Source organism: Hyla sarda, chromosome 6, assembly GCF_029499605.1.
Source record: "Hyla sarda isolate aHylSar1 chromosome 6, aHylSar1.hap1, whole genome shotgun sequence".
In the NCBI taxonomy this organism is placed as follows: domain Eukaryota; kingdom Metazoa; phylum Chordata; class Amphibia; order Anura; family Hylidae; genus Hyla; species Hyla sarda.
This window is the reverse complement of record NC_079194.1, coordinates 24,617,881-24,762,059: the sequence shown is the minus strand read 5'-3', so window position 1 is coordinate 24,762,059 and position 144,179 is coordinate 24,617,881. Positions and strand designations below refer to the sequence as shown.

Genomic DNA, 144,179 nt, shown 5'->3' with positions numbered 1-144,179 from the left:
CAAAGGGTCAACAACAAAAGGGATAGGTCACATAAAGACAAAACAAAGACAAAAAAACACTAACGAGGAAGTGAGGGATAAGTACATTTTTAAATGCTAGATAACCTCCGGAACCATTTGGAGTCACCAGTTCATTATTATAACCTACTGTATGTGAGTCATAGAAACCTACAGAAACATAATGTGACAAATAAACGATAACCTTTCTTATCAATATTTCTTGTTTTCTTATATATATATATATAGAAGTAACATTTGCAATAAACCTCAGAAGTTAATGCAAGTTAGGATATCAGTGATAAGTGAACCCTACCTTATTTACCAATGAAACACTTTTGTGAATTATATCGGGGACTGTTTTATATATATATATATATATATATATATATATATATATATACATACACACAGTAACCCCCCGACATGCGATGGCCCCGACATATGATCAAATCGACATACGATGCTTTTATATGTCGGGGCCATCGCATTAACTGCTATCCGACAGCGCAAAATGCTTAAGCTACTGTCGGATAGCAGTTTAAGCATCCCGGGCAGGTTCACTTACCTATTCCCGCTGCTCCGGGTCCACTTTGCGATCCTCCGGCGTCTTCTGCATCTTCTCCAGGGCCCGGGCCTCGCTTTCCGGCGTTGTTATTACATCACTACGCACGCCGTGCCGGTGCAGCAGCGTAATAACGTCGCCAGAAAGCGAGGCCCGGACACCGGAGAAGATGGGGAAGAAGCCGGAGGTTCCCGAAGAAGACGCCGGAGCAGCGGGACAGCATCGGGAGCCCCTGGGACAGCATCGGGAGCGGTGAGGACCTGGTCCGGAGCGGCGGGGACAGGTGAGTACAGCTTCCTATACTTTACATTGCACGGATCCCTCAACATGTGATGGATTCGACAAACGATGGGTCGTTTGGAACGAATTACCATCGTATGTTGAGGGACCACTGTATATATATATATATATATATATATATATATGATAAAATTATTACCCCTTCCCGCTATTGGACGTATGCATACGTCCAGGCGAATTACACGTTCGCGCAAATGGACGTATGCATACGTCCAAGCGATCTCCTGCTCTGCCGCGGGCAGCGCAGGAGATCGCGGGTGGGACTCAGCTGTCAATCACAGCCGGAGTCCCACCGCACCTGCCAGGGCCGCGATCGCGCCGGTCCCGGCAGCATTAACCCCATAGATGCCGTGATCAGTTCTGATCACGGCATCTACGGTGTTTGCAGGGGGAGCGCTCTCCCCCTGCCCATCAATCGCGGCGCCGCAATAAAATAAGGGGGATCGGGGGTGTCCAAGACACCCTCGATCCCCCTTGAAGAGATAGGAGTGAGGTGGCAGGGTTGCCACCCCTCCTATCCCTGCTATTGATCGGCGGAGCGGCCGACCAATAGCAGACTGGGGGCGGGGGGGTTAAAGTTCGGTTCCCCCCGCTATGCCCACCCATCGGTGTCCGGGCACAGCGGGGGGAACCGTGTAATAGCGGCGGCGGCGGTCACTTACCCGGCGGCGGCGGCTGTGATTACGGCGGCGGTGGAGGTAAGTATGACGCCGCGTGTGCAGAGTCTGTTGCCTAGCAACATCTGCAGGGCGACAGTTTAGAGAGTGGTCTCTAAACTGTCGCCCTCCAGATGTTGCAAAACTACAACTCCCACCATGCCTTGACAGCTGTTTGCTGTGTTGGCATGCTGGGAGTTGTAGTTTTGCAAGATTTAGAGGGGTTCAGGCTGGAGATCACTGACAGTGGTCTCTAAACTGTAGCCCTCCAGATATTACAAAACTACAACTCTCAGCATGCCCAGACAGCAGTTTGCTGTCTTAGCATGCTGAGATTTGTAGTTTTGCAACATCTGGAGGGCCACAGTTTAGAGACCACTGTCAGTGATCTCCAGCCTGAACCCCTCTAAATCTTGCAAAACTACAACTCCCAGCATTCAGGAACAGCAAATGGCTGTCTCGGCATGCTGGGAGTTGTACTTGCGTGCCTCCAGCTGTTGCATAACTACATCTCCCAGCATTCCCTTTGGCAATCAGTACATGCTGAGAGTTGTAGTTCTGCAACAGCTGGAGGCACACTGGTTGGGAAATACCGAGTTAGGTAATAGGTTCTATTACCTAACTCAGTATTTTCCAACCAGTGTGCCTCCAGCTGTTGCAAAACTACAACTCCCAGCATGCACGTTCTGTCAGTGCATGCTGGGAGTTGTAGTCCCCCCCCCCCCCTCCCATGTGAATGTACAGGTTACATTCACACTGGCGACGGATTACAGTGTGTTCCCTGCTTCAAGTTTGAGCTGCAGCCGCCGTCAGTGTGAATGTAACCTAAAAACACTACACTAACATAAAATAAAGAGTAAAACACTACATATACACACGTACACTGCCCCCCCCACCACCACCCCTTCCCCCCCAATAAAAAAGAAAAACGTATCCTACAGCAGTGTTTCCAAAACGGAGCCTCCAGCTGTTGCAAAACAAAAACTCCCAGCATTTCCGGACAGCCATTGACTGTCCAAGCATGCTGGGAGTTTAGCAACAGCTGGAGGCACCCTGTTTGAGAATCACTGGTGTAGAATACACCCCTATGCAAATCCCTAATTTAGGCCTCAAATGCACATGGCGCTCTCTCACTTCGGAGCCCTGTCGTATTTCAAGGCAACAGTTTAGGGCCACATATGGGGTATTTCCGTACTCGGGAGAAATTGCCTAACAAATTTTGGGGGGCTTTTTCTCCTTTTACCCCTTATGAAAAGGTAAAGTTGGGGTCTACACCAGCATGTTAGTGTAAAAAAAAAACATTTTTGTACACTAACATACTGGTGTTGCCCCATACTTTAAAATTTCACAAGCGGTAAAAGAAAAAAAGCCTCCAAAATTTGTAACGCAATTTCTCCTGAGGACGGAGATACCCCATATGTGGGCGCAAAGTGTTCTGGGGGCGCACAACAAGGCTCAGAAGGGAGAGTGCACCATGTAAATTTGAGGTCTAAATTGGTCATTTGCACAGGGGTGGCTGATTTTACAGCGGTTCTGACATAAGTGCAAAACAATAAATACCCACATGTGACCCCATTTTGGAAACTACACCCCTCACGGAATGTAACAAGGGGTACAGTGAGCATTTACACCCCACAGGTGTCTGACAGATCTTTGAAACAGGGGTCTGTGAAAATGAAAAATACAATTTTTAATTTGCACAGCCCACTGTTCCAAAGATCCGTCAAATGCCAGTGGGGTTTAAATTCTCCCTGCACCCCTTATTACCTTCCGTGAGGGGTGTAGTTTTAAAAATGGGGTCACATGTGGGGGGGTCCACTGTTCTGGCACCACGGGGGGGCTTTGGAAATGCACATGGCCAAATTCTCTCTCCAAAAGCTCAATGATGCTCCTTCTCTTCTGAGCATTGTAGTTCGCCCCCAGTGCACTTCACGTCCACTTATTGGGTATTTCCATACTCAGAAGAGATGGGGTTACAAATTTTGGGGGGTATTTTCTGCTATTATCCCTCGTAAAAATGTAAAATTTGGGGGAAAACAAGCATTTTAGTGTAAAAATTATTTTTTTTTTTTACATATGCAAAAGTCGTGAAACACCTGTGGGGTATTAAGGTTCACTTTACCCCTTGTTACGTTCCCCAAGGGGTCTAGTTTCCAAAATGGTATGCCATGTGGTTTTTTTTTTTCTGTCCTGGCACCATAGGTGCTTCCTAAATGCGGCATGCCCCCAGAGCAAAATTTGCTTCCAAAAAGCCAAATGTGACTCCTTCTCTTCTGAGACCTGTAGTGCGCCAGCAGAGCACTTTTCATCCCCATATTGGGTGTTTTTTGAATCTGGAGAAATTGGGCTTCAAATTTTGGGGGGTATTTTCTGCTATTACCTTTTTTAAAAATGTAAATTTTTTGCTAAACCAAGCATTTTTGGTAAAAAAAAAATTATTTTTTTACATATGCAAAAGTCGTGAAACACCTGTGGGGTATTAAGGTTCACTTTATCCCTTGTTACGTTCCTCAAGGAGTCTAGTTTCCAAAATGGTATGCCATGTCGTTTTTTTTTGCTGTCCTGGCACCATAGGGGCTTCCTAAATGCGACATGCCCCTCGAGCAAAATTTGCTCTCAAAAAGCCAAATATGACTCCTTCTCTTCTGAGCATTGTAGTTCGCCCGTAATGCACTTCAGGTCAACTTATGGGGTACCTCCATACTCAGAAAAGATGGGGTTACAAATTTTGGGGGGTATTTTCTGCTATTAACCCTTGCAAAAATGTGAAATTTGGGGGGAAACACACCATAGGGGCTTCCTAAATGCAACATGCCCCCAAAAAACCATTTCAGAAAAACGTACTCTCCAAAATCCCCTTGTCGCTCCTTCGCTTCTGAGCCCTCTACTGCACCCGCCGAACAATTTACATAGACATATGAGGTATGTGCTTACTCGAGAGAAATTGGGCTACAAATTCAAGTATAAATTTTATCCTTTTACCCCTTGTAAAAATTAAAAAATTTGGTCTACAAGAACATGCAAGTGTAAAAAATGAAGATTTTGAATTTTCTCCTTCACTTTGCTGCTTTTCCTGTGAAACACCTAAAGGGTTAAAACGCTTACTAAATGTCATTTTGAATACTTTGGGGGGTGTAGTTTTTATAATGGGGTCTTTTATGGGGTATTTCTAATATGAAGACCCTTCAAATCCACTTCAAACCTGAACTGGTCCATGAAAAATAGCGAGTTTGAAAATTTTGTGAAAAATTTTAAAATTGCTGCTGAACTTTGAAGCCCTCTGGTGTCTTCCAAAAGTAAAAACTCATAAATTTTATGATGAAAATATAAAGTAGACATATTGTATATGTGAATCCAAAAGAAAAATATTTGGAATATCCATTTTCCTTACAAACAGAGAGCTTCAAAGTTAGAAAAATGCAAAATTTTCTATTTTTTCATCAAATTTTGGGATTTTTCACCAAGAAAGGATGCAAGTTACCACAAAAATTTATGTTAAAGTAGAATATGTCACGAAAAAACAATCTCGGAATCAGATTGATAAGTAAAAGCATTCCAGAGTTATTAATGTTTAAAGTGACAGTGGTCAGATGTGCAAAAAAGGGCTGCGTCCTAGAGGTGAAAATGGGCTGTGTCCTTAAGGGGATATATATATATATGATAAAATTATCAACAGAGGCATCCAGACATTACACAGTAAGACATTAACCAAGAATTCCCTGATCACAAGAGCTTACAATTAGAGATGAGCAAATCGAAGCAGACGAACCAGAATTCATTACGAATTTCAGGATTTATTCGATTTGCAACGAATGTGAATATTGCCGCGATTCTATTGCACAAATCGCTTCATTAAACGCCATTTAACAGCGTTCCAGGCTCCGAGACACCTAAAATGGCGGATCCACATGTCAGTACATGGGGCAGGAGATGCTGGGAAGGCAGGAAGGGAGGCAGGCGGGATGACCCTGAATCACATGCGAGATGCAGCCTATCAGCATTCATTGACCCCTGTGATGTCACAGTCCTATATAATCGGCAGCCATCTTGCTGCTGCTCATTTCATGCCGTACACTGCAGAGGGATAGGACGGACTGCGTGTCTCTGTGTGTTACACAGACACGCTGAATTGATTATAACGCTGCGTTCCACTGCCAAATGCTAGTTGTGGACGGAGAGCAGTGCAGTGCTTTGCTTGTTCTCACTGAGAAGGATTTTTAAGCCAGCCATTAAGCTGCCAGTCACGTTATTCAGCCTTTTATCATAGAGGGGCACATAGCTTTTCGTTGCCTCATATATATCAAGAAGCTGCCTGAACTTCATGTATCACAGGAGGCAGGAATGATTTTTCAGCGCAATTCTGTGTATTGTTCCCACAATAAATCATCTGCTGCTTATACTAGTCTGTAGACCAATGATTCCCAATCGCGGTGCCGAGGAAAACGTGTGTGCCGTTTGGCACTGCCCGTGGGGCCGTGGGATTTTACCGTGATTTAAAAAAAAAAAATGTCCTGTCCCGGCCTGCACGCTTATGACTGACGGAGCAGGAGGGAAGGGAAGCCTGCGTGCGCACACAGCGTCCCCCTGCGTCCCTCTGCATCCCCCTGTGTCCCCCTCTCCCTTGCGGCACAGTGAGACGAAAATGGTGCCCTGGGGCGGAACGAGCTGCATCTGCGCCGAACTCCCGTGCCTGCTGTGGAACTGCAAGCTGCGCGGGCCGGCTTGCTTAAGGTACCGTACCCTTCCCACCCCTCTGTTACCCCTTCTCAACCCTGTCCAAACCCACCACCGTCACCCAGGTCCACCCTCTACCCCCCGCCCATCACTCATGTCCACCCCCCCTGTCACCCATGTCCACCCCCCCTTCACCCGTGTCCACCCCCCATCACTCATGTCCACCCCCCTCTCACACATGTCTGCCCTCCTATCATCCCCGTCACCCATGTCCACCCCCCCTCATCCATGTCCACCCTCCTGTCATCCATGTCCGCCTTGTCCACTCCCCTGTCCATCCCTGTCACTCATGTCACTCTACCACCGTAGTCTACCCTGTCACCCATGTCCACCCTCCTATTCACCCATCTGTCCCTTTGTCACCCCAGTCCACCCTTCTTTGTCACTCCTGTCCCTCTTTTACCCCCTTGTCACCCTTGTCCACCCCTCTGACCCCCTGTCTCCCATGTCCACCCTCCTGTCATCCATGTCCACCCCCCCATGCAACCCTCTGTCACCCCTGTCCATCCCTGTCACCCATGTTGACCCTCCATTGTCCACCCCTCTGACCACATCCTTGTCACCCATGTCCACCCCCTATTCACCCCTCTGTCACCCCTGTCCACCCCTCTGTCACCCCCTATGCCCCCGTCACCCATGTACACTCCTCTACAACCCTCTGTCACCCATGTACACCCATCTGTCACCCATGTACACTCCTCTATACCCCTCTGTCACCCATGTACACCCATCTGTCACCCATGTACACTCCTCTGCACCCCTCTGTCACCCATGTACACTACTCTATACCCCTCTGTCACCCATGTACACTCCTCTACACCCCTCTGTCACCCATGTACACTCCTCTACACCCCTCTGTCACCCATGTACACTTCTCTACACCCCTCTGTCACCCATGTACACTACTGTACACCCCTCTGCCACCCATGTACACTCCTCTACACCCTTCTTTCACCCATGTACACTCCATGTACACCCATCTGTCACCCATGTACACTCCTCTACACCCCTCTGTCACCCATGTACACTTCTCTACACCCCTCTGTCACCCATGTACACTACTGTACACCCCTCTGCCACCCATGTACACTCCTCTACACCCCTCTTTCACCCATGTACACTCCATGTACACCCATCTGTCACCCATGTACACTCCTCTACACCCCTCTGTCACCCATGTACACTCCTCTACACCCCTCTGTCACCCATGTACACTCCTCTACTCCCCTCTGTCACCCATGTACACCCATCTATCACCCATGTACACTCCTCTACACCCATCTGTCACCCATGTACACCCATCTGTCACCCATGTACACTTCTCTACACCCCTCTGTCACCCATGTACACTTCTCTGCACCCCTCTGTCACCTATGTACACTCCTCTACACCCCTCTGTCACCCATGTACACTCCTCTACACCCGTCACCCATGTACACTCCTCTACTCCCCTCTGTCACCCATGTACACCCATCTATCACCCATGTACACTCCTCTACACCCATCTGTCACCCATGTACACCCATCTGTCACCCATGTACACTTCTCTACACCCCTCTGTCACCCATGTACACTTCTCTGCACCCCTCTGTCACCTATGTACACTCCTCTACACCCCTCTGTCACCCATGTACACTCCTCTACACCCGTCATCCATGTACACTCCTCTACATCCATCTGTCACCCATGTACACTCCTCTACACCCATCTGTTGCCCATGTAAACTCCTCTATATCCATCTGTCACCCATGTACACGCCTCTACACCCCTCTTTCACCCATGTACACTCCTCTACACCCCTCTGTCACCCATGTACACTCCTCTACATCCATCTGTCACCCATGTACACTCCTCTACATCCATCTGTCACCCATGTACACTCCTCTACACCCATCTGTCGCCCATGTAAACTCCTCTACATCAATCTGTCACCCATGTACACTCCTCTACACCCCTCGGTCACCCATGTACACTCCTCTACACCCCTCTGTCCCCCATGTACACTCCTCTACACCCATCTGTCGCCCATGTACACTCCTCTATACCCCTCTGTCACCCATGAAGAATTGTGTGTGGAAGAAATTGTGATGATGGCCCGGACCAGATGGAGACCCTCTGTCACCCATGTACACTCCATGACTGTTGAGACCCAATTAGCTCCTAGCAGGCTATAACTACCCCTCCCCCTTATTACAATAATTAATTAAATAATAACTGACACAACAACAATTCAACTTTTTATGGGTGGGGATCGGCCACAGCTTTATTTATAAAATTACTTATATAAATAAAAATTTAACTGTAACAAAGACACCGATTGGCTTCTTGCCAACCCGAGAGGTGCTGCCACACTGTCCTGTGTGGAGGTCTACCCCGGGTTGACCCCGCTTTCACCGTCTTCTTACCGCCAAGCTGTGACTTACAATAAACAGAGATACAAAAAGGGAGGGAGGGAGGGCAAAACTCCGGGTCCTGGGCAGATTGAGGGGGGAAGGGAGGCACCACAGCTATAAATACTCAGGGGAGGGCCCCTGAAAGCCCAGGAAACTATTAAACTCCTGATTGGTGCACTCCTTCCCCCCCACCCATGGGACATACCACTATAGTTACCAACAAGTTTTTACAGATGGGGGAGGGGGCTAAAAACCTTGCCTGTATATTTCTTAACCCCTTAACTGCTCACCAGTCAGGGGGCAAGCTAGTTATGCACAGCTTGCCCCTCCAGTACACCCATCTGTCACCCATGTACACTCCTCTACACCCCTCTGTCACCCATGTACACTTCTCTACACCCCTCTGTCACCCATGTACACTACTGTACACCCCTCTGCCACCCATGTACACTCCTCTACACCCCTCTTTCACCCATGTACACTCCATGTACACCCATCTGTCACCCATGTACACTCCTCTACACCCCTCTGTGACCCATGTACACTCCTCTACACCCCTCTGTCACCCATGTACACTCCTCTACTCCCCTCTGTCACCAATGTACACCCGACTATCACCAATGTACACTCCTCTACACCCATCTGTCACCTATGTACACCCATCTGTCACCCATGTACACTCCTCTACACTCCTCTGTCACCTATGTACACTCCTCTACACCCCTCTGTCACCCATGTACACTTCTCTACACCCCTCTGTCACCTATGTACACTCCTCTACACCCCTCTGTCACCCATGTACACTTCTCTACACCCCTCTGTCACCTATGTACACTCCTCTACACCCCTCTGTCACCCATGTACACTCCTCTACACCCCTGTCACCCATGTACACTCCTCTACACCCCTCTTTCACCCATGTACACTCCTCTACACCCCTCTGTCACCCATGTACACTCCTCTACATCCATCTGTCACCCATGTACACTCCTCTACATCCATCTGTCACCCATGTAAACTCCTCTACATCAATCTGTCACCCATGTACACTCCTCTACACCCCTCGGTCACCCATGTACACTCCTCTACACCCCTCTGTCCCCAATGTACACTCCTCTACACCCATCTGTCGCCCATGTACACTCCTCTACACCCCTCTGTCACCCATGTACACTCCTCTACACCCCTCTGTCACCCATGTACACTCCTCTACACCCATCTGTCGCCCATGTACACTCCTCTACACCCCTCTGTCCCCCATGTACACTCCTCTACACCCCTCTGTCCCCCATGTACACTCCTCTACACCCCTCTGTCACCCATGTACACTCCTCTACACCCATCTGTCGCCCATGTACACTCCTCTACACCCCTCTGTCACCCATGTACACTCCTCTACACGCCTCTGTCACCCATGTACACTTCTCTACACCCCTCTGTCACCCATGTACACTCCTCTACACCCCTCTGTCCCCCATGTACACTCCTCTACACCCATCTGTCGCCCATGTAAAAAAAGTAAGGAGCCTAATAGGTTTGTTTTGCAGGTTTAACGGTGAAGAATTGTGTGTGGAAGAAATTGTGATGATGGCCCGGACCAGATGGAGAAGAGAAGGCAACGATGCAAATTAGAGAAGATGTCACATGTGAGTTGCTGTATAAAGCAGCACTTTAAACTACATACCCACTGATAAATAGATGTAGTGCATTGCGTTTTTTACAGTTTTTTCCTTATTTTTTTCTTGCTCGTCAACCTCGGTAGGGGTGGCCCGCGGAAATATTTTTTTCCGAGGTGTGCCCCGACCAGAAAAAGTTGGGAAACACTGCTGTAGACGGGATAATAACCAGCAGTTCACACCATTCTTAATACTCTCTGACAGAGGGACATTTTGGGGTTAATACACATTTTTCTTTGTTTTGTGGTACTGCACTGTTGTGTCCTGCTGCTGCGCAAAAATATGTTTTTTCAGCAGACTGTAGTGCATTTTTCTGCCCTCATACGTGCATACCACATACCTACATCAAAACAGTCTACCATTTTGTACAGGGCCCACATACTGTGAAAGTCCAAGCAACAGTACTCACCGGCTGGTGTTTTACAAAAATACAGAGTTTTTTGGCGTATTGTAGCGTATTTTTCTGCCCCCATCAGTGCATACCGCATACGTACATCTAAGTAGTGTATCATTTAGTACCTGTTAATCTGTCAAGGGCCTACATACTGTGAAAGTCCATGTTAGGGACCGACCAGGGACAGGGAGAGTGAGGCCTAAACTGACCCTAAAACCGCTCTCCCTGCCTACTTGCCCACTCACCCTAACCAGTGAGTCGAAAACTGGGCGCCTGAACTAAAGTGCTGGGGCCTAATAAAAAACACACTAATAAATAGTCGGTCACCAACCAGAAAACTAACAGAAAAATACAACACTATGATATATAAGTTCAGAGGACACAGATCAGTGAGCAGCACAGAGGACACCATCAGCGGACATGAACAGAGGACACTAGATCATTGGACATGAACAGGGGGCGCAGTGGCTGTGAACAGAGGACTCTATAGATCTGTGGTCACAGGCTAGAAATGAAAACCTACTAGACAATACAAATACTAACAGGCAGAACTCACAAACAGAACAGATTATAGTGAATTAATAAGCAGAATCCAGGAGATGAAGGGGATAGTGGAAGAACTGAGAGCCAAAACACTAAACTCAACAGGTAAGTTACTAAGAACTATCACAAGCAGGTACAAGTACAAAGGATCGGATCAACCAAACAGGATATAAATATAAGACACTGTTCACACTGGGATACAGAACATGCAAACTAGAACCGGATGAGTTAGACACAGTGTGAACGCCGACAAAGCTGAACAGACATAATCTTAAAACCGACTAATATAATACAGACTAAAATCAACAATAAACAAGACTAGTTAACCATGGCTAAAACTCAGATGATATCATAGGATAAATATAAGGTGCATGCTCAAGAAAACTTGTAAAAGTTTATTGCACAAACCGACATACTCAATAACCAGCACAGACTGCAGAGAAGTCTGGCTTAAAATAGACACACCCTAGTTCCTATTCGCTCACAGCATTAACTATTCCCTATCCAGGTGGAATAGCCAACTGCTCTGAACAAACTAGTGTGTGATAGGAGGACAGTATAGGGGGTCAAGATAGGAGGACGGGATAGGAGGTCGGGAAAGGAGGACAGGAAAGGAGGTGGCGAAAGGAGGTCGGGATAGGAGGTCGGGATAGAAGGACGGGATAGGAGGTCGTGATAGGAGGTCGGGATATGACAACAATATATGAGGACTGGATATGAAGTCAAAAGCTTCCTCCTTTGTTTATTTTCCTCCCCAACAAGGATTAGGAAGGAGCTTCTGGAGATATTTCAATACCTGGTACATATATTACGGGTCGGGATATGAGGACAGGATGGGAGGACGGGATATGAGGATGGGATAGGAGGACGGGATAGGAGGACGGGATATGAGGATGGGATAGGAGGTCGGAATATGAGGTCGAGATAGAAGGACGGGATAGGAGGATGGGAAAGGAGGTTGGGATAGGAGGACGGGATGGGAGGTTTGGATGGGAGGTCGAGATAGGAGGATGGAATAGGAGGTCGAGATATGAGGACAGTATAGGAGGACGGGATAGGAGGACGGGAAAGGAGGTCGGGATAGGAGGACGGGATAGGGGGACGGGATAGGAGGTCGGGATAGGAGGTCGGGATAGGAGGACGGGATAGGAGGTCAAGATAGGAGGTCGGGATCGGAGGTTGGGATAGGAGATCGGGATAGGAGGTCGAGATAGGAGGACAGGATAGGAGGACGTTATAGGATGTCGGGACTGGAGGTCGGGACAGGAGGTCGGGATAGGAGGTCGAGATAGGAGGATGGGATAGGAGGTCAGGATATGGGGTTGGGATATGACAACAATATATGAGATCTGGACATGAAATCAAAAGCTTCCTCCTTTGTTTATTTTTCTCCCCAACAAGGATTAGGAAGGAAAAACCGGGCAACGCCGGGTACTCAGCTAGTATATCTATATATATAAAACTCAATGTGTGTGTGTGTGTGTATGTATGTATGTGTGTATGTTCCAGCATCACGTCCAAATGGCTAAAGATATTAACATGAAACTTGGTACACATGTTACTTATATGTCTACAACAAACATAGGATAGCTGATTTAACCTTTTCTCGCCCCCATTTGGCAGGGGCGGGGTTTATGTTTAAAGTCCCATACAAGTCAATGGGAAATACATGTTACATAGTTACATAGTTACATAGTTAGTACGGTCGAAAAAAGACATATGTCCATCAAGTTCAACCAGGGAATTAAGGGGTAGGGGTGTGGCGCGATATTGGGGAAGGGATGGAATTTTATATTTCTTCATAAGCATTAATGTTATTTTGTTCCATGAATGTATCTAATCCTGTTTTAAAGCTGTTAATTGTTCCTGCTGTGACCAGTTCCTGAGGTAGACCGTTCCATAAGTTCACAGTCCTCACGGTAAAGAAGGCGTGTCGCCCCTTGAGACTAAACTTTTTCTTCTCCAGACGGAGGGAGTGCCCCCTCGTCCTTTGGGGGGGTTTAACCTGGAACAGTTTTTCTCCATATTTTTTGTATGGGCCATTAATATACTTATATACGTTTATCATATCCCCCCTTAAACGTCTCTTCTCAAGACTAAACAATTGTAACTCCTTTAATCGCTCCTCATAGCTAAGATGTTCCATGACCCATATTAGTTTAGTCGCGTGTCTCTGCACCCTTTCCAACTCCGCAGTGTCCCTTTTATGGACAGGTGCCCAAAACTGAACAGCATATTCCAGGTAAGGTCGTACCAATGCTTTATAAAGGGGGAGTATTATGTCCCTGTCCCTTGAGTCCATGCCTCTTTTGATACATGACAATATCCTGCTGGCTTTGGAAGCAGCAGCCTGACATTGCATGCTATTCTGTAGTCTGTGATCTACAAGTACACCCAGATCCTTCTCTACCAGTGACTCTGACAGCTTAATCCCCCCTAAGACATACGATGCATGCAGGTTATTAGTACCCAGATGCATAACTTTACATTTATCCACATTGAACCTCATTTGCCAAGTGGATGCCCAGACACTTAGTCTATCCAAGTCATCTTGTAACTTATGCACATCCTCTATAGACTGTACCGTGCTACAAAGCTTGGTGTCATCTGCAAAGATAGAAACAGAGCTGTTAATGCCATCCTCTATATCATTGATAAATAAATTAAACAACAGCGGGCCCAGTACTGAACCTTGGGGTACACCACTAATAACCAGGGACCAATCAGAGTACGAATCATTGACCACCACTCTCTGGGTACGATCCATGAGCCAGTGTTCAATCCAGTTACAAACTAAAATTTCCAAACCCAAAGACCTTAACTTACCTGTCAGACGTCTGTGAGGGACAGTATCAAATGCTTTGGCAAAATCCAGAAACACTATATCCACAGCCATTCCTCTGTCAAGGCTTCTACTCACCTCTTCATAAAAGCAAATTAGATTGGTTTGACAACTTCTATCCTTAGTAAACCCATGCTGGCTATCACTTATAATACAATTATCCCCTATGTATTCCTGTATGTAAACCCTTATAAGTCCTTCAAACAATTTACCCACAATGCACGTTAAACTTACCGGTCTATAGTTTCCTGGGGAAGACCTAGAGCCCTTTTTGAAGATTGGCACCACATTCGCCTTGCGCCAGTCCCTTGGCACAATACCAGACACCAGAGAATCTCTAAATATCATGAACAAGGGTACAGATTTTACTGAACTTACCTCTCTAAGAACTCTTGGGTGTAATCCATCCGGTCCTGGAGATTTGCTTACATTTATATCACTTAACTTACCTTGTACCATCTCTACATTAAGCCAGTTCAGTACATTACATGATGTGTTACCAGCACTGACCTGTACATGATGTGTTACCAGCACTGACCCGGCCAATGTCAGCTCCTTTTTCCATAGTGTATACAGAACTAAAGAACCCATTCAGTAGCTCCGCCTTCTCTTGATCGGCCGTGACAACCTCCCCATTATCATTATTAAGGGGTCCTTAATAATGTTATGTTACTGCATAACTTCCAAATGGCTGGAGATATTTCGATAATACTTGGTCACATGTTACTTATATGTCCACTTAAAATATAGGATAGTTAATTTAACCCTTAACTACCCCCATTTGTAAGGGACTGGGTTTTTTGTTTAAAGTCCCATGCAAATCAATGGGAAATGTATGTTCCCACATAACTTCTGTATGGCTGGAGATATTTCAATACCTGGTACACATATTACGGGTCGGGATAGGAGGTCAAGATAGGAGGAAGGGATAGGAAGTCGCGATAGGAGGTCGAGATAGGAGGTCGTGATAGGAGGTCGAGATAGGAGGACAGGATATTAGGTCGAGATAGGAGGAAGGGATTGGAGGTCGTGATAGGAGGTCGGGATAGGAGGTCGAGATAGGAGGTCAAATTAGGAGGACGGGATAGGAGGACGGAATAGGAGGTCGGGATAGGAGGTCGGAATAGGAGGACAGGATAGGATGTTGAGATAGGAGGTTGGGATAGGAGGTCGAGATCGGAGGACAGGATAGGAGGACGGGATAGGAGGTCGAGATAGGAGGATGGGATAGGAGGACGGGACAGGAGGTCGGGATAGGAGGTCGGGATAGGAGGATGGGATAGGAGAATGGGATAGGAGGATGGGATAGGAGGTTGGGATAGGAGGTCGGGATAGGAGGTCGGGATAGGAGGTCGGGATAGGAGGTTGGGATAGGAGGTTGAGATAGGAGGTTGAGATAGGAGGATGGGATAGGAGGAAGGGATAGGAGGTCGGGATAGGAGGTCGGGATACGAGGTCGGGATAGGAGGATGGGATAGGAGGATGGGATAGGAGAATGGGATAGGAGGACGGGATAGGAGGTCGGGATAGGAGGACAGGATAGGAGGTTGGGATAGGTGGTCGGGATAGGAGGTCGGGATAGGAGGTCGGCATATAAGGACGGGATATGGGGTTGGGATATGACAACAATATATGAGGATGGGATATGAAGTCAAAAGCTTCCTCCTTTGTTTATTTTCCTCCCCAACAAGGATTGGGAAGGAAAAACCGGGCAACGCCGGGTACTCAGCTAGTTGTTAATAAAATTGGAGCTGTTACCACCACCTCAGCCCACTAAAAGAGAGTACTGTCTTTGTCGTTATTTAGAGATGGGGGAGGGTATGAGGTTGTAAGAGGGTAGGCGGTGTTCAATGCAGTCTCCTGATCACAAGAGATTACAATCTATGATGAGGAGACAAGAGGAGTAAGGACCCTGATCACAAGAGCTTACAATCTTTGAGGAGGAGACAAGAGGAGTGAGGACCCTGATCACAAGAGCTTACAATCTATGAGGAGGAGACAAGAGGAGTGAGGACCCTGACCACAAGAGCTTACAATCTATGGGGAGACAAGAGGAGTGAGGATCCTGATCACAAGAGCTTACAATCTATGAGGAGGACACAAGAGGAGCGAGGATCCTGATCACAAGAGCTTACAATCTATGAGGAGGGGACAAGAGGAGTGAGGACCCTGATCACAAGAGCTTACAATCTATGAGGAGACAAGAGGAGCGAGGATCCTGATCACAAGAGCTTACAATCTATGAGGAGACAAGAGGAGTGAGGATCCTGATCACAAGAGCTTACAATCTATGAGGAGACAAGAGGAGCGAGGATCCTTATCACAAGAGCTTACAATCTATGAGGAGACAAGAGGAGTGAGGATCCTGATCACAAGAGCTTACAATCTATGATGAGACAAGAGGAGTGAGGATCCTGATCACAAGAGCTTACAATCTATGAGGAGACAAGAGGAGTGAGGATCCTGATCACAAGAGCTTACAATCTATGATGAGACAAGAGGAGTGAGGATCCTGATCACAAGAGCTTACAATCTATGAGGAGACAAGAGGAGTGAGGACCCTGATCACAAGAGCTTACAATCTATGAGGAGACAAGAGGAGTGAGGATCCTGATCACAAGAGCTTACAATCTATGAGGAGGAGACAAGAGGAGTGAGGATCCTGATCACAAGAGCTTACAATCTATGAGGAGGAGGAGACAAGAGGAGTGAGGATCCTGATCACAAGAGCTTACAATCTATGAGGAGGAGACAAGAGGAGTGAGGATCCTGATCACAAGAGCTTACAATCTATGAGGAGGAGACAAGAGGAGTGAGGACCCTGATCACAAGAGCTTACAATCTATGAGGAGGAGACAAGAGGAGTGAGGACCCTGATCACAAGAGCTTACAATCTATGAGGAAATAGAGGAGCGAGGATCCTGATCACAAGAGCTTACAATCTATGAGGAGACAAGAGGAGTGAGGATCCTGATCACAAGAGCTTACAATCTATGAGGAGACAAGAGGAGTGAGGATCCTGATCACAAGAGCTTACAATCTATGAGGAGACAAGAGAAGTGAGGATCCTGATCACAAGAGCTTACAATCTATGAGGAAATAGAGGAGTCTGCTTAGTACATCTCTGGGTCTCCCATAGGACAGAAGGGGCTTGTTGACCAGCTTTTTGCCATGGTCGATACACTGCATTCATGGAGAGACTGTGGCGCCAGGAGGGAGATTGTTGTAGGTCCCAGCGGTCGAACCCCAGTGATCTGCGGATAGGGAATTAGTTTTTTTTAAACTTGAGTACCTCTTCAAATGGGGACATAATATCTATGCCTGCAATATAATACTTAAATTGCTTTCATGGCGTTTATTTGCCCCCCAGACCACCCTGATACATTATATAGCATCACTAGTCACAAACTTGATTATGTCATTATACTGTACGTGGTAGAACATATTGATCCAGCAGGGCAGGTAATTGCCTTCATGTATATACATCAGAGACTGCATAGGCTTAGACGTAATGAATGCATTGTTACTAGGGTAGTGAGGTATGAAGATTATTATTCTGTATTTCTCTGTGGGGATTAGTACTGATAATCACACTAGTTGCAAAGTTTTATCACTTTTTATCTGCAGAAAACCAATGGAAGAATAATGTAATGTTGCAGTAGGAATGCAGGTGACCCGATAGGAACCCTACCATCCCAATAAAGAAAACACTCACACTATTACTAAAGAACAACTCATCAGAATAGGTCTGCTGAGCAACCTAACTTTAAAGGGGTACTCCAGCCTTAAGACATCTTATCCCCTATCGAAAGGATAGGGGATAAAATGTCTGACCGAGGGGGTCCCGCCGCTGGGGACCCCCGCCATCTGGCATTCGGCACCCACCTCTTTGAGCTGCACGCCGCGCTGCCAGCTCACAAACTGCCGGGTGGCAACTACGGGGCCAGAGTATCATGACTTCACGACTCCGCCTACATGTGACGTCACCCCCCGCTATGCAAGTCTATGGGAGGGGGCGTCACGCCCCCTCCCATAGACTTGCATAGCGGGGGCGGGGTGTGACGTCACACGGGTGCGGAGTCATGACATTACGATACTCCGGCCCCGTGGTCGCCACCTGGCAGTTTGTGAGCTGGCAGCGCGGCGTGCAGCTCAAAGAGGTGGGTGCCGAATGCAGCGGCAGGGCCCCCTCGGTCAGACATCTTATCACCTATCCATCCAAATCTAGTAGCCTTGTTGAAATGTATGCTCACTCCAGCCCCTTATTAGCCTCATGTCCACAATGTATTTACTGTCTTTGCACTGTATTAAATAGTGTTTTTATATTTACATGCTGTTGTTTTGTTTAAACCAACTTTATGGCTATTAGTTAGGGGGTTGACCCATACACTTCTCATTAGCCTATTCATAGGTGTGTGTTTTAAGGCAGCCCCCTCTATTGAAGGGAGAGAATAGTTTATCAGTCTAGAGCAGTCTCTTCCAGTGAGAGGATGTGGTAACCTCCCATGATGCCTCCTCTTAGGGGAGAGTAGATGTAGCAAGGCCCAAACCCCAGATCTCATGGGGTTAAGACGAGCCAGGTCTACAAATGAATTGACTACCCAAGCTCAGGTCTTTATGAGGACGTCCACCCCACAGTGGGCATTGTAGCTCAAGTATTCTTGAGAATTCAATGTGAGACAACCAGCTGTGATGTATGTCCTACGTGAAGAGAATTAAAGGGGTATTCCTGAGGATCCAAAGGATAGGGGACAAGATGTCTGATTGCGGGGGGGGGGGGGCGCTGCTGAGACCCCCCGAGATTTCCCTGCAGCACCCGCATTCTATGCGGGTGCTGCAGCTCCAGTTTCAGAAACCTCCCGGCTTCCGGGACTGGGGACGTGACATCACGCCACCCCCCCCCTCCATTCATGTCTATGGGATTTTATCTAGGGGATAAAATGCTTTTGCCCGGAATACCCCTTTAAGGTCTCGTGACGTATTATAAGTATGATAGGCTGAGCACACTGTGCCCGGGTAGCAGGGAGAAGGCGGGGCCTGAGCTCCTTACATGACAGTGCGCTCAGCCTATCACTGGCCAAGGCGGGACATCGCCTTTAAAATTTCCCTACAGGAGTTGTTTTTCAATCCAATTTTCCTGATGTCTTCTTTCTAACCGGCCAAGACGTCACGTATGTTTCTGCTCCTTTGGAACGAGATCAACGGTCTGCTAAAATTCTCCTTACCTAGCACATCATCATTTTGTAGGATATGCCAATTTATATATATATATATATATATATATATATATATGGCAGACTTAATAACTCATTCCATAGGGCTGAAAGGAAAGATAAATGTAGGTGACAAAAAAAAATAAAAAATTCCTTTGTGCCTGACCATATAACCGAATTTTTTTTACATAACGCACATATAGGGTCAAATACCGTACATGTGGATTATCTACAGAAAAAATGTTATTCTCTTCAAGGACCCCCAAAAACTATTAGTGGAAGTTGGGGCCACAGGGATCCCCATCGCTGTACCTCCTGTCTGTCTATGCCAGAAATCACTAAAGGAGTATTCCACCATAAGGTGATTTAAGTACATACCTGGCAGACAGTAATGGACATGCTTAGGAAGGATCTGCTCTTGTCTTCCGGCTAAATGGCCATGTTGTGAGATTACCATAAGACTGTGGGTAGCTTTTTGTGAACTGGTATTTCCTGTTTGAGTTTTCTTTTTTGCCTACAAATCCCATAATTCCATTTTCCTCCCTTCCACACGTCAGCCACCCCACACATTGAAACATTAATGAGCTTCATCCATTCAAAAGACCTGCGGTTTTCAATCAGGGTGCCCACAGCTTGTGCATTAGTAGCAGATTGATCTCTCTCCCACCAAGCGATCGCTCCACCCATTGAAGCAGACAGGCTCCCTGTCATCAGCTGACTAGTGGATGTGGGTGTACAGGCTCTCGACATTGATACTGGCTAATAAGAACCCTTCCTGCCATCCAAAATCTTCCAGTATATTTAACAGATGTGATTGGTGTCACGTAAGTAGGATGGAATTGTGGACAGTAATGGTCTCAGAATCCAATCCAAATATTATGACAGGAGCTCTGTAACAGAGCCTCTGCCAACAACTACTAAACGGCCTGGAGGATATTGGCTATCCTTGTAAATTTTGCGGATCCAATACCAGTAAAGTTTTTTTTCGGATGTTCTATAAACAGTTTTTTGCAAAACTTTCAGAAAACACTCCCTTCTCTACACCTCTTCATAGTAACGATCTTACTTTATTTTGGTACTGAACTGTGGGATCTTTTTTCAGTAACTTGTAGGGGCTTACATCCTGTAATTGATGTGACGACACTCAAGTAATAGTCCAGGTATGAGCACAATATTACCTCATTTGGCTTCACTATTATTCCCTCCTGCTGGGATAACCATTTTAACGCTTTCGATTCTCCATCTGTGAGGTTATGGGTTGCTTTTGGATAAATTAATGACTTAACCTCAAATAACACACATTCCATAAATGTAGAAACACTGGAGCCAGCGGACAATGGATGGTTAAAAGAGGAAGGAACTCCCCCTAAAAAAGGACCCTCACCTAATACACTTCAAGATGGGTTTTCACCTGCCAATTCTATGAGAGTATCAATCACATTAACATCACTACCAGAAAAATTTGGATTAATAGAAAAACCTAAAGGTCCATTCTCCAAAGGTCTCTCGCCATCCAGTTCAATTCCTCCATCGTGGGACCAACTGGTAGCAAAAAATCTTTGGAAATTGACCTTTCTAATTGCCTTATGAAGATCAATAGAGAATTGTGGAAAATCAAAGTCAGATGTAATACAGAAGTTTAACCCTTTTCCCAAAACTGATATACAATCACTTGATAACTCATAATTGGTCAAATTGATCACATTAGGCTAATCTGTGGAATTTCCAAGAATAGAATCACTTACTATGACTTGCTTCCTCTTCGTACCTCCTCTCTCCCCTCCGTGTGCTCCTCCTAAAGAGGGCTGGGGTTGTTGTTCCCTTTCAGCCACCGGCTGATGAGACCTTTTAATGTTGTTGGATTGACTTCCATCATGCCACTTGAGTCTGACCCAGAATCCATAGACCAGTAGTCCTGAGACCGGGTATAATCATGTTGTGATGTCCCAGTAAAGGTACACGGTCTTGTACTATCTGTAGGCCCTGTCAGGTTGAGTCCCTCAGTGACCTGGGGGCTCCCCTGCAGGGTCACCCCCTGTTGTCTCCCTGTTGGCTATAAAGGTGTGTGTGTCACTTTAAATGCTTAAACAGGATTCCTATCTATAGTTAGTATAGAGGACCTGTGGGAGGTCTCAAGGACCTGTGTATAAGCTGTCACATGTTATGTTATAAAGTCACCTGATTTGTTGTCACATGTACTCCCAGAGAGCACCAGCTTAACCCCTGACCTGCAGCTTGACCAATGGGCTTTAGTCCAGCCCCCCACTATATAAAGGGGTGGCCATTTGCAATTCAGTCTCTTAGCACTTACCACCAGCTACCTCACAGAGCTCAGCTACCAGAGATCTCAGGACAAGTGATCAGCATCTGGAAGGCCACAAAAGCTACAGTCATTCCAGTAAGTCTCAAGTCTATGTCTACTGTCACTATAACTAGTCAAGTCCTGCTCATAGTCAAGTTAACTACAAGTATATTGGTCCAGAAAGCAGCGAGGTCCTCTCGGTCCTGACCACCTCTCTGGGAATTTTGGCCTTAGCTGTGAAGATAATTCCATCTGTCTTATACTCAGTAAAGCCTCCGTTTGACCATAACTGGTTGTTGACTCTCATATCACTTCTAGCAATTGGGATAGAGGAGAATCCAGGAGTGTGGTGTTCCGGAGCCCGAAAACCACACTGGCGTCACGAACACATAAGGGTTTATACCATCCAACCACGGGGGTTAATACCATCAGATCCTACCATTCACCCCGCCACACCCGTGGTCCTTCCAATACACCCGGTGGTTACCACAATGTTACCATCTGAATTGACATTTACTCCATTGATTCCAATCAAATATATGTCCCCTATCATAATCCTGTTTTATCAACCATGACAAACATGGATGTACAAGTCCTGGCCATCCCACAGGCTTCCCCATTCTTTTCCCCTTAGATGTCGCATATTCATAAAGAATCTTTAAATCCAACTCCGACAGATATTGCTGATGAAGATTAAAGTTCAGTAGGACAGCGATAAGTATGATAAGGAGGTAGCTGGTCATAATTCTTTTCAAAAGATGTCCGCCATTACCGGCAGGTCCCTGGCTGCTGATAGCATCGCTCCGGTGCTCACGCCATGTACAGGCTGTAAATGTATGACCTGGTGTGTTAAGTACCAGAACACAAGGACGTACATTTATGTTCTGTGTTGTTAATAGGTTAAAGGGGTACTCCAATGCTCAGCGTTTGAAATAAACCGGACGCTGGAGCTGGGAGCTCGTGACATCATAGCCCCGCCCCCTCAATGCAAGTCTTTGGGAGGGGGCGTGACGTCTGTCACGCCCCCTCCCATAGACTTGCATTGAGGGGGCGGGAGGTGATAACATGAGGGGGCGGGGCTATGACATCACGAGCTCCCGGCTCCAGCGTTCAGAACAGTTTGTTCCAAACACTGAGCACTGGAGTACCCCTTTAAGGCCAAAATGCACTGTGTCCTTAAAGTAGTTCTCCAGTGGAAAACATTTTTTTTTTTCGAATCAACTGGCTCCAGAAAGTTATACAGATTTGTAAATGACTTTGATAAAAAAAAATCTTAATCCTTCCACTACTTATCAGCTGCTGCATGCTCCAGAGGAAGTTGTGTAGTTCTTTCCAGTCTGACCACAGTGCTCTCTGCTGCCACCTTTGTCTGTGTCAGGAACTGTCGAGAGTACGAGCAAACCTCTCCCTCCCTGGAGAGTTCCGGACATGGACAGAGGTGGCAGCAGAGAGCACTGTGGTCAGACTGGAAAGATCTACACAACTTCCTCTGTAGTATACAGCAGCTGATAAGTACTGGAAGGGTTAATATTTTTTAATAGAAGTAATTTACAAATCTGGAAATTAGAAATTCACAGCACTGGTAAAACGTCCATTTATTTCTTCTTATTAAAATCCATAGAAAACCAAACAAGGTGCAAGTCCATGTGGTGAGGTCGTCACCTCCCCCTCTCTGACGCGTTTCCGCCCTACCGGGCCTTAGTCATAGGGCCTTAGTTCTATGACTAAGGCCCGGTAGGGCGGAAACGCGTCAGAGAGGGGGAGGTGATGACCTCACCACATGGACTTGCACCTTGTTTGGTTTTCTATGAATTTTAATAAGAAGAAATAAATGGACTTTTTACCAGTGCTGTGAATTTCTAATTTCTATGTTGTTAAGTGGTGACGGAGGAGGTGAGCGCTACCCACCAAATACCCCTTAAAGGGGTTAAAAGTTATTCTGGTTTCAGCAAATAAAGTTTATTCATTGCATGATAAAAAAAGTTATGCAGCTTTCATATTTGCGCTCTGCATCAATTCCTCCTCTTCTCGTAGTCTTTTACTATGATCCTTTACAGTCTTTTTGTCCTGTCATGTTTTGCTGACACATGGCTAGCCTGTTACAGTATACGGCTCTGATAACCGATGACATCACGTTATGTCTTATTTTCGTCTTATAAACAATATGTTTACAGTTTCAGCAAAATGAAAAGCAGCTTATAGGATTAATGCAATCCCACAATGTCCCTACAGAATAGGGGCTCAGCAGGCGTTCTCCTTAGGTAAGCCTGGTAACCAGGTAATGGTAAGATATTACACGACATCTTCTACATTTTCAAATTACCAGTAATTTACAGATCACATATGTATTGATTTAACCACTTAAGGACCAAGGACGTACCGGTACGTCCTTGTTCCTGCTCCCGTGATATAACGCAGGGTTACACGGTAAACTTGCATCATATCACGGCGGGCCCGGCATCATAGTGAAGCCGGGACCCGCCGCTAATAGCACGCGGTGCAGCGCGCTATTAACCCTTTAGCCGCGTGCTCAGAGCTGAGCCACGCGGCTAAAAGTGAAAGTAAAAACTGCCGGTTAGCTCAGTGGGCTGTTCGGGATAGCCGCGGCAAAATCGCGGCATCCCGAACAGCTTGCAGGACAGCTGGAGGGTCCCTACCTGCCTCCTCGCTGTCCGATCGCCGAATGACTGCTCAGTGCCTGAGATCCAGGCATGAGTAGTCAAGCGGCAGAATCATCGATCACTGGTTTCCTATGAGAAGCCAGTAATCAATGTAATAGATCAGTGTGTGTGTTAGGATTCGGCAGGCTGGATGTGGATCCTCTGTGTCAGCGAGGGATTGGCGTGGACCGTGTCGGTGGACCGGTTCTAGGTTGCTACTGGTCTTCACCAGAACCCGCCGCAAAGTGGGATGGTCTTGCTGCGGCGGTAGCAACCAGGTCGTATCCACCGGCAACGGCTCAACCTCGCTGACTGCTGAAAAGGCGTGGGACAGAAGGACTAGACAGAGGCAAGGTCAGACGTAGCGGAAGGTCGGGGCAGGCGGCAAGGTTCGTAGTCAATGGAGATAGCAAGAGGTCAGGAACACTGGTAAGGCAAACACTGTAAACGCTTTCACTAGGCACAAGGGCAACAAGATCCGGCAAGGAAGGGAAGTGAGGTTATATAGACAGGTGCACAGGTGGAAGCTAATCAGACTGATTGGGCCAGGCACCAATCATTGGTGCACTGGCCCTTTAAATCTTAGAGAGCTGGCGCGCGCACGCCCTAAGGAGCGGAGCCGCGCGCGCCAGGACGTGACAGCCGGGGACCGGGACAGGTGAGTGACTTGGGATGCGATTCGCGAGCCGGCAGTGTCAGTGCAGCACTCCCGGTCAGCGGGTCTGACCGGGGCGCTGCAGAGAGAGGAACGCCGCAAGCACTCCGGGGAGGAGCAGGGACCTGGAGCGCTCGGCGTAACAGTGTGTTGTGTTATAGGTCCCTATGGGATAACAATGATCAGTATAAGAGATCAGTGTGTGCAGTATTATAGGTCCCTATGGGAGCTATAACACTGCAAAAAAAAGTGAATAAAGATCGTTTAACCCCTCCCCTATTAAAAGTTTGAATCACCCCCCTACACACAGTGTAAATAAAAATAAAAATAAACATATATGGTATCACCGTGTGCGGAAATGTCCGAATTATAAAAATATATCATTAATTAAACCGCTCGGTCAATGGCGTGCGCGCAAAAAAATTCCAAAGTCCAAAATAGTGCATTTTTGGTCACTTTTTATATAATTTAAAAATGAATAAAAAGCGATCATTAAGTCCTATCAATGCAAAAATGGTACCGTTAAAAACTTCAGATCACGGCGCAAAAAAATGAGCCCTCATACCGCCCCATACACGGAAAAATAAAAAAGTTATAGGGGTCAGAAGATGACAATTTTAAGTATAAATTTTCCTGCATGTAGTTATGATATTTTCCAGAAGTACGACAAAATCAAACCTATATAAGTAGGGTATAATTTTAATCGTATGGACCTACAGAATAAAGAGAAGGGGTCATTTTTACCGAAAAATGTACTACGTAGAAACGGAAGCCCCCAAAAGTTACAAAACAGTGTTTTTTTTCAATTTTGTCGCACAATGATTTTTTTTTCCGTTTCACCGTAGATTTTTAGGTAAAGTGACTGATGTCATTACAAAGTAGAATTGGTGGCGCAAAAAATAAGCCATCATATGGATTTTTAGGTGCAAAATTGAAAGAGTTATGATTTTTTAAAGGCAAGGAGGAAAAAACGAAAATGCAAAAACGGAAAACCCCCCGGTCCTTAAGTACTTAATGTACCTTAGGCTGCCAATGACTTTTATTGCAAATATAATAGTATAATGTATATGCTTATCATATATATATAAACCATCTACACTTTTAAATACAATAAAAAGGGGTACTTCCAAATTAATTATATATTGATTCACATATACAATATATCTTCTTTATGTTTGCATCATAAAATTGACGAGTTTTTACTTTTGGAAGACACCAGAGGGCTTCAAAGTTCTGCAGAAATTTTCCAATTTTTCACAATATTTTCAAAATCTGAATTTTTCAGGGACCAGTTCAGTTTTGAAGTAGATTTGAAGGGCCTTCATATTAGAAATACCCCATAAATGACCCCATTATAAAAACTGCACCCCTCAAAGTATTCAAAATGACATTCAAAAAGTTTGTTAACCCTTTAGGTGTTTCACAGGAATAGCAGCAAAATGAAGGAGAAAATTCTAAATCTTAATTTTTTACACTAACATGTTCTTGTAGACCCAGTTTTTGAATTTTTACAAGGGGTAATAGGAGAAAAAGCATTTTTCTAACTTTGAAGCTCTCTGCTTGTAAGGAAAATGGATATTCAAAATAATTTTTTTTTTAATTCACATATACAATATGTCTACTTTATATTTGCATCATAAAATTGATGAGTTTTTACTTTTGGAAGACACCAGAGGGCTTCAAAGTTCCGCAGCAATTTTCAAATTTTTCACAAAATTTTGAAACTCGCTTTTTTCAGGGACCAGTTCAGGTTTGAAGTGGATTTGAAGGGTCTTCATATTAGAAATACCCCATAAATGACCCCATTATAAAAACTGCACCCTCGAAAGTATTCAAAATGACATTCAGTAAGCGTTTTAACCCTTTACGGGTTTCACAGGAATAGCAGCAAAGTGAAGGAGAAAATACACAATCTTCATTTTTTACACTCGCATGTTCTTGTAGACCCAATTTTTGAATTTTTGCAAGGGGTAAAAAGGAGAAAATTTTTACTTGTATTTGAAACCCAATTTCTCTCGAGTAAGGAAATACCTCATATGTCTATGTAAAGTGTTCGGCGGGCGCAGTAGAGGGCTCAGAAGGGAAGGAGCGTCAAATGGTTTTTGGGGGGCATGTCACCTTTAGGAAGCCCCTATGGTGCCAGAACTGCAAACAAAACCACATGGCATACCATTTTGGAAACTAGACCCCTCGGGGAACGTAACAAGGGGTAATGTGAACCTTAATACCCCACAGGTGATTCACGACTTTTGCATATGTAAAAAAAAAAAAAATTTACCTAAAATGCTTGGTTTCCCAAAAGTTTTACATTTTTAAAAAGGGTAATAGCAGAAAATACCCCCCCCAAAATTTGAAGCCCAATTTAACCCGATTCAGAAAACACCCCATATGGGGGTGAAAAGTGCTCTGCTGGCGCACTACAGGTCTCAGAAGAGAAGGAGTCACATTTGGCTTTTTGAAAGCAAATTTTGCTCTGGGGGCATGTCGCATTTAGGAAGCCCCTATGGTGCCAGAACAGCAAAAAAAAAAATACATGGCATACCATTTTGGAAACTAGACCCCTCGGGTAACGTAACAAGGGGTAAAGTGAACCTTAATACCCTACAGGTGTTTCACGACTTTTGCATATGTAAAAAAAAATAAAAAAATTTACCTAAAATGCTTGGTTTCCCCAAAAATTTACATTTATACAAAGGGTTAAAGCAGAAAATACCCCACAAAATTTGAAGCCCAATTTCTCCCGATTCAGAAAACACCCCATATGGGGGTGAAAAGTGCTCTGTTGGCGCACTACAGGTCTCAGAAGAGAAGGAGTCACATTTGGCTTTTTGAAAGCAAATTTTGCTCTGGGGGCATGCCGCATTTAGGAAGCCCCTATGGTGCCAGGACCGCAAAAAAAACCCACATGGCATACCATTTTGGAAACTAGAGCCCTCGGGGAATGTAACAAGGGGTTAACTGAACCTTAATACCCCACAGGCGTTTCACGACTATTGCATATGTAAAAAAAATAAAAAAAATTTTACCTAAAATGCTTCTTTTCCCAAAAACTTTACATTTTTAAAAAGGGTAAAAGCAGAAAATACCCCCCAAAATTTGAAGCCCAATTTCTCGCGAGTACGGCGATACCCCATATGTGACCCTTAACTGTTGCCTTGAAATACGACAGGGCTCCAAAGTGAGAGCGCCATGCGCATTTGAGGCCTAAATTAGGGATTGCATAGGGGTGGACATAGGGGTATTCTACGCCAGTGATTCCCAAACAGGGTGCCTCCAGCTGTTGCAAAACTCCCAGCATTCCTGGACAGTCAACGGCTGTCCGACAATACTGGGAGTTGTTGTTTTGCAACAGCTGGAGGCTCCGTTTTGGAAACCATGGCGTACCAGACGTTTTTCATTTTTATTGGGGAGGGGAGGGGGGCTGTGTAGGGGTATGTGTATATGTAGTGTTTTTTACTTTTTATTTTATTTTGTGTTAGTGTAGTGTAGTGTTTTTAGGGTACAGTCGCACGGGCGGGGGTTCACAGTAGTTTCTCGCTGGCAGTTTGAGCTGTTGCAGAAAATTTGCTGCAGCTCAAACTTGCAGCCCGATACTTACTGTAAGCCTCCGCCCATGTGAGTGTACCCTGTACATTCACATTGGGGGGGACATCCAGCTGTTGCAAAACTACAACTCCCAGCATGCGCTGACAGACTGTACATGCTGAGAGTTTTAGTTTTGCAACAGCTGTAGGCACACTGGTAATGTATCACGGAGTTTGTGACCTAACTCAGTGTTTCAAAACCAGTGTGCCTCTAGCTGTTGCAAAACTACAACTCCCAGCATGTACGGTGCATGGTGTAAGGTGACTGCTGGGAGTTGTAGTTTGCAACTGCTGGAGGCACACCGGTCGTGAAACACTGAGTTAGGTAAAAAAAAAAACTCTAAGTTTCACAACCAGTGTGCCTTCAGCTGTTGCAAAACTACAACTCTCAGCAGTCACCGACAGCCAACAGGCATGCTGGGAGTTGTAGTTATGCAACCAGCAGATGCACCACTACAACTCCCAGCATGCACTTTAGCTGTTTGTGCAAGCTGGGAGTTGTAGTTATACAACAGCTGAAGGTACACTTTTCCATAGAAAAAATGTGCCTCCAGCTGTTGCAAAACCATAAGTCCCAGCATGCCCATAAGGGAATGCTGGGAGTTGTGGTGGTCTGCCTCCTGCTGTTGCATAACTACAGCTCCCAGCATGCCCTTTTTGCATGCTGGGTGCTGTTGCTAAGCAACAGCAGGAGGCTGTAACTCACCTCCTGCTGCTGCTCCATCGCAGACTGTCCCTCGCCGCCGCCGTCGCTCCTGGGGCCCCGATCCCAACATGGACGCCGGGGATCGGGGTCCCCAGCACCCGGGGTCGTCTTCCCGCACCCGCCCACGCCCTCCGGAAGAGGGGCGGAGCGGGTGCGGGAGTGACGCCCGCAGCAGGCGCCCTGATTGGTCGGCCGGTAATCCGGCCGACGAATCAGGGCGATCGTGAGGTGGCACCAGTGCCACCTCACCCCTGCAGGCTCTGGCTGTTTGGGGCCTTCAGAGACGGCCCCGAACAGCCAGTAATTCCGGGTCACCGGGTCACTGGAGACCCGATTGACCCGGAATCGCCGCAGATCGCTGGACTGAATTGTCCAGCGATCTGCGGCGATCGCCGACATGGGGGGGCATAATGACCCCCCTGGACGATATGCCGGGATGCCTGCTGAACGATTTCAGCAGGCATCCGGCTCCGGTCCCCAACCGGCTAGCGGTGGGGGACGGAATTCCCACGGGCGTATGGATACGCCCTGCGTCCTTAAGGACTCGGGATGCAGGGCGTATCCATACGCCCTGCGTCCTTAAGAGGTTAATCCTTCCAGTACTTATTAGCTGCTGAATACTACAGAGGAAATTATTTACTTTTTGGAACACAGACCTCTCTGCTGACATCATGACCACTTTAAGAACTGTCTAGAGTAGGAGAAAATCCCAATAGAAAATATATGCTGGTCTGGACAGTTCCTAAAATGGACAGAGGTGTCAGCAGAGAGCACTGTGGTCATGATGTCAGCAGAAAGCACTGTGTCCCAAAAAGAAAAGAATTTCGTCTGTAGAATTCAGCAGCTAATAAGTACTTGAAGGAGTAAGATTTTTTAATAGAAGTAATTTACTTTGGTGACAAAAGAAGAAGACAGCTTAGTGGCTGTCAATAACATGCGGGGATAGTGGGGTGAATGCATGCAAGCAAGACAGAAGCAGAGACTGGTTTTGGTCAAGTACTGAAAGAGGTACTCCACTGGCCAGCGTTCGGAACATTTATTTCCGAACGCTTTGTGCGCGCTGCGGGGGTCGACCACTCCCCCTAGTGACATCAGGCCACTGACCCGCAATGCAAGTCTATGGGAGGGCTTGCATTGAGGGGGTGTGGCGTGACGTCACAAGGGGGCATGGCCGACCCCTGCATGCGCGCACAAAGTGTTCGGAACTAAACGTTTTCCTTAACCAATAACTGATTCCAATAACTGGAAAATATCCGTAAATATCCCACCACTACTGAACAACAAAAAATCGAAGAGATCAAGAGAGAAAAAAAAAAAAAGATTTGTCCTGCTAAAAAATACTTGTATATATTCGGGAAGTCCATTCCACCATTCTCCTTTGTTTGACATAAATATTCCAATTTGATTCTTGTTCTTTTTCTACCCCATATCTGTGAGTTAAAAATGTAAATATATATATTTTTTTTTATAACTGTTTTTTTATTAAAGAATTTTTCTTTAAAACAGAGATTTGAGAATAAGAAAATAAAAGTACATAGAATAATAAACAGAGTCATTACATATTAATAAGACCAGGTTACAATATGATAACATAGATCCGGCTGTAAAGATGTTGTAAAGTCCAGATTATTTCAGGTCGGCTCTATGAGTATCCGGGGAAGACCCCACATCAGAGACATGAAGCTTAGATAAAAGCCGTTATCTAACAGATAATAAAGAATGAAGCGAGGATAATATGAAGCGCTATTAGATGATACTAATAATATCTCTTGACTCCGGATCCTCAGCTTATGGTCAATAATCCAGGCAATATGCAATGAAGAAGATGTAAAATAATGTAAAAAAAAAAAAACAGGAGGTAAAAACTTTGTAAGAGGTAGAAAGTTAATAGAGAAAAAGACAGGTAAGTATGGAAGATAAAGATAAAGGGACGGATAAGTAGGGAAGATAAAGAGAATAAAGAAGTATCTGCTCGGCTCCAGCTCTTCAGGGTCCGTCCACCGCCTCAGACCACTCTCAGGGACTTCACATATTCATCCCACCGGCGCCACAAAGTATCAAAAGCATCCAGTCTATTTTCCACCATGGCGGACTTAATTTCCATTCTCCGTATATCTACGATTTTATCTAGTAGCATCTGGAATGGGGGGCTATCAGTTTTCCTCCACCACTGAGCCACAAGACACTTGGCCGCAGTGAGTACATGTAAGAAGAGTTTAGACTGAATGGTAGTGATTCCGCTGGGGGGGATGTCCAGAAGATATGTCTTCGCTGACAGTGGGATGTGGGACCCTATAACCCTCCTAACTAGTGACTGCACCTCCAGCCAAAAGTGTCTTAGAAGTGGGCAGTCCCAAAATATGTGTGGTATAGAACCAATATCTCTATTACACCTCCAACAAGAGGGTGAAAGCTGCGGGGAGAGGCGGTGTAGCAGCTCAGGCGTGTGATACCAATGTAGTAAGATTTTGTACTGGTTCTCTTTGTGTGTGATACAAGTCGAGGACTTAGCTGCCCGTGACCATATGACCTGCCATTGTGCAAAGGTGAGGGATTTCCCTAAATAAGATTCCCACTTGGTCATATATGGGTGTCGTAGTTGGGACGTGTCCTCTGGAGATATTAGGATATCATAAATTCTTGAGATCAAGCCTCTAGTGGAGGTGTCTCGTTTACAGATAGATTCAAAGGGTGTTGGAGGTGGGAAGGGGGGATGGGATGGGTGAATCCCTAAATGTTCCTGAATGGTGTGGGAGACAGGGATTCTCTTGTTATGTGAAATTTGTCACTAATAGATTGTGGGGTTAGAAGCTTTCGAGTAATGGGATCAACCAAGTCGGCTAAATAAAATATCTTGGCTGTGATCCAAGGAGAGACAGTCCTGATGTCATCACTATCTGGAATACTAGGGTTAAATAACATTGGTGTGAGTAGAGAGGTTAGTGATTTAAGAGGGTATGTGGAGGAGACCTCATTCCAGATTTTAATAGTTAGTCTCATTGGCCCCAAAAGGTTCCTTGTGACAGTGCAGGGGGTGGATGACCATATCATAGAGGATGGGTGTATAGGAGAAATCCACAACTTCTCAACTTCAGTCCACCTGTTATATGCCAAAAATTTGGTCCATGAGGGGATTCTCCGGAGGGGCACCGCCAAATAATATTTATATATATCAGGCATGGCCAGACCTCCAAACTGTTTTTTAGCACATAGGACCGCCGCCGAGAACCTATGTCTCCCACCCCTCCATATGAATTTAAGCAACATAGTTTGGAACTTTTTAATGGCAGTTTTGGGAATGGGGACAGGCAAAGTCTCCACAAGATACAGGAATTTTGGTAAAATAGACATTTTTACAGCTGCTATTCTTCCTAATAGGGAAAGTGATATTGGGGCCCATTTGTCTAACAATGTTTGTATATTTTGGAAGAGACGAGGGAAGTTCTGCTTATATAGGGAAGAGTATGTGGGTGTAAGACGGACTCCTAGGTAACCCAAGGACGTATCCTGCCATTTATAGGGAAATTACTGTTTCAGATTTAAGAGATCAGTTGAGGGATATTAATTGGGAGGGCTTCTGTTTTTGAAGTATTGATCTTGTAACCCGACAAATGCCCATAATCAGTTAATGCCGTATGGAGATTGGGTAAGGATATTAAGGGGTTACGAATGGTCAAAAGAACATCATCTGCAAATAGTGAGATTTTTAATTCCCTATTTTTAACCATTAAACCTTCTATATCAGGACAATTCTGAATGGAGGCTGCTAATGGCTCTATACTGAGCACAAATAGGAGCGGTGAGAGGGGGCACCCCTGATGTGTGCCATCATAAATTATTTTTTTAAACAACTTCATCTCACACCAAATTGGTGCGGACCCAAATAGCTACAAAATCTTTGGCATCAGAACTTAATTGGTGTTATCTTTTGACAAATTTAAGTCATTCCATATATTCACCTTCTTTCCTATTTCCTTAATCAATTTTAGGGTATTTATCGGATGGTATTTTCCTTGTACCGTATATCCCTGAATATTTAAATTCTTCTCCCTTATTTATTACCCTTAGCCCATATGTCTGCCCTATATTTTCTTCTCCCAATGGCATGATAACCAATTTCGACCAATTAATTGCCAGTCCAGAAAATCTACAATAATAATTTATTATTTCTATTACTCTTGACATAGATTTTTTGGGATCCTCTAGAATCAACATAATATCATCTGCGTACAATGTAATCTTGTCCCCTCTACCTCGCTCCAAATCCCATTATTGATACATCCTTTCTTATACTACTTGCCAATGGTTCTATAACCATCGCGAATAGCAGGGGGGAGAGGGGACAACCCCTAGATAACATAAATCTTTTCAAACTCATGTCTGTACCAGTGTTTGAAAGTGGTCTTGCAATACTTATGTGTTTTTTGCCCCAATGTTTATTTTTAAAAGCATACAAAATGAGTGTCGTCTCAGATTTTCCAGGGTTTCAGTGCTGCCCGAGACATTATATCACTAGTCAGGTGATGAAAGGGAGCCTGTCTGTGCTTCAATGGGTGGAGTGGCCGCTGGTTGGGAAAGAGATCATTCTGCAGGGAATTGGAGTTTTGCAATGGCTGAAGGCACCCTGTTTAGAAAACAATGGTCTATTGCATGGAATGCAGCACAGGTGTGTTTCAATAGCTGGGGTGCCTAATTTGTGGGAGGGAGAAAAGTGACCTCACACTTACAAACAAGGAATCATGGGACTTGTAGATGGAGAGAGGGAGGGAGCCAATTCACAAAAAGAAAGCAGCAGCATTACGGCGATCAGGCTGATGCCCGAAATTAACCCTTTAGACACCGCAATCAAAGTTGATTGCGGCGTCTAAAGTGAAAGTAAAACTATCCTGGCAGCTCAGCGGAGCTGATCGGGACGATTGCGACAGAATTGCGATGTCCCGATTAGCTTACTAGACGACAGGAGGGTACTCACCTGCCTCCTGGTCATCTGATCGGCAATCTACTGCTCCATGCCCTCTCAGCAGGCTGGAGCAACAGAGCGCCGATAACACAGAGGATGCTATGGCATAGCAGTGATCAGTGTATGCAATCACAAGATTGCATGGTATAGCCCCCTGTGAGGCCTAAAAAAAAGTAAAAAGTGTTAAAAAAAAAAAAAGAGAATACATGTGAATAAGCCTTAATAAAAATTTGAATCACCCCCTTTTCCTATTTTTTAAATAAAATAATGTAATAAAAAAAAAATCATATGTGGTACCGGCACATGCGTAAATGTTCGAATTATTAAAATATAAGGTTAGCTAAACTGCACGGTCGATGGCGTACACATAAAAAAATACCAAAGTCCAAAATTGTGAATTTGGTCACTTTATATACCATAAAAATATTAATAAAAAGCAATCTCAGGTAATACTCCCAGCCTGAGGAAGTGACAGGCCTGTGGGAGCCAGAGGAGACCACCAAGGTTAGTATATCATCCACGATAGTTACCATTAACGCACACTTGTTAAATAGTAGTAAGCAAAAGTCCTTGATAGACGGGCTCTACTGACCCCACAGCAATATAATCCAACACAATTATCAAGGCATATAGTCCACAGACAGGTAAAATATATGGAAATAATCGTCTGACACCAATACCTCGGAATGGTTTCAAATATTTTCAGATTTATTCTTTAAACTTCATGACTCACATTTTCATAGAATAAGATGTAGGCAATTCCATATAGCAAGATGGATAAAGTACATCAGCACGGTCAGATGGAGAGAGACACGAGTACAAACCTGCCGCGCTACGTTTCAGGGGTACGCACCCTTAGTCATACGCTGATGGGATAATCTTTTGCGCCATCGTCTGTAGTTTTTATCGGTACCATTTTTGTTTAAATGGGGCTTTTTATTAATATTTTTATGGTTTATGAAGTGACCAAAAAATGCGCAGTTTTGAACTTTGGTATTTTTTTACGTGTACGCCATCGACCATGCGGTTCAGCTAACCTTATATTTTAATAGTTCGGACATTTACGCATGCGGCGATACCACATATGATTATTTTTATTCTTTATTACAATATTTTATTTAAGAATTGGTAAAAGGGGGTGATTTAAACTTTAATATGGAAAGGGTTAATTAACTTTTTTTCTTTTTTTTACACTTTTTTTTTGTCCCCATAGGGAGCTACAATATGCAGTCTTCTGGAGCAGTAGATTGCCGATCGGACGACGGAGAGGCAAGTGAGGACCCTCTCGTCGTCCGGAAAGCTGATCGGGACATCGCGATTGGTGGTGCCCAGCATTAGCCATGGGTCCTAGCTGCCGGTAGCAACCGAGACCCACGGGCTTTAACCTGTTCAACACTGGTGAGAACAGTTTAAAGCCTGTTAACGGGATCAGGGCATAAAGGTACGCCCTGCTTTCTTAAGGACTCGGGATTCAGGGCGTACCTGTCCTTAACAGGTTAGTAGAAGTAATTTACAAATATGTTTAACTTTCTGGAGCCAGTTGATATGAAGTACCCCTTTAAGAAGCCCTGTGCAAGATAATAGTTAAAGGAGAGTTTTTATGGTAAAACAAACAAACAACTTATATAAGTTGTATATATTAGCTCCACAAGGCATCCCAGCTGATTTGTTTCAAAATCAGACACCCCATAGCCCCCATAAACAGGCTTTAAATATCCTGCTGATTGAGCAAAAAACTACACACACTGTGCTTGTTTCCTGTTTGAGCTGCAGTGAGGGGCTGCTGTGAGAGTGAGCAGTGAGGGGGGTGTGTTGCCCTCCCGCCAATCAGGGACACTCAAACACTACACACTGAAGCTGTCAGCTCTCTGAGCAGGGGGGAAGGGAGAGTGAAGTGTTGTCATCAGTGTGATAAGATCTCCTGGACTTCCTGCCTGGAGGAAAAGCTGAGAGAAACAGGGTAGGTGCTCATCAAAGATTACACTTCACATTGCAAAGTTATATAACTTTATTATGTGCAGCTATATAAAGGTAATTTCATTTGGCTGGAGTTCTCCTTTAAGGAAAAAAAAAATCATATGTTTAGCCATTATACATCCAAGTCCCATACTTGCTCACCTTCTTCCTTACCAGTGTGCACATTGCACTTGTTTCTGTTACTGACCTGTGAAGAGGAAGACCCTGTGCAGGTTCACACTGCTCATGGAATAGGGTTTTGATCAGTCGGGGTCTCGGTGCTGAGCCCAATCTTTGCTGGGTCCCTCTTTTCACTGGGCCCCATAGCAGCTGCCTTTTCTAACTTCAAGATAAATATGCCAGTCTCATCAAGGAACAAAGTATATAGGAAGAGATTGTCCAAACCAGATACCAACACTACCTTCACTTATTCTTTTCTTTTTTTTATTGCTAGTGAAAAAAAGTTTTACTATGTAAAATAAAAAATAAAAAAACTCATGAATTTGTTTTACCATTGTAAATGTTTGAAAAACGTAATGTCAGATGTTCCATGCGAACGTTTCTGTTGCTATGGATTTCAATATGGAAAACAAAAATCAGTCACAGACATAATCCAGAGGGTCCCAGCATGTTTTCTTATTTCTGTCATACATGTCCATGATTCGGCCACTGTAAACATCTCACGGCGTCCTGCGCACACAGAGTATTCCGTATATTGACAATAGCAAAAAAAAAAAAAGTGTTACATTTGATTATAACATCGTCTCCTTGGTAATTCTTTGGCATGTAAGAGTCGGTCATTATGAGCCATCCACAGATCAGGCTTAAGATTGTCCTATGCCGACCAACAGTGCGATCAGAAAGGCCAGATTACCACAAACGAAGATCAGAAGTGCGCCAGTCTCAATATGAGTCTACAACGGAAAAGGATTACAACATTTTTAGTATAAGTCCTTAAAGTTTTAGAACTCAATGGGGGAGATTTATCAAAACCTGCCCAGAGGAAAAGTTTCTGAGTTGCCTGTAGCAACCAATCAGTTCGCTTCTTTCACTTTTGAAAAGGCCTCTGAAAACTGAATGAAGCGATCTGATTGGTTGCTATGGGCAACTCAGCAACTTTTCCTCTGGACAGGTTTTGATAAATCTTCCCCAATGTTTTTAAAGGGGTACTCCGCTGCTCAGCATTTGGAAAAAAATGTTCTGAATGCTTAGGGCTGGCATCGGGAGCTTGTGATGTCATAGCCCCGCCCCTAATGATGTCACACCCGCCCCCTCAATGCAAGACTATGGGAGGGGGCGTGACAGGTGAAGGGCACGTCAGCGTGCTTCACTCCCTGACTAGGCACCCACTCTATGAAACCAGTCTCCTACAATGAGAAGCGAGAGCTGAGCAACATCTTGAGATCAGTTTGGGTTTTAGCATTGATTAAAACTTTTTTGTAAATGTTTTTCTAAATGACTGAAAGGCTTTAAAGGGGTGGAAAGCATTTTTTTTTTTTTAATCAACTGGTGCCAGAAAGTTAAACAGATTTGTAACTTACTTCAATAAAAAAAAAATGTGTCCTTCCAATACTTTTTAGCAGCTGTATGCTACAGAGGAAATTCTTTTCTTTTTGAAATTCTTTTTTGTCTTGTCCACAGTGCTCTCTGCTGATACCTCTATCCGTGTCAGGAACTGTCCAGAGCAGGAGAAAATCCCCATAGCAAACCTATGCTGCTCTGGACAGTTCCTGACACGGACAGAGGTGTCAGCAGAGAGCACTGTGGACAAGACAAAAAAGAAATTCAAAAGAAAAGAATATCCTCTGTAGCATACAGCTGCTAAAAAGTACTGGGAGGATTAAGATTTTTAAATAGAAATAATTTACAAATCTGTTTAACTTTCTGGCACCAGTTCATTTAAAAAAAGTTTTCCACCAGAGTACCCCTTTAATTAAAAGAAACTCCTTACTCTAGGAGGTGCTGTGCACTGCCTGTTGTTAGGCTTAGTCTGTCTTTAGTAACAATGAGACCAAGCTGCATCACAGGAAGTGGTGGTTGGGTTTAGCATGTGCTCTGTACAGGAGAGAGGAAGCAGGGGCTGTGTACCTGCAATCTGTGAATGTATATCACCTTCAGAGGATCAACACTGTGAATGAAAGGTAAATAAAGGCCCTCTTATCTCTGACCATCCACAAAATTCTGGGCAGCTGTAATCACAGTGCTCCCTCCTATATAATTCCCTTTACCTTTAGTTTGTCATCATCATCAGCAGCAGTTCAGTGCTAAGTGTAAATCCTTCCTTGCTGTGCTGCTGATGTTTATTTCCTTTCTGCTCTCATTTCAAGCCCAGTGTGTCAATAACCCATTCTCCTCCCACATGCCATCTATAGTAGTGCACTCTAAATCCTCCCCAGCACGGTGCTAGCCGGTCCAGTACTCACACTATGGCTCACTCATGCCTGTTTATCTGACGAAGAGACTCCGTAACCTCGAAATGCGTAATGTATTGGCATTTGTGATTTATCTGAACACTCTTTGCCTGATGGTCTGCTCTGACAGCTGCCAAAAGTTGGAGAGCCACAGGGGTAAAGCAGTGACTTGTGTAAGTTATTGTTCTGGATGGAGCTTCTAATGAAGTGCTGCAACGTCCCAGGGGATGACTAGAATGGTTATAATTTATAACAAAAGGTATTATATAGCTTACCTTATTTTCTTGATCAGTCTCTGTCAGGAAAAAATAAAAATAAAAGTTACTACTTATTCATACTACTCACTCATATTACTGTCAGAATATACAAACAGAGAGAGATCTGTGGTGTAACAAAATCTATAAAAATGTTTATGGAAGCTGCACAGTCAATGGCCAATTACAACTTGAATATACAATCAATCAATCCCATGTACAGTACAATACTTATATCATCATTGGAGAGGAACTAATTTTTGAATTTGACTAGGCCGATATGCCGAATTTTCCAAAAAATATGTTTCATATTGAATTTATTTGCGTTGAATCGCTATAAAAAATGTCTATTTCTGGGATACAGAGAGCCTCAATAGGGGTGTAGAACACTTTATTTTGCTGTAACACGCATAGGGTGTGTGCTTGGTTAGTGAAATAATACTGTTATTCAGTATGACATGCAAATCAGAGGTGTCGCTATTAGAATCACTGTCGCAGAGCGGCACAATGATAGAACCTGGAGGTGGTGGCAGCATGAGGAGAACATATAGTGGTAGAATGACACAGCGTGGAGTTGGCGGCAGCATGAGGAGACCATATAGTGGCTGAATGACACAGCCTGGAGTTGGCAGCAGCATATAGTGGCTGAATAACACAGCCTGGAGTTTGAGGCAGTAAGAGAGAGGAACATATAGTGGCTGAATGACACAGCCTGGAGGTGGCAGAAGCATGAGGAGACCATATAGTGGCTGAATGACACAGCGTTGAGGTGGCGGCAGCATGAGGAGACCATATAGTTGCTGAATGACACAGCGTGGAGGTGTCGGAAGCATGAGGAGAACATATAGTGGCTGATTGACAGCCTGGAGATGGCAGCAGCATGAGGAGAACATATGGTGGCAGTATGAGACAGCTTGGAGCTGGCATCCGCATGAGGAGAACATATGGTGGCAGAATGAGACAGCCTGGAGCTGGCATCAGCATGAGGAGAACATATGGTGGCAGAATAAAACAGCCTGGAGGTAGCTTCAGCCCAAAGAGAACATATGGTGGCAGAAATAAGACAGCCTGGAGGTGGCAGCAGCAGCAGCAGCATCAGGAGTCCTGAAATTGACCCGGTGACAGAGTGGTGTGGTGGGTGGCAATACCAGTACCCATTGACGAAGGTGGGGGAAAAAAGGAGAACTTGGCATCAGATGTGTGGCATCAGGCGGGTGGCAGGATCAGAATAGTAGCTGAGGCAAGTAGGCAGAAGAAAACGGTCTCTTTTGTAAAAGTGTTAGTGTGCACAAGTAAGTACTGAGGATATGCATTACGTAAAACTTAACTTTTAACCCCTTAACGACCACGGATGTAAATGTACGTCCTGTTTTGGCGGGACTTCCCGCACATGGACGTACATTTATGTCCTGTGTATGACCGCGAGCATCGGAACGGTGCTCGCGTCATACACAGCAGGTTCCGGCTACTAGCCGCCATTAACCCCTCAGATGCCGTGATCAATACAGATCACGGCATCTGCGGCAGTGCGGTACTTTGAATGGATGATCGGATCGCCTGCAGCGCTGCCGCGGCAATCTGATCATCCAGCATGGTGGCCGGAGGTCCCCTCACCTGGCTCCGGCCGTCTCCTGGGGTCTTCTGCTCTGGTCTGAGAGCGAGCAGACCAGAGCAGAAGATCACCGATAATACTGAGCAGTGCTGTGTCCTATACATAGCACTGAACGATATTAGCAATCAAAGGATTGCTAAAGATAGTCCCCTATGGGGACATAAAAAGTGTAAAATAAAAGTTGAAAAATGTAAAAATAAAAATAAAATAAAAAGTGAAAAATCCCCTCCCCCAATAAAAATTTAAAATTGTCTGTTTTTCCAATTTTACTCCCAAAAAGTGTAAATTTTTTTTATAAACATATTTGGTATCACCACGTGTGTATATGTCCGTACTATCAAAATATAATGTTAGTTATCCCATACGGTGAATGGCGTAAACGTAAAAAAATTAAAAAGTCCAAAAATGCTGCTTTTTTGTCACATTTTATTTTAAAAAAAAATTAATAAAAAATGATCTAAAAGTTTTATATATGCAAATGTGGTATCGATAAGAAGTACAGATGACGGCGCAAAAAATTAGCCCTCACCCTGCCCTATATACAGAAAAATGAAAATGTTATAGGTGGTCAAAATAGGGCGATTTTAGATTACTGATTTTGTACAAAAAGTTTTAGATTTTTTTTTAAGCAGTGCAAAAATATAAAAGTATCTAGCCATGGGTATCATTTTAATTGTATTGACCCACAGAATAAAGAACACATGTAATTTTTACAGTAAAGTGTATAGTGTGAAAACAAAACCCTCCAAAATGCGCAAAATTGTGGTTTTCATTTAAATTTCCTCCCTAAAATTTTTTTGGGGGGGGTTCGCCATACATTTAATGGTAAAATGAGAGGTTTCATTACAAAGTACAATTGGTCACGCAAAAAACAAGCCCTTATATGGGTCTGTAAATGGAAATATAAAGGAGTTAGGGATTTTAGAAGACGAGGAGGGAAAAACAAAGATAAAGCAAAAATAATATTGGCCTGGTCCTTAAGGTGAAAATGGGCTTGGTCCTTAAGGGGTTAATAATATGCTTAGGATAAAATATATGGACCCAATTATTATTTTTTTAAATCAAACAAAAGGAAAGGTGTGCAAAAAACATCATGTGCCACCTACACCACCAAGTATTGTTGTGATGCAAAGACCTCTAAAAGGTGGAAGGGAAAAACGTATGGTCCATTGTAATCGGTGTGGGGTAAAACATTACCCTGTAAGGCCCTACTCTTGCATTTTTTATTCACTTCTTGGCAAGTGTTACTCACCCTAAAAGGGGGTGGCCCCACACAGGAGCTTCTCCCTATTTCCACCTGCAAACACTGCCATTTCCCAGGGTTTTTAGGTGGAAATAGGGATTGGTTCCTGTGTGGGGCCACCCTTTTTAAGACGAGTAACACTTGCCTTGAAAAGGTGGAAGGGAACAACGTATTGTCCATTTTAGCAGGTGGGGGTAAAAACTTCCCCTGTAAGGCCCTACTCTCACCCCATTAATTCCCTTCTTGGCAAGAGTTACTCACCCTAAAAAGGGCGGCCCCACACAGGAAACTCTCTCTGTTTCCACCTAAAACCCCTGGGAAATGGCAGTGTTTGTAGGGGGAAATAAGGAGAGGTTCCTGCGTGGGGCCGCCCTTTTTAGGGCAAGTAACACTTGCCAAAAAGTGAATTTATAGTGCGATAGAAGGGCCTTACAGGGGAAGTTTTTACCCCCACCGGTTACAATGGACCATATGTTTTTCCCTTCCACCTTTTAGAGGTCTTTGCATCACTTCAATACTTGGTGGTGTAGGTGGCACATGGTGTTTTTTTGCACACCTTTCCTTTTGTTTGATTTAAAAAAAAATTTGGGTCCATATATTTTATCCTAAGAATATTAATACAAGTTAAGTTTTACGCAAGGCATATCCTCAATACTTACTTGTGGTCTGATGCGTAGGAATGTCTGTAACTGGAGAGCAGCGCCTAAAATCTGTTTTGCACTATCCATATTTGTAAAGTGTTGGTGTGACACCATGGTCAATCTACTCTGATGCATCAGGCATTGGTGGGTGGAAATCCTGGCTGATCCATGCCTCACAAAGGTCAGACGAGTTTTCCTTGGGGTGACTATGGCCCCGGCCTCACTAAACACCCGCTCCGATGGCACACTACTGGCCGGGCAGGACAGCTTTTAGAGGGCAAACGCTGCTAGTTGCGGCCACAAATCAAGTTTGGCTGCCAGAAGTCCAACGGATCTTAAAGGTGTGTTGGCATGGTCATGTCAAGGAATGCCACCACCTGCTGGTTCAGGTCCTGCTCTAGGTGTACCTGCTACGGATGAGTTGCTTCACTATGCGGGTGAAAAAAGCTACTCATCAGCAGCTGTAGACTGCGGCTGCTGCTGATGGAGCTGGTGCTGCTCCTGCCACTCCACCCCTCCCCAGCAGCCATGGCAATGGAAGGTGAGCGCAGAGGGCCCCCCCGAGTCAGACCTGTGAGAGGATGGACGATGGCGCAGATAGGCATTGGCCAACATGTAGGATGTCTTTGTAGGGGGTCAGTTTGTCCTCCCTCTCAGTGGGTGTAAAAAAGGCCCCTATTTTGTGCCAGTAGCGAGGGTCCAATAAGGTGGAGAGTCAGAAGTCATCCCGCTGCTGAATGGTGACAATTCGGCGGTCACAACGCAAGCAAGTGAGCATGCATCGTGTCATTTGTGCAAGTGACTCAGAGAGACTCCCTGCCCTCATCTCCATTACACACTGCCCTGGTGTGCCTGGGTCCTCTAGCTGCTTCTGCTCCTCCTCTCCTGTCAGATGACTAGAAAAACCGCCCATTTCACGAAACCTAAACTGTGCTCTACTGTTAGGGGGCCCCCTCTTCCTCAGCCCCCACAGGGCTCATGTGGCCGTGAGATGTAGGCGCCATGTCTCCAGTGCCCTGACCAGCCATTGTTTCCAACACGTGTTGTATTAGATGAAGCAGTGGAATGATGTCGTTAATCCCATAATCCTGGCGATTGAGTAATAATGTGGCTTCCTCAAAGGGCCTGAGCAAATGGCAGGTGCCACTTATGAGCTGCCACTGGTTGACATTGAAGTTACAAAGGGGAGTTCCCCTATCAACTTGGATCATCAAGAAATCGGTGATGGCTTTTCTCTGTTCGTATAGTCAGTCCAACATATGGAGGGTGGAATTCCAACTTGTGGAAACGTTCTGATGCTGCAGCTCAATGAGGGTGTGCTTTGCGGTGTACGAGTGGCTGAAGGGCATGCAAAGTTTTCTTCCCATTGTAAGAATGTCTTGCAGATGGGGGCAACACTTCAGGAACCACTTGACAACCAGATTGAACATGTGTGCCATGCAGGGCGCATGGCTCATCCTTCCTTCTCGCAGCGCAGACAAGATGTTCTTCCCGTTGTCGGCCACCATTGTTCCCATTTCCAGTTTTCTTGGAGTAAGCCATGATTCGATTTCTTGATGAATGACTATTAGCAGTTCCTCCCCTGTGTGACTCAGTTCGCCAAGGCAAACCATCTGGTACCATGGTATGCTGAAGGGGCACTGAGACTTGTTCATGCAGTGGAGACTGAGGACACGGTGGAGGATGAGGAGGCAGAGTCGAACACTGTCGCAGGACCAATGGCCTCACAGCGTGGAGGCAGAAGTAGCGAGACCTGTCCAAGTTGCTGCTGTGGCTGTGCAGGAACCACATTCACCCAATGGGCCATAAAGGACATGTATTGCCCCTGACCGTAGTTACAGCTCCACACGTCGGCATTTTGCCATGCACTTTGGTACACACCGACAGGCTCAAGTACTGGCCCACCTTCTGTTCCTCAAAATTGTGCAGGGCAGGTACTGCCTTCTTCGCAAAGAAATGACGGCTTGGGATTCTTCACCTCGGTTCGGCACAATCCATCAGTTCTCTGAAAGGTGCAGAGTCCACCACTTGAAAAGGGAGGGACTGCAGCACCAGCAACTTGGACAGGAGCACATTCAGCTTTTGAATGTGGGCGCATACTGTTGTCTCTTGGACATGGCTTTGCCGAAGGATTGCTGGTGGGATGACTGACTTGAAGTAGGAGAAGCAGGAGCATCTTGAAAGACAGAAGATGGGTATAACACACAGCTACCTACGGCTGAGTTGGTGGAACCATGGCTGTCTGAAACGGAACGGCGTGCCATTGGGTGATGCAGCAGGCTGGACCACCACATCGGAGCCACGGTTCTCCCAGGCCACTTTATGGTGATGCTGCATATGTTGATGCAGGGCCATGGTGCAAACATTGGGTCCCTGGCCACGCTTTGCCTTCTGCCGACACATCTTGTATGTGGCCAGGTTAACATCCTCCGAATGCTTGATGATAAATTTTGACACTGCCGAGTACCTGATTTTCCCACCAACAGTCTGCACTGATTGACTGCTACTGCCACCGACTCCAGGAACCCCTGTTCCACTACCTCCCAGGAAGGTAAGCTGCCGCGAAGCAGGTGGTCTACCCTGGGCACGTTTGGTTCCAGACTTTCCACTTCTGCCACCATGCTGACTGCCAACCATGCTACCACCTTGCTGGCTCAGTTGCTAACTCACTGGCAAACTGCAACCCTCTTCTCCTGATGATGATGAAGTCCCTTCTACACCCAGCTCCCAAGTGCGATCGGCTTCATCGTCATTGAGTTGTGTCTGCACATCACTGATGTCCTCCTCAAGTTCTTCAAAAGTGTCTGCTTCAGGAGCCTGAACGCTCGCAACACCACCTCCCACGCCACTCTCCTCATAACTTGCCCGCCTAGCGGAGGAAGCGGCGGATGTCTCCTTCCTTTCTTGGTTCGGCAGTAGCTGCTAACTGTCCTCTAGTAGATCGTCCTCACTGAATAGTGGAGCTGAACCCACAGCATAAGATACTTCTTTAGGGGAGGGAACAGCATAGGACAGAGGCAATGGGAGGTCAGTAAAGGGGTACTCTGCTGAAAACATCTTATCCCCCGCTGGGGACCCCGCAATCTCCGCTGCGGCACCCCTGTCATTTGGTGCACGGAGCGAACTCCGCTCCGTGCCCGATGACTGGTGAACATGGCCGGCACGCCCCCTGCCATAGACATGAATGGGGGGGGGGGGGGGGGGGGGTCGTGACGTGACGTCGTTAATTTCAATGGGATTCTGCAGCATTGTGCAAACGGTGGAATTTCAGTGAAAACCCTGCCTCTGCCGTCAGGGCTGGTGCAAAGATTTTTGCAACCCTAAGCGAAAGCTAATTTTGCCGACCCCTTGACCCTGTCCATTGGCACCGCTCTTTGACATGCCCCACCTTGACACACTGTAACAAACCTCCTACTCGTGAAATCTCCTTACTACTGGGGTGACACACTGTAACAAACCTCCTCCTAATGTAATCACCTTACTACTGGGATGACACACTGTAACAAACTGTTACAACTAGCGCTCTGGTCAGACACACTGGCCGCGAGTGTTCTCCTGCCCCGTCCTCCTATGCTGGCGATGCCGCGGTTTGCATCATGTGACGCGCCCGCATGCGAACCCCCTGGGCCGTTACACAACTGTCTCCTCCGCTGTCCCAAGTAGCCGACATGTGTGTACCCGCCCTCTGTGGTGTCCATGAGCCGGCTCTCTGCGATTTAAAGGGCCAGTACGTTCTTAATTGGTTACTGCTGCTCGCTGATACTATAAGTGCCAACACTTCCTGTTTCCCCTTGCCGGATCTTTGTGCTCACTAGCTTAAGAGAAAGCGTTCCCGTTGTGTATTGCCTTACTGTGTACCTGACCACTTACTCTGTGACCTGACCTTGCTCCTGTGCCTCTTGCCCACTGACCTCCTAGCTACGTTCCTGACTACGCTCCTGTGCCGCCTGCCCTGACCTCTTGCCTGTGCAGACTTTGAGTTTGCCTCATCCTTCCTGTGCTCTGCTTTACTTCAGCAGCCTGTGTGAACGAGTCGTATCAGGGGTAGCGACCTGGGTGCCGCCTTTTCGGCAGGCTCTGGTGAAAACCAGCAGCACCTTAGACTCTGCTCCCTGGTACGACCCATGCCATTATCCGCACAGGTTCAGCGCATCCACTTCACCACTGCTGTTACACAAACCTCCTCATGTAATTACTACTGGGTTGGCAAGGTACTGCTGCCTGGACGGTAGCTTCGGGTGAGCAAGGGCTTTGGATGTTAGCTGGCCACTAACTTTCTTGCAGCGTGCAAAGTGGCGCCCCCATCAAGAGGGCGGTCCAAGCGGCTGTCTGGTGTCCGCAGAAACATTGAAACTGTTTAATTTTTCAGCGGAATCTGCTTGGAAATTCATTGCCGTCTATGTATACACTGCATTTCCGAGCGGTCTTAGTGCTGCTGACATTCCACACATTTTAAGCTGTGTTAACATAGCCTTATTGTCTATAGAGCGCATCAGTGCTGGCTGGCAAGCACTACTGTCCCCTTAAGCCAGTTATATTTCACAATCACAGTCGGTATCAGGACTGAGACTTGATGTCATCTAAACTTTTGGCATATCTGGACGACATGTCAAAAGTTTATGTAAGTGATATTAACACTTTAAGCAGCAAATACTAGAGATTAACAGCATCACTGACCTCTCATTCCCAGGTGCATTTTGGTTTCCAGGATAATATAAAAGAGGACTTCCCATGCAAAAAATCCTCCCATCACCTTCGGCATCCATAGGTTTGATGATCTATCCACCAGGATAAGGCCAAGAAAGATGGCCGCCACTAGGAGTGATGTGAACATGGTAGGGTTAGTAAGGGTAGGCATATAGTCATGTGACACCACACATACTTTTGTATCATCTTGGTATATTATATTTTTGTCTTACCTGCGAGGATTTTTATCACAAGTGCATTTATACGATGTCCCCAGTTAAAAATGAAACGTCTGTAATTTGAAACAAATTATTTTATAAAAATCTTATAAATGTTTAAAGGGGAATTCCGGCTTTATACATCTTATCCTCTATCCAAAGGCTGGGACCCCCCGCTATCTCAGTGCAGCCCTCGCCATTAAGCCTCCGAGGCATTCTGTTTTGGGCGCTGCCTCCGAGATGTGACGTCATGACGACGACCCTTGTCACATCATGCCCCCTCCATTCATGTCTATGGGAGTGGGCGTGACGGCCGTCACGCCCACTCCCATAGACATGAATGCAGGGGGTGTGGTCGTGAAGTCACATCTCGGAGGCAGCGTCTGGCACAGAATGCCGGGGGCTGCACTAAGATTGCGTGGGGTCCCAGCGGATAGGGGATAAAATGTATAAAGCCGGAATAACCCTTTAAAACACCCCTGTTATCTTTGCTTTGTATAGAAATTAAATAATAAACTGCAAAATAAGATTTACCTTTCATTCTTAGGATCTGGTCTAAAAAAAGCAACAATAGGTTGGAAGAACGACAGTATCATAACTATGCAGCCAAGGACTGGATGGGCTCCCTGTAAAGAAGAGAAGTGTCAGAGGGGGGTATGAACGTCTATTATCCATATAGTACCTTCTCTAAGCATGGTCTTGATTTTTGACCTACATCTACCTATATTTCACTAAGCAAAGTGAGTGAGGGATTCAGCGCCCCATATTATAAAATATATATATAACACACCGACCCTATAAAATTATATTATGAAATGTATTACTGTGAACATCACGATAGCAATAGGCGCTTTATTGTTTCATAAAGACCAATTAATTCCATATTTATTCAACACTGATGTAAAGCATTTGCCTAACTGGCCCTAGTCTTGGTCTGCAATGCAAAATAAATCTTAAAAAGTGTCGGCTTTAGATTTCGTAAATCTGGGCCATTATGTGCTAACATTAGGGATACCCTTATCAAAGTACTACTTGTGCAGCAAAACAGGCTGGCACATAGGATGTTAATGCCTAGACGCCATATTACCGAGCTGGATGGGTCAAATGACCAGGGTGGGAATTATAGTCGTGGGGTGGCCCAGCTTCCTAGCTGTCTTCATATTACCTGACATTTGAGATACATGTATGTCAAATGCGTATACATTCGGTGTAGCACTATTTTAGCCATTATTTAACTTGTATATAGCTTTTCTCTTCATCCATAATTATCAGTTCTCCCTAAGCCAGTGGGTTGGAACTAGCTCCCATGATGTCTCCTATACATTGAACACACAGATAAGAGGGGATCCTGCTCTCTTATATCTCTATAGCACACTCTCTTCCTTTTGGCTAAGATCGAGTGTAGTATCTGTTCTTATCAGTGTTAGAATTGGGGCATTAATGTAGGATGGATGCAACATGGAGGGGGCAGGTGTACCAGGGCGTTCCAGGGTTGCTTCTGAGGAATCAGCTCGACGGGTGCCCCGATGTAACCTCTTTCCCTCTGGGTCTCGCCATGAGGCCGAGAGGGTCTAGAGCTGAGGTTCTTTAGTGCCTCGGGGAGTGGTGACCCCAAGGTGCCGAAACTCACTGGGAGTATTGGCTTACTGAGTGGAAGCACTGGCTCCATGATCTCTTCACCTTGTGGCACTCACCTCTTGATTCCCTGCCTTCTGGCTAGGATCAGAAAAAGGATCAGAAAATTTTTTATAGATCCGGCCGGATATCCGGGCAGTATATGTGCACACATTCACTTATTTATTTCTTTTTTGTCACTGTGTCACTTTTTGCGTGTTGTTTGTCCACAGGATTGTTAGGATGCGGTAGCCCTTCTGGGTTTCCTGCCTAGGGGAGGTGTGTGTGGCCATTAGGTTCCGCACCTCCCTGCAAAAACCCCAGGTACTCCTGCATGGGCAGGGTACCGACTGTTATTGGCTCTGCGTGCAGATACCTTGGCTAACGCCAAGGGGGATGCCGGGAGCACTTGTGGTCCCTTAGTAGCTTCGCGAAAAGGGACATTGAACCTGGAACCTCGCAGGTACCTTTTGGTCTGGAGGAAAAGGGTAAGGTTTGTTGGGGGCCTCTCTCCTACCGGAGAAGGGCTTGCGATAGACTGCATCCTTTGTGCACGTTTTTTTGTAGTGTAACACGTTTGCACTCTTTATTGCACTTTGGGTGATTCGAGAGCACGTTGCTCGACACCCTTAAAAGAGAAGATCCTGCTCTCCTATATCTCTGTAGCACACACTTAGTTAAGGGGATCCTGTTCCTTTCTATTGCTATATCATACCTTCAAAATCAGCAGCATGGACAATGTTATTGCAACACTAGGGTGAGATCTAATACAACAAACCCTACAGTCTCTATTTGTCTGTTTCCTTCCATTTCTTTTCAACAACTCTCCCCTCCCCTTCTTAAATGTCTACCGGCAGCATGTACCATGATCCCTCAGTGAGCTGATAGTCTGTTTTGCCTATCAGGATGCATATTTGAGCTGTTTTTCAGAGTAATTTACACATTGGTGTAAGGGGTAAAGAGTAGTGTTGCTCACGAATATTCGCAATTCGAATATTATTCGCGAATATCGCATATTCGCGAATTCACGAATTTCGCGAATATAGCGCTATATATTCGTAATTGCGAATATTCGTTTTTTTTTTTTTTTCTTTTCTTCACAATACACATCACAGTGATCACCCCTCTCTGCTTTCAGCTTGTGTGGTGTAAAGAAGGCTCTAATGCTACTATGTGAGACTGGCGTGCGTAAATTCGCATATGCGAAAATTAGCATATGCTAATATTCGCATATGCGAATTTGCGCGAACACTAATTTTGTATGTGCTAATATTCACATATGTTAATTTTCGCATACGCGAATGTTCGCATATGCGAAAATAAAACGAGAATATAACGAATATGCGAATATTTGCGAATATATGACGAATATTCGTCCATATATTCGCGAATATTCGCGAATTCAAATATGGCCTATGCCGCTCAACACTAGTAAAGAGCCTGACAAGTTGAAATACAGTGGTCCCTCAACATACAATGGTAATTTGTTTCAAACGACCCATCGTTTGTTGAATCCATCGTATTCGTGCAATGTAAAAAGTGCATTTAATACTCACCTGTCCCCGTCGCTCCGGACCGTGTCCTCACCGCTCCCGATGCTGTCCCGCTGCTCCGGTGTCTTCTTCGGGATCCTCGGGCTTCTTCCGCATCTTCTCTGGGGTCCGGGCCTCGCTTTCTGTTGACGTTATTACGCACGGTGTGTGCAGCGACGTAATAACAACGCCAGAAAGCGAGGCCCCGACCCCGGAGAAGATGCAGAAGATACCGGAGGATCGCGAAGTGGACCCGGAGCAGTGGGAATAGGTAAGTGAACCTGTCCGGGATGCTTAAACTGCTATCCGACAGCAGCTTAAGCATTTTGCGCTGTCGGATAGCAGTTAATGCGATGGCCCCGACATATAAAAGTATCGTATGTCGATGCTGACATCGACATGCGATGGCCTCTGAGAGGCCGTCGTATGCCGATTTGATCATATGTCGGGGCCATCGCATGTCGGGGGGTTACTGTATAAGCATTGTTCTCTAAAAATAAATGTTACAAAGTTTCTTATGTATGCTTTTTCTATTGATTCATGCAAAGTTTGTTAAAAAGATAAATAAATGAACAAACAGCGCCTATTTAACTTTTTGGTAGAAAATACTTACACCGCTCCAATCACCGGCATGGACAAACACCATGATGAACGCTATTATGGTAAGGACCACTGTTAATATCATGAGAAAGAAGTGAATCTGCAAACAGAACACAAGAGAATGATTTATAAAGCTTTATATGTAAGTAATATTTGACAAACTGGGACTCCCAGAATTTACTGTATATCGTGAAGCCCTTAAAATGTGTTTTGAATCTAAAAACAAATATTTGTACATTTTGAGAAGATGGACATATGTCTCCTGTGAGAAGTGGTAATGCATTGGTATGTAGTCAACCCCACTTTCTCCCTAGGAGAATAAGTAGTAGAATAGAATGGCTTCAATGAAGGAATCCGGCTCAAACGGCGCTGACCGACCAGGACAAGATGTGGAGGATACAAAAGGACTTTATTGACCAAGATGCAACGCGTTTCGCTGCGCATGCGCAGCGAAACAAGAGAAGAACAGACTACTCTCTACTACTACTCTCCGCACAATAACATACAGAAGTCCATATGTTACAACCCAATACAACAATCCAAAACAAGGCGTTTTGGCTCACAGCCGTGTGCTTCTTCCGGCCTCCAGGAGGCCGGAAGAAGCACATGGCTCTGTGCAAAAACAGCTCTTAGCCTCTGAATGCCCACATCGAAATATCTCCCTGCCGCACGGAATGTTACGAGGACGGTGAGTGCTAGCTACCTTTTCTATCTACATTATTGCACAAAATATAGTGCAGATACAGGAATAGAGGGAAAAATATTTATTTTCTTTTTCTAGCAGCAACAATATGACATCATCCTCCAATAACTTGGCAAATAAATAATATTTTCTAAACCATGATCAGTGGCGTCCAACATTTATTATTATTATTATTATTATTTTTTTTTTTACCTGGAACCATATAGCCTTCCCAAGGAATGGTTTTCCAGCTGCACTCTTCATATATCGCGCCATAATCATCCCGATACTCCCTGTGGTCATCCAGGCGATCAGCATGAGGGAACCTGAAAAAGAAAGGGTAATTGGCTCACGAGGTGGCCTAAGTTCACAACAACATCTGAGACTCTTAATTTTCCTTATTTTTTTCCAGCAAATATTCTCATACACATACCGTATATAGTACAGGCCGCAGGTCTTGTGGTCCCTGTGGGGTGACTTTTTATGTTTATCTTTCCTGGTTATTACAGTGCTTGGGGTTCAGATCTGGGTACTGTGACTGCCTGGGGTCTGCTGGGTGATTCCTGTGCCTTAGAGGGTGTGAGCAACCTGCCCCACATCCAACCCTAATATGTCTTGGCACACACCTAGAGCTTATACTGGGTTCATACTGCGTTTTAGAAGTCCGTCAGAGGTATCCGCCAGTATCCTGACTAAAACAGAGCACTGACTTTAACAGAGCAGCCCGAATGGAGTCACCAGATACCTTTGGGGGTTCTATATGTTTTTGGGAGCCCATCCTTGCTACCCGGTCTTTTTTTTTTAATTGTTGGAAAACCTCTTTAAAGGGGTACTCTGCTGCTCAACGTTTGTAAATTACTTCTATTTGCTGCGTCCTTAAGGTGAAAGTGGATTGAGTCTTTAAGGGATTAAATAACTTAATCCCTCCAATACTTATCAGCTGCTGCATACTACAGAGGAAGTTCTTTTCTTTTAGAATTTTCTTTCTATCTGAGCACAGTGCTCTCTGCTGACACTTCTGTCCATTTTAGGAACTGTCCAGAGCAGGAGCAGAAGGGTGGCATTGTAGCTTAGTGGTAAGCACTGCTGCCTTGCAGTGCTGGGGCCTTGGGTTCAAATCCCTCTAAGGACAACAATAAATAACTAAAAAAAAGACTTATTATAATTTCTCAAAAAAAGAAATCCAATAAAAATTATTTCAACCAGAGCAGGAGCAAATCCCCATAGCAAACCTCTGCTTCTCTGGACAGTTCCTGACATGGACAGAGGTGTCAGCAGAGAGCACATCCTCTGAACACAGCAGTTTCAGTGTGTGAAGTTGTCGGGTGTGTCTCCTTTGAGCTCCAGACTTCCACACAGAGAGAAGCAGCGTTTTCACCTGCCTTCCCAGGGGTGTGGCAGGCCCCTGGGGAGAGCTTTCCTGCATGGAGCCAAGGGAGTCTCGGGCTTCTACCTCTCGTTCCCGGCTGGCGAGAGGGGGGAAGATAGCATCTACAGCCGGTTCCAAGGTCGGGGTGAGGCGTTCCAGCAGGGCCCGCAGAAATGCGGAGCCCGCTCCCCCGTCCAAACCCGAAGGACGCAAGGCTACAGCCAAGAACAGCGGACCTTCTGCTACCCCTGAACCCCAGCAATGGGGGGTACGGGGTCCAAGGGAGTCTCTGGAGATGTATGGGTCACGGATCCAATCCAAGATGGCGGAGTATGAAGAGTTGGGAAGAAAACTTAGGAGCCTGAGGGAAGACCTGAAGTTTTCACGCTACCAGGCTGACAATGCCTCTGCAGGTAAGAGGCAGAAGTTTACTGCTCAGGTGCGGGCTCTTAAGGCAAAGGTGGCTGAGGTGGAGGAGGCCAGAAGGAACATTGCTGAGGATGCAGGGTTCTTTAAGGAAAAACTTACTAACAATGAAAGATTTAAAAACCCGCATGCATGTGCAGACAGCCATGAGGACAGCAGTGAGGAGGAAGATGGAGAGGAGGAAGGTGATGGAGAGTCAGGTGAAGCTGTGGAGAGTGAGGGGGATGCTGCCCCTGGTGCATGTGACCCCCAGCCCCCCCAAGATAGCTACCCAGAGCCCTATCAAGTGGCGTTACCTTCCAGTGATGGGGAGATGGAGGATAGCTGTGAAGAGGACGCAGCTAGTGGGGGTTTGCTGAGAGCTATTGTGCAGCAGGAGTCACCTACCCGCTTTGAGGATTTTGCCTTTGGTGAAGATCTTGGCAAGAATGATGTAGTGAAAAAAAGGAAGAAGCAGAAAGTTCAGGAAACAGTATCTTTTGTTTTTCATTCATTCAAGCAGTCTGGGCCAGCTGTGAAGTTGGTTCAGGCTGCTGGGCCCCCCAAACTGCCAGACCCCGTTCCTGTCATGGACCGGGGCCAGCAAGGGGGGTACAGCATGGCGTCTGAAAAGGCTGTAGGCGCAATAGATGTGAAGCCCACCCATCCTGCCGGTAGGGAGGGGCAGGATGGGCTCATGGTGGGAAGTGGCGAGGCAAGCTATGCCGCCGCGTGCTCGGGGGGCGGTTCCCCGAGTGCTGTGGGCATTACCGGCGCTGCGGGGCACTCCCCTGTGAGGGGGGGGAGTGTCCAGGCGCCGTTGGCAGAGAATGGTGGGTCCAGGTGCTCAGGGGGCGGTCCTCCGAGTACTATATGTTCTGTGGGCGCTGCGGGGCACTCCTCTGTGAGGGAGGGGAGTGTCCGGGCGTCAGAGTCTGCTGCAGAGCCCGTGCGGACGGGCACAGCTGGCACGGTGGGGATTCCCTGCGTGTCAGAGAGTGTGGGCGGAGCTGGGGTGCGCCCGGGGGGGCAGCTCCAGACTCCAGAAGGGACATCGCCCATGGAGGAGGAGCCCTTGGCGTCAACCCCAGCAACAGCTAAGAAAGCAAAGAACATTATTAAACCAGCTATACTACAAGTCCCAGCCAGCCCAGAATCTGTTAGGCAGGTAATGAGTGGAGGATGTGAGAATGCTGAGTGTAGTAGTGTTGTGGATGAGAGGAGTGCATGTGGGAGTGTAAGTGGAGTGAATGATGGTGGGACTAGTAGTGGTAAGAGTGGAAAGTCGGGTATGAATGGGAATAAAGATGGGAGTAGTGGTGTGAGTGGCTGTACTGACGGTTCTGGGTCTGGGTCTGGTCTGGCTGCCCCCCCGGTAGTGGCTGCTTCTAGGAGCTATGCCAATGTCACTGCCGGGGGTTCAGGGGGGTCCCCATCTCTGTCCGGCTCTGGAGGCCACTTGCAACAGCGCCTCCTGGAGGCTTTACGCAGGGGCGACAGGTCGATCCAGGTAGAGGGAAGGGGTGAGGTCGACCTGTCTTTCTGGATAGAGAGGCACGGTTTGGGGGCTTTCCGAGAGCGGAATGGGGAGGTGGTCTGGTCCCTCCCGACAACCGGGCAGGACAGTAACCGTAGGAATGTGGTCCGTCTGATTTGGAGGGGCGAGGATGCGTGCCCACCTCGCTCTAAAGTGGTTGAGCTCCTCCTTCAGATGGAATTCAGGGCAAGTGACATCTTTGCCCTCATTCACCCCTACGGTTCATCCGAGTTTGATGTCAGTTTCGTACGGCCAGAGGGTCTCGAACTCTTCTGGTCAAACTACGAAGTGGCAAAGAACGAGCCCGGCTGGCGGGATTTTGCCGTCAAGGCGATTTCCCGTCAGAACTCTGTCAAGAAAGTTACCGTTTTGACCCGTAACGAGTCACTTTCTTGTTATGACATTATGACCTGGCTTGGTCGGTATGGGGATGTGACGGATATGCCCAAGAAAAACTTGGATGAGCACGGGATCTGGTCCGGGGCCTGGACGTTTTCCGTCAAACTCAAGCGTTCAGGGAGTACAGTTGCCCACATTCCGTCAGCCGCCTTCCTTGGACGCGATAGGATCCAGGTCTTCTACCAGGGGCAACCCAAGGTCTGTCACAGGTGTGGCAGCCCCACCCACTTTAGCGCAGCCTGTACTGTGCAGGTCTGCGCTTTGTGTGGTGGGGTGGGTCATCTGGCCGCATCCTGTAGGCAGATCCGGTGCCACCTGTGTGGTGTCCTCGGGCACCCTTTTAGCCGTTGTCCTAGCGCCTTCGCCCGTGCGGCGGCCGCTCCGGCTGAGGAGAGCTGCGAAGTTGACTCGGCTGGGGAGGGTACGGGCAGGGATGGGGGCGCAACAGGGCTAGTGAGGAGGAAAAAGGGCCCCGCCAAACTAAGGCGGGAGGAAAATCGTAGAAGGAGTAGGGAGCTGGAGAGTGCCCAGGTGACGGGGGCAGCTTTAGCCCCTGCTCCTGAAGCTGGCCCTGTAACCGCTGAAGCCCTAGAAGAGAACGTGCTGGATGAGGAGATCAGGAGACTTCACAGAGAGAAAGGCAATATGGCCGACCCTTCCGATTCCTCCCACTATGAAAGTGTGGATGAGGAAAGTGGGGTGAGGCCCAAAAAGAAAGATAAGGGCAAAAGGAAAGGGAGAAAGAAGAGGTCAGAGCCCTCTGAAGTTCCTTGTACTACGGGCCAGGTCCAAAACGGAAGCCTGACTGCCCCCCCTCTGATTGACCTGTCAAACCGATACCTCGTCCTCGATACCATCTCCTCCCCCTCCTTGGAGGGGGAAGGTGAGGACGGGGTGCCTAGGGAGAAGGAGCCTCTGGGGGGAACTGGGCCCTGTCCTGTTGAGGCACCTTCCTCAGAGGGCAGGGCTAGACCGGAGCCGGACAGAGACGGGGACCATATGGATCAATCGGAGTGTAAAAAAAGATCCAAGAGTGGTCCTGCCCTCTCGTCTTCTTCGGGGGATGAGGGGGCAAAAAAGAAGGGAAAGAGAAAGTAAAGGGTGTGGCCGTCTAATTTAATCACCCTGTATGGCGGCACTCACCCCATTGACGCTGGCATCTATTAACTGTGCCAGTATAAAGTCAGATACGGCTAGATTCGCAGCCTTTGATTTTCTCGGCCGTGTTGAAGCCGACATTTTCCTTTTACAGGAGACCAGGTTGTCAGATCTAGCCTCTCTGGTAAAAGCCAGAAGAGAGTGGAGGCGCGGTCCCTCCCACTGGTCTCTTGCGGCTGAGCCGTATAGTGGGGTGGCGGTCCTTTTTACCGCTCCTGTTGAATGCCGACGGGTTATTGAATTAGAAATGGGGAGGTGCCTGATCTTAGATGTCTTCATGAAGGGACAAGAGCTCCGGCTCATTAACATCTACGCCCCGCAAACTAAGCGGGGCCGTAAAGATCTCTTTATGAGGATTAAGCCCTTTCTTTTTACGAGTCGGCAAGTGATCTTTGGAGGGGACTTCAATAATGTCACGAGGTCCCAAGATAGGAGAGGCTCCAATGGTCCGCTGACTTGCGATAGTGTGGCACTGATTAGCATAGCTAGAGAAGCTCGCCTAGAGGACGCCCACATCCGGAGCCCCTCAGGCCACACGGGTTTCACCTATCATCAAGGTAGTCGCAGGTCTAGGATAGATAGGTTTTATTTAAAGGAGGAAGCTGTCTCTTCCGTAGTGTCCGTGGTTGAGGTGGAGTTCTCCGATCACTGTATGATTTTGTTTTCCCTGAATGTTTCAGAGACCCCCCGGATGGGAAAAGGTTATTGGAAGCTGAATTCGTCCCTCCTGGAGGAAGCGGAAGTAAGACAGTCCTTTGAGGATTTTCTTCAGAGCCAGGTACCTTTACTGGGCCTATGTAGTAGTAAGTCAGAGTGGTGGGAGATATTCAAGAAGCGGGTTGCGGGGTTCTTCCGCCAGCTCTCGAGCCTCAGGTCCCTGAACAGGTACCGCCTGTATCAGGGTCTGAGGAGGAAACTCGAGCTTCTCGTCTCGACTGGAGGTAGCCGAGAGGATATCTCCAGAGTGAAGTCCTTGCTGATGAGGTGTCAGTACGATAGGCACACATCTTTGGTTTTTGAGAGGGATTTCGGGAAGTACCGCTCGCCCGACCCTTACAGAAACTGTAAGATGTCAGTGAGTAGTAAAGTCATTTCAGGACTGATTGATAGTACAGGATCTCTGAATCGGTCCAGATCAGGGATCTTGGAGGTTGTCAGATCCTTCTACTCGCACCTCTTGGGAAGGAAGGATCTAGATCGAGACAGGATGTCGGTTTTCCTGACTGAAACCATTCCTGAGCCAGGGGTAGACCCCTCTCTTGATGTTTTGGCAGAAGAAATCAGGGAAGAGGAAGTGAGAATGGCGATCGAGGGGCTTGCCCCTAAGAAGTCGCCAGGTCCGGATGGCTTAACATCCGAGTGGTACAGGACCTTTAAGGAGTCTTTAGCTCCCCTCTTGACTGAGGTATTCAATGAGTGTCTCTCCTCGGGCACTCTGCCAAAGTCAATGAGGAGGTCAGCCCTGATTCTTCTGTCAAAGGGTAAAGATCCTAGCCGGATTGAGAATTGGAGACCCATAGCTCTTCTCAATACGGACAGGAAGCTTCTGGCTAAGATATTGTTTAATCGGCTGGTGAAGTTTGCACCCCGGCTCCTTTCGGGGGCTCAGCACTGCTCTTTTCCAGGCCGAAGCACCTTAAGTGCTGTCCTTAGTGTCAGGGAGGCAGTGGAGCGGAGTAGTGCAGGTCTCTGGAAGGGGTACTTGCTGTCCTTGGATCAGGCCAAAGCATTTGATCGGGTGAACCACGAGTACCTATGGTCCGTCCTCCTGAGATATGGCTTACCAACTACTTTTGTTAATTGGCTTAAGATCTTGTATGCAGGGGCAGAGAGTTTCCCGCTGGTGAACGGGTGGTCTGGCCGCTCTTTTGTGGTGGGTTCCGGAGTCCGTCAGGGTTGTCCTCTTAGCCCGCTTTTATACGTGTTCGCAATCGATCCCTTCGTCCGGAGGGTAGATTGTGGGCCGTTGGCGGGAGTCGGGATGAGTCTGGCGGAGCTGGATGTCGCCCAGAGAGTGGTGGCGTACGCTGACGATGTCACTATTTTCGTCTCCTCAAGAGAGGAGGTCGATGTGGTGATGTCGGAGGTGGACAGCTACTCGGAGGCATCCGGGTCTAAGATCAACCGGGATAAGTGTGAGAGTCTCTGGCTGGGAGGGGGAGACCCCACGTTTGATCTCCCGGACACCCTTCCAGGGCCCCAAGAGTCAGCAAAAGTCTTAGGCATCACATTCGGCCAAGATGATTATCCCACCAAAAACTGGGATGGTAAGCTCCAGGATGCCGCTCAGAAGGTGGACCAGTGGAAGGGTTGGTCTATGACCCTCAGGGAAAGGGTACACCTGATGAAATCATACCTGCTCCCCTTGTTTATCTATCTGGGCAGTGTATGTATCTTGCCAGAGGCTTACTACACTAGGATCTACAGCCTGTTTTTCCAACTGTTATGGGGGAACAGGATGAACCTAGTCAAGAGGGAGGTTACGTACCGCACGAGGAGACTAGGGGGTTTATCTATGGTAAACCCTGTGGTGTTCTTTACGAACACCTTCTTGAAAGCTAACATCGCAAACCTCTGGTCAGAGAGGGCTTCTCCGTGGGTACTCTCCTGCAGGGAATGGTTTCGGCCTTTCTTCCAGGAATGGGAGAGAGGAGGGCGAGTGAAGGACCTCCGTACACCCCATGGATATCTTCCGGCTTACGCTACCCCGACTCTGAAGGCGATACGCCGGTGGGGTCTGGGAGTGTGGGAGATCAGGACCCAGTCAAGGCAGTTCCTTGACAAACGGGTTCTGTTGACCCACTTCCAGAAGCCTCTGGCGCTCAGGGACTGCCCAGGTCGGGATCTGAGGGTGGGGTTGTATCTTTTGAACATGAAAAGGATCCCCCAGAAGTTTTGGGACTTGGCCTGGCGCTGCTTTCAGGGGAAGCTATATGTAAGGGACAACCTGAAGTGTAGGAACTCTGATGACCGGGGATGTCCCCGAGAAGAGTGCGGGGACACGCTGGAAAGCATGGACCACTTCCTGCTTCATTGTCCCTTTAATATAGGGGTTTACAACCGGGTGGGCGCTTCCATCAACTGGAGTCAACTTGCCGGCCTTACCTATCCGGAGTGGGCTTATGGGGCATTCAGGTCCCTGGGTGGCCGAGACCGGGGCACTTTATTCTTAGTTAGTTTAGTGGTTAGGTACTACACATGGAATGCACGGTGCTTAGTATCGACCCAACAGAAAGTCCTCTCCGAGGTGGAGGTCTGTAGGAACATCACTGGTGACCTCGGGAAGATCAGGTCTTTGGAGTATGGCAGTCTTGGTACCAGTAGGGCTTCTCTCCTATGGAGAGGTTTTTCTTTTGATGTGCCCTAGGTACTAGGCCCTTAAGGTGAAGTACCTTATTTTGGCCAGGGATAGTGTATATATCTTAGGGTGAGTATAGGGTCAGTTTCATGAAGGGATAGTGATAGGGTTAGAGGTTGATAGGGAGAGGAATTTAAATTTAATTTTATCAGGATTGCCATCCTTCTTCCTGGTGGGGGGCTATGCATGTCACCTTAGCCTTTTGTTTTGTTTTCTATGGATGGATTGTAAAGGGCTTGCAGGCAACCAAACTTGGGCCTTGTGGTTTTGGTGTATTGTACTGTTAATATTGCTTTGTTGTAGACTATGTATATATTGTTTTGTATATATTGTTCTGTTTACATTAGGTGGGTAGGGGTGTATTTTAGGTTGGGTGGGGTTTCTTTTTTTGGGGGGGGTGGTGGTGGTGTGTACCCAGGACTGGACTGTTGCAGTGGGTACTATTTTGGGGGTCTGGTATGGGTCAGTTGTGGACAAAAACTGTGACCTATGGACTCTGACCCATGTCCAGAGGGGGTGGTGGGATAGTTTAGTATAGGTTGTTTTTCTGTGTTATAAATGTATTTTTTTATTTTTTTTTTTTGGTATGTATATTCTGTATGGTTTTATGTATAGTGGGAATTTTTTTGTATTTTTATTTACATTTTTTATTTTTTTTATTTTATTTTATTTTTATTATTATTTATATAATGTCATAATTATTTTGAGAGAAAGGCAGTCGGACCAGTTTTCAGTTACTATAGTATTATATTATTTTTGTTAAGGCAGCTAGCCATATTTTTGTTTTTAGGGGGGGGGGGGGGGGGGAGTGTGGTTATGTTTCCTAGTTTGGATATTTTTAGTTTTTGATCCAAGCGAGGAAAACTTTATTTATGTTCATTAGGTATGTGTGTGTGTGTGTGTGTGTTGGACTATAGTAGGTAATGATTTATTTATTCATTTATTTTTGGTTTATCTGGGCTGGCCGGTTAGGAAGGTTTAAGTTGTTATTTTGAGACGGATAGTTTGTTTTTATGTTCAGTTTTGTTAATTTTGTTACAGTGAAATGAACTTGTTTTGTGTTTTGTACTTTTATAATAAAAAAGAGTGTCAGCATAGAGCGCTGTGGTCAGGCAGAAAGGAAATTCAAAAAGAAAAGAATTTTCTCTGTAGTATACAGCAGCTGATAAGTACTGGAAGGATGAAGATTTTTAAATAGAAGTAATTTACAATAACTCAGTTGATTTAAAAGAATTTTTTTTCCAGTGGAGTACCCCTTTAACTGCCCCCAAGGCCACATCCTTGGCTCTACATATCTATGGTATGAAGCTGTGATGTGCTCGTGCAGATAGGCCTTTGGACTGCATAGATTTAATTATATCCTTATATAATGCATTTTAAAGGGGTACTCTGATGCTCAGCGTTTGGAACAAACTGTTCCGAAAGCTGGAGCCGGCACCGGGAGCTCGTCACGAGCTCCTGGTGCCGGCTCTAGTGTTCGGAACAGTTTGTTCCAAACGCTGAGCAGTGGAGTACCCCTTTAAGGACTAAATAACTGACCTTGTTATAAGGAGCCACAATTAATAGATGACGATTTATACTTTCCAGGCACTAAGAGAACTAGCAGATAATAGCACACCGATTCGTGGAGGGTGACATTGACCTCTCTCCTTATCTAGGTTCATCGAATACATGAAGACAGTAATAATGTTTAATAATTAAATCAGTAGTTTCGCACTCACCATGACCAAGCACAACTTTACTTATTCCACTCTGTGTTCCGGATGTTGTAAAACTTGACAGGTCAATTTTACTGCTGGATATCAGGACCTTTGTATGTTTCAGGATTGTTCCTGTGTACAATACATCACATATATAAACATTTATACCAGGGTGTGCATCCACTATATGTTTTACTAATTGAAATCAGATACTGAAACTTTTTATATTTGCATATCTATTTTTATTTCATGACTAGCTGAGTACCAAGCCTTGCCGAGTCTCCCTACCTAATGCGTGCCACCCAGCTTTCCCAGTTTCCTGACCCTCCAGCAGTGATAGGCTGCTGTCCTCCCCGCACTCCTCACTGCAGCAGTGATGCCATGCTCTCTCCCTACCCCTGTACTGATGTCTTCTTCCTCCTTACTCTTCTCTCAGCCTGCAATAAATCCTTTCTCCCCTGTGCCATCCCTGCTTCCTTCTCCCGCTTTATCTATTCTATTTTACCTGCTGGACAGTTAAATAATACTTTACCATGACTCGTAGGCAATCTCTGTAGCCTGCAAGTGACGTAAAGAGGAGATGTACCTATAGTCTCATAGATTTGCACGGGACATCCCTTACATCTCTTGATTGGGTTACTTTCATGCTGCGGAAGATTGACCGTGAGTTTTATACATTCTGCTGCTGGATAAACATCATGGTAAAGTATGAATCTACCATCCAGGATCCACTGTTTTATTCCCGAGCTGCAGAAATTTCAGTATCGGGACATCCTGAGACACTTATATTCTTATTTGACATATGAGAAACACGTCGGAGCGTGACATCACACAGAGGCGGAGGCGTGACGTCGCCTGTAATAACACGCTCCGGGGACTGATTACAAACGGGGTGCCGCGTGAAAGATCCCGGGGGTCCCCAGTGGCGGGACTCCCGCGATCAGGCATCTTATCCCCTATCCTTTGGATAGGGGAAAAGATGTGTAAGCACCAAAGAACCCCTTTAATACCACCAGACCCTGCATCACTATTGCAACACCTCAGGCACCACAAAATCCCTATTGTATTGTGTAAAAAACGATAAGTATGTGTGCATAGTGTGTGAATTAGGTGTTAACTATGTGATTTAATTTGTGTGTATAAGATTATAAAACTGTGGCAAATAGTGTATTAAATAGTGAAAATATAAGAATAAAAAAATAAATAACGGAAATTAGAAGGACAGTGTACTTCTTCTAATTTCTGTTATTTATTTTTTTATTCTTTTATTTTTTATTTCCCAGCATAATTCTGACGATCATGTATTGTCCCTATGTCTTGCACCTTGATTTATATGCACTTCATGAGATGTTTGATTTTAAATGTTTTGTTATTGATTGATTTTTGACACTGTAAATGAATGCTTGTAATTGGACACCATATATATACCACCTTGTTTAGTTACTTTGCATGCTTGAGAAAGGCTGCACAGGCAGCCGAAACGTTGCATCTGTATTTCTAATGGATTAAAGGGGTACTCCGGTGCTAAGACATCTTATCCCCTATCCAAAGGAAAGGGGATAAGATGCCTGATCGCGGGGGTCCCACCCCTGGGGACCCCGTGATCTTGCACGCAGCACCCCGTTACAATCAGTCCCCCGAGCATGTTCGCTCCGGGTTTGATGACTGGCGATCATGGGGCCGGAGCATTGTGACATCACACCCCCTCCCATAGGCTTGCATTGAGGGTGCGTAGCGTGATGTCAGATGGGGGCGGGGCCATGATGTCACAATGCTCCGGCCCCGTGATCGCCAGTCATCAGACCCGGAGCGAACATGCTCCGGGGACTGATTGTAATGGGGTGCTGCGTACAAGATCACGGGGGTCCACAGCAGCAGGACCCCCGTGATCAGGCATCTTATATCCTATCCTTTGGATAAGGGATAAGATGTCTTAGCGCCGGAGTACCCCTTTAAAGCTACCAACTTTTTTTCACCTGAATTGAGTGCTGCTACCTTTTTTGTATATTATATTTAGCACCGAGGTTCTAGGGCGTGCACCCGACCTTATTCTTCTCAGGAGGTGCCGCTTTCATTTGGATTACATATATATATATATATATATATATATATATATATATACTGTATAAATATATATAGATAAATAGATTGAAGATTATCAGTATGTGATTATGGGGGCGGTCATCTTGCTCAGTACACAGCAGTTTGGAAGCTCCTTTCTGTATCATCACACCGCTCAGATAGCATGGTATTGCCTTTGCTCTGTCCTGAAACGACACCTGATTTACTTCTGATTTAACCTCTTAGGCTAGGTTCAGACTACGGAATTTCCGACAGAAATTCAGACGTAAAATTTCCGTCAGAAATTCAGCTTGCTAAAATGTCTAGTGTAGTGAATGGTTTTCCGTTCACAAATTCACACTTTGGAATTTGTGAAGCGGAAAATCCGCTAGAAAATTTCCGCCTGAAGAAAGGGGTCGCTCTTTCTTCAGGCGGAAATCCGAGCGGAACACATAGCAGTCTATGGCCCGGAGATTCCATAGTCTGAACCTAGCCTTAGTGTCGCTTGATTTTGCAACTATAAATTGCTTAGCCTATCACTTGCTGAACACAGTGTTGGAGAGAGGTTTTACAGCACCTATTTATCCTGTAAGTATCTCTAAAAGATACGTTTCATGACTCTTTCGGACCAGTGTTTCCCAAGCACGGTCCTCGAGGACCAATAGGTGATGTTTTCAGGATTTCATTAGTCTTTCACAGTGACATAACTGCGGTGATGCCGGATTCACTGACCATAATTAAATAGGTGATAGACTAAAGAAACAGTAGAAAAGAACAGCTGATCAGTTGGACAGTCCCTAAAATGGACAGAGATTTCAGCAGAGAGCTCTGTGTTCCAAAAATAAAAGAATTTCCTCTGTAGTATTCAGCAGCTAATAAATACTGGAAGGATTAAGATTAAAATAATTTACAAATCAGTTTAACTTTCTGGCACCAGTTGATTTAAAAATTATTTTTTTCCCCACCGGAGTACCCCTTTAAAACACCAATTCTTTATTCCAGACAGTTAAAAGTTGCAGGACGAACACACATCACACCACCTAGCCGGTGATACACTCCAAATGGATGTGTTTCGAGCGAATGCGCTCGAAACGCATCCATTTGGAGTGTATCAACGGCTAGGTGGTGTGATGTATGCTCGTTCCTGCAACTTTTTACTGTGTGGAATAAAGAATTGGTGTTTTTTGAGGAATTGCTGGTTCTTTTCTACTGATACTTTCCAAGCCGGGCCAGGCTTATGATCCGTGCAAGACAAAAGGGAGGTGAGCGGAAGATTTCTTTTTATAGATTTAGGAAAACCTGAAAACATGACCTGTTGGTACTTAAAGGGGTACTCCCGTGGAAAACTTTTTTTTTTTTAAATCAACTGGTGCCAGAAAGTTAAACAGATTTGTAAATCGCTTCTATTAAAAAATCTTAATCCTTCCAGTACTTTTTAGGGGCTGTATACTAAAGAGAAATCCAAAAAGAAATGCATTTCCTGTGATGTCCTGACCACAGTGCTCTCTGCTGACCTCTGCTGTCCATTTTAGGAACTGACCAGAGAAGCATATGTTTGTTATGGGGATTTTCTTCTTCTCTGGACAGTTCCCAAAATGGACAGCAGAGGTCAGCAGAGAGCACTGTGGTCAGGACATCACAGGAAATGCATTTCTTTTTGGATTTCTCTTTAGTATACAGCCCCTAAAATGTACTGGAAGGATTAAGATTTTTTAATAGAAGTAATTTACAAATCTGTTTAACTTTCTGGTACCAGTTGATTTAAAAAAAAAAGTTTTCCACGGGAGTACCCCTTTAAGGACCGCGCTTGAGAAACTGTTTCAGACTGTTCAGTAGTATAAGCAGCGCCAAAGGTTTCTCACTCACCATCTGCATTTGAGGGTCCACTGACTAGAAAGACATAGTAGGTGGGATTACTGCTTATTTGTTGTGGTGTTGAGATGTTGCTTTCTGTAATGAAGGAACATTGTAATACACCATTGGTATAGGACGATACTATTGATCCGGCCGTGTTCTGCAACAAAAAGAAAATGTTATATTGATGATCTACGTCTGTAAATCTCACACATGAAAATATCACAGATGGGGTACACAACATTTAAAACGTAACATTTATTAAAATTCCATTAAAATAGGAAACACCACTAACACAAATAACGGACAAACAATTCCATGGTGGACAAAAAGTACCACCCTCAGAAATTTGACAACCGGACTGAGGATGAAGCAATTCCGGGCTTGATTCAGCAGCCATTGCACATCAGATATCAAAACCGATCCAGAAGTAAGGGACAAGAGCAAGGATATCGACCTGGGGGATAGCAGAGATGGCAGGGCTCAGTCTAAGGCAGAGGCGTAGCGTGGGGGGTGCAGGGGGGGGGCGGCCGCACCGGGCGCAACATCTGGGGGGGGGGGGGGCGCGCTCGCACTAGCAGCTCTCTGCCCCTGCCTGGCTCACTCACTCTCTCTGCAGTGCTGGCTGTGCAAATCCGATCAGAGCCGCCGGGTCACCGCCCACTGTGGAGGCAGTGGCGGATCCAGGGGGGGGGGGGCAACGGGGCAATTGCCCCCCCGAGATTGTTGCTCCTCTTCCTGAACTATCGCATGGTGGAGCGGGAGCTGTCGGCTGTCCCGCTCCACCACCCCTTTCTCACGCCCGTCACCTTGCTATCACACACCGCGGCTGCTCCATTCCTGCAGTCAGTGAGAGCCAATCACGGCAGGACGGCGCGATGACATCACATCATCGCATTTTATTTTAATTACATCAGTATTTTCATAACAAACAATACATGTGCTTAGGGGGGTAAAGATTTCTTTAACTAATCTAGTGGAAGAGACTCGAGTGCTAAAATCCACGGGTTAGGGGGCACAAATTACTTGCCTTGCCCCGGGTGCTGACAACCCACGCTACGCCACTGGTCTAAGGGTAATACTGACTAGTGTTGAGCGGCATAGGCCATATTCGAATTCGCGAATATTCGCGAATATATGGACGAATATTCGTCATATATTCGCGAATATTCGCATAGCCGTTATAATCTCGTTTTATTTTCGCATATGCGAAGAATTCACGTATGCGAAAATTAACATGTGGAAATTAGCAGGTACAAAATTAACACGCGCGAAAATTCGCATATGCGAAAAGTAGCATATGCTAATTTTCGCATATGCGAAATTTTGCATGCCAGTCTCACACAGTAGTATTACAGCCTTCTTTACACCACACAAGCTGTAAGCAGAGAGGGGTGATCACTGTGTTGTGTACTGTGAAAAAAAAAAAATGAATATTTGTAATTACGAATATATAGCGCTATATTCGCGAAATTCGCGAATTCGCGAATATGCGATATGCGCAAATAATATTCGAATTGCGAATATTCGCAAGCAACACTACTACTGACCCTAGTAATCCCTGTTCGGGGAAATGTAGTCAAGTTACCCCTACTCCCACAGGGACTGTCGGAGCACTCCCCTTAAAATGGGCGACCCCTGAGCTGCCACTTGGTCTTGCCCTAGAATTCCCTTCAAACAAAGACACCCTTATTGTCACAATTGTCAAGGGTTGTGACAATAAGGGTATCATTGTTTGAAGGGAATTCTACGGCAAGACTTGTTTTTAGGGCGAGTGCTCCCACAGTGAATCTCCACGCTGGCTCTGCACAGCCATCCCCGATCCTTCACCCGGTATCGCCGCTCCCTGCAATCCGGCGCGGCCTCCCCGCCCGTGAGTAATAGGTTGTTAAAGGGGTATTCCAGGATTTTTTTTTTATTTGACTATGCTACAGGGGCTGTAAAGTTAGTGTAGTCCATAATATAGTGTCTGTACCTGTGTGTGACGGTTTTCTCACAATTCTTCTACAATTTTCCCCCAATGTTTATTTTTAACAGCATATAAAATGACTGTTGTCTCAGATTTTTTCCAGGTTGCAATGCGGCCGAGACCTGACATCACTAGTCAGCTGATGACAGGGAGCCTGTCTGCTTCAATGGGTGGAGGGATCGCTTGTTGGAAGAGAGATCAATTTGCAACTAATGCAACAGCTGTAGGCACCCTGATTGAAAACCACAGGTCTTTTGAATGGATGCAGCTCATTTATGTTTCAATGGGTGGGGTGGCTGATGTGTGGGAGGGAGGAAAATGGAATTATGGGATTTGTAGGCAAAAGAAGAAAACTCAAACAGGAAATACCAGTTCACAAAAAGCTACCCACAGTGTTATGGTAATCTCATGACATAGCCATTTAGCCCCAAGACAAGTGCAGATCCTTCCTAAGCATGTCCATTACTGTCTGCAAAGTACGTACTAAAATCACCTTATGGTGGAGAACCCCTTAAAGTTACATATCCGACTCAATGCCCCGGGTTTGCCAGATGGAATACACCATAGCTTCAATCTCCAATAAACTCCCATGGTTTCCATACACATGGTCAGAACACAAACCCCTAAACAGTTAAAGACCATCTATGGACGAAAACAACTTATCCCCTGTGGCCGAAAACAACTTATCCCCTATCCGTGTTTGATCGCGGGGGGTCCTGTACAATCGGCGTGTCGGCCGCAGCATGACGCTGCGACCAACACGCCTCCTCCATGTATTTCTATGGGAGAGGCAGCATTCGTGCCTCCCCGCCACTCCCATAGAAATGTATGGGGCATAACCATTGACCTCTCTAGGTCGACGCTACGCACATTAGTGCACTGAGCGCTAATGCGGAAGGCCCCGTTCAGGAGATCGCGGGGGTCCCAGCAGTCAGACCCCCGCGATCAAACACTTATCCCCTATCCTGTGGGCAGGGGATAAGTGTAATCACGCTGTAGTTGCCATTTAAGTAATAACATCACAATTGCAGCACAGTAATAGTATAAAACCTCCATTACTAAACTAAAGAGCCTGTTATGTTGTTTGTTTCCTTGATTCTAGGGCAATCAAAAAGTTAAAGCAAAACTACAAATCCCAGCATTCTAGGGCATTAAAAAGTTAAAGCAAAACTGCAAATCCCAGCATGCCCAGAGAGCCTTTGGCTAAACGTGCATGTCCTCACCCTTGATTCAGCGTTTTCCAACTAGTTTGCCTCCAGCTGTTGCAAAACTTCAACTCCCAGCATTCCCGGACAGCCAAAGGCTGTCTGGGCATGCTGGGAGTTGTAGTTTTGCAACAGCTGGGGGCACACTGGTTGGGACACACTGCCTTAAAGGGGTTATCCAGGAAAAAAAAACTTTAAATATCAAATGGCTCCAGAAAGTTAAACAGATTTGTAAATTACTTTTATTAAAAAATCTTAATCCTTTCAGTACTTATGAGCTTCTGAAGTTGAGTTGTTCTTTTCTGTCTAAGTGCTCTCTGATGACACCTGTCTCGGGAACCGCTCAGTTTAGAAGCAAATCCCCAAAGCAAACCTCTTCTAAACTGGGCGTTTCCCGAGACAGGTGTCATCAGAGAGCACTTAGACAGAAAAGAACAACCTTAACTTCCGAAGCTCATAAGTACCGAAAGGATTAAGATTTTTTAATAGAAGTAATTTACCAATCTGTTTAACTTTCTGGAGCCAGTTGATATATAAAAAAAAGTTTTTGCCTGGAATACCCCTTTAAAGGGGTACTCCCCTGAAAAACATTTTATTTTTTAAACAACTGGTTTTGTAAATTACTTCTATTGAAAAATCTTAATCCTTCCTAGCTGCTGTATACTACAGAGAAAGTTATTTTCTTTTTGAATTTCCCTTCTGTCTGACCTCAGTGCTCTCTGCTGACACCTCTGTCCGTTTTAGGAACTGTCCAGAGTAGGAGAGGTTTGCTATGGGGATTGGAGGGGCAAGCTGTGCATAACTAGCTTGCCCCCTGACTGGTGAGCAGTAAGAGGTTAAGAAATATACAGGCAAGGTTTTTAGCCCCCTCCCCCGCCTGTAAAACTTGCAAATGGCTACAGTGGTATGTCCCATGGGTGGGGGGGGAAGGAGTGCACCAATCAGGGGTTTAATAGTTTCCCGGGCTTTCAGAGGCCCTCCCCTGGGTATTTATAGCTGTGGTGCCTCCCTTCCCCCCTCAATCTGCCCAGGACCCGGAGTTTTGCCCTCCCTCCCTCCCTCCCTTTTTGTATCTCTGTTTGTTGTAAGTCACAGCTTGGCGGTAAGAAGACGGTGAAAGCGGGGTCAACCCGGGGTAGACCTCCACACAGGACGGTGTGGCAGCACCTCTCGGGTTGGTAAGAAGCCAATCGGTGTCTTTGTTACAGTTAAATTGTTATTTATATAAGTAATTTTATAAATAAAGCTGTGGCCGATCCCCACCCACGGAAAAGTTAAATTGTTGTTGTGTCAGTTATTATTTAAGTATTTATTGTAGTAAGGGGGAGGGGTAGTTATAGCCTGCTAGGAGCTAATTGTGTCTCAGCAGTCTTGATCCTGCTCTGGACAGTTCCTGACATGGACAGAGGTGTCAGCAGAGAGCACTGTGATCAGACAGAAAGGAAATTCAAAAAGAAAAGAACTTCCTCTGGAACATACAGCAGTTGATAAGTACTGGAAGGATTAAGATTTTTAATTAGAAGTAATTTACAAACCTGTTTAACTTTCTGGCACCAGTTGTTTTAAAAAAAATGTTTTCCAGTGGAGTAGCCCTTTAATGGCTCGTGTACAAGGCATTAAAGGGGTAGTCCAGTGGTGAAAAACTTATCCCCTATCCTAAGGATAGGGGATAAGTTTGAGATCGCGGGGGGTCCGACCGCTGGGGCCCCCTGCGATCTCTCTGTACGGGGCCCCGGCTCTCCAGCCAGATAGCGGGTGTCGACCTCCGCACGAAGCGGCGGCCGACACGCCCCCTCAATACATCTCTATGGCAGAGCCGGAGATTGCCGAAGGCCGCGCTTCGGCTCTGCCATAGAGTTGTATTGAGGGGGCGTGTCGGCCGCCGCTTCGTGCGGAGGTTGACACGCCCACTTCCCGCAGGCTGTCGGGGCTCCGTACAGGAGATCGCAGGGGGCCCCAGCGGTCGGACCCCCCGCGATCTGCAACTTATCCCCTATCCTTAGGATAGGGGATAAGTTTTTCACCACTGGACTACTCCTTTAATTTATAAGCTAAACATCTGCTGCTTCGGCATAAAATGTCTTTTAGAGCTCAATTGCAAAGGTGATTTGTGTTAATAATTAAAGGCCATGAGCATTTTTACAATAATTTTATTAAATAAAAAGCAAAGCTACCCCATTCACTTTCTATGGGAGATCCAAAGATAGCCAAGCACTGTTCTCCACCATCTTCAGAAGTCCCATACAGAGTGAATGGAGCAGCGGTCGAGCATGAGTACTACCACTCCCTTCACTCTGGGAATAAACAGCACCGTTCTTGTGATCAGTGGGGGTCTCAGAAGTTAGGTAACAATTTAATCATGGGGTAATCCCTTTTAAAACTACAAATAGACTCTGTGAGGGAGATTTATCAAAACCTGTCCAGAGGAAAAGTTGCCCAGTTGCCCATAGCAACCAATCAGATCGCTTCTTTCATTTTGCAGAGGCCTTTCCAAAAATGAAAGCAGCGATCTGATTGGTTGCTATGGGCAACTCAGCAACTTTTCCTCTGGACAGGTTTTGATAAATCTACCCCCCCTGTATGATTTGGGAGTTAAGTTGGTGTGGCCTAGTCGTTTAACCCTTAAGGTTACGTTCACACATACAGGATCCTGCGCAGATTTGATGCGCGGGATTTGTAACTGCAGATTAGAAGCGGTGCTCAGTCGTTTAGCTTCCACTGAAATCTTCAGCAGAAAATCCTGTGCACCAAATCTGCGTACGTGTGAACGTACCTCAATGGTCTATTCACACGTACAGTATTCTGCGCAGATTTAATGCGCAGGATTTCCTGCTGGAGATTTCTATGTAAACTGAATGGCTGAACACAGCTTGAAATCCTGCGCATCAAATCTATGCAGAATACTGAACGTGTGTCTTATATGTGTGAAAAGACCCTTAAAGGGGTATTCCAGGGGGAAAAAAATTCTATATATCAACTCGCCCCAGGAAATTAAACAGATTTGTATCCGCCTAGGGCAGATAGGCAAAAGGTAGGGACAGTGGCTGTGGGTGAGTTAGGGCCTCACTGTGAAGTAAACATAGGCCTCATCTTCCTGTGAAGTTAACAGTGACCTGAAAAAAAGTTTATGTCCCAAAGAGAGTAAAACATTGGACTCTCCTCAAATATGTCTCTTGATCGCTTTATTTTTGGGCTCGAAATTGCTGGTGAATTTGGGAGATACACTTTAAAGGGGTACTCCCGTGGAAAACTTTTTTTTTTTTTAAATCAACTGGTGCCAGAAAGTTAAACAGATTTGTAAATCACTTCTATTAAAAAAAAATCTTAATCCTTCCAGTACTTTTTAGGGGCTGTATACTAAACAGAAATCCAAAAAAGAAATGCATTTCCTCTGATGTCATGACCACAGTGCTCTCTGCTGACCTCTGCTGTCCATTTTAGGAACTGTCCAGAGCAGCATATGTTTGCTATGGGGATTTTGTCCTGCTCTGGACAGTTCCTAAAATGGACAGCAGAGGTCAGCAGAAGAGAGCACTGTGGTCATGACATCAGAGGAAATGCATTTCTTTTTTGGATTTCTCTTTAGGATAAAGCCCCTAAAAAGTACTGGAATTTTTTTTAATAGAAGTGATTTACAAATCTGTTTAACTTTCTGGCACCAGTTGATTTAAAAAAAAAAAAAGTTTTACACGGGAGTACTCCTTTAATACATTGTTCTACAAACTCACATTTGTGATTGTTGGAGCAACAGTTCCGGTGGTGTATCCTCTCTGAACAAAAATGTAACCTGAAGAGTTCTTGGTGCAAATATAAACATCATCGTTCCCCTGGAGAACACAAAAGGAAATGAAAATTATTTTAGAAGCGTTACTATTGTATTTTTTTTTATTTTTATATTTATTAATTTAAATAACAATTTCTTTTAATAAAACATAACAGAACAATTTTTTTTCGACCAATGCACAAATTCAGTATTTAAATAATTAAGGAACAAATGTGATGATTAACTATGCTTCAACATTAAAGGGGTACTCCGCTGCTCAGCGTTCGGAAGCCCATGACATCATAGCCCCGCCCCCTCCATGATGTCACACCCTGTCCCCTCAATGCAAGTCTATGAGAGGGGGCGTGACGGCTGTCACGCCCCCTCACATAGACTCGCATTGAGGGGGCGGGGTGTGACTTAATGAGGGGGCGGAGCCATGACGTCACGAGCTCCCGACACCGACTCCAGCGTTTGGAACAGTTTGTTCCAAATGCTGAGCAGCGGAGTACCCCTTTAATGTCCAACTCCTTCCAAAACCTGAATTTAGGAGTATATAGCTTATCAAAGAGGTTGTCCAGCAAAAATTATCTTTTTTTTTTAAATAGTAAATTTTTATTGAGAATACACAGTAATGTACATAACAGTAAATGAAAGCACGAGAAGGGAGTACAAATTCAAATTAGTCATGCAGGCAATGGAGACTCTAATATATATTAATGCACATGTCCGTTGTAAAAACAAAAAAGTAGGCACATGGCTTGACAATACATAAACTGGGAATGCATTTGGGTAATCCCTCCATTAATACAAATGAAGTGTAAGAAAAAAGACGGGAGAGAAAGGAGATTAGGAAAGTAGGGAGACTGAATAGAGGGAGAGAGAAAGAAAGGAAAAGAGGAGAAGATAAAGGAAAAAGACCAAGAAGGTGAAGAGGCAAAAACAAGGGCCTACCTTGCCGACACAAAGACCAACACTGGAGGCCACTCAAAATGGACTCAAAAGGGATGGAATGGCGGGGGCAGAAAATTGGTAAAGCAGCAAATTATGTCCAATCATTCCCCCAAGTGATAACTCTCAAACTCAGAAGAGGCCATGTAGGCCAACCAGGGGGCCCAGACACCCTGAAATGTATCGATTTGGCGTATCGAGTCCACCAGGAGCTCCTCCATATGGCAAACATGGGAAGCGTTACTATTGTATTATATAAGTAGTGTTGTAAATCATTGTGTGTTTGTTTCCCATACAGCCTTAACCCCTTCCTGCTATAGGACATATGTACACATCAAAATTGTCCATAGGTTTGGCAGAAGAACGTATGCATATGTCCAATTGAACCCAGAGCACAGAAGATCGACGGCGGGGCCTGGTTATCAATCATCAGGGATTCTGCCACAGCTGCCAAGACCGAGATCGTGCCAGACTCGGCAGCAATAACCCCATAGATGCTGTGGTCAGCACTGGCTATGGCTTTTATCGAATTGGCATGGGAAGTGGGCTCTCCCTGCTCCCATCGGTAACCCAATGATGTGATCACAGGGTCCCGATGGATGCCATGGTAGCAGGAGGCTGGCTAATGGCCCACTGTCATGCCCGCTCCCATAGACTTGCATTGAGGGGGTTCCAGCGGCTCCCACATTGAGGGGGTTCCAGCGGCTCCCACATTGAGGGGGTTCCAGCGGCTCAAGGGTTCGGAATAGTTTCTTCCAAACGTTGAGCAGTGGAGTACACCTTTAAAGGGTTAATATTCAAGCTTGTGATAAAAAAAAAAAAGATTCTTGTCATCCATATTTTCCTTGAGGTTTAATTGAATCCAGGAACTTTTGGTGCAACATAAATTATCTTGTACCCGTTTTTAGATCTGTGGCCTCACATACTCCTGCCTCTTAGCTCTATATACAGTTCTTTCCTCCTCATTGCATAGTTTATGCACTGATATGCATTATTAGCTGTGAGACTTTATATAGAAGAGGCTGCGTCTTTTCTAATCCTGTCCACTCAGCTTAATTTACCTCAATTGACTCCAATCAAGATGGAGAAACATCTCAGAGATGACCAAGAGAAAAGGGAAGCCCCTAAAGCTAGGTTTTAAAGGGGTACTCCGGTGGAAAACATTTTTTTTAAATCAAATGGTGCCAGAAACAGATTTCTAACTGACTTCTATTAAAAATCTTCAGCCTTCCAGTACTTTTTAGCAGCTGTATGCTACAGAGGAAATTATTTTCTTTTTTTTTAATTTATTTTTTGTCTTGTCCACAGTGCTCTCTGCTGACACCTGATGCCCATATCAGAAACTGTCCAGAGCAGGAGAAAATCCCCACAGCAGTGAGCACTGTGGACAAGACAAAAAAGAAATTCAAAATCAAAGAACTTCTTCTGTAGTATACAGCTACTAAGAAGTACTGGAAGGATAAATATTTTTTTTTATAGAAGTCATTTACAAATCTGTTTAACTTTCTGGCACCAGTTCATTTAAAAAAAATATTTCCACCGGAGTACCCCCTTTAAGGGGGAGATTTATCAAGACCTTTGCAGAGCAAAAGTTGACCAGTTTCCCATAACAACCGATCAGATCGCTTCTTTCATTTTTCAGAGGCCTTTTGAAAAATGATAGAAGCAATTTAATTGGTTGTTATGGGCAACTAGTCAACTTTTCCTTTGCACAAATTGTGATAAATCTCCCTGTGTGTTATAGCAAAGTGTCTGACTACGTATGTCAATATGAAATAAAAAAATTTCCTTTTCAATAAATTAGCAAAAAATTCAAAATTTTTCACATTCTCATTATGGGGTATTAGGTGCAAATTAATGAAGGAAAATTAGATTTTATTTTTATTTTTTTTAGCTATAGGAGCAACATAACAAAACGTGAAAAAAGTAAAAGGGTCAAAAGAATTTCAGATTGTATTGTATGTGGCAGTGCAGGGAGTTCAGAAGAAAGGCAAAAAACATTAAAGGCAACAAATATTTAATTTAAATTTTATAAAGTATCTTAAAGGGGTACTCCGCTGCTCAGAGTTTGGAACAAACTGTTCTGAACGCTGGAGCCGGCGTTGGGAGCTCGTGACATCATAGCCCCGCCCCCTCATGCTGTCACGCCCCGCCCCCTCAATGCAAGTCTATAGTAGGGGGACGAGCCGCCACGCCCCTTCCCATAGACTTGCATTGAGGGGACGGGGCGTGACATAATGAGGGGGCTGGGCTATGACTTAACAAGCTCCCGGCACCAGCTCTAGCATTCAGAACAATTTGTTCCAAATGCTGAGCAGCGGAGTACCCCTTTAAGGAAAAGAGATTTAAAATGTTATCTTACCATGCTTATATCATCAGAAAACCCAATGGCCACATATCCAACTGTGGGGGCGCTCATCTCAAACACGTATCCATTGCTTGTGGGAGCGGAGGACATGAAGTTACACGTGCTGTCAGTAGGACTACAGTTTGTTGGATCGTTGAGGCAAAACTTCTGAGACCCACATGTGGTGTCCGAAATCTGTAACTATAAGAATGAAAGGATAGGATGATTATCATCAGTCCCAGCACAGACTCTATGGTTGTGCATTCTTAAAATTCAAACACAAACACAACAATATAAAGCTGAACAATCAGTGTTCAACTTCCTGCTATGGACCATAGATGGTAGGAATGGAGCAGTCTGTGTGGAGGGGACATATGGAGCAGTCTGTGTAGAGGGGACATGTGGAGCAGTCAGTGTGGAGGGGACATATGGAGCAGTCTGTGTGGAGGGGACATATGGAGCAGTCTGTGTGGAGGGGACATGTGGAGCAGTCTGTGTAGAGGGGACATACGGAGCAGTCAGTGTGGAGGGGACATACGGAGCAGTCAGTGTGGAGGGGACATACGGAGCAGTCAGTGTGGAGGGGACATACGGAGCAGTCAGTGTGGAGGGGACATACGGAGCAGTCAGTGTGGAGGGGACATGTGGAGCAGTCTGTGTAGAGGGGGCATATGGAGCAGTCTGTGTGGAGGGGACATATGGAGCAGTCTGTGTGGAGGGGACATGTGGAGCAGTCTGTGTAGAGGGGGCATATGGAGCAGTCTGTGTGGAGGGGACATACGGAGCAGTCAGTGTGGAGGGGACATACGGAGCAGTCAGTGTGGAGGGGACATACGGAGCAGTCAGTGTGGAGGGGACATACGGAGCAGTCAGTATGGAGGGGATATATGGAGCAGTCAGTGTGGAGGGGACATACGGAGCAGTCTGTGTGGAGGGGACATGTGGAGCAGTCTGTGTAGAGGGGGCATATGGAACAGTGTGTGTGGAGGGGACATATGGAGCAGTCTGTGTGGAGGGGACATACGGAGCAGTCTGTGGGGAGGGGACATACGGACCAGTCAGTGTGGAGGGGACATAAGGAGCAGTCAGTGTGGAGGGGGCATACGGAGCAGTCTGTGTGGAGGGGACATACGGAGCAGTCAGTGTGGAGGGGACATATGGAGCAGTCTGTGTAGAGGGGGCATATGGAACAGTCTGTGTGGAGGGGACATACGGAGCAGTCAGTGTGGAGGGGACATACGGAGCAGTCAGTGTGGAGGGGACATACGGAGCAGTCAGTGTGGAGGGGACATACGGAGCAGTCTGTGTGGAGGGGACATACGGAGCAGTCTGTGTGGAGGGGACATATGGAGCAGTCAGTGTGGAGGGGACATACGGAGCAGTCTGAGCAAGAGCGGCATAAGGAGTAGTCTGCATGAAAGGGACATTGGGGCCAGTCTGTAAGAAGAGAAAGCATGGAAAGCAGTCTAAGGAGGACTAAAAAGCAGTCCTTGAGAGGGACATGAGGAGCAGTCTGTTTTAAAGGGTGGGGGCACGGTGCAGTCTACAAAAGATGGGGATATAGAGGGCAGTATGTGAAAAATGGGGCATGGGAGGCAGTCTGTGAGAGAGAAGGTGGCCTTGTTAAAAATGAAAGAAGCGATCTGATTGGTTGCTATGGGCAACTCAGCAACGTTTCCTCTTGACAGGTTTTCATAAATCTCCCCCCTAGGCTAAGATTCCACTTTGTGACCCAAAAAAACGCCAGAAAAAAAAACACCAGAAAAAATGCCACAGCATTTTTCCTGTGTTTGGCATTTTTCTCTTGCATTTTTTTCTGTCATTTTTTTGCCTTTGAGTGGAAATTGCATTTTGGCCCCTTTGAGGTTTTTTTCAAAAATTGTTGGGTGCCAAAGAAAAAAAAAAAAAGAAAAGAAAAAGATGCAGTAGTGATGGAAAAAAATATATGAAACAAAATTCATTTTTTTTATAACAAAATTCTTATGAATTTTTAAAACAGGGATCAATTTATGTGGGTAAGCAAGAACCTAAAAATGTAGGACAATAATAAAAATGTAGTATGTGTGTGTGTTTTTCACATTTTTTTCCTTTATTTTTAAAATTTTTAAGGTAGTACTACTACTTCCAGCATGGAATACACTGTTCCATGATGGGAGTAGTAGTACCTGTACTTCTGACACCCGTTGCGATCCTCCTGTATAATTTATAGATGTGGCCGGCGGCTCTTCTATGGTCCCCTGTACTGCCGTATATATATACACCTATATACCTATTCATATTTCCCACAGAGAGTTGTGATTGGCTGGAACCATCTGGCCAATCACAGGTCTCACTTTTACTTTTAGCTGCTGAGGAAAAGTCCTACGGAGGACTTGAAACGCGTCCAGCTTTCCCTTCTAAGTGCCACCCCATACAGCCAATATCCCAGAGGCAGAACCCTTCAATTTTTGGCGCATCAAACCTATGCGCAACGCTCCAGCCACGAGGATACGCCACACCGGGCTAATTATCAGAGCAGTTACAAGGATCGGATCCTCTACAATTTGCTGTATCTTTTGAGACAAGCTGTGTCTCTAACAGCCGACCATCATCTGTACTTCTACTCCCATCATGGAACAGTGTGTTCCATGCTGGAAGTGATAGTCCTACCAAAAAAATTTCAGAAAAAAAAAAGTGAAAAACACACACACACACTACATTTTTATTATTGTCGGCTACATTTTTAGTGCCCTGCCCGCACACATAAATTGATCCCTGTTTTAAAAAAATAATAAAAATTTCATTATAAAAAGGATACATTTCGTTAGATACAATTTTATCCATCACTACTGTATCTTTTTTATTTTAATTTTTTAATGATACCCTACGACATTTTATTAAAAAAGATATCTCCATCACTTTTTTGGATCGCTAAAGTCCCAAAAAAAATAAGAGTAAAAACCGCCTGCAAAAACCCCAAAGTTAAAACCCACATGTCATTTTTCTTGGCGTTTTTTTTACTCCCATAGATTTCGTTGGGAGAAAAACACCATAGGCTCAAAATGCTGCGACTTTGCAAAACCGCCAAAGAGCTGAAAAACACCAAAAAAAGAGTGAAAAAACACCAAAAGGATAAAAAAAAAAAAAAAAAAAAGGCCTAACTGAAAAACGCAAAGTGGAAAAATAATTTTGAGATTTCTCATTGATTTACAGATAACACCTGTCCGCAGCCATGGGGGCGTTTTGGCATTTTTTTTGTGAAGTAGAGAGGAGTCTGTGAAAGATGATAGGATGGGGAACAGTCAATGGGGGAGCATAGGGAATATTTTTTGGGAGAGGGGTATCATAGTGATTAGTCTAAGGCTGCGTTCACACGGCCGTCTGTCCCCATTTTTTTTTATCCCCGTTTTGTTTCCTTTTTTGCAGGCTGTAAACAGATTCAAAACTGTTTAAAAAAAAAATCCCATTCCTGTCAATGGGATTTTTTTTACAATTCGTTTGCACCCGTCTGAACTCATTTCCGTTTTTTTTTTTTACGGCAGGCAAAACGGCACATGCAGTATTTTTTATTCCATCCAAAAAAACGGAAGAAAAAACGGATACAGTAAATTTAACATTGAAGTCTATGGTAAACGGATGAGCCTTTCATTTTTTCAATGTGTTTTTTGATCCGTTTTTACTTTTGAGCATGCTCAGAACAAAAAAAAAATTTTTTTGGGTTTATTAACTGAACAAAAACGGATCCAAACAGATAACATCCGTTTGCATCCGTTATTGTCCATTTTTTTATAGTCCGTTTTTCATTTTGAAGGGATAAGAACGGGACGGGTCTAGACGGCCATAAGAACGCAGCCTAAGTAATAAGGAGGGGTCTGTGTGACAGGGCGCACACAGTCTTTATGGGGGGGGGCTGAACAGTCTGTTAGTTCTGGGCACCGGTTCATAGAAAGTATACTATGGAGTTGGAAAAAGTACAAACAAACACAACTAAACCAATAAGGGGCATTATGATAGATTAGAAGATTTTTTTTAGTTATGAAAATAGACTTTTAAGAAGAGACATGATCAACATCTCTGCTTTTTCATGTAAACCCCACTTAAAGGGGTACTACCGTGCTGACAACTTATCCCCTATCTAAAGGATAGGGGATAAGTTGCCTGATCGCGCGTGGTCCCGCCGCTGGTGAACCCTGGGAACTCACACGCAGCACCCTGCTCTCATCAGGCCCCGGAGCGAACATCCACTCCGGGTCTGATGACTGCCGATCACGGGGCTGGAGTATCGTGACGCCAATGCTCCGCCCCCATGTGACGTCATGCTCCGCCCCCTCAATGTAAGTCTATGGCAGGGGGCGAGACAGCTGTCCGCCCCCTGCCATAGACTTGCATTGAGGGGTGGAGCGTGACGTCACACGGGGGCGGAGCTGTGACGTCACGACCATTGGCCCCTTCATCAGACCCGGAGCGGATGTTCGCTCCGGGGCCTGATGAGAGTGGGGGGCTTCTTGTGAGATCGCGGGGGTCCCCAGCGGCGGGACCCTGCGCGATCAGGCAACTTATCCCCTATCCTTTAGATAGGGGATAAGTTGTCAGCACAGTAGTACCCCTTTAAAGTAAAAAAGAGGGCTTCCTCCACCTGGAGGAAAAAGGTTAGTTTCACGAAGCGACAAGCCATAAGAACTGAATATCTGTGGAATAGACACCTCAGGAGAGGAGAGCTTCAAAAAAGTATTAGACGCAATCTTTGAATAAAATAATGTTAAAGGGGTACTCCGCTGCTCAGGGTTTGGAAAAAACGATTCCGAACGCTGGAGGCAGCACCGAGAGCTCGAGACATCATAGCCCCGCCCCCACATGACATGGTTCTCGCCCCCTCCCATAGACTTGTATTGAGGGGGTGGGGCTTGATGTGCGGACGGGAACAGTTTGTTTCAAACCCTGAGCAGCGGAGTACCCGTTTAATGGTTATGTAGAATGGCAATATCAATAGTTCCCCAATAGTTCTATTCAGTCTCTTTGTGACTTTCTGAACATTGTTGAGCAGTGGACTTAGCTATGTAGTGAAGTGAAACTCTTTCTCACACCCTAATAAAAACCATATGCTCATAGTTTTGGTCACCATTTTTAGACTTACTGCTTCTATGATCTCGCTCAGCACTCCAGTCCAGAAGGTGCTATAATTGTTCAACACTGTGGCTCTGAAAATCAAGGGAATAGTACAATTACAGCTCCACAAGAACAATAAACAAGTATAATAATAACTAAAGTACAGTGGTCCCTTAAGTTACAATAATAATTGGTTCCAGGACGACCATTGTATGGTGAAACCATTGTATGTTGGGACCATAACTGTCACGATGCCGGCTGGCAGGTAGTGGACCCTCTGTGCCAGAGAGGGATTGGCGTGGACCGTGCTAGTGGACCGGTTCTAAGCCACTACTGGTTTTCACCAGAGCCCGCCGCAAAGCGGGATGGTCTTGCTGCGGCGGTAGTGACCAGGTCGTATCCACTAGCAACGGCTCACCTCTCTGGCTGCTGAAGATAGGCGCGGTACAAGGGAGTAGGCAGAAGCAAGGTCGGACGTAGCAGAAGGTCGGGGCAGGCAGCAAGGATCGTAGTCAGGGGCAACGGCAGAAGGTCTGGAAACACTGGCAAGGGACACACAAGGAACGCTTTCACTGGCACTAAGGCAACAAGATCCGGCAAGGGAGTGCAAGGGAAGTGAGGTAATATAGGGAGTGCACAGGTGATAACTCTAATTGGAACCACTGCGCCAATCAGCGGCGCAGTGGCCCTTTAAATCGCAGAGACCCGGCGCGCGCGCGCCCTAGGGAGCGGGGCCGCGCGCGCCGGGACAGAACAGACGGGGAGCGAGTCAGGTAGGAGAGCCGGGGTGCGCATCGCGAGCGGGCGCTACCCGCATCGCGAATCGCATCCCGGCTAGCAGCAGGATCGCAGCGCCCCGGGTCAGAGGACGTGACCGGGGCGCTGCAGCGGAGGAGGTGAAGCGAGCGCTCCGGGGAGGAGCGGGAACCCGGAGCGCTCGGCGTAACAGTACCCCCCCCCCTTGGGTCTCCCCCTCTTCTTGGAGCCTGAGAACCTGAGGAGCAGACTTTTGTCAAGGATGTTGTCCTCAGGTTCCCAGGATCTCTCTTCAGGACCACAACCCTCCCAGTCTACTAAAAAAAAATTTTTTCCTCTGACCTTTTTGGCAGCCAAAATCTCCTTGACCGAGAAGACGTCCGAGGAGCCGGAAACAGGAGTGGGAGGAACAGATTTGGGAGAAAAACGGTTGAGGATGAGTGGTTTGAGAAGAGAGACGTGAAAGGCATTAGGGATACGAAGAGAAGGAGGAAGAAGAAGTTTATAAGAGACAGGATTAATTTGACACAGAATTTTGAAAGGACCAAGATAGCGTGGTCCCAACTTGTAGCTAGGGACACGGAAGCGGACATATTTAGCGGAGAGCCATACCTTGTCTCCAGGGGAAAAAACGGGGGGAGCTCTTCTTTTCTTATCCGCGAACCCCTTCATGCGTGAAGAAGCCTGTAAGAGAGAATCCTGGGTCTCTCTCCATATAATGGAAAGGTCACGAGAAATTTCATCCACAGCGGGCAGACCAGAGGGCAAGGGGGTAGGGAGGGGGGGAAGAGGGTGACGGCCGTACACCACGAAAAATGGGGATTTGGAGGAAGATTCAGAGACCCTGAAGTTATACGAGAATTCGGCCCATGGAAGGAGATCTGCCCAGTCATCCTGGCGGGAGGAAACAAAATGTCGCAAATAATCACCCAGGATCTGGTTAATTCTTTCTACTTGTCCATTGGACTGGGGATGATATGCAGAGGAAAAATTTAATTTAATCTTGAGTTGTTTACAGAGAGCTCTCCAGAATTTAGACACGAATTGGACCCCTCTATCCGAGACAATCTGCGTAGGCAACCCGTGAAGGCGAAAAATGTGTACAAAAAATTGTTTAGCCAACTGAGGCGCAGAAGGAAGACCAGGAAGAGGAATGAAATGTGCCATTTTGGAGAATCGATCAACGACCACCCAAATAACGGTGTTGCCACGGGAAGGGGGTAAATCAGTAATAAAATCCATACCAATCAGAGACCAAGGCTGTTCGGGGACAGGCAGAGGATGAAGAAAACCAGCGGGCTTCTGGCGAGGAGTCTTATCCCGGGCACAGATAGTGCAGGCTCGCACAAAGTCCCCAACATCCGTCTCCAGAGTCGGCCACCAATAGAAGCGGGAGATGAGTTGCACAGATTTCTTGATGCCCGCATGACCTGCGAGATGGGAGGAGTGACCCCATTTGAGGATTCCGAGGCGTTGGCGTGGAGAAACAAAGGTCTTTCCTGGAGGAGTCTGTCTGATGGAGGCAGGAGAAGTGGAGATCAGGCAGTCAGGTGGAATGATGTGTTGCGGAGGGAGATCAACTTCTGAGGCATCCGAGGAACGAGAGAGAGCATCGGCTCTAATGTTCTTATCGGCAGGACGAAAGTGAATCTCAAAATTAAATCGGGCAAAGAACAGAGACCACCGGGCCTGGCGAGGATTCAGCCGTTGGGCCGACTGGAGGTAGGAGAGGTTCTTGTGGTCGGTGTAGATAATAACAGGAAATCTTGATCCCTCCAGCAGATGCCTCCATTCCTCAAGTGCTAATTTAATGGCTAGAAGCTCTCGATCCCCGATGGAGTAGTTCCTCTCCGCTGGAGAGAAGGTCTTAGAGAAAAAACCACAAGTGACAGCATGCCCGGAAGGATTTTTTTGTAGAAGAACAGCTCCAGCTCCTACTGAGGAGGCATCAACCTCCAATAGGAAGGGTTTGGAAGGGTCAGGTCTGGAGAGCACGGGAGCCGAAGAAAAGGCAGACTTGAGTTGTTTAAAGGAGTCCTCTGCTTGAGGAGGCCAGGACTTGGGATCAGCATTTTTCTTGGTTAAAGCCACGATAGGAGCCACAATGGTAGAAAAATGTGGAATAAATTGCCTGTAATAATTGGCGAACCCCAAAAAGCGTTGGATAGCACGGAGTCCGGAGGGGCGTGGCCAATTTAAGACGGCAGAGAGTTTGTCTGGATCCATCTGTAGTCCCTGGCCAGAGACCAAATATCCTAGAAAAGGAAGAGATTGGCATTCAAACAGACATTTCTCAATTTTGGCATAGAGTTGGTTGTCACGAAGTCTCTGAAGAACCATACGGACATGCCGGCGGTGTTCCTCTAGATTGGCAGAAAAAATTAGGATATCGTCCAGATATACCACAACACAGGAGTATAATAGATCACGAAAAATTTCATTGACAAAGTCTTGGAAGACGGCAGGGGCATTGCACAGTCCAAAGGGCATGACCAGATACTCAAAGTGTCCATCTCTGGTGTTAAATGCCGTTTTCCACTCGTCCCCCTCTCTGATGCGGATGAGGTTATAGGCGCCTCTTAAGTCCAATTTAGTGAAGATGTGGGCACCTTGGAGGCGATCAAAGAGTTCAGAGATGAGGGGTAAGGGGTAGCGGTTCTTAAGCGTGATTTTATTAAGACCGCGGTAGTCAATGCAAGGACGTAGGGAGCCATCTTTTTTGGAGACAAAGAAAAATCCGGCTCCGGCAGGAGAGGAGGATTTACGGATAAAGCCCCTTTTTAGATTCTCCTGGACGTATTCGGACATGGCAAGAGTCTCTGGGGCAGAGAGAGGATAAATTCTGCCCCGGGGTGGAGTAGTACCCGGGAGGAGGTCGATAGGGCAATCATAAGGCCTGTGAGGAGGTAGAGTCTCAGCTTGTTTTTTGCAGAAAACATCCGCGAAGTCCATATAGGCCTTAGGGAGACCGGTTACTGGAGGAACCACAGAGTTACGGCAAGGGTTACTGGGAACCGGTTTTAGACAGTTCTTGGAACAAGAGGACCCCCAACTCTTGATCTCCCCAGTGGACCAATCCAGGGTTGGGGAATGAAGTTGAAGCCAGGGAAGTCCAAGGAGAATCTCCGAGGTGCAATTGGGGAGGACCAAAAGTTCAATCCTCTCATGATGAGATCCGATGCTCATAAGAAGGGGCTCCGTGCGGAAACGTATGGTACAGTCCAATCTTTCATTATTTACACAATTGATGTAGAGGGGTCTGGCGAGACTGGTCACTGGGATGTTGAACCTGTTGACGAGAGAGGCCAAAATAAAATTTCCTGCAGAACCAGAGTCCAAGAAGGCCACTGTAGAGAAGGAGAAGGCAGAAGCAGACATCCGCACAGGCACAGTAAGACGTGGAGAAGCAGAGTAGACATCAAGGACTGTCTCACCTTTGTGCGGAGTCAGCGTACGTCTTTCCAGGCGGGGAGGACGGATAGGACAATCCCTCAGGAAGTGTTCGGTACTAGCACAGTACAGGCAGAGGTTCTCCATACGGCGTCGTGTCCTCTCTTGAGGTGTCAGGCGAGACCGGTCGACCTGCATAGCCTCCACGGCGGGAGGCACAGGAACAGATTGCAGGGGACCAGAGGAGAGAGGAGCCGAGGAGACGAAACGCCTCGTGCGAACAGAGTCCATATCTTGGCGGAGTTCCTGACGCCTTTCAGAAAAACGCATGTCAATGCGAGTGGCTAGGTGAATAAGTTCATGTAGATTAGCAGGAATTTCTCGTGCGGCCAGAACATCTTTAATGTTGCTGGATAGGCCTTTTTTGAAGGTCGCGCAGAGGGCCTCATTATTCCAGGACAATTCTGAAGCAAGTGTACGGAATTGTACGGCATACTCGCCAACGGAAGAATTACCCTGGACCAGGTTCAACAGGGCAGTCTCAGCAGAAGAGGCTCGGGCAGGTTCCTCAAAGACACTTCGGATTTCCGAGAAGAAGGAGTGTACAGAGGCAGTGACGGGGTCATTGCGGTCCCAGAGCGGTGTGGCCCATGACAGGGCTTTTCCGGACAGAAGACTGACTACGAAAGCCACCTTAGACCTTTCAGTGGGAAACAGGTCCGACATCATCTCCAGATGCAGGGAACATTGGGAAAGGAAGCCACGGCAAAACTTAGAGTCCCCATCAAACTTATCCGGCAAGGATAAGCGTATCCCAGGAGCGGCCACTCGCTGCGGAGGAGGTGCAGGAGCTGGCGGAGGAGATGACTGCTGAAGCTGTGGTAGCAACTGTTGTAGCATAACGGTCAGTTGAGACAGCTGTTGGCCTTGTTGCGCAATCTGTTGTGACTGCTGGGCGACCACCGTGGTGAGGTCAGCGACAACTGGCAGAGGAACTTCAGCGGGATCCATGGCCGGATCTACTGTCACGATGCCGGCTGGCAGGTAGTGGACCCTCTGTGCCAGAGAGGGATTGGCGTGGACCGTGCTAGTGGACCGGTTCTAAGCCACTACTGGTTTTCACCAGAGCCCGCCGCAAAGCGGGATGGTCTTGCTGCGGCGGTAGTGACCAGGTCGTATCCACTAGCAACGGCTCACCTCTCTGGCTGCTGAAGATAGGCGCGGTACAAGGGAGTAGGCAGAAGCAAGGTCGGACGTAGCAGAAGGTCGGGGCAGGCAGCAAGGATCGTAGTCAGGGGCAACGGCAGAAGGTCTGGAAACACTGGCAAGGGACACACAAGGAACGCTTTCACTGGCACTAAGGCAACAAGATCCGGCAAGGGAGTGCAAGGGAAGTGAGGTAATATAGGGAGTGCACAGGTGATAACTCTAATTGGAACCACTGCGCCAATCAGCGGCGCAGTGGCCCTTTAAATCGCAGAGACCCGGCGCGCGCGCGCCCTAGGGAGCGGGGCCGCGCGCGCCGGGACAGAACAGACGGGGAGCGAGTCAGGTAGGAGAGCCGGGGTGCGCATCGCGAGCGGGCGCTACCCGCATCGCGAATCGCATCCCGGCTAGCAGCAGGATCGCAGCGCCCCGGGTCAGAGGACGTGACCGGGGCGCTGCAGCGGAGGAGGTGAAGCGAGCGCTCCGGGGAGGAGCGGGAACCCGGAGCGCTCGGCGTAACAATAACTCTATGGAAACCTGGTAATTGGTTCTGAAGCCCCAAAATGTCATCCAAAAATAGGAAAAAGTGAAGATTAAAGAAGAATAAGTAGATAACTAATATAGATAAAGCAAATCCTTATATATAAAAGTAATGAAGATCTGCTGGGAGCTGTAATCACTGTCTATGTAGAGGACAGGAGCTTCTTCAGGGTCCTGTACAGTACACAGTGTCCTAAAAAAGTAACATGGAGCCGCACTCACCTGGTGTCCAAAGGAGCAGCTAACCCTGGTACAGGTAAAGAGTACAGAACATGTAATACCTCCCTGTACTGTAGAGGGCGCTACCAGACACCAGTCAGTGCATGCACTTCAGTAATACAGGTAAAGAGTACAGAACATGTAATACCTCCCTGTACTGTAGAGGGCGCTACCAGACACCAGTCAGTGCATACACTTCAGTAATACAGGTAAAGAGTAGTACAGAACATGTAATACCTCCCTGTACTGTAGGGGGCGCTACCATACAGCAGTCAGTGCATACACTTCAGTAATACAGGTAAAGAGTAGTATAGAACATGTAATACCTCCCTGTACTGTAGGGAGTGCTACCAGACACCAGTCAGTGCATACTCTTCAGTAATACAGGTGTTTTACCAGTAAAATGCCCAATCTAATTGGTCAGTTCTTCCAGCCATTGACATGTTTCGCAGATCTGGACTGTCTGTACACTGTATGTTGAGTCTGGTTTCAAGTTACAATGGTCCAGAAAAGACAATTGTATGTTGAAACTATTGTATGTTGAAGCCATTGTAAGTTGAGGGATCACTGTATTATTAAAAGTATAATATGTGACGTCCGACCTCTGGGACATACACCATAATTGAGAATGAAGTGGTCCACATCCCAGTTCCCAGGTAGAGAGTTTTGACGTGCAGTCACACTTCAAATACTAGACTATAAGATACAACCAAATGTTCATATTCGTTCCCAGTAGTCCTATCTATTTCAATTGATGCCTCGCTGAGAAAAGAGGCTTACAGCTCCTAATTAAGTTTCTATATATAAATGTATACACATGCAGTATTTTTTCTGATTGTATAGTAACATATAGATTAGCCTAAAGAGATGTCAAAATCTCTGCCGACTAGATTCCAGGTCTACCATATTGTATCTGACAATTATGACAAGTAGGGAGAAGTGCAGACCTTACTTGCCCCAATTACTGTCCCTTCTGACTTTTACGATGAACCCTAAATGGCAGCTACCAACCGGGCAACGGTCCCTAGACTCGCCATGTACAGGGTGTAAATGAGAGTCAGACAGGCCAGGTCAGTAACTCTTATACATTACAGGAACCAAATCAGAATCAATGCGGTACAAAATCAGTTGGCACAAGAGTAGTCAGGGTACAGACAAAGGATCTGGATCTGTGCTGAGCAGGACTGATCATCAGGCAAGTCCTTTACATACTAGTGATGTTTCTCTTTGAGCAGAACACCAACCTGGCATGCAATAATCCACTGGGAAAAATAAATAAGTAGCTCTTCTTCAGAGGAAAGTGGGCTTGATTTTTTTGCCACCTGTTGGACAAAGCCACCCTGCAAGTCAATGCTCAAACCTTGAAACATTAATTAGAATAAGCAGCCAAGCCGTAACCTCTTTTCTCCAAGAGGCCTCATGCACACAACCTTTTTTCAAGCTGTATGAAGCCGTTATATGGCACCCAGTCTGTGGGTTCTCCTTCTACGACTATAAGCTTCAGATTTCATACTGAGGCATAGGTTAATGCAAAACAGAAATTGTACTCTTATCTGACATTTTATTACCCCTTAACGACAATGGATGTATATTCACGTCCATTGCCATCTACCGTTATGTGAAGCGCACTCAGGAGCTGAGCGTGCTTCATACCCGGTTGGTTCCGGTTGCTATCAGCAACCAGGACCTGCGGCTAATACCGGACATTGCCGATTGGGCTTATATCCAGTATTAACCCTGGGAGAAGACACATGCCGGTTAGCTCAGTGGGCAGTTTGGGACTGCCGTGGTGAAACTGCGGCATCCTGAACAGCTGAGAGGACGACGGGAGGGCCCTTATCTGCCTCCTCGCCGTCCGATCTGTGCCTTGATGATCCAGCCAGGCTCTGCCGGCTGGAGCAATCGAGCACAGATAACACTGATCTATGCTATGCTATGGCATAGCATTGTTCAGTGTATACAATCTAAGGATTCCATGTAATAGTCCCCTATGGGGATTAAAACAAAGTGTAAAAAAAAGTTAAAAATGAAAAATAAAGTTAATAAAAGTGATTTAACCCCTTCCCTAATAAAAGTTTGAATCACCCCTCTTTTCCAATGAAAAAAAAAAATGTAAACAAAAATAAACATAAACATATGTGGTACCATTGCATGTTAATTTAACCGGATGTTCAATAGCGTACACATAAAAAAATTCCAAAGTCCAAAATTGCGTATTTTTGGTCACTTTCTATACCCTAAAAATTTTTCGAAAAAGCGATCAAAAAGTACCATCAAATCATGGTACCGATAAAAATTTCAGATCACGGCGCAAAAAAAATTAGCCCTCATACCACCCAGTATGCGGAAAAATAAAAAAGTTATAGGGGTCAGAAGATGACAATTTTAAACATACACATTTTGGTGCATGAAGTTATTTTTTTAAGTAGTAAAATTAAATTAAAAAAACGAAATTAATTAGATATCCTTGTTACTGTAGAAACCTATATAATAAAGATATTGTGTCATTTTTACCGAAAAGTGCGCTTGCGTAGAATCGGAAGCCCCCAAAAGTTACAAAATGGTGTTTGTTTTTTTTCCAGTTATGCCCCACAAATATATTTTTTTCTGGTTTCTCCGTAGATTTTGTGGTGAAATACAAAGTACATGCCAATACAAAGTACAATTGGTGGTGCAAAAAAAAAAAACAAGCCCTCATATGGGTCTGTAGGTGCAAAATTGAAAGCGTACTGATTTTTAGAAGGTGAGGGGGAAAATACGAAAGTGCAAAAATGAAAAAAACCTGTGGTCCTTAAGGGGTTAAAATCGTCACAGAGGTCACTTAGAAAAAGTGACCCCCCATTAGAAGACTATTAAGGAATATTTGTGCCGCTCCCAGTCTGGTGATTACTTTGTTTTGGTCTTGACATAAGTAATGGGAGGCCATAAGGTTATCACAAAAGAAATATTTGCAGCTTCCGGAGAGTTCTATAACCTAAGCTAAACAGACTTTGTTCTCCGTCTACTTATATACAGGGTAGTTCTGCAATGTATTCAATGACGCTTCTTTTTATTTCCATTTCGTCAGTGCAGAAATGATAAAACACCCTACTTTACAAAAAAAAAAGATTCAACGCAATTAACAAAACAAAGCTTTTATATGCTTAAAGGGGTACTCCGGTGGAAAACTTAAAAAAAATTAAATAAAATAAAAATCTTAATCCTTCCAGTACATTTTAGCTGCTGAAAACTGAGGAAATGGTTTTCTTTTTGGAACACAGAGCTCTCTGCTGACATCATGACCACAGTGCTCTCTGCTGACATCTCTGTCCATTTTGAGAACTGTCCAGAGTAGGAGAAAATCCCCGTAGCAAACATATGCTGCTCCGGACAGTTCCTAAAATGGACAGAGAGGTCAGCAGAGAGCACTGTGCTAATGACGTCAGCAGAGAGCTCTGTGTTCCAAAAAGAAAAGAATGTCCTCTGTAGTATTCAGCAGCTATTAAGTACTGGAAGTATCATGATTTCTTAATAGAAGTAATTTGCAAATCTGTTTAACTTTCTGGCACTTGATTTAAAAAAAAAAGGTTTTCCACTGGAGTACCCCTTTAAAAGTTAAGTCAAGGAATGATATACAGCTTAGGACGGAAATTCTGCATTGATTCGGTGCAGAATTCTGCAGATTTGAAACACGTGCAGAATCGGTGTGGAATTCATGCAGAAATTTCCGCGCGCGGATTCCACATGATTCCGCATCTCAGTAAAAAGATAGATTTTATTTAATTCAACAGTGATAGTTTGTGCGGATTCCGCGTGAAATCTGCATGCATTCCCCGCGAATTCCGCACAAATTTGGCAAATTTAGTCAGCCCCATTGACTTCAACCAAAGTCAAAAAATATATAAGACCAGAATGCGGAAATTCTGCTGTGTGAATGACACTAAGGAATCCCATTAAAGGGGTATTCCAGGAAAAAAACTATTATTTTTTTTTTTAGATCAACTGGCTCCAGAAAGTTAAACAGATTTGTAAATTACTTCTATTAAAAAATCTTAATCCTTTCAATAATTATCAGCTGCTGAAGTTGAGTTGTTGTTTTTTGTTTTCTGTCTGGCAACAGTGCTCTCTGCTGACATCTCTGCTTGTCTCGGGAACTGCACAGAGTAGAAGAGGTTTGCTATGGGGATTTGCTTCTACTCTGGACAGCTCCCGAGACAGGTGTCATCAGAGAGCACTTAGACAGAAAAGAACAACTAAACTTCAGCAGCTCATAAGTAATGAAAGGATTAAGATTTTTTAATAGAAGTCATTTACAAATCTGTTTAACTTTCTGGAGCCAGTTGATATATATATATATATATATATATATATATAAAAAAAGGTTTTTCCTGGATAACCCTAGTTAATGGGCAATAAATTTAGGCGGAATTCCGTTGTGTGAACGCGGCCTAACAGAGAACGCTTGTGGTTTTGTTTGATTTAGAACAGTGGTCTCAAACTGTGGCCCTCCAGATGTTTCAAAACTTCAACTCCCAGCATGCCCGGACAGCCGTTGGCTGTCCGGTCATGCTGGGAGTTGAAGTTTTGCAACATCTGGAGGGACACAGTTTGAGACCACTGATTTATAAGAATAACAAAAGTAAATGTCTCGTAATCCTGGCTCTGTGCTACATCCCCAGTACATACCTGAACTGCACAGGTCCCGCTCCTTGTGGAGCTGTCCAGGAAGCGGAGATCGTGGTTTTCAGGTTATTATTCGTATGACTGACGGCAGAATTCTAAATAAATGAAAGACAGTGTATGTTATATAAAGAATGTCATTTCTGCTCAATATATGTACATCCACATTAAAGGGGTACTCCGGTGGAAAACTTTTTTTTTTTTTCTTTTTTAAATCAACAGGTGCCAGAAAGTTAAACAGATTTCTAAATGACTTCTATTTAAAAAAAAATCTTAATCCTTCCAGTACTTATTAGCTGCTGACTACTTCTTTTCTTTTTGGAACACATAGCTCTCTGCTGACATCACGAGCACAGTGCTCTCTGCTGACATCTCTGTCCTTTTTAAGAACTGTCCAGAGTAGGAGAAGATCCCAGTAGCAAACATAGATGCAGCTCTGGACAGTTCCTAAAATAGACAGAGATGTCAGCAGAGAGCACTGTGCTCGTGATGTCAGCAGAGAGCACTGTGTTCCAAAAAAAAAAAAGAATTTCCTCTGTAGTAGTCAGCAGCTAATAAGTACTGGAAGGATTAAACATTTTTAATAGTAGAAATTTACAAATCTGTTTAACTTTCTGGCACCAGTTGATTTAAAAAAAATTAAATTAAATTAAAAAAATTTCACCGGAGTACCCCTTTAAGGAAATGGAGCACTGTTTCTTCCTTTCCCATTGATTTGGAGTTTCCGTAGAAGTCTCAAGATCTTATCTTGAGAAATCGCAGATATTTTCAAAATGCTGGACAAAAAGAGCTTCATTCTGCACTATTTTATCTTGTAAAATGACTCCCACCATGGAAGACGCCTGGCAGAATCCATTAAAGGGTTGGCTGTGCGCCATTGGTCTCCAGCAAGTAACGGATTCAGCATCGCCATTAAAGGGGTATTCCAGGCCAAAACTTTTTTTTTTTTATATATCAACTGGCTCCAGATTTGTAAATTACTTCTATTAAAAAATCTTAATCCTTCCAATAGTTATTAGCTTCTGAAGTTGAGTTGTTGTTTTCTGTCTAACTGCTCTCTGATGACTCACATCCCGGGAGCTGTGCATTTCCTATGGAGATGTTCTCTCATCATGCACAGCTCCCGGGACGTGACCTCATCATTGAGCAGTTAGACAGAAAACTTCAGAAGCTAAAAACTATTAGAAGGATTAAGATTTTTTAATAGAAGTAATTTACAAATCTGTTTAACTTTCCGGAGCCAGTTGATATATATATAAAAAGGTTTTGCCTGGAATACCCCTTTAATTTTTGTTCCTCACTAGGGCAATGGAAATTAAGGCTCAAATGTGAACAGGGTCATAAGCTGCTGTTGAATGTCTGTAATTTAGGCTTTTTATGGGGTTTGCATTATGGCCATAAAAGTAAGGCATGCTGAAGTTCAGCTTTGATTTTCTATAGGGTTCTATAAGGAAATGAGTTCAGTTTAATAGAACTTCCAAAAGTGATGTTCTTACAACTGTAATTTGGATGCTAAAATATTCCGGAAAGATAATAAAAAAAAATTTCTAATCAATATTTGGTGTGATCGCCCTTTACTTTCAAAACAACATCAACTCTTCTAGGTTCGCGTTGACACACGCCATTAAAGGGGTACTCCGGTGAAAACCTTTTTTCTTTTAAATCAACTGGTGGCAGAAAGTTAAACAGATTTGTAAATGACTTCTATTAAAAATCCTTAATCCTTCCTGTACTTATTAGCTCCTGAATACTACAGAGGAAATTCTTTTCTTTTTGGAATGCTCTCTGATGACATCACGAGCACAGTTTTCTCTGCTGACATTATTATAATAATAATAACGCTTTATTTATTGTTGTCCTTTGTGAGATTTGAACCCAAGTCCCCGCATTGCAAGGCAGCAGTGCTAACCAGTGAGCCACCATGCTGCCCTTAGCATACATCTCCTATGCATGGTTGCTAAAATGGACAGAGATGTCAGCAGAGAGCTCTGTGCTCATGATGTCATCAGTGTTCCAAAAAGAAAGGAATTTCCTGTGTACCATTCAGCAGCTAATAAGTACTGGAAGGATTAAGATTTTTTAATAGAAGTAATTTACAAATATGTTTAACTTTTTGCCACCAGTTGATTTAAAAGAAAAAAGGTTTTCACCAGAGTACCCCTTTAACCTTTTAGATCTCCGCATCTAAAGCAACAAAAAAAAAAAAAAAGACATCCCGGCAGCTCAGTCGCGCTGATCGGGACCATCACGATGAAACCGCGGTGTCCGGATCAGCTAGGACGCATGAGGAGGGTCCCTTACTTGCCTCATCGGCGTCTTATTGCTCCGTGCCTGAGATCTAGTCAGGAGCAGTCAAGCAGTGATAACACTGATCAATGCTATGCTATGGCATAGTGTTGATCAGTGTAAGAGATCAGTGTATTGCATGTTATAGTCCCCTATAGGGGCCATAACATTGAGAAAAAAAAGTGGAAAAAAATAAATAAATAAAAAACTTATTACAGATGATTAATCCCTTCCCTAATAAAACTTTGAATCACCCCATTTAAAAAAAAAAAAAAAAAACTGTGCAAATAAAAATAAACATGTGGTATCGCTGCGAGCGTAAATGTCCGAACTGTGAAAATATATTGTTAATTAAACCGCACGGTCAATGGCGTACGCGTAAGTACGCGTAAAAAAAAATTCCAAAGTCCAAAATTGCGTATTTTTGTTTACTTTTTATATCATAAAAAAATTAATTAAAAAAGTGATCAAAAAGCCCATCAAAACAAAAATGGTACCAATAAAAAAAGATTGAATCACCCCCCTTTTCCAATAAAAAAAATAAATAAAATGTAAACAAAAATAAACATAAACATATGTGGTACCATTGCATGTTAATTAAACCACACGGTCAATGGCGTACACGTAAAAAAAATTCCAAAGTCCAAAATTGCGTATTTTTGGCCACTTTTTATATCATAAAAAAAATGAATAAAAAGTGATTAAAAACCAAAAAGGGTTGGTACCAAAAAGGGTAAAAAAAATTTCAATCACCCCCCCTTTTCCAATAAAAAAAAAAATATATGTAAACAAAAATAAACAAACATATGTGGTACCGTTTCATGTTAATTAAACCATACGGTCAATGGCGTACACGTATAAAAATTCCAAAGTCCAAAATTGCGTATTTTTGGTCACTTTGTATACCCTAAAAAAATGATCAAAAAGTCCCATAAAAACAAAAATGGTACCTATAAAAACTTCAGATCACGGTGCAAAAAATGAGCCCTGATACCGCCCCGTATACAGAAAAATAAAAAAATGTATAGGGGTCAGAAAATTACAATTTTAAAAATATGAATTTTCATGCATTTGGTTTGGATTATTTCCAGAAGTACGACAAAATCAAACCCATATAAGTAGGGTATTATTTTAATCGTATGGACCTACAGAATAAAGAAAAGGTGTCAATTTTACCGAAAAATGCACTGCGTAGAAACGGAAGCCCCCAAAATTTACAAAATTGTATTTTTTCTTCAAATTTGTCGCACAATGATTTTTTATTTTTATTTGTTTCACCATAGATTTTTGGGTGAAATGACTAATGTCCCTGCAAAGTAGAATTGGTGGCGCATAAAATAAGCCATCATATGGATTTTTAGGTGCAAAATTGAAAGGGTTATGATTTTTTAAAAGGAAGGAGGAAAAAACGAAAGTGCAAAAATTTAAAAATGCTGAGTCCTTAAGGGGATAAAATTAAGGATCCTGGGATTGTAATCTGAGGGAGGCCACAGAAACAGAAAGTAGCCATTTCCCAAAAATAAGCCAACAGTGTGATGGGGCACACAGGACACGACCATTTACCACCAACACAAGCACAGATCCTTGGTAAGCATGTCCATTACTGTATGTCACCTAATTACTGAAGTATGTTGAATAACCCCTTTAAAGGGGTTATCCAGGAAAAACTATATATATATATATATATATATATATATATATATATATATATATATCAACTGGCTCCAGAAAGTTAAACAGATTTGTAAATGACTTCTATTAAAAAATCTTAATCCTTTCAATAATTATCAGCTGCTGAAGTTGAGTTGTTGTTTTTTGTTTTCTGTCTGGCAACAGTGCTCTCTGCTGACATCTCTGCCTGTCTCGGGAACTGCGCAGAGTAGAAGAGGTTTGCTATGGGGACTTGCTTCTAAACTGGGCGGTTCCCGAGACACGTGTCATCAGAGAGCACTTAGACAAAAAAGAACAATTCAACTTCAGCAGCTCATAAGTACTGAAAGGATTAAGATTTTTGAATAGAAGTCATTTACAAATCTGTTTAACTTTCTGGAGCCAGTTGATATATATATATATATATATATATATATATATATATATATATATATATATATATATAAGTTTTTTCCTGCATAACCCCTTGAAGCCTAATCCAAAACCTGAGGGAGTAGTTCATGTCGCAGGGATTCATAAAACACCAAGTATTCCATCGAGTGCAAAACTACAACTCCCAGCATGCCCAGACAGCCGTTGGCTGTCCGGGCATGCTGGGAGTTGTAGTTTTGCAACTGCTGGAGGGCCACAGTTTGCAGACCACTGTCTAGAAGTGACTGTAGAGGGGCCCCATGGCACCACAATTATTAATGCACAATAAATAAGCACAAATAGAATGTTTTATAGCAACTTACTGCTTGTGTGCTGCATGTCAATATCTGAGCGTTAGGATCCGTGGTGGTAAACGTTCCAGTAATCCAGTTCCCCCCCACTGATCGCGCTTCTAGAAGGAATCCTTTAAATGAGGCTGTACCCGATATGGACTGTATAGTCACTGCAATGGGAAAGAATACAATAATTGTAGGATAAGACACACAGCCATAATATATAAGCTCAGCTCACTGAACTAGCCCACATTTAAGGGGGTGTTAAAGTGGTACTCCGCTGCTCGGCGTTTGGAACAAACTGTTCGGAACGCTGGAGCCGGCGCAGGGAGCTCGTGACATCATAGCCTCGCCCCCTCATGATGTCACGCCTAGCCCCCTCAATGCAAGTCTATGGGAGGGGGCGTGACAGCCGTCACGCCCCCTCCCATAGACTTGCATTTAGGGTGCGGGCGGGGTGTGACGCCATGAGGGGGCGGGGCTATGATGTCACGAGCTCCCGGCGCCGGCTTCAGCGTTCGGAACAGTTTGTTCCAAACGCTGAGCAGCGGAGTACCCCTTTAATTGTCGCGTTAATTAGTTGCGGGGAAAGTCGTGGACATGCGTCAAATGTATTAAAAGTCTCACGGACCTTAAAGGGGTACTCTGCTGCTCACATCTTATCCCCTATCCAAAGGATAGAGGATAAGATGCTAGATCGCGGGGAGCCCATCACTGGGGACCACCATGATCTCTGAGCCCGCAGCTGCCGTGTCCGGAACACGGAAGCTTGCAGCTTCCACGTTTGTGATGTCACGCCACGCCATCTCCATTCATGTCTATGGGAAGGGGCGTGATGGCTAGTACAGAGCTGTCACGCCTCCTCCCATGGACGTGAATGGAGGCGGCATGGTGGCCTGCATTCTCAGTCATCGGGCATGGAGCGGAGTTTGCTCTGTGCCCCGAATGACAAGGGTGCCGGCCCGAAGATTGCAGAGGTCTCCAGCGGCAAGACCCTCGCAATCTAACATCTTATCCCCTATACTTTGGTTAGGGGATAAGATGTGTGCAGTGGAGTACCCCTTTAATACAATTGTCGCATACAGTACTTTAGGGCAGGGTTGATTTGCCCTATGATAGCTTCTAATCTGGCCCGTGAGACATTTCACCAAAAGTCGCACTTAGTAAATTAGTGATCACTGCACAAAGTGCTCTAAATGGGTAAAAATCATGGTAACTTTTTGAAATGTTTCTAAAGCAATTGTCGCACAAAAAGTCGCACGGACCCATCATGCAACATTTTGTGAAACACATATAGAAAGAAAAGCAGTTAGTTACATATTTACATAGTAATATAGTTCATAAGGTGGAAAAAAGACCAGAGTCCATCAAGTTCAACCTATAACCCTAATGAGTCCCCACTTGAGTTGATCCAGAGGAAGGCAAAAAACCCTCATACTAGAGGTAAAAATTCCTTCCCGACTCCAAATATGGCATCAGAATAAATCCCTGGATCAACGTTCTGTCCCTATAAATCTAGTATTCATAACCAGCGATGTTATTACTCTCCAAAAATGCATCCAGACCCCTTTTAAATTCTTTTACAGAGTTCCCCATGACCACCTCCTCCGGGAGAGAATTCCACAGTCTCACTGCTCTTACAGTAAAGAACCCCCGTCTGTGCTGGTGTAGAAACCTTCTTTCCTCTAGACGTAGAGGATGCCCCCTTGTTATAGATACAGTCCTGGGTATAAATAGATCATGGGAGAGATCTTTGTACTGTCCCCTGATATATTTATATATAGTTATTAGGTCACCCCTAAGCCTTCTTTTTTCTAAACTATATAACCCTAATTCTGATAATCTTTCTGGGTACTGTAGTCCTCCCATTCCCCATATTACTCTGGTTGCCCGTCTTTGAACCCTCTCCAGCTCCACTATATCTTTCTTGTACACTGGTGCCCAGTACTGTACACAGTATTCTATGTGTGGTCTGACCAGTACTGTACACAGTATTCCATGTGTGGTCTGACCAGTACTGTACACAGTATTCCATGTGTGGTCTGACCAGTACTGTACACAGTATTCTATGTGTGGTCTGACCAGTACTGTACACAGTATTCTATGTGTGGTCTGACCAGTACTGTACACAGTATTCTATGTGTGGTCTGACCAGTACTGTACACAGTATTCTATGTGTGGTCTGACCAGTACTGTACACAGTATTCTATGTGTGGTCTGACCAGTACTGTACACAGTATTCTATGTGTGGTCTGACCAGTACTGTACACAGTATTCTATGTGTGGTCTGACCAGTACTGTACACAGTATTCTATGTGTGGTCTGACCAGTACTGTACACAGTATTCTATGTGTGGTCTGACCAGTACTGTACACAGTATTCTATGTGTGGTCTGACCAGTACTGTACACAGTATTCTATGTGTGGTCTGACCAGTACTGTACACAGTATTCTATGTGTGGTCTGACCAGTACTGTACACAGTATTCTATGTGTGGTCTGACCAGTGCTGTACACAGTATTCTATGTGTGGTCTGACCAGTACTGTACACAGTATTCTATGTGTGGTCTGACCAGTACTGTACACAGTATTCTATGTGTGGTCTGACCAGTACTGTACACAGTATTCTATGTGTGGTCTGACCAGTACTGTACACAGTATTCTATGTGTGGTCTGACCAGTACTGTACACAGTATTCTATGTGTGGTCTGACCAGTACTGTACACAGTATTCTATGTGTGGTCTGACCAGTACTGTACACAGTATTCTATGTGTGGTCTGACCAGTACTGTACACAGTATTCCATATGTGGTCTGACCAGTACTGTACACAGTATTCTATGTGTGGTCTGACCAGTACTGTACACAGTATTCTATGTGTGGTCTGACCAGTACTGTACACAGTATTCTATGTGTGGTCTGACCAGTACTGTACACAGTATTCTATGTGTGGTCTGACCAGTACTGTACACAGTATTCTATGTGTGGTCTGACCAGTACTGTACACAGTATTCTATGTGTGGTCTGACCAGTACTGTACACAGTATTCCATGTGTGGTCTGATCAGTACTGTACACAGTATTCCATGTGAGGTCTGACCAGTACTGTACACAGTATTCTATGTGTGGTCTGACCAGTACTGTACACAGTATTCTATGTGTGGTCTGACCAGTACTGTACACAGTATTCCATGTGTGGTCTGACCAGTACTGTACACAGTATTCCATGTGTGGTCTGACCAGTACTGTACACAGTATTCTATGTGTGGTCTGACCAGTACTGTACACAGTATTCTATGTGTGGTCTGACCAGTACTGTACACAGTATTCTATGTGTGGTCTGACCAGTACTGTACACAGTATTCTATATGTGGTCTGACCAGTACTGTACACAGTATTCTATGTGTGGTCTGACCAGTACTGTACACAGTATTCTATGTGTGGTCTGACCAGTACTGTACACAGTATTCCATGTGTGGTCTGATCAGTACTGTACACAGTATTCCATGTGAGGTCTGACCAGTACTGTACACAGTATTCTATGTGTGGTCTGACCAGTACTGTACACAGTATTCCATGTGTGGTCTGACCAGTACTGTACACAGTATTCCATGTGTGGTCTGACCAGTACTGTACACAGTATTCTATGTGTGGTCTGACCAGTACTGTACACAGTATTCTATGTGTGGTCTGACCAGTACTGTACACAGTATTCTATGTGTGGTCTGACCAGTACTGTACACAGTATTCTATGTGTGGTCTGACCAGTACTGTACACAGTATTCTATGTGTGGTCTGACCAGTACTGTACACAGTATTCTATGTGTGGTCTGACCAGTACTGTACACAGTATTCTATGTGTGGTCTGACCAGTACTGTACACAGTATTCTATGTGTGGTCTGACCAGTACTGTACACAGTGTTCTATGTGTGGTCTGACCAGTACTGTACACAGTATTCTATGTGTGGTCTGACCAGTACTGTACACAGTATTCTATGTGTGGTCTGACTAGTTCGAAAAGCATTCTAAATGTCTCGATAAATTCCCCCCTTAGACACCCAATCAACTTTGATTTCAGTGTCTAAATGGTTAACGCTGCATAGTAGTTCGCCATTAGTCGTGGGTCCCGGCTGGTGGGTATGCTAATACAGATCTGCACGGACTCTGTTGCTGTTGGCTGCCCGGGCATGCTGGAAGTTGTAGTTTTGCAACAGCTGGAGGCACCCTGGTTGGAAACCGTCCTCTCTTCGAGCTCTTGATTCCTTCCCACGTCTCTAATAATGTCCAATATAGAATACAAATCTCCATTTCTCCCCCGGGGTTAACGTCTCATTAACGCATCCAGTAAACCTGAAGCAGCTGACTCCTAACAAGGTGACTCCGGTCTATAATCTCTTCTGAGAAATTGTTTAGTTTATCAGAGATTATAAGGTAAGTAGCAGTAAAGGGGAACCGAAAATTAATTAACCAATTCACTGCTGGACGTCTATATCTGTCTGTAGGCAACGGTATGTATGGGATCAGAACATTAAAGGGGTATTCCAGGAAAAAACTTTTTTTTTAATATCAACTGGCTCCAGAAAGTTAAACAGATTTTTTAATTACTTATATTAAAAAATCTTAATCCTTCCAGTACTTATCAGCTGATGAAGTTGAGTTGTTCTTTTCTGTCTGACCACAGTGCTCTCTGCTGACACCTCTGTCTTCCTCGGGAACTGCACAGAGTAGAAGAGGTTTACTCTGGGGATTTTCTTCTACTCTGGACAGTTCCTGAGACAGGTGTCATCAGAGAGCACTTAGACAGAAAAGAATAACTCAAATTCAGCAGCTCATAAGTACTGAAATGATTAAGATTTTTTAATAGAAGTAATTTACAAATCCATTTAACTTTCTGGAGCCAGTTTGATATATATATATATAAAAGTTTTTTCCTTGATAACCCCTTTAAGTAGTTATGTGCCTTTATCACAGCTCTATCTGTATACTGCTGCTGCTATCTCTATGGGACCAGGATGCATAGTAGTTCTATACCTCCCAGCTTTATCTATATACTGCTGCTATCTCTATGGCATTAGGAAATATAGTAGTTATACGCCTCCCCTCCCAACTCTATTCATATACTGCTGCTATGTCTATATGATCAGGATATACTGTACAGTAGTTATACAACAATCACTGATATATAGATCAATTTTAGCTAACTTTAAACTACCAAATCAGGAATAACAATAGCTAAATTTAAACCTTTTATTACAAAAATTCCCTATTACAGAATAACGTACAAAAATCCCCATAAAAAACAGTAGATATCAATTATTTCACAAAGTGCAATAGTAGTAGGGACAATCCCCCGTAATACATGCCTCACCTACCCGACGCATTTCCCCGTAATACAATGAAAGAACATACGGTTCATCAGGGGTATACAAGCAATTAAAGTAGTCGCTTTAGGACAAGAATGCACATACACATAATAAGTACATATAGAACATATACATGGTAATGCACAGAGAGAGCTCGGCTCTGCTTATTGTCGATGAAAACTGCCGTGATGTGTTCTCAGACCTAAAAAAGGAAACAAAGAAACAAACAGCAAAAAGCAAGCAACAAATAAAGCACATAAATATAGCTACATACAAAACACATAGCAAATATACATAACATACAAAGCATAGGGGCAGAGGAAATATAGATCAAAGAATTCAGATAATACAGTGTGTATAATAGATAATGAAAAATGTGAACCCATAATCACAACATCCCATGTACAAACTCTAGATACCTTCATTGTTGTTCCAAAATATTCATGAACAAGTATGTCTCTTTAAATAGCCGACCTCACAGATATATAGAGGGTAAACTATACAACATAAGAAAGTAGGAAGGGGAGAGAACTTAGTGATAGATGAAATAATCATAAATCACTGTATCAGATTGTATAGATATACAAATATATATAAGAAGTTGCCTTCCAATTAGAAGCATACCTCAAAACAATATGTTCTCCAGAGATGTCGCTGTTGTAGTATGATTATACATAGATAAGGGTAGAGCTATCCAGCTAAGAGCCAAAACTAGGGAGCAGGACTATCACTGTAAAGTAATGATAAAGATACCCCATAATACCCCACAACCAAATAGCCAGTGAAATAATGTTATGATGAATTATCACTTACTTAGTTGTACAAAAATGCCCGAGAAGCAAAAGACAATTCAAATACTCTATCACTCCTCCTTGGTTAAAAGTTCCACCATCTAGGCCTTATATCCAGAAGTCAAAGATAATCCTCTACACAAGAAAATATATATGTATATATGATATAAGGGACAATAAATAATGTGTCATATACAGGCAGATAGTGAAACTTACTTAGCATAGACAGATAGCCGCAAACAGTCCCAACCAGCTGCACTCTAGGGACACTCTCCTCCACAACAGGTCCCACTATTGGTCATCACATAAACGAAAAATCAAAAAACCAAATAAGAAAAAACCCTTCTCCCCTCTAACAAAATCACATAGATTACAATCTAAAACAATAAAGCTCACCTTGTCCTAGCGACCACCAATGCACATGACCACCGCTCCTGATGATGAGGGATGTGGTGCTAGTAGGGTGGCTAACCATGATATAAATAGTGTCCTCCATTAGGTGCAGATTGGCACCTGCCGAGTCGGACGCCAAATGCGTCACTTCCGGCCATATATTCCGGGAAGCTAAGCAACCCGGGAGCTTGCGTGTCAGCAAAGCCCTGATCTATCTCTAATTCCGGTTACCACGCATCACATGATGCGTCCCAAGCCTCTTTCTCGCAGATGCTCAAAAAACTAGGAGTAGCATGATTGGTGGGTGCGTCCCCGCACCCACTCAATGCGTTCCACACCGATGTCCATGCGTTCCACCTCAGCAAAACCGCACCAGATGCAAAGAAGGGGGAAGGAATGTATATCAAAGTCAGGGAATAATTGAGAGTATCATATATACAACTCTGGAGGTGCATAATATCCGGGCCAATAACTTAATTAGGGGCAAAAAATGAAAAAATGAACAGATTAAGAATTACCTACAATAGGTAGTTATAGATAATCACAAAATAATAATAAAAAAGGAGGAAAAGAAAAAATATATAATAACCATGATTATTAGTATGTCCCCCCAAAAACTGATCACATTACAGGGCCTCATGATACCTTGAGGACGACTATCAAAGAGACATATAACATATATATTATCCATATAGTCCCCATAATTTACTGGCCCCCCATTATACATAAAAAGATAGAAAAATATTATATATCATGTTAGCCACCCATACTCATATACTTCATCCAACCTGTAATACTAATTACATAATTCAATATATACGTGGGTCCGATTTTAGGATACACCACGATTGGAACAATGCCTAATCCTTTTAACTCTTTAGAGTGTATATATAGGACAACTCACATATTCCGGGTTCCCATATCCTATATGGTAGGTGAATGGACAGGACCAACAATCCATCCTGTCCACTCACCAACCCTCCACATAATGATACTCATATGGACACCTTAACCCCTTAAGGACCGGAGGTTTTTCCGTTTTTGCATTTTCGTTTTTTGCTCCTGGCCTTTAAAAAATCATAACTCTTTCAAATTTACACCTAAAAATCCATATGATGGCTTATTTTTTGCGCCACCAATTCTACTTTGTAATGACGTCAGTCATTTTGCCCAAAAATCTATGGTGAAGCGGGAAAAAAAATCATTGTGCGACAAAATTGAAGAAAAAACGCTGTTTTGTAACTTTTGGGGGCTTCCGTTTCTACGTAGTACATTTTTCGGTAAAAATGACACCTGATATGTATTCTGTAGGTCCATACGATTAAAATGATACCCTACTTATATAGGTTTGATTTTGTCGGACTTCTGGAAAAAATCATAACTACATGCAGGAAAATTAATACGTTTAAAATTGTCATCTTCTGACCCCTATAACTTTTTTATTTTTCCGTGTATGGGGCGGTATGAGCGCTCATTTTTTGCGCCGTGATCTGAAGTTTTTAACGGTACCATTTTTGTATTGATAGGACTTATTGATCACTTTTTATTCATTTTTAAATGATATAAAAAGTGACCAAAAATGCACTATTTTGGACTTTGGAATTTTTTTGCGCGCACGCCATTGACCGAGCGGTTTAATTAATGATATATTTTTATAATTCGGACATTTCCGCACGCGGTGATACCACATATGTTTATTTTTATTTTTATTTACACTGTGTTTTTTTTATTATTGGAAAAGGGGGGTGATTCAAACTTTTAATAGGGGAGGAGTTAAATGATCTTTATTCACTTTTTTTTTTCACTTTTTTTTTGCAGTGTTATAGGTCCCATAGGGACCTATAACACTGCACACACTGATCTTCATCATTGATCACTGGTTTCTCATAGGAAACCAGTGATCGACGAATCTGCCGGATGACTGCTCATGCCTGGATCTCAGGCACTGAGCAGTCATTCGGCGATCGGACAGCGAGGAGGCAGGTAGGGGCCCTCCCGCTGTCCTGTCAGCTGTTCGGGATGCCGCGATTAGCCGCGGCTATCCCGAACAGCCCGACTGAGCTAGCCGGGAACTTTCACTTTCACTTTTAGCCGCGCGGCTCAGCTTTGAGCGCGCGGCTAAAGGGTTAATAGCGCGCGGCGCCACGATCGGCGCTGCGCGCTATTAGAGGCGGGTCCCGGCTTCACTATGACGCCGGGCCCGCCATGATATGACGCGGGGTTACTGTGTAACCCCGCGTTATATCAGAAGAGCAGGACCAAGGACGTACCGGTACGTCCTTGGTCCTTAAGGGGTTAAACCAAAGATGATGGAGCGAACACTAAAAGAGAAGCAATAAGGAGATCCCTAAATGAAACAGCTAAATGTTAATCTCTCATTAATGCCCAGGGGGGCCACCACTCTGAGTCTATGAATCCATTCGGATTCTTTTTGTAGGATTCTCTTATCCCACTTGCCTTTTCTAGCTGATTTATGTACAACTTCAATAACACAAAAAGAGATCTCATCTGTCCTACCCCCATGTTTCTCTATGACATGCTCAGCCAGGGAGGTATCCCTTTTGTTCTGTATATCACATATATGCTCTCTAACACGTTTCTTGAAGGCACGTCTGGTTTTGCCCACATACTGCATCGGGCATGTGCAATTGCACAAATAAACCACACCCTCCTAGTAACAGTAGTTATACACCTTCCCTCACAGCTCTATCTGTATACTGCTGCCATCTCTCTAGGATCAGTATATAAAGTAGTTATACACATTCCCTCCAGCTTTCTCTGTATACTGCTGCTGCCATCTCTATGGGATCAGGATATATAGTAGTTATACACCTCATCTACAGCTCTATCTGTATACTGCTTCTCTCTTTATGGGATTGCACACAAAAAAAAAAATGCATTAAACAAATGCTACAATAATGTGATAAATCCGTAATATTTTAACATAGCCTGAAGACTTTAAATCTGTCTAAAACATAGTTGTGATTATAGGTGAAATCACTTGCGCCTCATGGCGATATTTCTCTAAAAAATGCACTTTAATTAGGAAAATGCATCAAAACTGCATTACATGTGAACTGACCACAACCTACTTATGAATCTCAGCTGTTTAGGCTGATGTAATCTTATCTAAAGAGATTAGATCACTAGGTGCAGTGATGAGACTCCACCTTGTCTCACAGCATTTCACACTTTATTTCTTACCTGTAATAACGTCCCCAGGAGAAAACGTTTTATTAGACACCGTGATGTTATACGGGGACACAGATGACTGGGGACCATTGTTCCCGTGAACCGGAAGCATGCTGTCGCAGGAAGCGCTTATCTGTCCATTAGGGTATCCGAATACTGTATCCAAACCTCCAGCAAGGCAGATGAGAAGCGTTATAAAATGCAACATTTTCTACCTGAAAGGGCAAAACATACGAGAATTGCTAAAAAGTGGAAAAATTAGCTGTGCACATAATTCTGTATATCATGTTTTATAAGATATCACTATTTGTGGCAAAAAAATAATGAGAATTCAGACAGAAAGTGCACCAAAAAAATTAATAAAAAAATAATAAAAAATCTTCCTGCAACCATTTAATACATTTGGCGCATGTATGAATTAGCACCACGCAAAATAATGGTGGACAAAAATTGGTCAACTACAGTGGTGTTTCCTAACCAGTCTATCTATCTATATAGAGATAATGAGGGAGATTTATCAAAACCTGTCCAGAGGAAAAGTTGCTGAGTTGCCCATAGCAACCAATCAGATCGCTACTTTCATTTTCTAGAGGCCTTGTTAAAAATGAAAGAAGCCATCTGATTGGTTGCTATGGGCAACTGGACAGTTTTTCCTCTGGACAGGTTTTGATGAATCTCCCCCACTGTATGTATGTGTATATATATATATATATATATATATATATATATATATATATATATACATATATGTGTGATGAGTCCTGTGTGTGTGTATATATACATATATGTGTGATGAGTCCTGTGTGTGTGTATATATACATATATGTGTGATGAGTCCTGTGTGTGTATATATACATATATGTGTGATGAGTCCTGTGTGTGTGTATATATACATATATGTGTGATGAGTCCTGTGTGTGTATATATACATATATGTGTGATGAGTCCTGTGTGTGTGTGTATATATACATATATGTGTGATGAGTCCTGTGTGTGTGTGTGTATATATATATATATATATATATATATATATATATATGTGTGATGAGTCCTGTGTGTGTATATATACATATATGTGTGATGAGTCCTGTGTGTGTGTATATATACATATATGTGTGATGAGTCCTGTGTGTGTATATATACATATATGTGTGATGAGTCCTGTGTGTGTGTATATATACATATATGTGTGATGAGTCCTGTGTGTGTATATATACATATATGTGTGATGAGTCCTGTGTGTGTGTGTATATATACATATATGTGTGATGAGTCCTGTGTGTGTGTGTGTATATATATATATATATATATATATATATATATATATATATATATATGTGTGATGAGTCCTGTGTGTGTGTGTGTGTGTATATATATATATATACATACCTTATCTATCTATCTATCTATATATATATATATATATATATATATTTATACACACTGTATTTTTCGCCGTATAAGACGCACTTTTTCTCCCCCAAAACTGGGGTGGAAAAGTTGGTGCGTCTTATACGGCAAATACACATTAAAACCCTGTCCTATTGCGGCGATCCCTGCGGCCATCAACGGCCGGGACCCGCGGCTAATACAGGACATTACCGATCGCGGTGATGTCCTGTATTAACCCTTCAGACGCAGCGATTAAAGCTGACCGCCGCGTCTGGAGCAAAAGTGAAACTAACCCAGCTGCTCAGTCGGGCTGTTCGGGACCGCCGCTGTGAAACTGCGGCATTCCGAACAGCTTAGAGGACACCGGGAGGGACCTTACCTGCCTCCTCGGTGTCCGAACGGCGAATGACTTCTCCGTGCCGGGATCCCCTGCGTGGCCGGCGCTCTCCTTCGTCGTCATCACGTCGTCGCGCACGCCGTCCCGTCATCCAATAGGAGCAGCGTGCGTAGCGACATGATGGCGGCGACGGAGAGCAAGGATGCCGGCCAGCAGAGACAGCCAGGGTACACACCAGGGACGCGGCGACAGCGATGGAGGGCGACATCCAGGGCAGCGGTGACGAGCGGTGATGGTTCGGAGCGGCGGGGACACGTGAGTATAACCTCCAATACCAGTGGTCTTCAACCTGCGGACCTCCAGATGTTGCAAAACTACAACTCCCAGCATGCCCGGACAGCCATTGGCTGTCCGGGCATGCTGGGAGTTGTAGTTTTGCAACAACTGGAGGTCCGCAGGTTGAAGATCACTGTCCTATACTTTACATTGTATTTGGTTCAGAATCTTTTTTTTCTAGATTTTCCTCCTTTAAAATTAGGTGCGTCTTATACGGCGAAAAATACGGCATACACACATATATCTATCTATCTATCTATCTATCTATATATATATATATATATATATATATATATATAAAATAAAACTCCAGACCCATTTGGGTTTTTGATTTTGCCGTTTTTTTCTCTCTTCATTGGCGTTATTTGGCTCAGTGGCGGTCTTCTAAAATTGCAGCGTGCTTAGACTATAGCATTTTTTTTTCTCTTAATCTTTTGTGTTTTTTCTCTCAAAGGGAGAAAATAAACACGAGAAAAACACAAGGTGGGTTTAACATTGTTTTTTTTTTTGTTTGGCGGGGCATTTCTGTACTACTCCTGATCACTTTGATCTGTGTGAAAACACCATTCTGAAAGCACTGCAAAACTATCAAACATTAAAACATAACAAAAAATAAATAAAATAACTATTTACGCTTAAACATAAAAAATAAAAATAAATTAAAATGAGAGAAAAAAGCCCCAACACTGTGACAATTATTGGCAGTTTTTTTGGACATATTTTGTGGCTGTTATCAGGGGAAAAAAATAATAATAATAATAATTAAATAAATTGTAGAAGAAGTTAGCTTTTTGGTTTACTTTTTATTTTGCAAGAGTAGTAAAAACATAAAACTCATGTGCACTTGTAAGTATTTAACATTTATACCACAATACAAAAATTAAAAAACATCATAAAAACAAAAACAAACAGAAAGCCCAAAATATTTGCACCCTGAGGGGCTCATCCCTGTACAAAAGTGTATTCTTCCCGACTCTTTTCCTCCGGTACATAGCATTTATATTATTAAGGCTGTTCCAGATTACTAGAGCGTAAAGATCTGTTACAATTTAAAATCTCGGATACAAACATGAAAGTAAGTGACCCCCTGAACACTCACCTGGATGTGCGTCCTGCCTGTAAGTGTTCTACAGTGTCCAGTCCATACAGGTAGGAGATAGGAGATGTAATGTAATACTGTGTGAGCCTATGGGAGGATCGTCTCCGAGTGCTGGAGGCTGGGAGGACACACCGGGCTGCGTCCATCCTCCTCCTCCTCCCAGGGAGTGGTTGTATGCAAACCGAGAGGGAATTATTGGCGAAATGCTCATTTATTTAGCGTCAGGTACAGATGTAGCCTTGGTTATCCTGTGTGTTAACCCTTACAGCCATGTGTTGTGTTGGGAAATCCTAATGCACCAGGGATCAAGATAAGGCCAGTAATTGTCTTAGGTTTGCGTAAGGTGTTCAGATAAGGTATCTTCACTTCACAAGTTCTGAACAATATCTCAACCCGGCAGGGATCTAGATAACTGGCTGCATCCGTATATATCCATTAACCAACATATGTATGGAAGTCACATGTCCAGCCTTTTTAGATCAGCGTTTTTTAACTTGTGTGCCGCAAGCGGAGAGCACTTACCAATAGACCTCATCCTGGCTGCGTCCCTGCTCTGTAGAACTATAGCTCCGCTCCCTCGGTTTCCAGTATGCTGTTTGGTTTCCCCAATCCAAATCATGGGGTCCTATGGAGAAGCATGTGACCCAACATTAAAGGGTACCTTTCATCAAAAAAAAACTTTTGATATATTATAGATTAATGTATGCAGAATAACTTTCCAATAGCATGTTATTAAAAAATATGCTTCGTTCTATTTAATTTTCCACTTTGAAAAAATGACCACTAGGGGTCTCCCTACCAGTGTTTTTTGTATAGATTTCAGACTCATGCTGGAGTCCTAAATCTCAAACTGCAGCCGGAACACAGACAAACTCAGCACTGCTCACTGCCAGGGTGCAGTGCTGTGGTTGTCTGTGTCCCGGCTGCAGTCTGAGATTTAGGACTCCTGCATGAGTCTGAAATCTATAAAAAGAGGACTGGTAGGGAGATCCCTAGTGGTCATTTTTTCAAAGTGGAAAATTAAATAGAAAGAAGCATATTTTTTAATAACATGCTATTGGAAAGTTATTCTGCATACATTAATCTATAATATATCAAAAGTTTTTTTGATGAAAGGTACCCTTTAAAGGAAATCTGTCATCAGTATCACCCACACTAACCTGTCATACAGGCTCATAGTGCAGGTGATTCTGATCAAAATTATACTTACGGCATCCAGAACGCCACGCCGTTCCTCCATTATTGCTCGTTTTCGGGGTATGCAAATTAGGTCCTTGGGGCATGGGCGGAGCTTGAACCCGGGCTCCGGGCACTCTGACGTAATCTTCGGCCGGGCGGGTGCTCCGCCCTGCTCATCCATATGCATAACCCCCTCCCTGCATGTGCAGCCGTGATACTGTACAACGCATGTGCCGCTCACTGGCACGGCCGCGCGATCAGGGAGGGGGTTATGCATATGGATGAGCAGGGCGGAGCGCCCTCCTGACCGAAGATTACGTCAGAGTGCCCGAAGATTACGTCAGAGCTCCCCCCATGCCCCAAGGACCTTGAGGTTCATCGTGTTGAGGCAATCCAGGGAGTCTGGCCCCTTATGAACTGTGTTAAAGGGGTACTTCACTGGCTAGCATGGAACTAAATGTTCCGAAAGCTGTTTTTCACGCTGTGGGGGTCGGCCACGTCCCCTCGTGATGTCACAACCATGCCCCCTCAATGCAAGTCTATGGGAGTGGCGTATCCTTTTACCCCTTCTGTGTCTTTGTCTTGCAATAAAACTTCGGGCCTGTGATCTCCCCTCCCTATCCACTGGATTCCCAACCCCCTTTCCCTATCATGCTCCTCTATGCCTTGTTGTTTGATACTGCTTTTGATAATGTTTTATACGAGTTTACGAGTGTTACGATATATAGAGTAGAGAACCTGTGCTATATATAGTGATGAGCGGCATAGGCCATGTTCGAATTTGCGATATTTCGTGAATATATGAACGAATATTCATCCTATATTCACGAATTTCGCACATCGTTCACTTTTTTCTCCATGCGAAATTCGTATTGAAATTCGCAAAATGCGCATGCACGATTTTATCTTTCAACTAACTACTTTCCTATTGGTTTCTAGGGATGTTGCTAACCTCTGACAACTCTATTTGCATCCTTCTCATTGGCCCACAAGCTAAAAGAAGGGAGGGATCAGTGTCCTCTGAAAGTGCCAATATTCACAAATTTTCGATATTTACCTTCTTTGGACCACAAGCTGAAAGTAGGGAGGGATGATCACTTTTTATTTACACAGTACACATTATTGTGATTTGTAACTTGAAAAAAAAAAAAAAGAAGAAAAACCCAAATATTCGTTATAATGAATATATTTAGCTATATTCTAAATATTTGGGAAATTGCGAAGTGCCGATATTCGCAATAAAAATTCGCTATTCGAGCTCAACACTAGAGGAAACTACAAGCAGGAGGATAAGGGACAAACAACCTACAGATAGGTCCTACCTACAGGAGACAAACTGCCTACAGTCAGGTCCTACCTACAGGAGACAAACTACCTACAGTCAGGTCCTACCTACAGGAGACAAACTACCTACAGATAGGTCCTATCTACAGGAGACAAACTACCTACAGATGGGTCCTACCTACAGGAGACAAACTACCTACAGATGGGTCCTACCTACAGGAGACAAACTACCTCAGACAGGTCCTACCTACAGGAGACAAACTACCTACAGACAGGTCCTACCTACAGGTGACAAACTACCTACAGATAGGTCCTATCTACAGGAGACAAACTACCTACAGATGGGTCCTACCTACAGGAGACAAACTACCTACAGATGGGTCCTACCTACAGGAGACAAACTACCTACAGATGGGTCCTACCTACAGGAGACAAACTACCTCAGACAGGTCCTACCTACAGGAGACAAACTACCTACAGACAGGTCCTACCTACAGGAGACAAACTACCTACAGACGGGTCCTACCTACAGGAGACAAACTACCTACAGACGGGTCCTACCTACAGGAGACAAACTACCTACAGATAGGTCCTATCTACAGGAGACAAACTACCTACAGATGGGTCCTACCTACAGGAGACAAACTACCTACAGATGGGTCCTACCTACAGGAGACAAACTACCTACAGATGGGTCCTACCTACAGGAGACAAACTACCTACAGATGGGTCCTACCTACAGGAGACAAACTACCTACAGATAGGTACTATCTACAGGAGACAAACTACCTACAGATGGGTCCTACCTACAGGAGACAAACTACCTACAGATGGGTCCTACCTACAGGAGACAAACTACCTACAGATGGGTCCTACCTACAGGAGACAAACTACCTACAGATGGGTCCTACCTACAGGAGACAAACTACCTACAGATGGGTCCTACCTACAGGAGACAAACTACCTACAGATGGGTCCTACCTACAGGAGAAAAATTACCTACAGACGGGTCCTATCTAAATGGGGAAAACATATGGGGATATGGCTGGGAGGGTAAGTGTGCCTTATGTGCCTTATAATTAAAAAAAATCCTGACATTTGCACTGAGCTAACATTGTATTAGATTATAGGTCACTACTGTTAGGGATTGTGTATTGTAACTATTTACCCAGTGTCCTCAGCACTTCCTCACATGAACCTCGTATCAGTTTACATCATGTCCCTGAGATTGGATGAATTAGCATTGTTTACTGTAGACCACATAGCCCTCTATTATCTGCATCTAGGAAGTCATCACTGGTTGGTTCTATATGTTGAGTGTCTATGATATTTAAATATTAGAAAGAATTGTGTTATGGAGTTACCCCCCCCCACCCCCACCAGCATGTGTGCTACAACTCCCAGCATGGAACAATAGCCCTTGGTACTACAAGGCCCAGCCAGCCAGCAGTTTTTGCCCTCCTCAGTGGGTGGTTGCACTCCACACAAAAGTAACCCAACCATGCCATTATGGACCTTGTTTCGAGTCATACAGGAACTGAAAAGGGTCAAACTTAAACTGTTCCCACAAAGTTGGAAGCAACAATTGTCCATTTCTGGATATGGTTAAAGGGGTACTCCACTTTAGATAAACGTGAATAGAGGATAAGTGTCTGCTTGCCGTGGGTCCAACCTTTTTGACCTTTTTGACCCCGTCTCTCGCCTCTGGATGCTGCTTCGCCCAGCTGAGCGCTCCAAAACACAGGGGAATCCAGCAGGTTAGCAAGACCACCCGGCCATATGTAACAATATGGAAAACAACTACTCTAAGCTAGCCCGGACTACTACACCCCTCCTCTATGTGAGCACCACACAACCCCTGAACCAGAGCAACTAGTGCTGGGGTGATTATATATCCAGACTGGCGGGTTACTAAGCTGCCGAACCTGGCTTCACATATAGTCATTGACTTGTCCGAGGGTTGTTAGTAATGCTCCTTGTACTCAGATCCCCCCAGGACTTTATGGTATGGCATGATATAAAGACTCACAGCAATCCCGCAAGAAATAGATATAAGCTTGTAGCTACTGACCAGGATGATTTCAGCATATTAGTACTCGTAGGGTGAGTGAGCAACTATTCACTGAGGATGACTGCAATAAAGGAAATGTAGCACACAATAGATGATTCATACAAAGCAAGAACCCCATATATTGGACAACACAATCATATAGGAGCAAACAGACAAAAAGGAAAAAGCCAGCATTAGACCTGGAGTAACAAACTAAATGCTTGGCTACACCAAACAGAGATCCCAGACACAGTGAATGACAGAAGCAAAATTACCAGCACCTGCACAGAAGTAAATGGTTCACTAAATAACCTTAGGGAGGCGCAAGCCATACAGACAGCCAGATACAACCTATACCTGGCATGGGTCCACTGCTGCCTGCAATTATACTACAATAAAAACACAAACAGATTATTCCAAAAAGGCCAAAAAAATATGTAAACATTTTTAATAAAGAGCACATACACTCATATATGGTATATTACTGTGGTGGCCCAGTACAGGAGTTGTACTCCTGTACACTTGTCCGTCCTGTCAGGTGGACTCTGCTTTGTTGTCCTCTGGTTCCACATCCCTCTTATGGACTAACAAGGTTTAATTTGTCCTGTTGTTATATTCTGGTTAGTCTTTTGAGGCGTTTGTGCCTTTAATTACTGTTACTATGCCCTTGCAACCAAGGAAGGTGCAGGTGATCAGGTGACTTGTGGGTGACCTATGGGACCCCTCCAAATTGCTCCCTTTTAAACCAAGGGAGGGGCTAGATAGTTATTTTAGTTGGAGTCTAGTGCTGGGGTACAGCTCGTGTGCAGACCTGAGAAGATTGTCTGGTGCTCCAGAGCGAGGCCTAGTCACGCAGCCCACATCTACTGCAAGTTAACCCCTCCAGGTGAACATCAAAACCTGGTAAGCCTAACTAAAGGGGAGAAGTCTGGTCAGCTTAGCCAAGTCTGTCAAGTCTAAGGTCTACGTGGGTTTCACAATTGAGTCCCAGTCCACTACAAGTCCCAGAGAGCCCTCATGCCTGCTTAAGATCACTGAGCATCTCCTTGGGCCCAACTGACCTGTAAAGACTGTAACACCTGTCTGCTTCAGTAAAGTGCCTTTTTTCCGTAACCTTGCATCGGAGTGATTTAATACCCCGCGCCTGGCCCAGGAACTAGTGGCCATACATTGGTGGTGATAAGGAAAATCATGCCCTGGCATCACGAAGTCAAGGGGTTAATGCCATCTACCCCTAGGGTTAATGCCATCTGACCCTACCACACACCCTTGTCACCACATTATTATTATAGTATGCCATAAGTTAGTATAGGCATCTAATAGGTGATAGCACAATAACAAATTACCCAAAAACAATTTAGTCACTTGATATATTTATATTAAAATATTATTAAGTCCAAATATATTAAAAAGGAGGAATACATACATCACAAAAAGTCAGGAACCTGTATACTACCTGTATATACAAGTATAATAGCAGTATAGAAAGATGACAATTGAAACTAACTAAATGTAGACATGATACCATAAACCAGATGATAGGCAGAGCAATAAATATATGTACTAGTTGTGCAAAAGTGCAGCCGAAGCTGCTACTCTCCAAATCTGAATATAAGCCCAAATCCCAATAACCTATTAGATATCAATCAACCATTAAAGGGGTACTCTGCTGTTCAGCGTTTGGAACAAAATGTTCTGAATGCTTAGAGCCGGCGCCGAGAGCTCGTGACATCATAGCAACGCCCCTCATGATGTCATGTCCCGCCCCCTCAATGCAAGTCTATGGGAGGGGGCGTGACAGCTGTCAAGCCCCCTCGCATAGACTTGCAATGAGGGGGCGGGATGTGACATCATGAGGGGGCGGGGCTATGACATCACAAGCTCCCGGCCCTGGCTCCAGCATTCAAAACAGTTTGTTCCAAACGCTGAGCAGCGGAGTACCCCTTTAAGGCATAATTGACCAATAAAGTGCAAGTGCAGATACAAGTAACTGTTACAGGCTGATTGATACCTTAATAAGTGATTTGGGTTTATATTCAGATTTGGAGAGTAACAGCTTCGGCTGCACTTTTGCACAACTAGTACATATATTTATTGCTCTGCCTAACATCTGATTTATGGTATCATGTCTACATATAGTTAGTTTCAATTGTCATCTTTCTATACTGCTATTATACTTGTACTATACAGGTTCCTGACATGTTGTCTTTTTGTGATGTATGTATTCCTCCTTTTTAATATTTTTGGATTAAATAAAGTATATACCTTTTTAATATTAAGATATCAAGTGACTCCATTTTCCTTGGTAATTTACAATAAAAACACAGGAGACATTGGCTCAGACTTATCAATCTGTTCAAGGACAAAAGCTGGTTTTCCCCCAGCCACAACCAATCACAGCTCAGCTTTTATCATAGCAGAGATCATTCAATGGTCGCTGTCAGATTCAAAAACATTTTACATGTTGTACATCTTCGCAAAACATCAACCTTTCTAATATACTTCATTAGAAAATGTATTTCCTTCTTCATAGAAATCATGGCTTATAAAAAAAAAAGACCACTAGGGGTCCCCATACCATCCAGAACATAATCCGGTCCGGCTGCAGCATCATCTTTGTCCCAGCTCAAGCACAGGCTGAGGAAGAGTCCAGGAAGTGAGCGCAGGACTAGCACTGCTCTGTGCTCACTGTGCTGTGATTAGGTGAAGAGATACAGCACAGCGGACTCAGGGAGGAGGTAAATGCATGGTAAGTGAGGGCGGGTTCAACACTTGCCTCAGACACGCCCCTTCCTGAGCGGTGGATGTCAGAATGAGTGAGCAGCAGAACAGAGGGAAATTGTGAGCCAAATAGAGAAGCTAGACACATAGAAAAGACATGTAAAGAATCTGCAGGACCAGGTTGGTAACAGCATTATTTTTTCTGTGGTATGACAGGTACACTTTAAACTAAGAAAACTGAGCTGAGATTGTTTGATGTGGCAAATCCAGTATTTGTTCTTTTGACAGATTGATAAATCAGGGCCAAAGACATGGTTGGTGCCAACACACTATGCATAACATTTTTATGATCGTAGATGGTTTGAGAGAAAATCAACTGTACATTAAACTGGAAAAGTCTGAGTTTGAGAAAACGATTCAGGTTCTTATACATGGTAGGATGGTTATGTGATAGCCTGGGGGTGTAGGGTATAGGGAGTGTAGCTGTGCGGTTACTAAAGGGTGCTTGCTTAACCCTTTCTATTCGTGACGCCAGGGTGAGGGCTATTCTCTGTATGCTTGACCCTTCCCAAAAGCCATAGGGAGATAGGAAATAATTGATTGTCCACAATCGGAGATTTGCAGAAACTTGTCGGAACTTTTACTGAAGATTTTATGCAATAATGAACAGCAACAGTCCATATAACAAAGTCTATTAGAGCTTGACAAGTGGTTGGGACCTCGTGAGTCTATTGAGCTTAGGAAGATAATTGTTGCGATGATCCACTTGATTTAGGGGTTTAGATTCGGTCCAGTAATCACGCCAGCTTTAGCTGGGATTGAGATTTTAACTCACAGTTTAGTTTCAGGATGAGGCCGGCAGGCTTCTGGCCTAGCTTGTCTTTGTAAATTGCGCACCGGGACACCACAAACCCCCTGTCCCTAAGACAGAGGGACGAAGTGAAGGTTGTTTTATAACAGTCCTGGGAATAACTTTTCAAATGTCCATTAGTCAGGCTGTATAAACACTACAAGGTTATTTAACTTTTTAAGGTACAAACATAGGCATGGGTAAACTCATGAACAGGATTACTTGGTTCATGAATTTAGTAACAGGATGACATTATTATACATGAGATACATCCTAACACTTTTACTTACTTTTTTGAATCTCACTAGACATTTTTGAATCTCACTAGACATTGTTGCCACACTAGTTACCTGTTTAGTAGACTGAGGGTTTTACTGGCTTGCCTGAGGCTATTGTCAGGATCCGGGTACTGTGAGGATACTAGTGGTGGATCCTCTGTGTCAGTGGGGTGATGACGTGGGCCGTACCAGGGGAACGGAGTCTAAGGGGTTACTGGTATTCACCAGAGCCCGCCGCAAAGCGGGATGGACTTGCTGCGGCAGGTAACCCCCAGGTCGTTCCACCCGATAGCGACTCAACCCCGACTGACGGCTGAGATAGGCGCGGTACAAGGGATTAGGCAAGAGCAAGGTCGGACGTAGCAGAAGGTCAGGGCAGGCAGCAAGGATCGTAGTCAGGGGCAACAGCAGAAGGTCTGGAACACTGGCTTGGGACATACAAGGAAATGTTTCACTGGCACAATGGCAACAAGATCCGGCGAAGCTGGGAAGGGGAAGTGAGGTAATATAGGCTAGGGCACAGGTGAAGGTACTAATTGGGCCAGGCGCCAATCAGCGGCGCACTGGCCCTTTAAATTGCAGAGAGCCGGCACGCGCGCGCCCTAGGGAGCGGGGCCGCGCGCGCCGGGACTGAACAAATGGGGAACAGGTTGGGTAAGAAGGCTGGGATGCGAACCGCGAGCGGGCGCGCCCCGCATCGCGGGTCGCATCCCCGCCAGAGACACTAGCGCAGCGCTCCCGGTCAGCGGGTCTGACCGGGACGCTGCGACAAGGTGAACGCTGCGAGCGCTCCGGGGAGGAGCGGGGACCCGGAGCTCTCGGCATAACAGTACCCCCCCCCCCCTTGGGTCTCCCCCTCTTTTTGGAACCCGAGAACTTGTAAATGAGGTCCTTGTCGAGGATGTTATCCTCGGGTTCCCAAGACCTCTCCTCAGGTCCACAATTCTCCCAATCTACGAGATTTTTTTTTTTTACCTCTGACTAAGACAGTCCAAGACGGAAGTGAGAATCTCTTTAACAGTGAAGACATCAGAGGAGCCAGAGACAGGAGCTGGAGCGACAACCTTGGGAAAGAAGCGGTTAAGGACAAGCGGTTTAAGGCGAGAAACATGAAAAGCGTTAGGAATACGGAGAGAAGGGGGAAGAAGAAGTTTGTAGAAGACAGGATTGATTTGACTCTTGATTTTAAAGGGTCCAAGATAACGTGAGAGCCACACTTTGTCTCCAGGAGCAAAGACAGGAGGAGTTCTTCTCTTTTTGTCGGCATGCTTATTCATCCGGGATGAGGCCAGTAGGAGGGATTTTTGAGTTTCCTTCCAGATGGTGGAGAAGTCCCAGGTAACTTCATCAACAGCAGGCAATCCAGAAGAAGTGGGAGTGGGGAGGGGGGGGGAGCAGAGGGTGACGGCAGTACACCACAAAGAACGGGGATTTGGCGGAGGATTCAGAGTCCTTGAAATTGCACGAGAATTCAGCCCAGGGTAGAAGATCGACCCAATCATCCTGGCGGGAGGAAACAAAATGTCGCAAATAGTCACCAAGGATCTGGTTAACTCTCTCTACTTGCCCATTGGATTGGGGATGATAGGAGGACGAGAAATTTAATTTGATTTTTAATTGATTACAGAGAGCTCTCCAAAATTTTGATACAATTTGAACCCCTCTATCCGAGACGATATGCGTGGGAAGCCCGTGAAGGCAAAAAATGTGCACAAAAAATTGCTTCGCCAACTGTGGCGCTGAAGGAAGGCCTGGAAGTGGAATAAAATGTGCCATCTTGGAGAAACGATCAACGACCACCCAGATGACTGTGTTGCCATGGGATAAAGGCAGATCCGTAATAAAATCCATGGCAATTTGAGACCATGGTAGCTCAGGAACAGACAAAGGATGAAGGAGACCGGCAGGCTTCTGGCGAGGAGTCTTGTCCCGGGCACAAACTGTACAGGCCCGAACGAAATCAGCGACATCTGCCTCCAGGGTAGGCCACCAATATAAACGAGAGATGAGTTGGATGGACTTCTTGACGCCAGCATGGCTGGCGAGGTGCGAGGAGTGTCCCCACCTGTGGATCTTGAGGCGCTGGCGTGGAGGGACGAAAGTCTTTCCAGGAGGCGTTTGTCTGATAGAAGCTGGAGCAGAGGAGATCAGACACTCAGGAGGTACAATGTGTTGCAGGGGGGCTTCCGATTCGGAAGCATCAGAGGAACGAGAAAGGGCGTCAGCCCTGATGTTTTTGTCAGCAGGGCGAAAATGAATCTCGAAGTTAAAACGGGCAAAAAACAACGACCATCTAGCCTGGCGTGGGTTCAGACGTTGGGCAGACTGGAGATACGAGAGATTCTTGTGATCCGTGTAGATGACAATCGGGTGTTTGGAACCCTCCAGCAGGTGCCTCCATTCTTCGAGGGCTAGTTTAATGGCCAGAAGTTCACGATCACCAATGGAGTAATTTTTTTCCGCCGGAGAGAAGGTTTTAGAAAAGAAACCACAAGTAATGTTATGTCCGGTAGAGTTTTTTTGTAGGAGTACGGCTCCGGCTCCAACCGAGGAGGCGTCCACTTCCAGCAAGAAGGGTTTTGATGGATCAGGTCTGGAGAGTACGGGAGCAGAAGCGAAGGCAGTTTTGAGGCGATTGAATGCCACATCCGCTTGGGGAGGCCAGGACTTAGGGTTGGCATTCTTCTTGGTTAGGGCCACAATTGGAGCCACAATGGTGGAAAAATGCGGAATAAACTGTCGGTAGTAATTGGCAAATCCCAAGAAGCGTTGGATAGCTCGGAGTCCAGAGGGGCGTGGCCAATCTAAAACGGCTGACAGTTTGTCTGGGTCCATTTGAAGTCCCTGGCCAGAGACTAGATAACCTAGAAAGGGAAGAGATTGGCATTCAAAGAGACATTTCTCCATCTTGGCATATAATTGATTTTCACGGAGTCTCTGGAGCACTAGGCGGACATGGCAGCGGTGTTCTTCGAGGCTAGGGGAAAAAATCTAAATGTCGTCCAGGTAAACCACAACACAGGTATATAACAAATCCCGAAATATTTCATTCACGAAGTCCTGAAAGACAGCGGGGGCGTTGCAGAGCCCAAAGGGCATAACCAGATATTCAAAATGTCCGTCTCTGGTATTAAATGCGGTTTTCCACTCATCCTCTTTTCTGATGCGGATGAGATTATATGCACCTCTTAAGTCCAATTTGGTGAAGATGTTAGCGCCACGAAGGCGGTCAAAGAGTTCCGAGATAAGAGGCAGGGGATAGCGGTTTTTGATAGTGATTTTATTTAAACCGCGGTAATCAATGCACGGCCTTAAGGAACCGTCTTTTTTTGAGACAAAGAAGAACCCCGCTCCGGCAGGGGATGAAGACTTGCGGATGAATCCCCTCTTTAAATTTTCTTGGATGTAGTCCGACATGGCTTGAGTCTCAGGAGCGGACAGAGGATAGATCCTGCCCCGAGGTGGAGTAGTATCAGGAAGGAGGTCAATAGGGCAGTCATAAGGCCTGTGAAGTGGCAAAGTCTCTGCTTGTTTTTTGAAAAAAACATTGGCATAGTCCTAATAGGCCTTGGGAAGACCTGGTATAGGAGGAGCCACAGGGGTTTGACTGACGGAGCTGGGAGCAGACGTGAGGCATTTTTTGAGGCAAGAAGAACCCCAGCTCTTGATCTCCCCGGTGGTCCAGTCAAGGGTAGGAGAATGATGTTGGAGCCAAGGCAAGCCGAGGAGAATTTCAGAACTGCACTTGGGGAGGACCAGAAATTAAATTTTTTCATGATGAGGTCCAATGCACATTAACAGGGGTTCTGTGTGGTAACGCACAGTACAGTCCAATTTTTCTCCATTAACTGAAGCGATGTAGAGTGGTCTGACGAGACTGGTCACTGAGATGTTGAACCTATTAACGAAAGAGGCCAAAATAAAATTTCCTGCAGAGCCTGAATCCAAGAAGGCCACAGCTGAGAAGGAGGAGTTAGCAGAAGGAGAAATCCGCACAGGCACAGTAAGACGTGGAGAAGCAGAGTTCACACCTAGAGCTGTCTCACCTTTGTGCGGAATCGGAGTGCGTCTTTCCTGACGCGGAGGACGGATAGGACAATCCTTCAGGAAATGTTCGGTACTGGCACAGTACAGGCATAGATTCTCATTGCGGCGGCGTGTCCTCTCTTGTACGGTCAGGCGAGACCGGTCTACTTGCATAGCCTCCACGGCAGAAGGCACAGGAACAGATTGCAGTGGACTTGAGAAGAGAGGAGCCGGGGAGAGAAATCGCCTGGTGCGAACAAAGTCCATATCCTGACGGAGCTCCTGGCGTCTTTCGGAAAACGCATATCAATGTGGGTGGCCAAATGGATAAGTTCATGCAGGTTGGCAGGAATTTCTCGTGCGGCCAGCACATCCTTGATGTTGCTTGATAGGCCTTTTTTGAAGGTCGCGCAGAGGGCCTCATTGTTCCAAGATAATTCAGAGGCGAGGGTACGAAATTGAATGGCGTATTCGCCCACAGAAGAATTTCCTTGGACAAGGTTCAACAAGGCAGTTTCGTCAGAAGAAGCTCGGGCTGGTTCCTCGAAGATACTACGAACCTCAGCGAAGAAGGACTGAACAGTGGCAGTGACAGGATCATTGCGGTCCCAGAGCGGTGTGGCCCATGACAAGGCCTTCCCAGACAGGAGAATAACATTAAACCATGTAGCTAAAAATTCACAATTTTATTTGATCCTCGTAAAAAACCCAATAACAATAATACAAATAATTAGTTTCAATACATAAGAAAGAAAAAGCTCTCCTATGATGAACAACCGTATATCCCAACGCGTTTCCCCGTGTATCTTATGATATACAACGGTTCATCAGGGGATGACAACAACAGTATACATATATATACCTAATAAGCACCGAGATATGGAGGAACAATATGTATAGATAGCGTGCAACACATGGACAAAGGCATAGCTTAATGTACAATAGATGAAAGGACAATTAGAACTATACATATATTATAATACATCAAAGCAGACACATATGCAATACAAAGCACGTAAATGCAGATAGGAAATGGCAAGGCTTATTTGTGGCTTCATTTGAATATCCTCCGACTGATGTAGCAACCTGTAGCAGGAAGCAAAAAAAGGGAGAACAAACAAGGATAGAAAGAAAGAAGACACAACATACCACATAAAACATAACATTAGCTTTAGTACACAAATATTCCATTCTACATATATTTGCAAAGCAAGACAAAAAATATATAATAATAAATAATAAAGAATATAAAATATAATCACATCACATGCCAAAAGATATTGAGACATGAAAAGTGTAAAGATTATAGTGTAGATAATGGATGTGTTAAAGATAATAACGAAGATAAGTAAAGAAAAAAACAGATAAGTACTTGTTAATGACAGACCAGGTGCCAAAAAAGAAGAAAAAGAAGGTAGATAAAGTCCTTAAATTACACCAGATGTGGTCTCAAAAAAAAAAACTCCCAAAGAAAAAACAGAGACATATATATATATGTCATTACCTCTAGGTAGCCGAGAACGAGATCACTGATAAAGTGAGGACCCTACGATAAGGGCTCCTCCATAGAAAAAGGGGAAAATAGGCTTAGTAAATGGCCCCCTAAAAATGGCAAACAACAATAATCATGATAAGCCATACCAAATCTACCATATATATACATGGACCACCTCAATAGTAGTAAAGCCTATACCTGGAATAAAGACCTTAAAAATAGTTGCTTCCTTACTACAGATAACTCCAGACCAAAATTGTCCAATCACCAAGATCTTGTTTGACCCTCCAGATTATTAGATAAAGAATTCAGATAATAATGCCACCTATACACAGACAGGAGAGGGGGAGGGGAGTAACATCAGTACAAATGATATATGCAAATAGTCCAAGGTTACAACCCCAGCACCCTAATCCTCACCTAGGTAACGAAACCTCTATGATGTCCACATAACCACAGTACAGTACTAAAGATGTCCAGCCATTATCCATGTGTAGTTACTGCAATAAATAACTAAACTGATTAACCTACTTCCTAACACCACAATAATTAATGCTCAGTCCACTGCTTACCCCCATATCAAAATGCCATAGGCATGATACGTCCGTCTGCGACTGGCGATCCACGTCGCAGATAGCTAGGTGTATCCCAGCCTCTGTCTTATATACCTCCACACTCGCGCGCATATCCGGGACGCCAAATGCGTCACTTCCGGTAGCCGCGCATCATGTGATAGCATCTCCAAGGACGCCGTAACCAGATTAGATCACATGATACTAAGTCATGTGATAGCATCTCCAAGGACGCCGCAACCAAATCGGATCACGTTATAATAAACCACGTGACCCTTGCGTCCATCACTGCACTGCACGTCCAAGGTAGTTTAGTGAAGATAAGAGTGGGAGGAAAATTGAAAAGAAGGCTGGAAAAAAGATAGTGCTGTATAACAAATAAGCGCAGCACAGGAGAACTTAAATAAGGTATTGTATATATAAATAAACAAAAAAGAAAGAGAGTACCAATATAAATCTAGATTATTGTATAACAATATAAAGACTACGTATCTTATTACACAATTACAGGGAATCATAAATGCTTGAGAACAAATGATACATCCATATTATGTGTCAATTGTGACTACATAAATAGTATAATAACTTTTAAAGGCTAACTGCTCAACCGAGCCAATGAAGTTAGGGGCATTTCTCGCAGTTTCATATAGTTTTTAGGTCCATTTTGTATTTTCTCACCAAAAACAAAGTGATTACGATATTATGGGTAATGTCTTTACTAAATGATAATGATTTTTTTTTTAAAAAATATATAAACAGTAAGCAAGGAAAACATCCCGTACCAATCGGGATCTCTTCCAAGACAAAAGTTAAATAAATTACAATGAGAGTTAATAAGGAGTGACAATGCTGTAATTAGCTACAGAAAGCAGCTATAAGTTAGACGTTCGTTTAGGCCAAATGGTGATACAGATCGCATCCTAAAGATCCATTCGGATTCTTTTTGTAGGATGCGTCTGTCCCATTCTCCACCCCTAGGGGATTTCCGAATTACTTCCATGGCACAAAAGGAGATACACTTAGTGTCACCACCATGCTTTGCCCACATGTGTAGTGACACCGGAGTGTCTCTTCGATTTTGAATGTCACAGACATGTTCTCTAATTCTTTTCTTAAAGGACCTCTTAGTTTTGCCTATATACTGAAGGGGGCATGTGCAGGTCCCTACATATATCACCCCTTCAGTATCACAATTGGCAAAATCTCTGATTGTGTATTCTCTTCCAGTCACTACACTAGTGAAGGACTTACTTTGCTGGATATTGCTACATGCCCTACATCGGCCACAGCGAAAGGTGCCAAGTGGTTTCCTATCCAGCCATGTCCCTTGCCTAGTTGGTTCAACAAAATGACTATGTACCAACCTATCCCTTATAGACCTACCCCTGCGAAATGTAATCATGGGGTAAGGAGAAACAATATCATTAAGATCTTGATCACTTCGTAAGAGAGGCCAATACCTTTTCAGTATATTCTTTACCCTTTCTGATTGGTTATCATAGGTACCAATTAATCTAACAGAATTGTCCTCAATGATCCTATTTTTCGGGGTTAGCAACTCTTTACGTTCTGATGTTAATGCCCTACTGAAGGATGTAAACAACACATCCGAGGGGTAGCCCCGTTCAACGAACCTATCCCTCAGATCCCTTGCCTGATTATTGAAACCTTCCATCGACGAACAGTTCCTACGTATCCGCAGGAATTGTCCAGTGGGGATACCTTTTTTAAGGGGTACAGGATGAAAACTGTCCCATCTAAGTAGGCTGTTTGTCGATGTAGGTTTCCTAAAGGTACTTGTCTCCAACAAACCATTCTCTCCTCTTCTAATTAGTACATCCAGGAATGGTAATTCGTCCCTGTCAATCTCGAACGTAAACTTAAGACCAAGGGGGTTGTGATTTAAACCTTCTACAAATTCCTTAAACAGATTTTCACTTCCGGACCAAACTACGAACACGTCATCAATATATCTACCCCAATAAATTAAATGTGGGTTCCACTTACTATCCTCCTCCCCAAAAACTATGGTACTCTCCCACCAGCCCAGGGTAAGGTTTGCATACGAGGGAGCCACTGGGCTCCCCATGGCTGTACCCCTGAGCTGGTGGTAGTACCGAGAATCAAAAATAAAATAGGAGACTAACCACGAAAGCCACCTTTGACCGTTCAGTAGGAAATTGGTCCGACATCATCTCCAAATGCAGGGAACATTGCGAGAGAAAACCACGGCATAGTTTAGAGTCCCCATCAAATTTGTCCGGCAAAGCGGAGGCTGGAAGCGGCCACTCGCTGCAGAGGAGGTGCAGGAGCTGGCGGAGGAGATGGTTGCTGTAGCTGTGGTAAAAGCTGTTGTAGCATAACAGTCAGTTGAGACAGCTGATGGCCTTGTTGCGCTGCTGGGCGACCACCGTGGTAAGGTCAGCGACAACTGACAGCGGGACCTCAGCGGGATCCATGGCCGGATCTACTGTCAGGATCCGGATACTGTGAGGATACTGGTGGGGGATCCTCTGTGTCAGTGGGGTGATGACGTGGGCCGTACCAGGGGAATGGAGTCTAAGGGGTTACTGGTATTCACCAGAGCACACTGCAAAGTGGGGTGGACTTGCTGCGGCAGGTAACCCCCAGGTCGTTCCACCCGATAGCGACTCAACCCCGACTGACTGCTGAGATAGGCGCGGTACAAGGGATTAGGCAAGAGCAAGGTCGGACGTAGCAGAAGGTCAGGGCAGGCAGCAAGGATCGTAGTCAGGGGCAACGGCAGGAGGTCTGGAACACTGGCTTGGGACATACAAGGAACGCTTTCACTGGCACAATGGCAACAAGATCCGGCAATACAGGGAAGGGGAAGTGAGGTGATATAGACCAGTGCACAGGTGAATTCACTAATTTGGGCCAGGCGCCAATCAGCGGCGCACTGGCCCTTTAAATCGCAGAGAGCCGGTGCGCGCGCCCTAGGGAGCGGGGCCGCGCGTGCCGGGACTGAACCGACGGAGGACGGGTCTGGTAAGGAGTTCACAGTGTGTTCGGTCGGCACTTGGATCGTTGCGGGTGCCAGGGATAGGTGATACAATGAGAGTACAAAAGAATCCCGGCACACCAATCTTTGATGCAAATAATTTTCTTTTTATTAAGGCATAAGTTAACGCAGCACGCGTTCAGGCCTGTACAGCCTTTTTCAACTGCATCAAAGATTGGTGTGCCGGGATTCTTTTGTACTCTCATAGGGTCTGGTAAGGAGGCTGGGATGCGAACCGCGAGCGGGCGCGTCCCGCATCGCAGATCGCATCCCTGCTAGGGACACTATCGCAGCGCTCCCGGTCAGCGGGTCTGACCGAGGCGCTGCGAGCAGGTAAACGCTGCAAGCGCTTCAGGGAGGAGCGAGGACCCGGAGCGCTCGGCGTAACAATCACATTGCTCTATTTGCAGAAATTCTGCCACTACGATCCATTTGCACTACCAACCTGCTGCATTCACCTGCCGTGTTATTTCAGTTATATCTGGACTTTTGCATTCAAGAACTTTGTCTGATTTCATCATTCGGGTTTTACATTTAACCCACGGAATCCAACTTACACCGGCACCTGAGGTCAGCTGATCTGCCATCAGCTGACCTCCTATCAGCTGATTGCTGACGTCAGATCCCGAGGAAGAGCTCGCCGGTGAGCGCGGCAGCACATAGTGCGATCATCACGCCGCCTATTGTGCGAACATCACGCCGTTTCTATTACAGGATTGTTCTCTATTAATATTTATACCTGCAAATAGCGCATATCACTGGAACATATGGACTGGCTTTAATCAGCATACATTTACCAGCACGGCATATCCATTTTCAAAGAACTATTATATTCTCTTTGCAGGATATTTCTGTTTCAGGACATTAACTCATCTTTTTTGGTACACCGGATTTATGGGGCACCCATTATATTTTTTTATCACTTTCATACAAGCCATTATCCAAAAAGATTTCGATTGTGCAGATTTTCTTTTGCAGGTGGATGTATTCATGTACATAGGTTACTCATGCTTTATAGAGCTATCATATAATATACCGGTATATGGTTTGTCGTTTTTTGAGCTGCTGTATGCTAGACATATTCTTGTATCATATGTTAATTCGGCTAGCCACAATCCACAAATGATATTCATTTACAACAGCTGTAGTGGTCCATTGTGATATTTTAGACATTTTTATTATTGTAATTTTATTATAGCGCTACCGTAGGGCCCTGCGGGAAACACCCCATGCAAATATCAAATATTTTCATACTTATTAAATTTTTTATATAAACCATTTTAGTTTTTTTTTTTGTCTATTTGATACCAGACATCCACCATTGAATCTATTTAGATATTTGGACCGAGGACTAATATCCTTCTCTTTTTTTTTTTTTTTTTGTCTTCTTTTTTTCCCCCTAATTTACAAATCTGTTTAACTTCCTGGCACCAGTTGATTTAAAAAAAAATAAATGAAAAAAAGTTTGCCACGGGAGTACCCCTTTGAGATCCATAACTCTTCAAATTTTTCATCAATTTTCCATCTATAGGGTTTGTTGTTGTTTGTTGGTGAGAAGAAAAAAACTGAAAACGCAAAAAAAATCGCTGCGTCATTAAGGAGTTATGAAGCTGTCACTTGCTACATGTTGCAATTACCGAACAGATTTGTAAATTGCTTCTATTGAAACACCACAGTGCTCTCTGCTGACACCTCTGTCCGTGTCAGGAACTGCCCAGAGTAGGAGCAAATCCCCATAGCAAACCTCTCCTGCTCTGGACAGTTCCTGACATGGACAGAGGTGTCAGCAGAGAGCACTGTGGTCAGACTGGAAAGATCTACACAACTTCCTCTGGAGCATACAGCAGCTGATAAGTACTGGAAGGGTTAAGATTTTTTTAATAGAAGTAATTTACTAATCTGTTTAACTTTCTGTAACCAGTTGATTTGAAACAAAAAAATTTCCACTGGAGTGCCCAGTTTCAAAATACTAGAATACATTCCTAGCAGGGTTATACAGGGCTTAAAGGGGTACTCCGCCCCTATCCTTTGGATGTCAGATCGCCAGGGTCCCACTGCTGGGGACCCCCGGGATCTCCGCTATGGCACCCCGCTATCATTACTGCACATAGAGAGTTCGCTCTGTGCGTAATGACGAGCGATACAGGGGACGGAGCAGCATGACGTCACAGCCCCGCCCCTTGTGACATCATGGCCCACCCACTTAATGCAAGTCTATGGCAGGGGGTGTGACGGCCACCACGCCCCCTCCCATATACTTGTATTGAGGGGGTGGGCCATGACATCACAAGGGGCGGAGCCGTGATGTCACGATGCTCCGGCCCTTGTATTGCCCGTCAGTAATGATAGCGGGGTGCCGCAACGGAGATCCCGGGGGTCCCCAGCAGAGGGATCCTGGCGATCTGACATCTTATCCCCTATACTTTGGATAGGGGATAAGATGTCTAGGGGCGGAGTACCCCTTTAACCCCTTAAGGACTCAGGGTTTTTCCGTTTTTGCACTTTCGTTTTTTCCTCCTTACCTTTTAAAAATCATAACCCTTTCAATTTTCCACCTAAAAATCCATATTATGGCTTATTTTTTGCGTCGCCAATTTTACTTTGCAGTGACATTAGTCATTTTACCCAAAAATGCACGGCGAAACGGAAAAAAAAATCATTGTGCGACAAAATAAAATAAAAAACGCCATTTTGTAACTTTTGGGGGCTTCCGTTTCTACGCAGTGCATATTTCGGTAAAAATGACACCTTATCATTATTCTGTAGGTCCATACGGTTAAAATGATCCCCTACTTATATAGGTTTGATTTTGTCGCACTTCTGGAAAAAATCATAACTACATGCAGGAAAATTTATACGTTTAAAAATGTCATCTTCTGACCCCTATAACTTTTTTATTTTTCCACGTACAGGGCGGTATGAGGACTAATTTTTTGCGCCGTGATCTGAAGTTTTTATCAGTATGATTTTTGTTTTGATCGGACTTTTTAATCACTTTTTATTCATTTTTTTAATGGCATAAAAAGTGACCAAAATACGCTTTTTTGGACTTTGGAATTTTTTTGCGCGTACACCATTGACCGTGTGGTTTAATTAATGATATATTTTTATAGTTCGGACATTTACGCACGCGTCGATACCACATATGTTTATTTATTTATTTTTTTTACACTGTTTTAATTTTTTTATGGGAAAAGGGGGGTGATTCAAACTTTTATTAGGGAAGGGGTTAAATGACCTTTATTAACACTTTTTTTTTACATTTTTTTTGCAGTGTTATAGGTCCCATAGGGACCTATAACACTGAACACACTGATCTCTTATACTGATCATTGTTATCCCATAGGGACCTATAACACTGCACACACTGATCTCCTATGCTGATCACAGGCGTGTATTAACACGCCTGTGATCAGCATTATCGGCGCTTGACTGCTCCTGCCTGGATCTCAGGCACGGAGCAGTCATTTGTCGATCAGACACCGAGGAGGCAGGTAAGGGCCCTCCCGGTGTCCGGTCAGCTGTTCGGGACGCCGCGATTTCACCGCGGCGGTCCCGAACAGCCCGACTGAGCAGCCGGGTCACTTTCAGTTTCACTTTAGAAGCGGCGGTCAGCTTTGACCGCCACTTCTAAAGGGTTAATACCGCACATCGCCGCGATCGGCGATGTGTGGTATTAGCCGCGGGTCCCGGCCGTTGATGAGCGCCGGGACCGACGCGATATGATGCAGGATCGCGGCGCGATCCCGCTTCATATCGCGGGAGCCGGCGCAGGACGTAAATATACGTCCTGCGTCGTTAAGGGGTTAAGAGCTCTTAGGTAGTGTTATAAATGTGTTCAGGGGTTTATTCCATTGCCAGTTAGCATCAAACTAGTTTGACCAGAATAAAAAATGTCCTGAAAGTTCCCTCATTCCTAATCATTAGAAGGATTTTTTATTTTATAACACAGGTGGAATGGCTTGGTTTGTGTTACTGTTCATTGGATCAGGTTTTCCATGCTGCGCTTGTATATGAGAATCCTGTAAAGAATTTTTGTTCATTTGAGGATATTCCTGGCAGGTTGGTCTCCTCTGGTAGTAGGATTTCATTACTAGTAGCCTCCTCTTCTAATGACATCTGGAAAAAAAAAAAAAACATTTATATAATGTAAACCAGAAAACAGATTTGGGGACATTTTATGTCTATTTCCTTGTTCTGAAGGTGTCTTAAAGGTTTTTCTAACTATAATTCTTCTCTATTGTCCTTAGTAGAGAAAGGATAAGTTCTGCTGCTGGTTTTCTCATGGAAAATAATAGGAGTATATGGGAAGAATACACTACAGAATATTTACCTGGCATGGATGGTTTGGTGGATGGAGACGACAGGCTTCTACTTCTGTCCAGTTTATATCCCGGAACAATCCATGATGGCGGATGTTGTTTTCATTCAGCCGTCTATTGGGATCTCTCTTTAACAGCTGTAAAAAAGACAGAACAATAGAAGAATAAATAATCATATGTTATTATAATATCAGAGACATTTTATGGGTGATGATATTATTGTGGGAATATATATAGGTCACTTCTGTCCTTTAGGCTCAGGCTTCACATTTGTTGGCACAAGATGCAGTAACATTGCTATTACTATAACTCACTCACCACTTCAATGTTTCCCTATCTTAAAATTCTATTAATTCTTTGTCACCTACAGAGAAACTTTGAGGTGAACTCCCAGACCCCATAATGCTTTGATTTTACGATGATTCACAGCCATAGTACCCGGCTTTATTATAAGGTACTTTTATAGGATAATAATTATTTCACTTGTCCCAACAACAGTGATGATCGTCCATACTCACTTGCTGAATCAGATCCTTCAGTTCAGGATTCATGTCCCCCGGGAACGATAGATGACTCTTAAGGATCTTTCTCTTTAATGCCGCTGGTGTCTTTGCTTGGAGCGGTAACATTCCGGTCGCGAGCTCGTACAGGATCACTCCACAGGACCACCAGTCCACACCGAAGCTATACTTCTTATTGGAAACCATCTAAGAAAAGGAAATGGATAATGAATGTATATTCTTACTGAATGATACATCTGAATGGATGCTCAGCTATATATGGAGATGCCAAACTGTACTGTGATCTACTAGTGATTATGGGATGTACAATATTACCCTTAGATATAACATCGGGTATCAGATCTCCAGCTTTATATGAAGCTGAATATCTGAGATCCATAAAATAATTCACCTGCTAATCTGGATCATTGTTCTGTATTATTAGGAATAAAGTATAATCTGTATAAACATTTACATACAGATTGTCATTTACTCCATGTCATAGAGTGATAGATAAATTATCAAAAATTCTTGTGTTAATGAATAACAACCAAGAATTACAGAAAATCCAACATAAGAGGCAGAGAAAGATAGAAATGTCAAAAACAACATAAAACCCTGCACTTCTCTCCCGTCAGTCCTGGGCCGCACTGCGAGCACTCACCTCAGGGGCCATGTACTCCAGTGTTCCTGCATATCCTTGCGTAGTGTTGGAATCGCTCTCTAAGATGGTGGAAAGACCAAAGTCTGCGATTTTAAGATGTCCATTATTACTAATTAGGATATTGTCAGGTTTTAAATCTCTGCATAAGATATAAAATAAGAGGTTAAATATGTAATATACAATATATAAGGTGATAGGTATAATATGCAATATATAAGGTGATAGGTATAATATACAATATATAAGGTGAGAGGTATAATATACAATATATAAGGTGAGAGGTATAATATACTGTATATAAGGTGAGAGGTATAATATACAATATATAAGGTGAGAGGTATAATATACAATATATAAGGTGAGAGGTATAATATACAATATATAAGGTGAGAGGTATAATATACTGTATATAAGGTGAGAGGTATAATATACAATATATAAGGTGAGAGGTATAATATACAATATATAAGGTGAGAGGTATAATATACAATATATAAGGTGAGAGGTATAATATACTGTATATAAGGTGAGAGGTATAATATACAATATATAAGGTGAGAGGTATAATATACAATATATAAGGTGAGAGGTATAATATACAATATATAAGGTGAGAGGTATAATATACAATATATAAGGTGAGAGGTATAATATACTGTATATAAGGTGAGAGGTATAATATACTATATATAAGGTGAGAGGTATAATATACAATATATAAGGTGAGAGGTATAATATACAATATATAAGGTGAGAGGTATAATATACAATATATAAGGTGAGAGGTAGAATATACAGTATATAAGGTGAGAGGTATAATATACAATATATAAGGTGAGAGGTATAATATACTATATATAAGGTGAGAGGTATAATATACTGTATATAAGGTGAGAGGTATAATATACTGTATATAAGGTGAGAGGTATAATATACTGTATATAAGGTGAGAGGTATAATATACTATATATAAGATAAGAGGTATAATATACTATATATAAGGTGAGAGGTATAATATACTATATATAAGGTGAGAGGTATAATATACAATATATGAGGTGAGAGGTATAAGATACAATATATAAGGTGAGAGGTATAATATACTGTATATAAGGTGAGAGGTATAATATACTATTTATAAGATGAGAGGTATAATATACAATATATAAGGTGAGAGGTATAAGATACAATATATAAGGTGAGAGGTATAATATACTGTATATAAGGTGAGAGGTATAATATACTGTATATAAGGTGAGAGGTATAATATACTGTATATAAGGTGAGAGGTATAATATACTGTATATAAGGTGAGAGGTATAATATACTGTATATAAGGTGAGAGGTATAATATACTGTATATAAGATGAGAGGTATAATATACAATATATAAGGTGAGAGGTATAAGATACAATATATAAGGTGAGAGGTATAATATACTATTTATAAGATGAGAGGTATAATATACAATATATAAGGTGAGAGGTATAAGATACAATATATAAGGTGAGAGGTATAATATACTGTATATAAGGTGAGAGGTATAATATACTGTATATAAGGTGAGAGGTATAATATACTGTATATAAGGTGAGAGGTATAATATACTGTATATAAGGTGAGAGGTATAATATACTGTATATAAGGTGAGAGGTATAATATACTGTATATAAGGTGAGAGGTCTCGGGATGGGGATCTACGTACCGGTGTATTACTCGCTTGGAATGGAGATATGATATTCCACTGATCAGCTCAGCCGCATAGAATCTAATGGAGAGAGAAGAGGATAGAAGTGGATCTATTTCTTTTCTAGAAGCTGATGTCCCTCACAAGAATCCCAGCAGAATATTGAGACGTCTATTTACATTGTTCTCTAAGGTGTCTGCAGCAGCTCTGAGGAGAATCTTATCAACTACAATCTCATCATTTATAATATTGTGTATTAGTGGTTATATAATGTGTATAATTGGTTTATATTCCACCAGTGAAGGGGGAGGAGGAAGATCTGTGACCTGTGATCCTCCTCCAGTCCCTGTGTGGCTTCAGATGAATTTAAGAATGAGCTATAAACCAAATATTAGGAGGTGCTATAATAAATGGAGGAACACAAATCATAGATTGAAGACAACATTGATATCTCAAGGTAACCACTAATGTAATAACCATTTGTTCCATATCATAAGTGTCCATAGTCTATAAACCAATGACTGCTATGAGCAGATACACAGTACGCTCATATCAGTGTTCACTATTTTATCCTAATCCACAGTTCTGCTCAACTCACTCACTATAAATAATGCATATTTTGCCTTTGATGTGTTACATATTCTCACTTACACTCTTTAGTAGTGCGGTTTTTGTCATTACTTCCATTATCTGTCTTTCAAACCGCACATCCAGACCCTCACCACCTCCTGCCGCTTCACATTAAAAACATTTCTCAGATCCGCTGAGTCCTCAACTTTGATTAAACTAAACTATTGGTTCATGTCCTTGATCTCTCATTTGGGATACTACAACATCCTCCTCTGCGGCTTCCATCAGACATCATGGCTCCCCTCCAATCTATCCTCAACTCTGCTGCCCCACTTACCCACCTCTCCTCGTTTCTTTGTGCCTCTCCAATTGGCCAGTCCCTTCACTGACTACCCATCGCCAAAGAATTCAGTCTAAATTGTTCACCATAACATACAAGGCCATCTACAACCTGTCCCCTCTATACATCTCTGACGTGACCTCCCGATACCACCCCTCACATAACCTCCGATCCTCACAAGACTTCCACCTGTGCTCTTACCTCCTGGGCACCTCTCACCACTGTCTACAAGATTTCTCCTGTACTTTCCCCCATACACTGGAACTCACTACCCCGACCAATCTCATCCACCATCAAGACCTTCAAGAGTGACCTGAAGACCCATCTCTACAGACAATCCTATGACGACAATAACCCTGCGGCCACTGCACTGGGGACAGCTGCTTCCCTAACTTCTCCCAGACGACAGCTGTCCCCTCACCTACTGTTCCCTTCCCTCTCATTGTAGATTGTAAGTTCTTGTGGACAGGTCCCTCTCTCCCTCTATATCAGTCATTTACTCTCTATCACATCCATTGTACTTACATTTGTGTTATATATTTTATCCCTTATCATATGTACAGTGCCCTGGTACCAAAGAGCTGTATAAATAATAACAATCCGCCTTAATAACTATCTAACCATTGACTTTAATGACACCACATTAGATGCCTGTGGTCGATATCTCCCTATAATGATTTAATATAAAACCCCTGGGGTCAGCACCATGGACGACCCTGCACCAAGTGTATTGTAGGCTATAAAGTTATTATAGAGACTGTGACCACTAGAAGCCAGAGACATCCATTTATATCTGGCAGGTCAATAGTTAAAACATTATGGGGAAGCTTTATCAAAACCTGTCCAGAGGATCAGTTGCCCATAGCAACCAATCAGATCGCTTCTTTTATTTCTAACAAGGAACAAGGCCTCTGCAAAATGAAAGACACGATCTGATTGGTTGCTATGGGCAACTGGGAAACTTTTACTTTGCATCGGTTTTGATAAATCTCCCCCTATGTGTCTGACTCATTCCCTCTATTAGTCTATGGTCATGGAGACAAATTTCTTTGATCACCTGGGGATGCAATATTAACTTTTTACAAGTCTGGACATTTCTTTTAAACATTTATTTTACACTTTTCATGTAGAGCATGAACAGTATAAGCAATCTAATGATTGATATAAATGGTACCCTATGGGGACATAAAAAGTGTAAAATGTTAAAAAAAAAAAAAAAAAAAAACGAATAAGCCCCTTCCCAATCAAATTTAAATCACACTTTTTTCCTAATTTACCCAAAAACTGTGGCAGCGCATGTGTGAATGTCCAAACTATCAGAATGAGGAGATTTTTTTTTAACACTTACCGTAAAATCTCTTTCTCGAAGGATCCATTGGGGGACACAGACCGTGGGTGTATGCTGCTGTCTATAGGAGGTATGACACTATGGCAACAAAGAAGTCGGCTCCTCCCAGCAGGATATACCCACCTCCAGGCCCTGAGGTAATCAGTTTTAGTACCAGAGCAATAGGAGAGGACCGACAGGTCAAGGAAAAAACACAAACTGTCCGAGAATCAGACGAAAATATATAACTGAACACCCCCTCGGACAGAGAACCAAAGAGAAACCCAAAAGGGCGGGAGCTGTGTCCCCCAATGGATCCTTCGAGAAAGAGATTTTACGGTAAGTGTTAAAAAATCTCCTTTTCTCTATCGGCTCCATTGGGGGACACAGACCGTGGGACATACCAAAGCCGTCCCTTGGGTGGGCAAATAATCAGTCAGGCAGACGGCTGTTCCACTGCCGCCTGCAGCAGTCTACGGCCCAGACTAGCATCAGCCGATGCGAAGGTATGAACCCGGTAGAACCTCGAGAAAGTGTGCAAAGACGACCAAGTGGCCGCATTGCAAATCTGCGAGGCCGAGGCCTTGTTCTGGAGAGCCCAGGATGCCCCAACAGAAATGGGTAGAATGAGCCACAACCCTGAAAGGAAGAATCTTCCCCTTACAGCGATAGGCTTCCGAAATGGCAGACCGAATCCACCGAGAAGTGGTAGCCTTGGAAGCAGGTTGTCCCTTACTTGTCCCTTCGTCCTTCAGTAAGGACGAAAAAGGAATCGAACTGACGAAAGGAAGAAGAGATAGATAGGTAATACCTAACAGCTCAAACCACATCCAGTTTGTGGAGTAAATTCTCCTTAGGATGAGAAGGAGCGGGACAAAAGGACGAAAGAACAATGTCCTCATTGAGATGAAAGGCCAAAACAACCTTAGGCAAAAAGGAAGGATCTAGCCGGAAGACAACCTTGTCCTGGTGAAGCACCAGAAACGGAGAACGGCAGGAGAGAGCTGCCAATTCAGACACTCTCCGAATGGAGGAGATAAGAACAAGAAAACGCCACTTTCCAAGAAAGGAGGCACAGGGACACCTTCCCAAGGGGTTCAAAAGGTTCACCTTGGAGTACCCCCAGAACCAGATTCAAGTCCCAAGGGGGAGAAGGTGACTAATAAGGAGGGGCAGCATGCGCCACTCCTTGAAGGAAGGTCCGGACATGAGAATTAGAAGCCAGAAGACACTGGAAAAGAAAGAAAGGGCCGAAACCTGACCCTTAAGGGAACTGAGAGAGAACCCCAGTTCCAATCCCGACTGCAAGAAAGAGAGAAGACGGGAAACTGAAAAGGTAACAGGACACAAGACCTGAGCCTCACACCAACTAAAATAAGACCGCCAGGTACGGCGGTAAATTTTTGCAGAGGAGGACTTATGAGCCTTGAACATGATGCGAATGACTTGGGAAGAGAAACCGCGGCTCTCAAAACCGTGGTCTTGACCGCTATGCCGTCAAAGCAGAGACGGTAATAGGGGTGGCACAGGATACCTGAGATAGGAGGTCTGGATGATAAGGAAGGAGCAACGTTAAGTCGTCCAGGAGCCTGACCATGACAACGTACCATGCCCGCCGGGCCCAGGCTGGGCCACTAGAATGGCGGAAACGTCCCACTGAGAGTTTCCTCAAGACCCCGAAAAGAGAAGAAAGGGAGGAAACAAATAAGGTAAGGCAAAGCCCGACCACCAAATAGACAAGGTAGGGCAAGGCTCGACCAAGAGAGAGGAACGCTTCGGTTGTGGCGGGACAAGCAGAGGTCCACGCCTGGAGCGCCCCAGGGGTTGCAGATCACAGCAAACACCCCTGGATGTAGGGACCAGTGCCTTGGACGACTGAGGACCGGCCGAGAAGATCACATCCCAGGGGCGGCCAGACTGAAGATAACTGAGATGGCCGGAAACCTGAGTTCCACCCAGGAGGGGAATTCCCAAGAAGCAAGCGAAGAAAGAATTGCCCTAGGCCCCAAAATGTTGAATGGGAAAAAGTTTCTTGGAGGGCCAAGACCCCAGACCGGGTGGTCCCTGAAAACACCTCCCAGTCTGACAGACTGGCAGGGAAGGACAGGAAGGAACATACCCGAAAAAAATGAGGGGGAAAACGAAGCCACCATAGAAGGGACCAACAAGACTGACGAGAGAGGACGATCTTGCGGCCGAGAGACAATGGAGACCTGTCACACCGGAAGAAAATCACCAGTTGAAGAGGTCGGTGATGAAACTGGGCAAATGGCACGGCCTCCACGGCCGCCGCCAATCGACTCAGAACATCCATGCAAAAGCGAATGGAAACTGGAGCAGGGAGCCGAAGGCATCAGACTCTTGAAAAGAGTCGTCGGAGTCGAAAGCGGGCAGAGGCCGCATCGAACTGGAGCCCCAGGGGAGTGGTTGGGCTTGTCCCAAATGACCATCCAACCGAAGTGAGACAAGGTCTGGAGGTTGAGACTAAGACTCTCCAGGATCTGGGTCCTGGCTGGAGCTCAGATGAGGAGGTAGTCCAAATAAGGAATCACGGAAACAACTGTTGTCCGTAAAAAAGGCTATCACAGGCGCCAGGACTTTGGTATAGGTCCGCGGAGAAGTGGCCAGACCGAAATGGATAGCCACAAGAGAAAATGACCGTCCGGAACTGCAGAGCGGAGGAACCAATGATGACCGGGAAACAATGAGAAGTGGAGGTCCACTGAGGAACGAAAACTCCCCTTGAACCATGGACGCCAGCACCGAACGGAGAGACTCCATTCGGGATGGGAATGCAAGACGCTGGCTGAGATACTCGAGAACCAAGACTGGGCGAACAGAAACGCCTTTCTTGGAGACCACAGAGAAGTTGGAATAAACCTCGAAAACGATCCCCTGAAGCTGCATGTCCAGGCATCCCCGAGGGTAAGAGGCGACCAACCACCCGAGAGAGGTCGGCGGGTGGGGGCGACCCTTCAGGCCGAGGAAGGCCTACGGGTGCCTGATGGGGCCGCCAAACGGCCGGAACGGATAGCCGACATCCGGGAGGAATGGGATCGGAAAGTGGAGCCCTCTTCCCATGAAGGCGCCTGGCTGGACCCTTTGTTGGTACCCTTTGTTGGTACCAAAGGTCCGCAGAACCGGAAGGAGGACTTACGACGGAAAGCGATTCTGTGAGTCTTACCAGAGGTAAAAAAAAACTCTTCTTCCGCCCTTCGCCTCACTTCCTGAAGGTGGCATCCGCATTCCAGGCTTAAAGCCACATGAAGGGACGGTGGCTACCAGGTAGCTTGTGGTAAAGGCAGCACAGTGGCTGCACATGGAAGCAGAACACAGAAAAATCTCCGGCTGCACAGCATCGGAGAGCTAGATTAAATAAATCCTCTGGAGGGATCTTGAAGACTACCCTGGCGGAGTTGGAAGACCATACTAAAAGGGTCTTTGACACCCAGGCAGAAGCAAAAGCAGGAAAACCTGCTGCCTCAAGGGCAGAGATTGCCAAAATATCCACCTTCATGTCCGCTGGATTCTTGAAGGCAGCCGCATCAGCCAACGGCCGGATAGGCGCCTTAGAGAGGCGGGAGACCGGCGGATCCACAGTTGGAGAGTAGGTCCACTGAGCAATGAGGTCCTTGGCAAAGGAATACTGCGCTTGAACCTTCTTCGTTAACCTGAAACTTCATGTCAGGGTGACTTCAGGCGGATACCCGCAGGGCGTAAAATTCAGCGTGAGAGCTGAAAGTCTTGAGTGCCGGTCGGGCACAGAGAAGAAGACTTCTGGAGCCACGTCTGAAGTTCCTTGGTCCTTTAGATGGAAGGTGTCTCTTATGGCCGCAACCACTGAGTACACCACATCAGGCACATCCGTGCGGTCCTCTGAGTCGGAGGCCGAATCAGAAACCTCATCCACAAGTTCTCCAGGTGAATGGGAACGAGGTGAGGTAGCCCTGGAAGAGGTCGTGCATGATGAAAGGAAACTTCTGGACCACGTCCGAAGTTCCTGGGTCCTTTTGCTGGAAGGTGTCTCTTATGGCCGCAACCAATGAGTACACCACATTAGGCACATCCGTGCGGTCCTCTGAGTCGGAGGCTGAATCAGAAACTTCTTCCACAAGTTCTCCAAGTGAATGGGAACATGTGAGGTGGCCCTGGAAGAGAGAGACTGTCCTGGTACGCGAGTCTGGAGAGCCAGAGCGGCGACCCTGGGAGCATTCTCTAGAGAAGCGACGCTTGCTACAGGTCGGAGTAACGGGGCTGTCACGATTCGGCTTACGGGTTGTGGATCCGCTGTGTCAGCGAGGGATTGGCGTGGACCGTGCTAGTGGACCGGTTCTAAGAGGCTACTGGTTTTCACCAGAGCCCGCCGCAAAGCGGGATGGTCTTGCTGCGGCAGTAGCAACCAGGTCGTATCCACTAGCAACGGCTCAACCTCACTGACTGCTGAGAAGGCGTGGGAGAGAAGGACAAGGCAGAGGCAAGGTCAGACGTAGCAGAAGGTCGGGGGCAGGCGGCAAGGTTCGTAGTCAGGATGGATAGCAGAAGTTCAGGTACACAGGCTTTGGACACACTAAACGCTTTCACTGGCACAAGGCAACAAGATCCGGCAAGGGAGTGCATGGGAGGAGATCAGATATAGCCAGGGAGCAGGTGGAAGCCAATTAAGCTAATTGGGCCAGGCACCAATCATTGGTGCACTGGCCCTTTAAGTCTCAGAGAGCTGGCGCGCGCGCGCCCTAGAGAGCGGAGCCGCGCGCGCCAGCACATGACAGCAGGGGACCGGGACGGGTAAGTGACCTGGGATGCGATTCGCGAGCGGGCGCGTCCCGCTGTGCGAATCGCATCCCCGACGGCCATGACAGTGCAGCGCTCCCGGTCAGCGGGACTGACCGGGGAGCTGCAGGGAGAAAGACGCCGTGAGCGCTCCGGGGAGGAGCGGGGACCCGGAGCGCTAGGCGTAACAGTACCCCCCCCCTTAGGTCTCCCCTTTTTTTTGTCCGGTGACTGCCTCCCCTGGGATGAGGACACCGGGAAAGAATGGATGGTTTCCTCAATGGCAGGCAGTACAGCAGGAGTAGGAATGGGGAGGGAGGGCAGAGGGTGAAGCTTGGCACGGGGCAGGGAGACACAAGGACGGGAGCCATGAGGAGGCACAGAGGCTTGCCTGACGGGACTGGGAGGGGGGAGAGGCACTTCCTGTGGCAGGCAGAGTCCCAGTACTTGATCTCCCCGGTGGTCCAATCAAGGGTGGGCGAATGAAGCCGGAGCCATGGCAGACCGAGGAGGACCTCAGAGGTACAGCCGGGGAGAACGAAGAGCTCAATCCTCTCGAGGTGGGGTCCAATAGACATGAGGAGGGGTTCTGTGCGGTAACGCACGGTGCAGTCCAATCTTGCTCCGTTGACCGCGGAAATGTAGAGCGGCTTGACGAGACGGGTCACCGGGATGCTGAATTTATTCACAAAGGACTCCAATATAAAATTTCCAGAGGCACCAGAGTCCAAGCAGGCCACGGCTGAGAAGGAGGAGTTGGCTGAAGAAGAGATCCGCACGGGCACCGTGAGACGTGGAGAAGCAGACTTAGAGCCAAGAGACGCCACACCCACGTGAGCTGGGTGAGTGCGTGCGTTTCCCAGGCGTGGAGGACGGATAGGGCAATCCACCAAGAAATGCTCGGTACTGGCACAGTACAGACAGAGATTTTCTTCTCTACGGCGATTCCTTTCTTCCTGGGTCAGGCGAGACCGATCCACTTGCATGGCCTCCTCGGCGGGAGGCCCAGGCGTAGACTGCAAAGGATGCTGTGGGAGAGGTGCCCAGAGATCTAAGTCTTTTTCCTGGCGGAGCTCTTGGTGTCGCTCAGAAAAACGCATGTCAATGCGGGTAGCCAAATGGATGAGTTCTTGGAGGTTGGGAGGAATCTCTCGTGCGGCCAGCACATCCTTGATGCGACTGGATAGGCCTTTTTTAAAGGTCGCGCAGAGAGCCTCGTTATTCCATGATAACTCGGAAGCAAGAGTACGAAATTGGATGGCGTACTCGCCCACTGAAGAATTACCCTGGACCAGGTTCAACAGGGCAGTCTCGGCAGAAGAAGCTCGGGCTGGCTCCTCGAAGACACTCCGGAGTTCAGCGAAGAAGGCCTGGACTGTGGCTGTGGCAGGATCATTGTGGTCCCAGAGCGGTGTGGCCCAAGACAAGGCCTTTCCTGAAAGAAGGCTTACTACGAACGCCACCTTAGACCGTTCTGAAGGAAACAAGTCCGACAACATCTCCATATGCAGGGAACACTGAGACAAAAATCCACGGCAGAGTTTAGAGTCCCCATCAAATTTGTCCGGCAGGGACAAGCGGAGGTTAGGAGCGGCCACTCGCTGCGGAGGAGGTGCAGGAGCTGGCGGAGGAGATGGTTGCTGCTGTAGCAGAGGCAGAAGTTGCTGTAACATGGCGGTCAACTGCGACAGCTGCTGTCCTTGTTGGGCAATCTGCTGCGATTGCTGAGCGACCACCGTGGGAAGATCAGCGAGACTTGGCAGCGGCACCTCAGCGGGATCCATGGCCGGATCTACTGTCACGATTCGGCTTACGGGTTGTGGATCCGCTGTGTCAGCGAGGGATTGGCGTGGACCGTGCTAGTGGACCGGTTCTAAGAGGCTACTGGTTTTCACCAGAGCCCGCCGCAAAGCGGGATGGTCTTGCTGCGGCAGTAGCAACCAGGTCGTATCCACTAGCAACGGCTCAACCTCACTGACTGCTGAGAAGGCGTGGGAGAGAAGGACAAGGCAGAGGCAAGGTCAGACGTAGCAGAAGGTCGGGGGCAGGCGGCAAGGTTCGTAGTCAGGATGGATAGCAGAAGTTCAGGTACACAGGCTTTGGACACACTAAACGCTTTCACTGGCACAAGGCAACAAGATCCGGCAAGGGAGTGCATGGGAGGAGATCAGATATAGCCAGGGAGCAGGTGGAAGCCAATTAAGCTAATTGGGCCAGGCACCAATCATTGGTGCACTGGCCCTTTAAGTCTCAGAGAGCTGGCGCGCGCGCGCCCTAGAGAGCGGAGCCGCGCGCGCCAGCACATGACAGCAGGGGACCGGGACGGGTAAGTGACCTGGGATGCGATTCGCGAGCGGGCGCGTCCCGCTGTGCGAATCGCATCCCCGACGGCCATGACAGTGCAGCGCTCCCGGTCAGCGGGACTGACCGGGGAGCTGCAGGGAGAAAGACGCCGTGAGCGCTCCGGGGAGGAGCGGGGACCCGGAGCGCTAGGCGTAACAGGGGCGATGCCTGCGAGGGGAGCGCCCGTGCCTGCCAGAAGACTCGGGGGATGAGTCAGATGACACCCCTATGATGCTGCAAGAGCGTCAGAATAGGGGGAGAGCGAGACCCTCCGGAGGGCCAGTGTAGGGAGGGCCTCTCCAAGGCAGTCACCACCTAACTGGAGACCTGAGCCAAGTCGGATATAGACTGGGAGAGGGAGGGAACCCAGGCTGGAGGGGCGGCCGAACCCACCGGGTCGGGAAGAACAACCGGGGTAGAGTAGCAGGGGGGTCTGGGGTAGCAGTGGAGCAGGCAGAATAAGTGGTTCAGCAGAACCAGACAGTTTAGAGTTACAGTATTGACAGAGTAAAGGAGTAGCTAACACTCCAGTTAACTGTTTAGAGGGAGGCCGTTCTGGGCCTCTCTCATCCAAGACTGTGTTCCATTTCACTGTGTTGCTGATACAGTCTGTTTATCTTACTGTTTCACATGCCTTGAGATCCCCATAGACCACAATGGGCCTATTTAAAAAATTAAACCACAACATTGTAACACTCTGTCCCACTCCAGGACTCGAACCTGTGGTGGTCTTCAGGCTGTCAAAGAGGAGAAATGCCGGCCAATAGCAGGTGAGGGGCGTGTTAGGAGCAGGGGGAACTGCTGATTGGCCCCTGCCATCAATCGCGCGCACAGCGCTGATTGGTGTACAGTTCGTGCCCAGAGAAGCATTAACAAGAAGTCTGTAATGGCGCCCGCTCCTTGCCCCGAGCACACAGGGGAATTGAGCGGACTAGACGCCGCCGGCAGCAGCCGCTGCCGAAAGTGAATGTAAACCGGCGCTCAGAGCGCCCGCATAGAGAACGCGCGGCTGTCAGCCGCTTCAATGTAAAAACACACACACAGATGTTCCACACAC

General features: G+C 45.1%; 2 protein-coding genes and 1 long non-coding RNA gene across 7 annotated transcripts in view; all 3 read right to left on the bottom strand.

Moving 5' to 3' along the window:
- Positions 1-36,198: 36,198 nt before the first annotated feature.
- Positions 36,199-106,520, bottom strand: LOC130275406 (putative ferric-chelate reductase 1). 4 transcript variants are annotated; one of them, XR_008844767.1, is made up of 16 exons: positions 105,971-106,464; positions 96,252-96,391; positions 91,567-91,658; positions 80,819-80,882; positions 75,721-75,906; positions 72,373-72,471; positions 65,483-65,630; positions 61,577-61,687; positions 51,843-51,955; positions 50,961-51,047; positions 47,736-47,827; positions 47,217-47,275; positions 46,975-47,112; positions 38,823-38,842; positions 36,345-37,050; positions 36,199-36,236 (listed from the first exon to the last, which is right to left on the bottom strand). XR_008844767.1 is itself a non-coding variant. In XM_056523321.1 (16 exons), exons 2-16 carry the CDS (start codon positions 106,164-106,166, stop codon positions 36,961-36,963), a joined length of 1,635 nt encoding a protein of 544 aa, XP_056379296.1. In that variant the 5' UTR covers positions 106,167-106,173; positions 106,483-106,520; the 3' UTR covers positions 36,205-36,960. The 4 variants fall into 4 exon arrangements, 3 of the variants coding, with proteins under 3 accessions (XP_056379296.1, XP_056379297.1, XP_056379295.1); XM_056523321.1 differs by adding an exon at positions 106,483-106,520 and having other exon boundaries at positions 36,205-37,050; positions 105,971-106,173; XM_056523322.1 differs by having other exon boundaries at positions 36,205-37,050; positions 105,971-106,173; positions 106,421-106,434.
- Positions 102,037-102,879, bottom strand: LOC130275414 (uncharacterized). 2 transcript variants are annotated; one of them, XR_008844769.1, is made up of 3 exons: positions 102,396-102,879; positions 102,207-102,312; positions 102,037-102,079 (listed from the first exon to the last, which is right to left on the bottom strand). It is a non-coding gene; the product is annotated as an uncharacterized LOC130275414 (long non-coding RNA). The 2 variants fall into 2 exon arrangements; XR_008844770.1 differs by having other exon boundaries at positions 102,059-102,312; positions 102,396-102,508; positions 102,590-102,879.
- Positions 106,521-130,510: 23,990 nt separating the features above from the next.
- The window catches only part of LOC130275409 (uncharacterized), an 18,016-nt gene continuing 4,347 nt past the window's right edge, over positions 130,511-144,179 (bottom strand). Inside the window, exons 4-8 of the mRNA XM_056523328.1 lie at positions 133,791-133,853; positions 132,086-132,224; positions 131,440-131,628; positions 130,933-131,058; positions 130,511-130,718 (exon numbers count right to left, since the gene is read on the bottom strand). Of these exons, the coding sequence (XP_056379303.1) occupies positions 130,587-130,718; positions 130,933-131,058; positions 131,440-131,628; positions 132,086-132,224; positions 133,791-133,853 (649 nt within the window). The 3' untranslated portion in view covers positions 130,511-130,586. The remainder of the gene's footprint in view (positions 130,719-130,932; positions 131,059-131,439; positions 131,629-132,085; positions 132,225-133,790; positions 133,854-144,179) is intronic.

Bases quoted from the DNA above. Each gene is read 5' to 3' on its own strand.
- LOC130275406 (XM_056523321.1), bottom strand. From the start codon at position 106,166: ATGTTGCATTTTATAACGCTTCTCATCTGCCTTGCTGGAGGTTTGGAT. The intron at 91,659-96,251 runs GTAAGTTGCTAT...TCATTTATTTAG, and splicing joins TGACATGCAGCACACAAGCA to AATTCTGCCGTCAGTCATAC. The intron at 47,113-47,216 runs GTAAGACAAAAA...CATCACTCCTAG, and splicing joins TGTGATAAAAATCCTCGCAG to TGGCGGCCATCTTTCTTGGC.